Consider the following 144,179-nt stretch of genomic DNA (forward strand, 5'->3'; position numbering starts at 1 on the left):
ACCTTGTCTTGTTCTACTTGGTAATTCTTTATATCAAAATGCCCTTGTTCAGGGGAAGGCGGGGTCAGTTGAGACAGTAGCACTGACGTATATGCACTACCGTGTGTAAAAACGCTAGCTTCTGGGAAGCTGCTGTGTAAGGCAGGAGCCCAGGCCGGTGCTCTGTGATGACCTGGAGGGGTGGCGTGTGTGGGGAGGGGAGGGAGGCTCAAGAGGGAGCCCGTGTATGTATAATTATTTGTTATAATCACTGATTTGTGTTGTTCTACAGCAGAAACCAATACAACATCGTAAAATATGTAAACACAATACAATACCACCAATACAACATAGTAAAAAATAAACAATAAAAAAAGAAAGCGTTAGTCGCTCAGTCATGTCTGACTCTTTGCAACCCCAAAGACTGTAGCCCGCCAGGCTCCTCTGTCCATGGGATTCTGCAGGCAAGAATACTGGAGTGGGTTGCCATTTCCTCCTCTAGGGGATCTTCCCGAATCAGGGATCACCCAGGTCTCCGGCTTTGCAGGCAGATTCTTTGCTGCCTGAGCCACCAAATATCCCTGTTCAAATAACCAGTGTAGTTACTGTTTCCAATCGAACCCTCACAGCCTGCTGGCAGAGTTCAAGACTGGCAAAAGGGGGCAGATCTCTGGCAGACCCTCCCCACCCCAGGGCATAAAGGGGAGAGGGAGCAGGGGGCTGTGGTTGGGGGATGCTTGTGAAGAAAGAGTCAATCACTCAACAACTGAACCAAGGGTGAAATAAAGATAATTTCAGATGAAAATAATGAGTTTAAAAAAAAAAAAAAGAAAATAATGAGTTTTTCCATCAGCAAACCCTCACTGAAGAACATTTTTAAATAACGTACTTCAGGAAAGAATGAAGTGATCCCAAATGGAAGGTCTGAAATACAGGAAGAAAGGAGGAGCAAAAATAATGATGAATTTTGGGGTAGATCTAAAAGGACATGAAACAATGCTATCTTATGAGGTTGAAAAAGGAATCCATAAGTCAGATCGGGGTGCTATGGACTAAATTTTGTCCCCAAAATTCACACAGCAAAGCCCTAATCCCACTGTGATGGTGTTCGGATGTGATTAAGTTATAAGAGGGGACCTTCTGGATGGGATGGGCGTGCTTATAAGAAGAGACCCTGGAGAGTTCTCCTCCACCCTGCCCCATGAGGGCACAGCAGGAAGGCAGCCGTCTGCAAGCCAGGAGGAGGTGCCTCCCCCCTCCGCCAGAATCCAGACATGCTGGTACCCTGATGTTGGACTTCCAGCCTTTAGAACCATGAGAAAATACATTTCTGCTATCTAAGCCACCCAGGCTGCGGTACTTCGTTATGGCAGCTGAGCTAAACCAGGGAAGGTGATCTACACTCGAGATGTGGCAAAGCCTTCATCTTGTCCCAAAGGAGTGAGCAGACAGGGCTGGCAGCCAGCCCAATTGAACTTGTACATCTTCCCGAGTGGACTGGCCACTAGGGCTGATTGGCCCGTGTGTGTCATAAAACAAATAAGTTCATTACCTCTGGGGAAATTATTGACCATCTTTAGACTTTGATAAATTAAGCTTTCAAATTATAATGCTGAGAATAATGACCCATTAAAAATTTTCCAATTAAAACACAAAAACTGTCAGGAGGAGGAAAAAAAAATCCAAATATTTGCTAACAAGAGGCATATCCAAAACATAAGAATACACAAGATTGAAAGTGAAAGGACAGAAAAAGATACATCAAGAAGATGTTAATTTTAAAAAATGCTACTGGAACATTATAAATATTAGAACAGATTTAAGGTAAAGACAATCATCAGAAAGAAGTTCGTGTCATGACGACAAAAGCTCATTCACTAGAACGATGTAAGATCTGGTTAAAAGAACAGATTCCATCGTCTGTTGCTTCATTTGCTATTATTTTCTCCCATTCTGAGGGCTGTCTTTTCAATAATAGCAAATGAAGCAACAGACAAAGGATTAATCTCAAAAATATACAAGCAACTCCTACAGCTCAATTCCAGAAAAATAAATGACCCAATCAAAAAATGGGCCAAAGAACTAAACAGACATTTCTCCAAAGAAGACATACAGATGGATAACAAACACATGAAAAGATGCTCAACATCACTCATTATCAGAGAAATGCAAAGCAAAACCACAATGAGGTACCATTACATGCCAGTCAGGATGGCTGCTATCCAAAAGTCTACAAGCAATAAATGCTGCTGGAGAGGGTGTGGAGAAAAGGGAACCCTCTTACACTACTGGTGGGAATGCAAACTAGTACAGCCACTATGGAGAACAGTGTGGAGATTCCTTAAAAAACTGGAAATGGAACTGCCATATGACCCAGCAATCCCACTCCTGGGCATACACACTGAGGAAACTAGATCTGAAAGAGACACGTGCACCCCAATGTTCATCGCAGCACTGTTTATAATTGCCAGAACATGGAAGCAACCTAGATGCCCATCAGCAGATGAATGGATAAGGAAGCTATGGTACATATACACCATGGAATATTACTCAGCCATTAAAAAGAATTCATTTGAATCAGTTCTAATGAGATGGATGAAACTGGAGCCCATTATACAGAGTGAAGTAAGCCAGAAAGATAAAGACCAATACAGTATACTAACGCATATATATGGAATTTAAAAAGATGGTAACAATAACCCTATATGCAGGACAGAAAAAGAGACACAGATGTACAGAACAGACTTTTGGACTCTGTGGGAGAAGGCGAGGGTGGGATGTCCTGAGAGAATAGCAGTGAAACAAGTATACTATCAAGGGTGAAACAGATCAGCAGCCCAGGTTGGATGCAGGAGACAAGTGCTCAGGACTGGTGCACTGGGAAGACCCAGAGGGATGGGATGGGGAGGGAGGCGGGAGGGGGAATCGGGATGGGGAAGACATGTAAATCCATGGCTGATTCATGTCAATGTATGGCAAAAGCCACTACAATATTGTAATTAGCCTTCTACTAATAAAAATAAATGAAAAAAAAAAAAAAAAGAACAGATTCCAGGGACAGTCTGTTCAAATCCCAGCACGGCTACTTACCATATGTGGAGTCCACAGCAAATTATTTAGTCTCTGTATTTTTCAGCTTCCATGTGTAAGTGGCCTACTAATAGTAACTACCTCATAAGACAGTTGGGCTTCTCTGGTGGCTCAGTGCTATAAAGAATCTGCCTAACAATGCAGGAGACTTGGGTTCTACCCCTGGGTCAGGAAGATCCTTGGAGAAGGAAATGGCACCCCATTCAATATTCTTGCCTGGGAAATCCCATGGACAGAGGAGCCTGGCAGGCTGCAGTCCATGGAGTCACTGAGTCAGATGCAACTTAGTGGCTAAACAACATAGAATAGTTAAGAGGAAAAACAAGTTAGCATATATTTAAAGCAATTAGAACAATGCCTGGCATGTATGTATATAGTAGGCATTCCAGCCATAGGACTTGAAATTACAAACCTTAATAACATGAATCAACATATGTGAAAATAAGTTTCCTAGAACTACAAAATATAAGAGACACCAGCCCAGATTCTCAGTGGGCTATTCTAGATACATCCTCTCAGTGATTTAAAAAATTCAGTAACAATATGGAAAAGTTGACAGTACAAAAACCTTAAATCAATGAACACATACAAAACACTGCATCCAATAACCTCCTATGAATTATTTTCCAAAATTTGACATATACTGCGTCATAAAGTAAATGTCAGCAAATTTCAAACAAAGCCTGCATGAAATCATGAAAAACATATTCTAGAACTAGACGCAACAAAGCTAGAAATAAAAAACCAAAACACCCTAGAAAGTCCCCTTATGTTTGGAAATTAACATTTCTAAATATTGGATTGACCAAAAGCTATTTGAATAACTTACCCAAGGTCACGGGGCAGAGGCAGGATTGGAATTCCAGAAGCCCAATTCTAGGGCCCCATTCTTTTCTGTTTGCCTTACTTGTAGAAAAATAAGGTGAATTTTATGATGAACAGGAGTATTTCATCTCTATATCACACGTGCTGCATATCAAAGGGACTTTACATATTTTAAAATAATTGGTCAATGTTTTCTAGGCTGGTGAACATTTGTTGTTGTTCAGTTGGCAAGTTGTGTCCAGCTCTTTTGCCACCCCATCCCTGGACTGTGTAGCCCACCAGCCTCCTCTGTCCATGGGATTTCCCAGGCAAGAATACTGGAGTGGGTTGCCATTTCTTTCTCCAGGGGATCTTCCTGACCCAGGGATTGAACCCGCTGCTCCTGTTTGGCAGGTGGATTCCTTACCACCGAACCACCAGGGAGGCCCCCAGGTGAACATTTTCTTGGCTATAAAAGTGACAGGTATGAAAAGGGAAGCAGGCGAGATCCCTCTCCCCCACCCCGAGACACGTGTACGCTCCTGAGGTGTACTACTGACACTGTCTTGTGGATCTTTTCAGAAGTATTTTATGCACCTAGAAATACATGCTTTTTTCTTTTTTATTTAATGAATGGCATATATGCACATTTTTCCAATCTTTGTTTTTTCACTTTAACAATTTATCTTGAGAATCATATTAATTCATTTAAAACACCCTTGTAGTTTGTACAGTGGCAGAGTATTCCATTGTGTATACATTAAATTCTATTATTTGTATTCTGTTGATAGAACAGGAGGCTGTCTCCAACGTTCTGTTATTTCAAACCATGCTGTGGGGAAGATGTCATTTTGCAGTGTGCAGATAAGCTGGAAACACCTCTCTGTGCCAGCGACTGGAGTATGTCTCAGTTCCTAAAGGTGTGTAACAAATTACCCTAAATCTGAGTAACCTAAGGGGACATTTATTTTTGCTTACAAATCTGCAGTTTCAGCTGGCAGAACTCAGTGGGAATGGATGTCATTGCCCCAGCAATGGTGGGCTGTGGGGCCCCCAGTCCTCGGCAGGGGTCTCTCCCACTCCCCGGGCTGGCAGGCAATGCTGGGTGCCAGCTAGGGCCAGACCTTAATGTGGCCCCTCTAGTGGGCTTCCTCGCAACATGAAGGCTGACCCCAGGGGTGGGTTCTGAGCCAGGCTTTCTTGTCTTTGTGACCTCGGCTTGGAAGTCTGGCCTGCAGAGAAGCAGCCCCTAAAACCCGACCCGGCTCCGAGGGGAGGGGAATAGAATCCTCTCCTGACACTGGAGGGGAACGTGGGCCCAGAAATACTACTTCTGGAAAAGTCCTGCACAGAGATGGACTTGCTCGATCACAGGCATGTGCAGTCTTGATAGATGTTTGCTAATCGCCCTTGGGGGGAATATGTCCCAGTTCCCTCCCAAAGGTGGTGAACGAGAAACTCACACCTGTTTGATGGAGGAATGAGAGATGGAAGCAAAGAAGGGGTGCGGGGAGGGGCCGCAGGAGTGCGGCTGTCCCACACCGGCCGCTGGGGGGCAGCGCTTCCCCGGAGAAGCTCAGGGCGGTGCCCTCTGAGGCCCGGTGGGCCCTGGGGACCACAACGCGCTTGAAGAGCGAGGCCAGACGCTCTCTGCATCTGGTCGGCTCTGCGGGCTCACACAGCGTGGGTGCCTCGGTGGACGGAAGAGGAGAGGTGGGTCAGAGCCGTCCGACTCTCGAGCTCTTCAGTAGAGCGCTGTCTGGTCTCCCTGGAAACTCCATCCAGGGACTCCGGCCCCACCATCCTCCACAGGACTCTGGGGTGATGCAGTTCCATTCAAGGCAGGTTTCCAGAGGGCCTCAGGGATAAGTGCCAGCGCCTGGCTCGCTCAGTCCCCAGGGGAACAGGAGATGCTGCTGGGGGCCAGAGGTTGTGCCGATGCTGAGCCCAAGCTGCGCTCCTGCCCAGATGACTCCAGGGTGATTGTCTCTGATTCCACCTTGCTGAAACCTCGGTCACTTCCAGGGACCCTAAGACCAGAGACCCTGGGACCGAGCTTCCTCCGCAGCACTGTGAGGCCCTGGGTGTGGCATTGGGGTGCTGGTAGAGGCTCAGCAACCCTCTGTGCCCGAGGTCTGAGATGCAGGCCCGCCTTGGGGTCATCATTCACACAGACCCACTCCTGCCTCCAGCGCCCCTGAGTCTGCCCTCAAAATGCCCACCTTCCCATCTCCCTGCCCGGCCTAGAGGGGGCCTGTCCACCAGCTGTGAGTGTCTCTCACCAGCCGAAGGCCACCCACGGGAGGGAGGGGTCAGGCCAGGCACCCGCACCAATCCCCAGGGAGGTCCAGGCCAGCTCCCTGCCTACACACCGCTCCTCAGACGTCAGCGGGGCCCAAAGCAGGATGTCTTGACCATGAAGCTTTGATGCCAGGATGGTTCCATTGTGCATAAACCTTCCAAAAACCAGTGAAATGGGTGTGTGGACCCCTCATCACCCTCCCCTCCCCGCACCATGTCCCTCTCCACCAAGGCTCTGGGGCTGGTGGAGTCGATTTGCTTGCAGTCCAAGCAGGCGACCAGCAGGTGGACGACCAGGGCTTCCCAGGTGGCGCTAGTAAAAATCTGCCTGACAATGCAGGAGACGCAAGAGATGTGGGTTCAATCCCTGGGTCAGGAAGATCCCCTGGAGAAGGGCATGGCAACCCACTCCAGCATCATTGCCTGGACAGTCCCATGGACAGAGGAGCATGGTGGGCCACAGTCCACGGGGTCGCAAAGAGTTGGACACGACTGAGCGACTAGGCAACAAGGGCCAGGCCTTCTGCCCAGGCCTGCCGCGCACCATGAAGACGCCGTGTTTTCACTTTGCCTGGGTGGACTCATCTACCTCTGGGGTGCATTGCGACTCTCACTTCCCACCTTGCAGTCCTGCCTCAGCTTCCTGGCAGAGCAGTGGCAGCAGTGGGGTCTACCAGCTGCCCACCGAGTCCTCCTACAAATTCCTGCCAGTTCGCCTGGCCAGGAGAGTGGAGGCTCACTGGGAGGCCTGGTTTGAACCTCGGTCCTGGGATCCCCAGGGGAAACAGGCGGCCTCACTTTTCTCACCTGTGAAATGGCTGCATCCCACTGCAGAGAATCGCTGTGTTCAACCCAACGGCTCACGCAGCCATCCTAGCGTGGGGCTGGGCATGGGGCAGCCGGGGGTCCAGGGGGGCCTGTTCCCATCACCCTGGCCCTGTCCCGCTCTTACAGCTCCCGGCCCAGCGCCTTCATCCCAGCGGGAGAGGCAGGTGTTCTGGTCACACTCAGAGCGGAGAGGGGTCAGGTTTAGACTCAGGCCACGCGGACAGGGGGTCACGGGTGTCCCTCCAGCCACCCCCTCCACATGGTTTCTCCAGCTGAAGTGGACCGGCCCTCGGGGACACTCGATTGCTTCCCCTGTATCACCCTGCAGGGGGGGAGGGGAGCAGTCTGCGTGCCAGGCCCTGAGTGTCTGCTCCCTGGGGCCCCGACCCGCCAGACTCTCTGCTGGACTACAGGGGACGCTTGACCTCGTCCCAACCCCCGTGCTGGTGGCCCCAGGACATGGTGTCGGGGGGCGTCCTCTTTTTCACGCTCTAGTGGGCCTCTCACTGCCCCCTATTAGCATCCACTAAGAAGCCAGAACACAGGAAGCCCCGCCTCCAATCTCCCTGCTCTGAGGAGGCCTCTGTCCAATCTGCTTTTAGGATGGCTTCCTAGCCGTGGCCTTAGGATAGACGGTGCTGCTCCCTCCTTCCGGGCGAGACTGGAATGATTTCCGCGGGCAGGGCCGGGCAGGGGTGGGTGGGCTCCAGCTGGCTCATCCCCAGGCTCCCTGGGCCCCCAGGCTGAACACAGGCGCCCAGTATTCCTGATGCGCTGGAGGGCCCACCAGTATGTAGATGAGTCTCTTTGGCCACTCATCTTAGCAGAGGGCTGATAACCATGTTACCAGGTATGGGATCCAGCCGAGAATCTTTACTGTTTCCCATCTAAAGTGTTAGTTGCTCACTTGTCTGACACTCTGCAACCCCATGGACTGTGTACTCCACCAGGCTCCTCTTGTCTATGAGATTCTCCAAGCAAGAATACTGGAGTGGGTAGCCATTCCCTTCTCCAGGGGATCTTCCCGACCCAAGGATTGAACCCGGGTCTCCTGCACTGCAGGCAGATTTTTACCATTGCAGCCACCAGGGAAGCTCTTTCCCATTTAAAGTCAGTTACCAAATGGGAAGGGATGCCCTAGGGCACCCTCCATCCTGGGACCAGCTAGGGGACCCACCTGCTTGGGTCAGTCCTGCACCTGCAGACCGACTGTACTTAGGGAGAAGAAGCCACTTTCCCCACTTCCCACCCCATGTGACAGACCTCCACCAGCCCCCACAGAAGCATATTTTTGTAAAACACGTGACTCTAGAAAACCAAGGCAGTGCTTGGCTTCCATTCCTGTTGCCGTTCCCCCAGGGCCGGGGGTTAGGGCCCCTTGCCTCTCATCATAAACTTGCCTCACGTGCCAGTCCTAAGGGCCATGAACAGGGGTGGGGGAACTTTTTAAAAATATATATATTTTTAATACACCTTTATCTTTTGTCTCCACCGTGCAGGGTCTTAGTTCCCTGACCACAGTTTGAACCCATGCCCCCTGCGATGGAAGTGTGGCGTTCTAACCACTGGACCACCAGGGAAGTCCCAAGAGAACTTTTAAGAGCAGGGTGCTCACACCTCCAGGAGAGAAGTCCTGGGAGCTTGGGGCCAATTCACACCCCTGAGCGTATCACACCAGCCCTGTCCCCACCCCAAGGACCCCACAGTGGTAGAAACGGAGCAGAGAATCAGACTCATCTCCCAGTCTAGCCAGGGCAGGACAAAGCTCTGTCCAGTGAATGGTGTCAATGGGGACAGCCCCCAGACAAAAGTCAGGCCCTGGGATTTTGTCTTCCCAGGTACTGAAGCCAAGAGTTCAGAGGGGCTCCTAAATTACCTGCTCTGCCCAGAACCATAAACTCTCCCAGGCGCTGCGTGCAGCCAAGACCCATCGGTACAAACAAGTGAGGAGCTTAGGGGTGGGGGGTGATCAGCAGGCAGGTTTGGAGCTGAGGGGACAGCCATCCTGCAGGAACATGGGGCTGGGCCAGCGGATGTGAAGTAGCATGGCCACTCTGCACCCCAGCCCTGGGGTCCAAGATGAAGTTGCTTGGCGGGGGACTCTGCCCCCTCATGCACACCAGGACTGCATACTTCCCTCCACTGGGCACTAGTGGCAGACAGCCCTGGACTGGGGGGGGGGTCTGAGCCCCACCTCGAGTCCACCTGGTGCCTCGGTGGGCTGGCCTGGGTCACTGTCAGAATCTTTGGGTTCTGATCAGTCCTGTAAGGTCCTGTAAGAGCTTGTGTTTCTTGAACTCTAATGTCCCCAAGAATCACTTGCCTGGTGGGGTGAACTGCAATTCCAGGGTCTCCTGCTCGAGGTTTGGGATGGAGCCCGGAAACCTGCATTTTTAACACGCATCCCCCGGTAACTGCGGTGTGGGTGGGGTGGGAACAACGCTGGGAGAAAACTCAGACTCTTGGCTGGTGAGACCCTGGAGGGGGATGTGACCGCCGGGCTCCTCCGGCAGCATCCAGTCAGACGCACTGACTCCTCTATTAACTGCCCTGGGCCTCAGCGCCCCCAGTATTGCCTCAAGACCCAGTGGTGTGGCAGGGTCTGGACCCAGAGGGGAGGAGAGCAGAGAGCCGCGAGCTGGCCACTGGGGGTGGGGGCCGTGCTCTAGAGGAATCCAGGGACTCAGTAGTGACTCATTGCTCAGCTCGGCCTCAACGTAGCTGCCACTGAAAGTCTGTAACTTGCGAGTCAAACGAATGCCTAGGTTCTTGAAATGGTCAAAGACATTTCAAAGCAGATGAGAGGTAACACCCTAACTTAATCATCAAGATCGCAGTCTTGATTCCAAGAGGGTCCATTTCGAGCCACCATCACCTGCGTCCACAAAAGGCAACGTGTGATCCACATAAATGCTGAGTTACAACTCTCGTCTGCAGGATGGGAAGGCTGCATCCTCTCAAATTGCTTGACTTTGATTTAAACCGGTTTGGGGCCAGAACTGCCAGAACGCACCCTAGAATACTAAATGCTCTGAAATGTCACTTCATGGAAAGTACCACCACTTGGTAGGTTTTAAATTACTCTCAGGGGGCCTGTTTTCTTCATGGTGAATCATCCACCAGTTCACCACCTCTAATCACGGTGCTGTGTTTGAAGCTAATTACTCAGATCACAAACAGGCAGATGAATGTAGAGGGGGCTTAGAAAGATGACATATGCAAATATTCACCACAGGGCTGCTGTGTTTTGGCACATACATGTCCAGCAGGTGTCAGCTCTGTGAAGAAAGTGTACTTTGAAAGCAAATCTTTCTCATCTAAGTCCTTGTCAAGACACCACCACAAGTTACTCCCACCTGCAAATACGTAAGTCTTCTCAGGCTTTGATGAATCTCTGTGTTAGCACTGCCTTTGCTGAATATACAAGAGCGCAGTACAAAGTGGGGTAACAGTGTGAAACCTTCTTGGTCTAAAGGTAAGAAAATCAGAGAGTGATGATGTCACGCAGTGGTTCTCCAGCTTCTAAGTAGAAAAACCAGTGTTTCAAATGAACCCCTAATAATAGAATTTCATTTCTAACAGTGAAAATATTAAAGTGCTTTGGGGAGCATAAAATTTGAGACTGGGTTTAGGACTGGCAATTTATTAAAGCAATCTCAATTTCCACATTATTTATGTGCTGTGTTTTGCTTACAGCTTAGAGACTATCCTGATTCATAGACATAAGGAAATGCAAACAGCGAGTGTTTCAGGGCACATTGTTCCTTAGTCACAGCCATGTCTGACTCTTTGTGACCACATGGATTGTAGCCCGCCAGGCTCCTCTGTCCGTGGGATTCTCCAGGCAAGAATACTGGAGTGGGTTGCCATTTCCATCTCCTGGGGATCTTCCCTACCCAGGGAGCAAACATGCGTCTTCTGCATTGGAAGGTGGATTCTTTACCGCTGAGCCATCAGGGAAGCACATCATGCATGCAATTCTTCTTTACCATGTACATATAAAGAGATCGCAAGTCTCACTGCAGCGTCCTTGCAAAAACAAGTTTGCCTGGTAGAAAAATTGAACCACTGGTCTTCTGTTATATTTTTGGTATTTAAAAGTGGTCTGCGTTTTTAAAAATTACATTTAAAAATATTTAAAAAATAAACGTTGCATCAGATATTTACAGAATGAGGCTCCTGGGAATGGAGGATGAATCTGTGCCAGACCAATTCTTTACAGAAAACAATTATAAGCTGGACAAACTACAGCACACAACTATTCCAGGCACTGGAGAGCAGTCAGAAAGACACTAGAGACACAAGCTGGTGTTTGAAAGGAAAGAAGTTTGGTGCATTTCCTGTTTTTTAACTGCCTTTTTTTTTTCTTTTTTTGCACGAGGACAGGCTTCATCCTATCAGGCAGGGCAACTAAATTTGAATAGAAACCCTGCAGGGACTTTCCTGGCGGTTCAGTGGCTAAGATTCCACGATACTCTCAATGCAGGGGGACTGGTTTGATCCCTGGTCAGGGAACTATATCCCACGTGCCTCAACCAAGATCTGACAAAGCCAAATTAAAAAAAAAAAAAAAAAAAAGGAACCCTGCAGCCTTGCTGGCTCACTCCAAAGTCTACTGGCTTAAAGAATAAGAGAACCAAATTCAGAGTGACCAGAGTAGACAGAAAGTGATGGGGGGGAATCCAAGAAAGGAGAGCTGGAGACGGGGCCGAAACATTCTGTGTAAAACTGCACATCTGCGGTTGAGCCTGCAACCAGGCATGTACCAGGAAAACTCCAGGCAGCCTGGCGAGGCTGAAAGAACTGAAGAGATTTCTGCTGTTACCCATTGCAAGGGGAGTGGGGAAGCATTGGCAGTTTAATTCTTGCCATGTGAACTCTCTTTAAAAAATTAGCACTTTTCAGAGCACATAACAGAATCCAGAGTCTCTAAAATGTGTTATTAACCAAGTTTATGATACAATCCCAAACTACTAGGCATCATGCATTCATCAATATCAATAGAGACTGATCCTGGAAATATCCTGATGTTGGGGATTAGCAGGCAAGGGTTTTTTAAGAGGTAGTGTAACTACGTACAAAGATATAAAGGAAAATGAGCTTTTAGTAAATGAACAAGTAGGAAATCTCAGGAAAGAAACCATTAAAAAAAAAAAGAACAGCAAATTCTAGAATGGAAAAAAAATGAATAAAAGATTAGATGAGCTTAAGAGCAAATTATGGATGACCGATAGACTCAGTGAAATTAAGGATGGATGCATAAAAATTATCCAACCTGCAAAACAGAGAGAAAGAAACTTTTTAAATGGAAACAGTCCCAAGCAACTGTGGGCCAACACTAAAAGGTCTAACTCATGTAGACAGGCAGACCTCAGAGACACTGCAGGTTTGGCTTCACATCCCTTGCAAGATAGTGAGTCACATGAATTTTCTGGTTTCCCAGTGTTTATGAAAGTCGTGTTTACACATGCTGTAGTCTATTAAAGTGTGCAATAGCATTATGTCCACAAAAACAGTGTACTTACCTTAATTTAAAAATATTTTACTGCTAAAAAATGCCAGGACAATTACAACAGTAACAACAAAGATCCCTGATCACAAATCACTGTAACGCATCATGAAAAAGTCTAAAATATTGAGAGAATTACCCAAGAGTGACACAGAACATGAAGTGAGCAAACGCTGCTGGAAAAAAGGCACCAGCAGTCATGCTTGAGGCAGGGGTGCCGCAGAGCCTCAACTTGAAAAAAAAAATGCATCATCTGTAAAGAGCAATAAAGCAAAGCATAAAACAAGGTCTGCCTGTCACAGAGGTCTAAGAAGGTAAGTGTGGAAAGGGGCAGAAAATATATTTGAAAAAATAATGCCCAAATATTCCCCAAATTTCATTAAAGACATACATTTACAGATTCAAGATTGGTGAACCCCAAGCAGGATAAATACAAAGAAAATCCCAGCTAAGGATGTGACAGCATTTAGTGTCACCTCTTTAGATGAGATGCTCCCTGAGGGCAGAGACTGGCCTGTTTCTGTCTCCAGCAAGTGGCCTGCAGACACGGATAGCTAACGGTCCCCTCTGTCAGCTAGGCGTCCAGCACAGTTCTGTGTTTTACATGAGCTATTGCATTTACCTTCTTCTTAAGCCTTCAAATATGTGTTGATGAAGACTCCTTTCTGATGAAGCTCTGTAAATGACCATCAGTCAATAAATATGTATGGACCCCTGTGAAGCACCAGGCACTGTTGTTTGACTAACAGGCTGTAACAGTAAATATGATGCCCCCCGCCTGCCCTGCTGAGCCCTAGCTGCTCGGGGACACACGTAAATAGAGTGGGAGCCAGGCATCCAGGGACAAGTGCTAACAAAGCGGAAATACAGAGTACCTAGCAAAATGCTTCATATTTTAAAAATTGCACACAGCTAACTTTTGGTAAGAAAGTAACTCGGAAATCCACCATCCATCCAATCACTCCACGAGGAGCTGCTTGGTGTGGAGGCGTCAGGGCCGTGCTGGGGCTCAGACACACAGATGGCCGGGGTCCTCGTGGAGCACAGCACGTGGACAGCCAGCTCAGAGCCGCGGCTGCAGGAGCCCGGATGCCAGCCTGCTCCCCTAAGGTGGCTGCTCCTGCCCCCCGACCTCAGCTGCCACAATCCCCCGCGGTGATTTCCCATGTGCAGTGCAGGTCCATCAGAAACCGTCCCCAGCCAGCAGCTTAACCTCACTCTGTTCTCTCACAGGAAACAGGCAGAACGCCCCCTTTCAAAGGATCATTTTAAGGAATAGAGGGAAGCATCTCAGAAGCTATCCATGCTCCCGAATATCAGTCGCTACAATTCAGACTAGATGTGGTTAAGATGCCAAAGCCTCCTGGGCAGGTTGCTTCCTGCTCTGGGAACAGCGTTTTCAAACTGTACCAGTCCTTTCCCAAGTCACTCGCAGAACCAACTTCAACTCTTGTCTACACAAAAATTGTGTCGAAATTTAAACGGCATCTGAGCAGTATCTTTTATCATCTAATAATGGAAAATGAAAGTGAAGTCGCTCAATCGTGTCTGACTCTTTGCGACTCCACAGACTGTAGCCTACCAGGCTCTTCCATCCATGGAATTTTCCAGGCACGAGTACTGGAGTGGGTTGCCATTTCCTTCTTTAGGGGATCTTCCCGACCCAGGGATCGAACCCAGGTCTCCCACATCGCAGTCAGATGCTTTACCATCTGAGCCACCAGGGAATAATGGAAAGGCTAATTAAAAACCCCATCAAGCCTCAATTTCTCCCACCACCCCAAAAGGTTAACCATACAACACTGCTATAATAAGCAAAACTGTTTAGGGTTAAAAGTGTAATTTTATTTAGATGTTACTTGTACATAATCTATAGTAAGATATACAAACAGATAAAAATTGTTTACCAGGAGGTTTTTTTTTTTAATACCACTTTAAATTCAGTGTACAACAGCATTGGTAATACTGCAAGGTGACAGACTCTGGTTTAGAAAACAAAAATTACTTGCTACTCTGGCTGATACATTCCCATGAGTCTTCAATGGATGAAAATGTATCGTGAATTTCAGCTGCAAATTATTACAAAACTTTCACAATCTAGCCACGTGGTGCTCAGAAAAGATTTCGACATTCTAAAAATTTACTGAAATGAAAATGCTAATTCTCCAACAGTATACTTTTACTGAAGAAAAACGTAAGTGACCAAATCTTATGGTTTTAGGGCTAGACAACAGAAAATTGACTACATCATATGCGTGCAGTTAATGGGTGGTTCTGAGTCTTCTTCTCATCCCTCTGCCTGATCCATGACATGAGAAAAAGCTTGTAAGAAATTAGACTAAACAAAAAAATAAAATAACCTTACAACATAGAGCTTACTTTAAAATGTAAAATCCATAGATAGGAAATATGCATTTAAATGTTTTTCTCCATTTGTCTCGTAAATACTTCTTGAAAATGAAAATGGACAGTTCAAAATAGTCACTTTTTCCTTTTCATGTGCTATCGTATTAGAAAAAGTCTGGATTTCATTTTTAGAATAAATCAGTACTGAGAAAAATACTGCAAAAAATAATTTAAAATGGATTTTAGTCCTTTTCCATTCTCTTAGAGGCTACATAACACATCAGGGCAAAAGCATTTTCACTGGTCAGAACATCAAGTTGAAAATAACTTGTTGATTAAACTACAGGAAGACAACCAATACTTAACAGGCTCATGAATATGTATAAAGTGCCACTAATTTTACTGTGATAAGATATAAATAGAAGAAATCCTGACACGGATAGTAGCTTTATGCATTCTCTCCATCCTGAGGACAGAAGGGACATTACAAAAAAAAATAACAAAACAAAGATTTACCAAACATAGGTTCTAGAAGGACACAGATGCTTCCGTATCCAAAAGTAACAGTAAAGACAAAATACTCTAAGAAAGACAAAATATGACCACAATTGGTAAAAGTCCCAAGAAAAATGCCAACACAGCTGGCCTCTGCACTGGAGAAAAAGAAATTAAAAGAGAGGAACTGGGGAGTTGATTAATAACTACTTAGAGGCAACACAACATGGTGATGAGCTCCAACAAGTGTGTGCCTGAACAGCTGGTTTTAGCTGAAAAGACTCAGAGACAACCTTAGCCTGGGCACTTGGAAACAAGGGTAATACAGATCTGAGGCTCTTCTCGAGTTCCAACCTAGGTGACTCAAGACCCGTCAGGCAGCCCTTACAGGATGACCGTGACCTTCCACAGCCCTCAGGGACACAGACGTGATGGTGGGAGCAGCAGCTTCCTGGGGAGAACTCAGCAAAACACCCCCCACCCCCGGCAGTCAGGGTCCTGCTGACATCCTACTGTCCACCCAAACATCTCTGTTTTAGCCACAGATGCCTTGGTCACAACTGAGCGTCACCAGGACCCGAGGCGCATGTGGGAGAGAAGTCAGACCTGCTCTGGGGTAAAGTGTCTTTGTACATCTGTGAAGCTGCACCTGAGATCAAAGCCTGGGGTGGTTTTTCTTCCAAACAAACAGTTCACCTTCACCCAGCATTACAGAATCTAAGTTCTCATTCACGAGTTTGCTAGCAGTTTGTCCTGAACAGGAAGACCCGCTCAGGCTCACCTGTCATCACGTGGGAAGGGACAAGGAAGGGTTGACCCTCCCCCGGGGTACCTGGTCAAGCGTGGTGTGCTGACGACTGGGCAGGAGAGGAACCCGTGCGCTTTGAGGGCTGGGTCCCTAATTGGCCACAGCACCAGGGAAGGCAACAAAGATGCGACAGTCTCCTCTCACCCAAATGAAGCTCTCAGAACTCAAGACCAGGTGGGGCCAGGTGCCACCTGGAGCCTTCCCTGTGGCTCCAACGCCTCCACGTGGGCCCGCCTGGGATGTGGTTCCAGGAGAGAGGTTGTACGGGCTCTGCTCCCAGGTCCATGCGGGCTGGTTCCCCAGCTCCAGGGGCCGCTGAGGGTGCTAAGTGCACCCCCGTCCCCGACAACCCCAAAGGAAAAAGGGCTGTTCTCCACTTTCCTTCCTACTGCGCTGCTGAAACCTCCTACAGAAACCACCAGTGAGCACTGACTCCGTGAACGCCTGCGAGGGATCCTGCCTGAGAAGGGCCAAGTTCACATTTCACAAGGTCAGCAGAGAAAATGAGGTTCTTCAACAGAGCCTCCAGATTGATAGAGGCCGCCGGGCCATGACAGTGCAAGCTCAGACAGCTGAGTCTCCTACCTGTCAAATCTTTCTCTTGAGAACCAACTTCTTCTGAAACACATTTTCTCTTTTTTTTTTTAAAAAAAGTGGAAAACAATATCGCTTACTGATCGGAAGACACTGGTCTGTCGCACAGTCGTGAATCTCGCAGACACCTGACAACAGGCAGCTTCACAAACACACAGCAAGTCTGCAGGATTTTCACGATCAAGGAGCGTGAACCCAAACGGCACTGAACGCGTTTGTGGCCGAGAGAAAGAAGCAAGAGGCTGTTTTCAGGACGATGCGATAGTTACAGCGTTATTTCCTCGTGTGCCGCACGGTTTGCTATGTTTAGTGGCACTTAAGTATTACACAGTAAATACTGAAAAAACCCAGAAGTTTTGGATGTGCAAAAGCAATCTCACATTATTGATACAAAAGTGGCTAAGCTACGGGATTATAATACCACTATCTGGGTGCTGGGACCACTGACATCGTCGACACGCCGCCCGCCCCGGCCCGCTGGGCGCCCGTCTCAGTCGGACCAGTCGTTCTCGTCGAACTCCGAGTCGTCGTCTGAGTCGCTGTACTCGACGGCGATGCGCCGGGACAGGATGGTGGCCACGTCGTTGCCCACCGGCTCGCGCTTGGCCTCCTGCTCCCGCTGCTCCTGCACCTTCTTCAGCTGAATCCCTAGAGACACGAGACGTGGCTCAGAACGCAATCCCTCTGCCCGCTCCGATTAAACAGAGATGGACCAACAAGCCTATTAGACGTTTTCTGGCCTACTGACGCTAGAATGAAATGTTTTAGAAACTGGAGGGGAAATGCTTGGGAAATAGATGTTCCAGGACCAAGAAGAAAAATAAAATGCATAGAAGTTATGACATTCCTTAAGCAATGTGTTGAAATGTAAGATAGTCAGTTACGATTCCAGAGCACATGAGCACCGAGAAAGAACATTCTAGAGCAGCACAGCCCACCCAGGTAGCCACTGGCCACCAGAGGCTGTTTCAAGGTTTCCAGTGGCCCCCTGCACTGGGACAGTTGTGCCAACATGAGTGTTTCCATCATGAAGACCATACTCCTGGACGGCCTGCAGCTCACTAGCACATCAAACTAAAAATACGAAAAGTCTAAGATAAGACATATCCTAGATATGAAAAACTAGATCACTGACAGGAGTTCATTTTCTTTTATTTATACTTCTGACCTTAAGTATAAGATGGAGTGAAAGAAGTATAAGTAAGTTTAAAGTATAAGTATAAAGTATAAGTAAGTATAAAAAAGTATAAGTAAGACAGAGTGAAAAACAGAAGATCCAATTAATTGATGATCATTTTTATAACCTATTTCTAGTCAAGTAAAGCTTTCCTGAATTCTCAGTGCTTTATCACCGTGTTTACTTGGCACTGAAAAAACACATCCACTGTTTAAAAAAAAAAAAAGGAAAACCAAATGTGGCTCCTGTCACCCTCTCCTAAAGGCCCTCTGGTGGAGGTTGGAGCTGATGGAAGCCGAGGAGGCCATGGCTGGTGGGCCGCTGTCCTGGGACAGGCACTCACCCATCCGGATGGCGGCGAGCAGGTCGCTGCGGGCGTCGCTGACCGGCGGCTGTGCGGCCTCCTGCCTCTTGGCCTCGGCCCCCAGGGGGGCGTGCATTGGGGAGGAGGAGAGCGAGGAGCCGGCACCTGGAGGGCCGGGCGGGGGCGGCGGGGGGCCCGGGGGCGGCGGGGCCGTGACCACAAGCCCACCCGAGGGAGGGTGGGGAGGGCCGGCATAGGCGGAGCCGGCGGAGGCCGGGAAGGGGGGCTGCAGGGGCATCTGGAGGGGGCAGACGAAAGCAGTTTGTGCAGAGGGGATCACGGGCGGGGGCGGGGGCGGCGGGGGTCCTGAGGGGCTGTAATACTCTGTGATCTGAGCCGGCAGCATCCTGGCGGAGACAGGAAGCAGATAGTCACTAGAGAGCAAAGGGCAGTCCCATCCTTGGAGGGTCTCCCCCACCTTGGAGACAGGACCCCCCCCCCGACACTGCGCACACTGTCATGTGAAACACTGCAGGATGCAAATAACCGTGCTTTGGACCACAGGTCATCACAAGTCACTGTGATGGGACTCAAGATGGTCTGCTGACGTGCACCAAATGATAACCACCAGAAAAGGTGACGTCTGTGGAGCGCTGGACAGCTGACTGCAGCGTGAAGAAAGCAGGACAGGGCATCCTTACATGGGGCATCTCAGGAAAGGGGCTCGCAAATCTGTCTTGGGAGGGTTCTGAGGCCAATCAGATTGGCAAATTCTGTGTTTTACATCCCGTCCCCATGCAAATTCACCAAAGCCCACAAAGCCCATCAGAACATCCAAAGCTTCGAAACCCCTCCAGCCAAGAAACCTGCAGGGTTCTACCTAGCCGAGAGTTTTCCAAACCAACTGGACCACAAACTCTCTCTGCCTGACACTCGGAGCCTCGGAACACTCTGTGGGAACCCTGAGTTACAGAGAACCAATTGCAGGGACCGTCTAAGACCCTGTGGTTGGACAGAAAACTTCTAGGGGCTGAGGGATGTACGTTTAGAGTGTCACCCTCGCTGCTCCACAGTGGAGAAAACCCTGTCCGTGGAAACACGTGTTCAAATTCCCTAGGTGCTGACTAGGAGGGACTAACTCTTGAAAGACTGAGCTTAAGCCAAAAAGACCGCTTACCAAAACACAGGCGGTGCTTAACTTAACAAGCCCTTAACATGAGGATCATTTTTTTAGGAGATGCTTGAACTTTTCCCAAATAACACAAAACAAGAGGACCTGGTGGCAGAATAATATTTGGGTACCCAGAGGTCAGGGTTACATACATCCAAGTCTAAGTCCTGTGTTGCATATTATCGTTTTCTCCTTTGAAATGTGAATTCTCTGGAGCATTTGTGACATGCCGGTCACAAAACTGGCATGTCGTCCTTTGTCAAGGCCCTGCCTCAGCCATTCAAACATAAAGGGAACGTGTGTTCACAAACACAGACACAAACCTGAGGCTTGTGTGTAATAAAAGGGGAGTGGCGTGACCCTGCCTTTCCTAACACAGAGTTTCTCATAACAGATAGGATCTGCACCCGCTCATTCCTGGCTGCGTCCGGGCCTCCAGAGTTTGGCTCAGGGTTCAGTGTTAGTCACTCAGTTGTGTCCAACTCTTTGTGACCTCATGGACTGTAGCCCACCAGGCTCCTCTGTCTACAGAATTCCCCAGGCAAGAATACTGGAGGGGGTTGCCATTTCCTTCTCCAGGTTATTCAGTGACAACTCCTCATCATCCATCCACAACACCCCCACGCAATGGCGAGCCCCAGAGCGAGCCCAGGATGGGGTATTTACCCGTAGTCGGCTGGAGCCATGGGCGCGGGGGCCTGGGGGCCCTCCACAGCCTGCGGTGGGGGCGGCGGGGGCTGCTGGGGCCTGTTCAGGGCCAGGTGTCGGGCCGAGGCCGATGGGGGCCGGAACTCATGCTCGGGGGCCTGGGCTGCCGGCCCATGGGGAGGCGCGTCACCTGCTCCGTAGGAAGGGGTCCCGGGCTGCGGGTGCAGAGAGTGGTTGGGGGTGGCCGGGTACGAGTAATCCGTGACATCCGATGCGTGGGACCTGAGGGCCAGAGCCAGGGGTGGGAGAAAGTGGCGTCAGTTAAGAAGATTTCCCCCCACCACCAGGCATCAGCGTACATTTAAATCTGAACACGGCCAAGGCACAGAAATCACACGCTTATTCCCTGTACTATCGACAAGGTCGAGGCCCATAAGAGCTTCCAAGCACAATGCAATCATGACTTTAGCGGCAAAGCTCCAGGGTTACGTGGTTTCAGAGCCACAGCTGTGATGTGCGTGGTCAGACAGACGGACAAGCGGCAGACAGCACAGCCCCTTCACAGCATCGCAGCAGACACGTTTGTAAGACAGGAGCCTCCAAGACAGGGTGTTGAACTTGAAAACGGTATCCAAGGTGGAAGATTTCAGTGGCGATTAAACTGACAGCGTATAACTAGACCTTAACAAACGGCAGATGAATCAAAAAAAAAATGAACCGTAAGAACAGAGAAAGAAGACAAGAATGCAGTGAGTGGTAGTTTTCTTGAACAGGAGAAATGTATTTATGGCCAAAAGAGAGAGAAGGAACACAGTGCTGCAGGCAGAAGCCCTCTTGCTGCCTCCAAGGCCCGAGGGAGAGAGAAACTCTGAAAGGATGCACACATCTCCGTGTTAGTCGGCAGAGTTCAGAAGGATGCTGGGACCCTGGGGGTACCGCTGGGGGCGGGGAGGGCTGGGCAGCGCCGCAGGGCGTTAGTCACCCGGGTTATGGGACGTGTGGTCAGTACAGGGCAGGGCATCCTCTCGTGACGCCGAAGCGGGGGGCCACGGGGGCTGGGACCCGGAGCAAGCGGAACCACAAACCCGGCGGGCGTCCTGGGCTCTGCCGCGCCCCCTGCCTGCTGCAGCCTCCTCGCGTCACTCATGAACTCAATGCCCATCTTCCTTCTCTCCCACTCTTCTCTTCTGGTCCTGACTTTTCTCACACTTATCTGCTGGCTTCTGTTGGGATTCAGCTTGTGTCTCTCTCTCTGAAGGGAAGAGGCAAACACACGTCGGGTCTTTGGAATTCAGACAGCAGCTTCCCTGGGACATCACTGCGTAGAAAAGTTCTCTAAATGGCAGAAAGACTACTGTCTTTGTTTTTTTTTTCCTTTTTTCTTCCCTAATTGCAGTATAAACATAACTTGAAACTCACTTCCTTTTTCCCTAACTGCAGTATGAACTGTACATTATGGTGTGCATACAACTGTCTTTTGAATTATGCCAACTGTTGGCAAGGGAGTTAAAAATATTTTCATTGGGGGAAGAATCTGACCTGTTTTTAGTTTTAGCATATTTTAAAAATGTAAATACCTGAAACTCTGGATTCCCTGGTGATGGGGGCGTGACCCCATGTGGGGAACTGTGTCATAGCCGGGGTACAACTTTCTAAAGGAAACAAACTCATCTACAGGCTACGGAGTGCTTCTGATGGGGTGAGGAGCCGGGGCTGGAAATATCCTGGCACGATTCAGAGCTCTGTTCTGTAAGGTGCGGGGTGATACAGGAGGCCATGGAGGACAAAACTCGATGGAGGACAGAAGTGAGCAGGACATGCCCAATGTTGGGAATTACAGCAGGAGAGCCTGGGGGGCAGGGCTCTGTGATGGTGGTGCGGTGGAGTGGAGAGGGGGCTGACTGGTCACTCCAAGTGTCACTGCCCCTGTTCAGGGGACACCAGTGGGCTGGACAAGAGATGAGAAGGAGGGTGACCGCTGAGCGAAAAGGACCCCCCAACAGGAAGTCAGAATCAGGCCCAGGATTCATGGCACCAGTGTGGGGCCCGGGCGGGTGGTCCTAAAGCTGCAGGGGCACCAGGAGCTATCTGTTAGGGGAAAGAGAATGTAGAGGAGTGAAGAAAAGATGGGACAGGAGAAGTGTCAGCAGTGGAGACTCAGTGGGAGAAGCGAATGAAGCCCTCGGGGTTCTGCGGGAGGGCAGGGTCGAGTGTCTGCGACACAGGGTCAGGCAGCTGCAATACCCAGAACAGGGTGAGGAAGGGGGAGGACAGGGGCCAGGGGGCACCCTGCTTCCTGATCGATGGGGGGAGCGGGGGACAAGCATTTCATCCAGGCTCATCCTAAATGTACCCTTAGAATCAAACCATTCCTGATGATCTACAAAGAGAGTGAAAACTTATCATTAGTTTGTGTGATGAGCTGAAAATGTATTACTTACAAGAACAAATTATATACATACCATCAAACTTAAAGCTCAAATTTCCCTCAGTTACCCTGAGTACATCCATTAAAAACCACGTTTCTAAATAACACTTCAAACAGGAATGTGTGAAAGTCGCTCAGTTGTGTTTTACTGTTTGCAACCCCATGGACTGTAGCCCACCAGGCTCCTCTGTCCATGGGATTCTCCAGGCAAGAATACTGGAGTGGGTAGCCATTCCCTTCTCCAGGGGCTCTTCCCAACCCAGGAATTGGCCCAGGTCTCCCACATTGCAGGCGATTCTTTATTCTCTGAGTCACCAGAGAAGCCCAGAAATATGAGACATTATAAAGTCAAAAGGTAAATAACACAGGGCAGACTTCAATTTCATTAAGTAAAAAATATACACATGTACAGAAAAAAGACCAAAAAAAGAAATACACTAAAATGCAAAAACAGTGATTTCTCTGGTAATAGGATTATGAATAATTTTTTCCAAATATAAAAATTTAATCTTATTTTATAATAAGAAAACTGTTACACTTTCATAAAATAAAAAATATCCAAAATAATTTAAGGGCTATAATCCATCAATTTTATACCCAGCATGGCACAGTCTAATCTCAGATTCCAGAATGAATATCAATTAATTCAACTGAGAGATTTTTAAAAAGTCATTTTTCCATCTGTACCTACGGAAAGAGTTATGTATGGAATATTACAAAGTATATGTTTTACACGAATAAACAGTCACAGCTTAGCTGGAGAAAACCGAACAGCAGATATGACATCCTGGGAGCTGTCAAGTTCATGTACTTCTCACCCAAAGAACTATGAGCAGAAGTGTATCTTCAGTCTTAACCTTCTACAGAGATAAACTGACACAAAGACTAAAACTTGAGGCTACAGCTCAGTTCAAGCTCCAGGAATTGTCAAATCATTACCTGTTAACAGCTTGTATAGAAAAATCTAGACGCTGCAGTGACCGGCAGCCCTTGTGGGATAAGTGTATTTATGGGAACTATACCCACCAAACATTAAGCATCTTCTGTACGTCAGACTGAGCTAACCATGGAGGTTAATACACATTTCTTAAAACACAGATTTAATGCAAGGTCCAGGTTACTGCTGATGTAAGAATCCTCTATTCACATTTTTAAATGCCGATGCAAGAGCCCACATTTACAGAAGCAGAAATATGAAATTAACTGTAAATTACAATTACTGGTCAGTTCTTCCTGTCCAGTGAAGCCCTTTCAGGATAAATGCTGCTTAGTGACCATGTCTTTCACATCTGCAAGAAAACAGCTTTACTGAATTGCTAACAATCTTTAAAAATAAATTCCTAAGAGAATTCTCCTCCTGCAATTAGAATACATAAGATTAGCGAACTGAAGGGGGGAAAAAAAGACTTTGTTCATCCCTTTGGGAAAGGTTATCAAAAAGAAAAATGAAGTTATTCCTTGATCACATCAATCACTACCTACAATCGTTTCAGATACCAAGTGGCAAAGGAAAAGCAAAATTCTAAGCAAAAGAGGCAGAGAAAGAATGAAAGGATTATCAAAACGAAAATGCCAGTCATGGGCAGGTACTAAGCCCAAATTCAGAATCGAGGTTAAAACAGTACATCTAGATTAATCAAATGATTAAGTGAAGTCACAGATGGAAAATGATGCAAAGTAACCCAACATCAAACAAAACTAAAGTATTATTTCAAACTCAAAACATACACAACACTCATCTTTAAGGGAAGTTTGGACACACACTGTGGACCACATAGACACAAAGCTGTGCTCCATTTCTACTTACGGGAAGCCGGGCCCACTCGCCCTCACAAAGCATGCACGCGCGCGCGCACACACACACACACCTAGTGTCTGGGGACAAGGATCCTTCAGAAGACGCTCCGTGGTGTGTGCTCTGGGATAACCTGGTGTCGGGTCTAAGCTCTTTGTCATACGCCATCATATTCCATTCTTGGCGCCTGTTTCTGGCTTTTCTAACCTTTTTCACCTCCCGGGTTGTGCCATCTATACGCTTTTGCTCCTGACGTCCGAGGAGGAAGGCAAGCGTGCCGAGACAGAGGGAAGGAAAAGAGCGGGTTAGTGCGGTTGCCACGGCAGCGGTGAGCCAGGGGTGCAGACAGGGTGGGCCCCTTTCCATCACTCCCGGGTCGAGAACCTCCTGACACCCTCGCCCAACTCAGACCCAACCAAGAGAACAGAAACCTACTGATTTAATACCAACGTGTAAAAGTTACTGTGCTGCAGTTTCAAAAATTGCTTACCATCATTTTTGGTTAAGAATTCTCACTTCACTAAGATGGAGCTTCTTTTCAGTGTACGATACTTCTAGATCTATTTTATACACACGAAATACCTGCCTGCTCCATACAGAGACATCGTTTCCCACCCTTATACTGCTCTGACTTGTTAATGTATAATTATCTGTCACAAAATAATTTTAAGTGCTCAGTTTCAAAAGGATTATTTCAGAATATTTGAGCGAACCCTGCAACTAGCTTAACACAAACTAAAAACGAGCTGAGAACTTACCTTCCCTCTCACTCCTGCTCCAGATCTACTTTGCCAGTAAAAATATCTTCAATAAATAACTTGGGTCCTATGCAGGTGCTTTTTTAAAGGTGAGGACACTGCTTCCATGAGTGTTTATATGTCCTTCCTGCTCCCCTTGTGAAATCTGACGATCTTCGGGAAACTGATCTATGAGCCTTTAAGTCCTACACCCCCCCTTACAGCCCCTCCACACACGGCTCTGCAATGAACAAATCCAGGTAACAAGATGTTCACTACGGCTGGGGCACCTGCCAAGCCCGGACGGTACGAATGGCAAACAAAAGAGGACAGGTATCTGCCCTCATGGGGCTTGAGGTCTCACTCAAGCCGAACTCCTAACTGTCAATGGAAAGGAACCATTAAAAATTATATTTTAAAATTTTAAATGAAGATAATGCCTAATAAAAAGAGCGATAATCTTCATGACTGGAGGAGCCCTGTTAGGGGCATAAACTGGTCCAGTCCTGAGAGGGTCAAGACAAAGAGGGTGGTACCTTTCAAAATTTTAAGTCCACACTGCACTGCTGGGAACTGACCCTGAAGAAATATGTGCCCCGGAGTACGGGTACCCCCTACAGTGCTGTGTTAGTGACAGTTTAGAAGCAACCTAAATACTCATTAATTCATTAACTGGTAAATAGCTTATGAAGCATCCAAACTTTGGAATATGATACAACTCCTAAGAAGAACAAAGCATATCTTTATTATATCACGGTATGGATCTGTCTGTATCTGTGTATGCAGGTCAATTCCAGGGATAAAAAATACTTTGTGAAGTGTGTACACCTGTATTATGAATGCAGAGCTGTTACCAGAGGGCAGTTATGCCTGGGCAAGGGAGAAACTCACCCCCAAATTTTCTAAACACATGTATTTACTTCAGGATGGGTTGGGCATTTTACAACTGGCGTGTATTGTCTGAATGCTTTTAAAGCCAAGAGAAAGAAAAGGAAGGCGATTTCTCTGGATTCCAGCATACCTCCTGCTTAAGAGTCACTGTCTTTGACTAATTAATAGCTATCACCCTTACTTTTAAGAGGTGAATGCTGACATGGGTAGGGACAAGTGTAGTGGTATCTGCCACTCTCTTTACAATGGCTCAGCCTCCAATCTACCCATCAATGCTCAACTGACACACACACACACATACACACACGCTGACTATGACATAACATTGACCCTGACACATCTGCACCTGACTATACCGCCTACACGAAGACCCCAAGGCTGTCCCCAGCTCCTTTTTACCCCAGGATGATTTCAGCTGCTGCTACTTAGAATGCTCCTCCATCCTGAAGCCCCACCACCCCCTCACACACACTCACTTCGCTCAGCCAGCCTCTTCTGCAGCCAGCCTGCATCTCAGGCACAGGCCTCCTCCACTCTCCACGTCCTCCTCGCAGTCACCTCGCCTCCTGCTGCCACCTCCCCCAAAGCCACCCGATCCCTCACTTTCCAGCTCTGCAACTTCAGCCTGACACCAACGTCGTTATTTGCATGACTTAAAAAAATGTTTTTACACCATCAAATGAAGGAAATTTCATGTTCAGAGACAACCGATGTCTTCTCCCCAAATTTTCTGAACTAATTCTTCCTTCAAGTGGGCTTGTCTGTTCCAAGTAAGAGTGTGACTTCTGGGGTTTCTAGATTCCTGGGAAATGAAGGCTACCTTGCCTCGTTTCCTGTTCTTATAGAAAGCAGACTTTGTATTAAAAATTTCAAATTTCTTTCCCTCTTTATGAGTTCCAGAGGATGGCATGACTTTTTTTAATGTCTGTTTCCCCCACTCGACTCTCATCTCCATGAGGGTGATAGTCCTTTCTTTTACATCACAGCCTTTAGAAGGCATTCAAAAAAGAACCATTATACAAATGAGTGAAGGAGAAATTCTCATCAGAATTTTATGCATTTGAGGCACAAAGGATGAGACAAAACCACCAAGGAAATGACAAATAATTCTGTACACACCATAATCATACACAGTCAACTAAGACTGCTTTCCCCTGAAGAACAGTGGCAGAAAAGTTAAATATTTTTGCCAAAATGAACACTGCTGCTTCGAGGGAATTCTGGGAGACCATTTTAAAGGAGGCATGCTGTAAAGGAGAGAACTTGTAAAGTCTTGGGGTTCTGCCCTGGTGCCATGAAGAGGTTTGGGGATTCAGATCCACAGGCTTTCAAATCTCTGTTCCTTCTCCTTTGGAGATATCAGCGCCTTCCCATTCTGTACTTCAGTCCTTAGCGGTGTCTCTGCTTGAATATTTCTCCACTTGAACACCCAGCAACTCTTCCAAGATTCCCCACTAAATTGCCCCAGTGGGAGTCTCCAGGCAAGAATACTGGAGCAGGTTGCCATGCTGTTCTCCAGGGGCTCTTCCCGACCCAGGGAACGAACCTGGGTCTCCTGCATTGCAGGCGGATTCTTCACCACCTGAGACCCCTGGGGAGCCCCGAGAAGAGCACACAGGCAACAGTCTGAGAAATTCCCTCCCAGGATTTGAGGTAACATTTCACACCTGCAGTCTGCAACCGATTGCCATGCTCCCTTTCCGAAATCCTGTTTTCAAATCTCAAGTCCTCTTCCATCCTGAGCTGTCCCTCCTGCTGCGCCGGTACACCTACGGTTGTCTCCGACTCCCAGGGAGCCAGCCCACAAAATGCTAATAGGCTCTTAACTCACACGCTAGGTGATAATTTTTTAAAACATCTTTCATACATAAAAGGCTTGGCAAACTAATTGCCTTTGGATAATTAACTGATTTTCAGTCATTTAAGTCTAATTTCTGGGCCCCAAAGGCACAATTTTCAAAATAGAAGTTCCTGAACCTGAGGATGGGTTTGTCCCTCCAAGAGTGTTTGCAAGGCAGGTGCCTCAGTTCTCCTGCCTACGACCACCCCACCAAAGGGAAGCAGCTCATTTTTAGGAAATACTATCCTCTCAGTGTGCTGACCACACATGCTTTTCCACCTAATATGAACCTCTCTCACCAAGGCCTTAATTACAATTAGGTGGCAGCCCAACAATTAATAACGTTAAAAATGCCAAAAGCAGACAATTCTAACTGATAGTGGAAGATTGACTGCATAAAGCATTGCATAAAGCAATTTGAAAGTGCAAGAGAAAAGTTATAAAACTCAGTGACAAACAATACTGAAATTTTTGCCACTACTTTTATGAAAGCAAAGCAAGTTTTAGAGAATAAATCAATAGAATTTATAGACAGTAGTACTGTATTACTGTGTTAGATTGAATGGTATCTTCACGTGAAGAATGCAACCTCTAAAAAAACTTCAGCACAAAACCCAACATGTCAACTGTTTAAAAAATGTACTGATTTTTAAATCTCTAATTTCTAAGCAAGCATCTCAATTACACGTTCATTTGAGCATTTCCCATACTTGAATTCTTTACCTTTTGACGTCTTTTCTCTTTCCTTTTGTCTTCCGTGTCCTGTAGCATTTTTTCTTTCCAGAGGTCAAAGAAATAGGAAGGATCAGTATAGAACTTCAGCCCATCCTTCTTATCATCTCTGTAAATCAATGTATTACAAGTCAGGCGGGAAAAAAAGGTTGTTAGATATTTTCATATGGGTAATTATTAATGTTCATTTAAACTCACGAGATAACAGCTGCATGAGAAATCTGAACTATCGTACACTCTCTGAAGTCTCCCAATTTTCCTTATTTGAAAAAAAATGTGTGAACATGCAGTAACAGTAGTTTTTTCTAGAATAATTAAGTAAAAACTACTCTTGCATATTTAGATTTAGAAAAATGCTACCCAAAATCACAATATAGCTCATAAACAGCAATATTTAATACCACAATTATTTCAAGGTATGTTCTGTTTATTCCAATGGGGGCTACATATAGAGATGGATGGATCTCTTAGCACATATATGTTCACTTCTATTCTGGAGCGACAAGGCTATTTGGATAAAAATTAGCAAGTACTCTTTTTTTAAAAATCAGGTTTGCCCAACATCTATAATTCAATTAGGAAAGAAGCAGAATATTCATGGTGCATAAATGTAACTAAAAGTATGTAAAATATGTAAATAAAAGTCAAATGCAACACTTGACTTTTCAGTCACACTGTACTTATTTAAAACTGTGTTGTCACTATCATATTTAAATCCAATTGCAAAAGTTTGTGTTTTTTCCTACCCAAAATATTTCTGTATTAATAAAAAGTAGATTTGAGTTGGCATGACTATTTTTAAACACACTATTAAAAGACATTTTTCTTTTCCGTAAAACTGAGTATACACAATATATATGAACATCAATTTATTTTTATGCAATTAAAAATTTTAACCACCACAAATATTTAATCATGATCTTGATTAGTCAAATATGAGTGGTTCACTGAGTCTTCTGGGTTTCTTTTCTCCTTTATAACAAAATATTTAGTGAGGTTTCTTAGGAAAATTTTAGTAAGTTCTCATGGCTCTGGGATAAAAAGAGCTGAAACTGCCCCCAGAAAAATGTCTGCTGAACAAGTTAAAAAATTAGGTTTCCCACCCCATCTCACCTCTCTAGCTTGTCACAGAGCCACGGTTTGAGTTCCCAGAGTCATATGGCAAATTCCCACTGGCTATCTATTTTACAGACAGTGGAGCGGGAGGCAGGAGAGAGGTTCAAGAGGGAGGGGAAATGTGTACACCTAGGATGGATTCATGTTGATGTACGGCAGAAACCAACACAGTATTATAGAGCAATTATCCTTCAATTAAAAATAAATTTTTAAAAGGTAAAAAAAATAAATTAGGCTTACAATTCTACTATTCATTTTTAAGACGAGTATCCAAAGACTCTAGAAACATACACTTGTTTCATAGAAAAATGTGGTATCCTGATCCTCTCCCATCACAGCTTCCATGGAATCCCGATTTCATTTTCTGGAGCATTTTTGTGTCCATGCTGAAGAAAGGGATGCAGTTTGAACAACTACTTTCCTAGCAGAGGTGCAATAAAGGACGGGTCCAAACATTTCCTTTTGCACCCTGAGAAAGGACAGGAATTCAGACCAAGAAAACCCCTGGGCACTGCCTGAGAAGGGCCACCAGACCCAGGAGAGAAGTAATGGAAATGAAGGACTCAGTGAATTCAGGAAGGCTGGGGTACCACACAGCAGAGCTAATCCTGTGGGGCCATGAGGACCACCCCTCACCAGTCTGAGCTCATCAGAGGCTGAGAAGTGAGCTCTACAGGGGGTGAAGATGGGGACGAATTACTGGGTAGGCCAAAAAGTTCATTTGGGTTTTCCTATAACTGTTCCAAAAACCCAAATGAACCTTTTAGCCAACCCAATACATGAAAACAGGAAAGAACACAGTGATGTGGCAGTAGGTCAGAGAGAAGTTCTAAAGAGTATTTTTAGTGTCTTAATAATAATTTTTGTACAATTTATTTTTCATTCTTTTTCTAGGAAGTTCAGTCCTGATAGTGAGTCCTACCAATTCAAACGAAAGGTTACCTTCTTGATTCTATATTCACTCTTAGAAACCCCAACGCTGCAGAACACACGTTTCTGAATTAAATAACAAATGTCTGCGGGGCTGAAATGCTGAGACAGGTACTTGACCGCATTAGAGATGAATTATGCAACTCCTTTAAACTTGACTTTGAACGTGAGGATCAACACAATCACACACCATTACTATGTAATGTACCCTCCTCTACTCAAGATATCTGCATCTGAAAGCTAACATCAGAGCTCACACTTCCCTTGGTAAGCTTATCTGTATTTTGAAATACTCAAACTTTAGCAACTCTGTAAATCACTAATGTCATCATGGTTGCTTTTGTTGTTGAGTCACCAAGAGTCGACTCTTTTGTGACCCCAAGAACTGTAGCCCGCCAGGCTCCTCTGTCCATGTAATTCTCCAGGCAAGAACCCACTGGAGTGGGTTGTCTTTTCCTTCTCCAGGGCATCTTCCTGACCCAGGGATCGAACCTGTGTCTCCTGCATCGGCAGGCGGGTTCTTTAGCATCTGTGCCACCTGGGAGGCACAATTTCATCGTGGATAATACTGCAATTATTATTCTCAAAGTCTGAAAAGATGTTTTCACCACACTGCCCACCTCTCTCAACTTACTTACCCTGAGAAGCTCTGGTGATACACCTGCACATGGAGGACCTACCTGTATGGTGTAAGGATGTTCAGAGGAGGTGGTTTATCACTCTGGTTGTAAATGTCAGCAACAGGATTAGGAATGCTGTTCTTTGAAACCACCTGCTGGTCTTGGACTGTGGAACTTTTGAAAGCTTTTTTCATGTTGATATCCTGTAGTGACACTGTTTAGAGAAAAGTCCCCCAAGTCGGGTTATGTGGAAATATTTTGAACCGTTTAGAAACAAGTATAATTTGATTCACAATCGTAAACATCTCCTAGAATAGCTGAATATATAACATCTATTCGAGCCGAAGAACAGTATCTATCATTGTTCATTTAAAACCATGCTTACTAGTATGCGCAACCCCTACCTCTGATAAACAACAGCTATCTCTATAAATCATGTCTTTCCTTCTTTCGTGGCAATATAATGATTTCATTGAGCCTAATTATGAGTGCATCATTCTTTACTTAAATAGCATTTCTCAGAAATCACACAGGAATAAAATTATGAGTATAATAGGTATGTAAACACAAAGATTCAGGGTATCCAGGGGGAGGGGACCCATTCAAACAATTAATACCAGTTTAGTTACAATACATGTGGGAAATGCATCTGTAAAAAATACATGAATGTAGAAAGTGCAGTAAGTTTTTCTGACAGCAATATTAAGGAGAAATGGCAAAGCTTTTCAGGACACCTAGCGTCCTGGAAATTAAGCAGCATGATACAAATCTACACTAAGGAGTCTGAGAGAAGCAGGCTAATTACACTCATTTCTTGAGTCTGAACGGCATGCTGCATCTCAGGTATTAACTCATCTGACCTTGACATGACTTTCTGAGGTGGGTGCACAGGCGCATTCACCCACTGGACCAATGAGGCTGATGGTCAGGGGTGTTAAATGACTTTTCCAAGCCTGCCCAACGGAAGAGTGGCAGGATCACATAGAGCATAGATTTCCTGACTTGGTCAAGGATTCTTCTATAGGAATATCCACACCAAGGAAAGTCAAAAGGGAGAATACTGATTGAGAAGGGAATTTAAGGCTATAAAATGTACTGTAGAATCTCAGGATGCTAACCTTTTCCAGGGTAAGTTTTATCACAAGCATCACAACTGCAAGAGCCAACAAAAAGCTGAATAAAGACAAGTAAGTATTTTTAAAATCATTTTTGATACCATTTGAAAAGTATATGATTGATTTAACTCCTTGTCTGAATAGACCCAGTAGCTATTCAAACTTTTCCTTTTAAATAAAAGATATATTTAAAAATCAAATTAAAAACAGCATGTCTCTAGCTTCCTACTTACTGTTGGAAAAGTAAGAATGTTCCTAACAAATATTAAAATCTCAATGTTCTACGCTTGTTAAATTTTTAGTTCACAAATTTAATTTCAACCTTTGAAACAGGTCTGAAGATAAGAAAATAAGTTTTTTTGAGTGATGAGGGAGGAATTTCATAAATAATTACATTTTAAAAAAACTTTCACTTTTTATTAATACTGCTATTGTAGGCCTAGTAGAAAAATAAGATGCTAGGATCATTTTAGTGCCAGGAGAGAAACTGTAACTACCTATATAAAGGAAAAATAATTTTTAATCTGAGCATTTTCTTCAAAGTAAATATAAAATGGCACATCTTGATGTGGGGGGACAGTTTTTTTCAGTCTTTTATTTGAAAGAGACAAAAAGTGAAAAATTTTTTAAGGGATTGTTGAATTTTAATTTTTTTTGAAACTATCCCAAATTCAGGGTACATCATCAAAATGACCATCAGTTAACTACACAGCACCTGTGGATATTAACTTTGTTTTAGAGGCCTGAAGCCCTTCATTTCTGGGCAATTAAGTCAGCAGGATCAGCTCAATTACTTACAATCGGTCCTAAGGGGAGCAGAGGGTACAGGGCTCTCTTAGCTGGACAGTATCTTTGGAGTGAGTCTGTGATTTTTCTGGTAAGAAAGTATCTTTCTAATAACAACCAGTAACCTCCATTAGGACTTCTAACACCAAATGCATTCAGAGAGTCCTTTAAAACAAATACTGCATGTGTCATTTATTTAAAAATTGAGTGTGGTTCACAAGGTAGACCAGATGTGACTCTTAATTACTAAGTAACCCCTCACTGTGGGTTTTGCCCCTCGCTTTTCTTCTAGGAAAAGACGAGATGAAGGATAAGCGCACGACCCCGAGGAAGCAGCAGGTGACTCCCTCCCCTCCTTCAGCATCACTTCCAGCTCCCGGCTCTCCAGGGATGACCTACCCTCTTCCACCGTGGAATCCAGCTGGGTGACCTTAACAGCGAGGCGATCAATCCTGTCCTGCAGAGAGTTCGCGCGGATGTAGAAGTTGTTGGCCTCGTTAAACAGCTCTCCGAATATGTCCTCAGCATGTTTGCCTGCAGAAGGCATGAGCAGAAGGGCGCCTGGTCAGAGGCTACACTCTCACCCAAACCCAAAGCCAATCTCCACACGTGCGGTTTTGTGCAAATCATCACAAAATGCATCACTGTCAAAGACCTGTAGGATCTTTCAAAATTTATTACAAATACTCATACATATCTGAAAGTGACCCAAAGTTGTAGGATTTTTAAATGACCCAGATAATATAGAATTTTTACCATGAGCTTTCCACCCCCACCAAGTTGCTTCCCATTAAATTAAGCTTCTTTGGGAAAAAACTAACTCTCATTTTGCATGCTTTGCAATACACGGCTCAGGACCTGAACTTTCCTTTTACTTCCCAAGTAAACAAATTTAATTCAACAAATCATGTTGGCTTCTAAATTCAGGATTTTAACCTCATTCACAATCAGCAATATCAGATATCTTATATGGTCCCTCACACTTCCAATGACATTAAATTCTTCTAATTCATATTTCAAAATCTAGGTATAGAATGCTGACTTTGGCCCTCCCTAAAAATCAGTATGTTGAATTCTGAGTTAAATTTTTCTGTACAGATCATCTCTTCTTTTCCGTGAGTGTGAGACATACCACCCATATTCCTTAAAGTGTAATTAATAACATTTCTGAAAATTTCACAAGATGGGAATCAGTATCTGCTTATGCTCAATTTCCAAATCCTAACACCATTCCTTTACTCACTCAACAAACATTTAATAACTGCCTACTAAGCGTGCAAGGAGCATGACCGCTAGAGCATGACTGCTATGGTGTGAGTGGGTTTAGTGCTTTAAGAAACAGCTAAACTGTCTTCCAGAGTGGCTGGACCATTCTGCATTCCTACCAGCAATGAACGAGAGCTCCTGCTGCTCTGCACCCTCCTTAGCACCTGATGTTGTCAGTGTTTTATGTTGTGGCCGTTCTAATAGGTGTCTTTTATCTTGTTTTAAGCTGCATTTCCCTAAAGACTGTGATGTGGAGCATCTTTTCATGTGCTTGTTTGCCATCTGCACATCTTCCCCAGTGAAAGGTCTGTTCAGGTCTTTTGCCCATTTCTCAAACAAGTTGTTCATTTTCTTATTGCTGAGTTTTAAGAGTTCTTTGGATATATTTTGGATACCGGCCCTTTATCAGATTATGTCTTTTGGAAACATCTTTCCCCAGTCGTTGGCCTGTCTTCTTCTTCTCCACAATATCTTTTACAGAAAGGAAGTTTTTCATTTGGATGAAGTCCAGCTTATCAATTATTTCTTTCACTGTCATGCCTTTTAGCACCGTGCATAAAAAGTCACAGTCATATCCAAGGTCATCTAGGCTTTTTCCTTTGCTATCATCGAGGAGTTTTATTGTGTTACATCTAGGTCTAGGATCCATTTTGACTTAATTTTTGTGAGGGGTATAAGATGCGTTGACCTGAAACTTTTTATCTGCACATTCTATCAACTTATCACTCAAAAGGGAAGAGAGCCTGAACCTTCCCAGAAGAAAAGTTACCTGGAGCAAGAATAACTGTAATGTTTTCACTGTGCTTTACAATTTACACGGTGTTCTCACACTCACTCACCTTAGTCTTTGCTGTGAACCCCGAGACTATAACCTCCATGAGAGTTAAGAACCACCTGTGTCCACCGGGTGTCCCCAGCTGTCCCCACCTGGGACAGAGCCTTCTGGCACCACCTGTATGATGAGTGAGAACTCATGAGCCAGACATGGAGCCGCTGCTCCCACCTTCCAGGTGACGAAGCTGGGCACCACGTCCAGACACCGTGCCGAGCAAGCGGGAGAAACAGATGAAATGACAACTTGGGTCTCCTATCTTCTGATTCCCTGCCTTGGCGCATACTTCCCTCAACTTTCTCAGCTAGAAATTAGAAACTTCCCATGAATTATCTCAGGTCATGAGACACTTGGAAATTTCCTGTTTACTTCATAAAATGTATTGAAATATTCTGCTGCTTCAATAGTTACTCCTAGATACTAGATAAGCATCTCTTTAAGAATTAAGAATTTGTATAATTTCATAAATTCTAACACTGTAACTGTCTTAATAACAGGAACGCTGTCTGAGGAAGGAAGAGTAAGAAAGGAATCAATGAATACCACTAAAACCAGGAGTGGGGACTTTGACTACGTACCTCAGTTGAGCAGTAAATCGTTTCTCCTGAAGCTGAAAACCTGCAGTGCGGCTTTCTGGAGTCACTTGAAATCCTGCCGACAGTCCCCACTCACGCAATATACAAAATGGTTCCAAAAGGCGAACCAATTTAAAAAGGGTCTTCAAACGAACTATGCATGCTTTTAAACACTTTAACTAGATGTGGCATCCAATGGTAAGGTTTGTTTGTTGCCTTTATTATGAACTTCCTGAGCAGGCCTTATGTGTCTAATTACCTAATAGACATCTCCATGCTGATGTCCTATAAGAATCGCAATCCCTGGACAAGTTCTCATAGGAGCGCATGTTCCCATTAACTCAAACCCACACCCCTACGGGGAAAGGCATGGTCCGCCTGCGATGAAGCCCCAGAAAGAACAGAGTCGCCATAACTGCTCCCTCCCTCCACGGGACTGACATCAAACCACTCCTGCCTCCCACCCCCTGGGCTCCGGCCCTCCCTGTTTCTCTCCTAAATTACATCAACAGCTTTGTTTTCCCGTGTCCAGATTCACCTTCCATTCTTAGATCTGCACATACAATGCTGCTAGTCCGACCCTTCATGGCTTCCATCATCTCAAGACCAAACCCAAGGCTCTGAGCAGGCACGAGGGCCCCATGCACTTTCGCTCTGTCCTTTTCCTGGGCTCTAGCAGAACACACTGCCTGAACCCTCCCCACTTGCTCATAGATGCCGTTAGTCCTCTGCGTGTTCAAACCCCTTCCATGATGTCACCTCACTCAGAAGGAGAGATGAAGGCCGGCAGTGACTCAGAAGGTTCTGCCGGATCCAGTTCAGTGACCTCCCGGGCCCATCCCCCTACTTCCGTCTCCCTCCCACATGGCTGCAGATACTCAGACACGTCAGACACACCCGCTCCTGCCCGGGCTTTCACATTTCCTGCACCTCCCGCCTGGACCACTTCTGTCAGCCAGGTCTAGACCCCAGTGTCATCTTCTAAGGGAGACGTTATCTATCTAGCACCTCTAGCTAAATGGCAATCACCTCTCTGTACACACACTCACAGATGTAAACAAACCCCCACACCCCCGCCATCCCCTCCCTGCTATGTTTTTCTCTGAGCACTCACCACCACATAATAAGTTATACACTTGTATTTAGTGATCCTGTTTCCGGCCTGCCTCATTCCACAAGAACGCATGATCCAGGAGAGGAGGACTCTATGCATCGCTGCATCCATCGCCAAGGTCTAGGGCGTGTCTGGCTTGTTGTAGGTGCTCAAAAAGAGATTTGAAGAAACATACAAAAATGCACGCACTCAAAACCTATCCTTCGGGAAGCAGACTGGGGTCCACGAGATCAGAGGCCCCTTCCTGTGTGTGCAGATACCCAGAGGACATCTCAGTCACAGGACGCATCCCACACCCCTCCTCTTGGCTTTTTCACACAAGTCCTGTAAGGCGTGGGCCAAGCCCCTGGTCTCTGCACTGATCGTGCTAGCCGGCGCTCAGCATCTCTTGAATAAAAACACATAACCTGTACCAGTGTTTTCATTCACAAGGACACAACCAACAAAGGCTCCCTGCTCAGGTACATTTGGGAAATGCTGGACTAGAAAGTTTAAACATGTGTATGCCTCAGGTATCTCAAAATCTTCAACATGCTCGTGTGTGTTGGGGTTCCACAGGACAAGCATGGTGCACACCACCTTTTCAAACTGACTGGTTTTTGAAACACCTGTAATGCCTTTCAGACTGTTTTCTGAAGCCTGTTTGAGAAAACACCTGCCCATTCAGCTGGATGACCTGTAGACAAAGCATCATGTTCCAAATGGTTTGGATTCAAGTCTAGCAGCTGTTTTTTCAGAACGCCAGATGTAATCAAAATAGAACCAACTAATTTTTTTCTACTTGACCATTCATGGTTAAAATAAAAAAAAATTCCAGTGCAACTCCAAGAAAACTCCTTTCCCTTCAGCACTGCAGAAATCTAATTAATAGCGACAGTGTGTACCACCACCAACTCGGGCATGGACAGCCTTTTGCTGAAGGGACTTGAATGTTCTCAAAACACACTCTGTAGTAGCTAAACAGGTCGAAAAGAATCAATAACACGGACCCTCCACCTTCATTGCTTAATCCTATTTGAAAAAACACAAGGGACACTCTACTCCCCTTAGAAGTTCTCAATTTATAAAAAGAAACAGAAATTAAAGACTCGCAAACTTAATCTTCTACCAGCTGCTGGAAGCTGACAAGTGACTAAAGAGAAGAAAATGGGAGGAACTCTATTTTCTGATGAACAAGAATAAAGTGTTGCAACCACAGCACTCAGTTCTAGGAACAGTAACTTGTTCGAAGAGCTTAATTTGACTTACTCTTCCAATGGCAAGTCCGATAATAGTTGAACTGAACTAATTCTGAATTGAATTAAAGACCATGAAGAGGTAAGAGCCACTGATTCATTCTTAACTGACAAAGAACCAATTAGGGATTTATCTGTACCACACGAGTTTGAGTCCAAGCTCAAAAAATCTTGTTGGGAAGGAAGGGAGCAGGGAATGGGGCAATGGGCAGAGGGTGATCTCTCAATAAATGAGTATTTGGTAGGAAGGATGCAGACGGGAGTCAGGGGTGCATGAGGCAGGCAAGAAGCGGGTAAACCCAGTCCTGGGATCACCACCGTAGAGCGGGCGGGGCAGGACGTGCCGGTATAGAGGCAAAGCAGAGGGCTGAGATGGCAGAAGGGGGATGTCTGGTTCTCCCCTAAAAGCTTTTATTTTCCCAGTGAAATAAGCAAATCATTAGCTCACTATCTGGGATGGGGGACTGAGGGGAGAAAAGATGTGAAACAGGCAGCAAACTAATTACTGCAGGAATTACAGCGTGCCTGCCGAGAAGCCCTGAATGCCCACCTGAGGAAGGCTGCCGATTTCAGGTCCCTCTCCTTTTCTGACACAAGCATTTAAAGATACAAACTTCCCTCTGAGCACCTCTTTACATAAATCCCACAGATACGTTGGTGATTGTGTGTGTTTATTACCGGTGCAGTGAGAGTTTGCAATTTCCTTTTTGATTTCTTCTTTGACCCAAGGATTAATTTAGAAGCTGCCGTTTGATTTTCCAATATGTGAGAACTATCTAGAAAGATTATTAGAATTATTTTCTCATTAACATCATGCTCTTGGTGGTATGAGTCTCTTCAAATGTATTATTTTATGGCCAAGCACATGCCCCATCTTAGAGAGGCAGCATTAAAAGAACGTATATTCTGCAGGTGGGAGTTCTGTGTTCTACAAACATGGATGAAGTCAGCCTGGCAGGCACTGTCATTCAAACCTCCCATATCCTGGTGGAATCTGTCTTTCCCAGTTCTGGGGCAGTGGTTTGTCCTGTGACCTCAGTTCTCCGATGATCTAAGAGAAGCTGCTGAGATCTTTTCTTATGCAGGTGGGTGTGACTTCCATGTCTGGAATGCCAGGCTGGGGTCATCTGTGGTTCCTGCTTCTATCTGTAACTTCTCTTTTTCTTGATCGGGTGTCACGCTTTTCTCCCTTCCCATGAGTCTCCTACTTTATTTTTTGGCTGGACCACGTGTGTAAAAGGCTGGTAGAGAAAGAAACAGACACAGTAGACCTACCCTTACAAAAGGCCCTGTGTCGAGGAGGAACACAACTGACCTGAGACTGCTGATGATCACAGTCATGGACTGATGGGACAGTGGTGTCATGGTTTGGACAATTTTAGAAAAAAACATTAAAAACCTTGAAAACCTTCCCTCAACGTTTTTAGGTGATAATAACAGTGCAGATCGCAACGGTCAGAAAGACACCTGTAAGTCACTTATGAAACGTTACCGTAGGCCTATGAACTCATGAGACGGGAAGAACACAGATGATGAAGGCAGAGAGGTCTGATAGCTGGCTCTCCACGTGTGTTAGGAAGAATCAGCCTGCATTTAAATCCTGCCGCGATGCAGTCACCCAGAGCAGGGAGAGGTGAGAAACAACCCTGGTGTCATTACTTCTATTGAGGAATCACATCTGATGCTCCAGGTGAGGGAAAACGCTTCAGTTTCCAACAGCCCTGTCTTTGTCAGGAGGGGATTCTTCCACTTACCTTCAATTCTGTGGCTGACAGAGCCTTACTTTACACATACACATACACAGGACTGCTTACCTCCTTGACTGGCTTTCTATTTTTATCCACAAGAAATGCAAACACATATCTCAGTTTGAGGCAGTAAATTTTTAAAAATTCATGCTGTTTCTTCCAGTCAACTCTGTCTAGTACATAAACACCTCTTCTCTTAAAGCACCCTTAGCCTAGCCTGAACCTGCATGGTAATGAACTTTTTATCTATCTCTTGCATATATTATGTTTAATCTTCCCTTTTTCCCCCTCAAATATTCCATTTGGCTAAAAACATCCAAGAAATCTATTCAGCACATGCCTTCAAAACACTTAAAATCTCTCTTCTGACTAAAACTGCACTTGGTATAATCAATTAACACAACCCTGAATTTCAGATCCAATTACATAAAGCAAATGTATTATGCTGCAAGCCATCAAGAAAAGTATTTTGATTCAATTTAGCATTTGGTTTGATATGAGACATAATACATAAAGAGTATTAATAAAAATATTAATCACTAATTAAAAAACTGAGAAGAAAACAGACTTTCCTTCTCATTTATACAAGTACTCAATGTAGAAATTAAATGGAAAATAGGTTTTGTAATCTTTTTTTTAAAGAGACTCATGTTTAAAACTGATAGTCTCAGAATTTTTATACCATTGGTAAGGATGATCTTAGCTCTGTGGGAGGAAGCTTGATGACATATAAGATGAAAGAAATCTTAAAAAAAAAAAAAAAGAAAAGAGAGATGCCAAAAAAGATTTGAGATGTAAGTACTAGTTTTATACAAGAATTATGACAGTGTTTCCCCAAACAAAGAAACATATGTATGCCCAACAGCAAGATAATGGTTATTCATAGTATATCAATATAATAATCTTTAGCTATTAAAAATGTATCTTAGATGCTGAATATCTACCAAGTGAGAATAGGCTATAAAACCAGATGTATGAGAAATCACTTTTAGAATGATACATATATGAACCATTATCAATGACTTCCTGTGATTAATAAAAAAAAAAAATGGTAATTTTTTCCTTTCATGTTATCCTGTGCCAAGTTCTCTATACTATCTTATTAGTGCCATCAAATATAACCAAAAACTCTGGGCAGGGGGTACCCAAGGTCTAATTCCTTTCCTTGTGACATCGTGGGGGCCTTCATAAGAAAGGAAAAGAAAGCTGTTACTGCAAGAACGTAGAGAGAGAAGTGGAAACTGGCTTGGGAGGCACAGAAATGGATTGGACACAAATGCTCTGTCTTCTTTTTAAAGCAAATTCTATTAGAATTATATTATAATATCAGAAGGAATTTGATTGCAAGACAATAATTTTAATTGAGCAACTAGGTGATAAGAACAAGAGCACTCAGATAATTAATCAAGGAAAATGATGAAAAAGCACTCCCAATTCAATGTTAATTGCTACACGAAACTGTCATTATTTGAAGAAAAAAATATCAATACTCCATTGCCGGAAAACCAAGTAACACACTAATTTTTTTTCACTGAAGTAAAGTTGATTTACATATTATTTTCATTTCAGTTACATAGCACAGTGATTCAATATTTTTACAGGTTATATACTGCATTAAAAGCTATTACGAGATAATGGCTATAATTCTCTGTGCTATATATAGTAGATTCTTGTTGCTTATCTGCTTTGTACATAGCCGTTTGTATCTCTTAATCCCACACCCGTATCTTGCCCCTCCCTCTGCCCCACTGGTAACCATTAGCTTGTTTTCTGTATCTGTGAGTCTGTTTCTGTTTTGCTGTATACAATCACTTATTTTCTAGATTCCACATATAAGTGATATACAGTATGTCTTTCTCTGACACTTATTTCACCAAGTATAATATTCTCTTGGTCCGTCCACATTGCTGCAAATGGCAGAATTTCACTCTTTTTATGGCAGAGTAATATTCTCCTGTGTGTATGTGTGTATCTGCAGCCCACTGTCTCTGTCCATTGGTCTGTCAATAGACAGTCAGGCTGCTTCCACCTCTCAGTTTTTGTAAACAGTGCTGCTAGGAACACAGAGGTTGTTGAAGAATGTTTTCCAGTTAGTATTTACATTTTCTTCTGGATATAAATCCAGGAGTGGAATCGCTGGGTCATATGTTAGTTCCGTTTGCATTCTGAGGGACTATTTGGTATCTGTTATCCCTTCATGACGCTGAACTATCCCCTCACAGATGTAAAGAGAACCAGAGAGACACCAGAAGTGCACCAGGCCCTCCACTGCTAAGTCTTCCTTCTGGAAAAGACCAAAGAGATGCCTTCTGGGCCTGGCTCTGTTCTTCCTCCCCTAGACCCACGAGAGCAGTGCTCCCCAGCCTTCTTGGTCTTGGGGGACCAATTTTGTGGCAGAAAATTCTTCCACGGATCGGGGGCAAGGGGCTGGCTTCAGGATGATCCAACACACTACACTTTCTATGCTCTTTATCTCTAATCTAACATTACCACTGACCTGACGGGAGGCAGTGGTCTGCGGCCCAGGGGTTGGGGACTGCTGCACTAGAGAACTAATGACTCCAGATTGCCCACTTAAAGGACCCCCGGTTTTCACTGGGCCCACCTGGACAGCCCAGGGTAACTTGCTTCTTGTGAGATGAGCTGACAAGCAGCCTCAACCCTCTGCCTGACAAGTGACACAGCACACCCGTGGGTCCCCAGGGTGAAGATTCAGATGCCCTCGGACGGGCGGCCCTCAGTCTGCCCAGAGGGGGCTCCACGGAACAGACCAGACCGTGTGGGCGGCTCCACTTACAAACAGGCCCCACAGACACGGCTGATGCAATGCTGTTCGGAACACGGCACGATTATTAACAACTGTAATAGTTCATGTTGGTTTTCCTCACGTAGACCCCATGCCCATAGACGCTTCAGGCATAAAAACAAGAGACTGAAAAGCATTCTTACAGAAATACATGAAGGCACACAGAAACACGTTCACCCTTCAATAATCTACATGGTGTCCTCTTGTAACATGAATCGACACATTTTAACAACAACTGCTACCAAAAATCAATTATAATTAGTTCAGACTCCAGAAGAAATCTATTTTGAAACACATTTTAAGTAATTTCCAGGTTATTCTGGCCTCAGCCAATGATTATAGGTATCATATATCAAAAATATATCCATAACAACACAGTACAATTCTTTTAAAGAAAAAAAAAAAAACCTCATCTGTTATGTTTCTTCTTCGAAACAAATAAAAGTACTTGAGTTGTGTTTTTTTTTTTTTTTTAAACCACTCTCCTGTGCTTGAGGTGACCGGGACGTGAAATTTCATGGAGGATTTTCTCATTATTAACAGAGGTTCTGAAAATTTAACTGTGAAAACCTGTCACCCAAAATGCAGTGTGAACCATCTAAACCGAAAAGGAGTGGGATGAAGTGAGAAAATAAGATCACGACGTGAATGTAAAAGTTAGGCAGAAAGACTGCAACTTCAAAAAGCTTTGGAGGAAAAGCATTTTCATGCACAAATGAGTCTTAAGAAATGGAGTATTCCTTGTGTATCTCATGCTAATGTTCAAAATTGGAAAAAAAGGAAACCCTCTCCTCCTTATGCTTGTGTTTGCTTACATGTCTGTAACCCATGCGTGTGACGTGTACATGGCACTGCATACATGTCACCAGCAGCTCATTGCTGACCTCCATTCGGAAGTTAGTACCCGCACTTTAACCTTTAGAAGGTTAAAATCAGCAAGTCTCACTGGTTTCAGGCTGGATCCTCTGATTCAGTTGAAATTTTATTCAATCAACAAACATGTATCGAGCCTCCGCTCTATGTCAGGCATAGCACCAGTTCTCAATTCACCACGTTTAAAAAAAAGATTAGTCCTGTCCAAGTGTAATAAATAACTCACTTAAAAAAAAACAACTACCAATGACTTTATCCTTATGTATAATAAGCTTTTAACAATGAACACTACTTTAAACTACACATTTGGTCTTATCTAGTCATCTGCGAACCAGTCAATTCCAACGTGATCACACCAAGCTGGTGTCAGCAGACCAGAGAGGGCAGACAGCTCATTTCATGCTGGGAAATTTTCAGGAGGGAGGAAGGCTCTTTCCTCCAAAGCCTCTTCTTTGGACAATCCCAGAACCACTGAACTGAAACCACTTGGCTAAAGTCATTAAAATTAACACGTCACTGGCAATCAGAACGGAGGGAGCCTGAGGCGAGGGGACTCACTCAGACTGCTCAGCTGGCGGATGATGGCGGCCAGGGTGCTGTTGGTCACACACTCGAGCTCGCTGGTGATGCCCTCGGGCAGGGCTCCCCGGCACAGGTGCCGGGGCTCGATGTTCCTCTTCACTAAGGGCATGGCTCACGACCTGAAAATGAGAAAGATGGTTTCAGAAGCTCACAGTCCCAGTGCAACACGCCTGGAGCTTCAACTCCCTGGAAAAAGACTCTTGCCCAGGAATCTGCATTATCCTACCGCTTCTATGTGAGCGAACTGGCTAAACACGCAACAGATGTTGAACTACTTATATAAACGTTACAGATTTCAAAGATATACAGACAGCACATCCTACTTTTACAGAAAAAATGATGTATGCACGATTTCTAGTTAAGCATGGCTAAAATAAAATACTTAAAATTATTTCCCATCTAATTTTGCTTACTGTACAATTAACCTAAATCTGAATTTTTCCTGTGATTTTACTCATTACGCAACAAGACGCCTGCATACTGGCATTTAACTTCCAGTAGTACTCTTCATTACAATTCAAGTCAAATGATAAAAGAATTTCAGAATCGTATCAATATGCTTTCTACTTTCAGGCAACTTTCCTATCTTCCAATAACTCATCTAATCTCTTTTTAAAATTCCATACAATGAAGCTCTTCAGTTATCCCATAGAATGATTAACTGGAATACCTTTTTTCTTAAAAAAAAAAAGAAAGAAAGAAATTAAGGAAGCAACTCCACAGATGTTTAAAACAGTATGAAGTTCTCAGAGCATCTCTGTCTGTGACCATCCCTTCCATGTGAACCATCTGGAAGATGTCTTTTGGGTGAGCAGCCAAAGCCATCTGAGTGGGACAAACACAATTAGTCAGTTTTTCCAGGTCTCTTACTGCTGGTGGTTTTCAGTTTAATTTTGTTGTGATCAGAGGGCATGCTTTGTCTGATTTTAATTCTTTTAAATCTGCTTTGTTTTACGGCCCAGAAAACGGTGTGTCTTGGAGAATGCCTCACACGTGCTTCAAAAGACTGTGTATTGGCTGCAGTGACTGACGCTGCTGCTGAGATGTTCTGTATCCTTGGCTGATTTTTAATACACTCGTTTCATGAATTACTGAGAGGGGGGCTGGAGCTGTCAGTGATCACTGTGGATCTGTCAATTTCTCCCTTGAGCTCCATCAGTTTTTGTTTATGTATTTTGAAGGTCTGCTGTTGAACATACACACACCATTTAAGATTCCTGTGTCTTCTTTCTTAATTTATTACGTTTGGTTGCCCTGGGTCTACATTGCTGCTTGTGGGCTTTCTCTAGTTGTGGCAAATGGGGGCTACTCTCTAGTTGTAGTGTGTGGGCTTCTCATCACAGCAGCTCTTCTTGTTGCAGAGCGTGGGCTCTAGGTGCACGGGCTCTCAGGCTCAGCAGCTGTAGCGCCTGGGCTTAGTGGCTCTGTGGCATGTGGGGTCTTAGTTCCTCAACCAGGGGTCGAACCTGCGTCCCCTGCACCGGCAGGAGGATTCTTAACACCTGGACCATCAGGGAAGTCCCCACTGTATATTTTCAGTGAAATGATCTCATTATCTTTCGGTGATGCTCCACTTTTTCTGGGAGATCGCGGTGCTGGCTGCCCATGTTTGGATCTGTGATCATGTTGACAGGTATGCAGGAATTCTGTCCTCAGAATAAACATGATCCCAGAAAAACTGGCCACATAGAGCCCGTGCTCTGACTCCGCCGTACTGTCCACTGTCAAGGGCAAGGTTGCGGCTGCTCCCCAGTTTTACAGCACTCCGCTTGCCGGCTGACATCCCCAGGAGGTCACGTGTCCGCAGTCAGAGAGGGAACCTGGGCTTCCCCAAGGCCCAGCCCATTCTGTGACCTTCTAGAGAGATACCGCCTGGCCTCTTCCTAGTTAAGCTTCAGATGAAAGTCGTGATGAAGTGAGGGGCGGGGCGGGGGAAGGATCACAGATGGTTCACCAGTCGTGGTTCACTGGGATCAACGTCCAGACTTTGCTACTAGGACACAGTCTGTCCACTTCTGCAGGATGAGAGACAGAGAATACGGGGTCCTGCCGCTAACACCGCATGGCCCTGGGAGACATCTTAACCGAGAGAGGCCTCAGGTTCCTCTTCTGATCAACAGAGCCGCTGCTCTCCAAGGGTCCCGAGCTCTCATAGGCTTTCCTTCCTTCCAGTTAGATACACTTAGCTGGCTTCCAGAAACATCCATATTGGATTCGCCTGCACGCCAAACATCTGCATTTTGATTATATTTCAGCCAGTGGAAATGCAGAGAATAAACAGCAAAAAATAAGACAAAAATCCCTTTCCTCAAGGAATTAAAGGTTCAGTGAGAGAGACAGGCATATAAATGAAGTTACAATCCAGGGTGACAAGCACTAGTTTAAGGTATTTCTCATTTCCTGGGAAGTTAAAACACAACTGGAAAGACTTCACTGGTGGGGAAGAGGGGGAAGGGGTGGGGTCGCACTGCATCGCCGACCCCATGCGTGGCACATGGAGGCCACTCACTAAACACAGGGGTGGTGGAGGAGTGCCGTTCACAGCTGTGGCTTAGAAGCAGATCCGAGGTACAGTGGGGAGCAGAGCTGCCTTCCAAGGCTTAGAAGCAGCATCCCATTATTTTAAAAAAATCATCCAGTCTTTGCTCAAAACCCTTTACAACTAAATAATAAGTATCTCTGGGTGGGGAAAGCAGAGTTCTGTCTATGGACTAACACAGTGATACATAAACAGTCATGCACCTTTCCTTGACACGTGAACCCTTCAGGTGGATGCTACCACCCAGTTCTAACTGAAAAGGCAGACAGCAGAGGGCAAGGATGACATTCCTCTGCCCCCGTGCGTTCACCACTGGCTCCTGTCTCATTGCTTGTCTGCTATAAGAAGAAGCCCCAGAGCCATCATTGTATCATGAAGGAGATGCAAACTGAAACCACTAGGAGGTGGTGGGCACACCTGTTAGAATGGATAAGGTAAAACCACCGGCCACACCGAATGTTTGGTAAGGATGTGGACAGAGCACAGTTCTCTGCTGAAGGGAATGGAAAATGACCCAATCACTACGGCAGTCTGGCAGGTTCTCAAAAGATTAAACACACACTTCTCAGGATGATCCTAGGATCTACTCCATGCCTGGGAACTCACACAGAAGAAGTAAAAGCACACGCCCAAAAAAAGACCTGTACATGAACGATCATACGCCCTCATCTGTAAAAGCCAAAAACAACCCCAGAATAGAAACAAGCCCAAATTCATCAACAGGCGAGTAGATAAACAAACAGCACTTCTCAGCAACAGCGAGGAATGAATCACTGATCCGGGAAACAACGTGGATGAACCTGGGATGATCACACTGAACCAAAGTCAGACCAAAAAACAGTACAACGATGCAGGACTCCATCTATGTAACTATTATACTGTGATTTATAGTAACAAATATATATATATTTGGTCTTCATCTCCATCGATGGTACAGAGCTCCAAAAACTCTCGGAATTCCTAAGTGACAAGAGCTATAAAAGTGTCTTTTGCCACAAACAAGCCAACCCCATTGAACCACACCTGTGGATGTTACTGAAGTGACTCTGGACCCTCCCCAAGGATGGGGACTGGTTACCAGGGGAACCAACCCAGTGAGTAGGAGGCTGGAAGCTTCAGTCCTACCCCCGAACCCCTGAGGAGAGGACAGCGGCTAGAGGCTGAGTCCCATTACCCACTGCCGATGACCTAATGCATTGTGTCCGTCACGAAGCCTCCATACTCCCAAAATGATGGGGTTCAAGGGCTCCCAGGTTCATGCACCAGATGCATTTACGTGCCAGGAGGGTGAACTTCAAGACCAAGCTCACGGCGACAGAAGCTCCAGGGGCTCGGGGCCCACAAGATTTCGCCCTCTGTCCTCATCATCGAACTGCGCATCGTGTCCTTGAAGGTCCTTCTAACAACGCTGCCATGAGTCCGGTGGGAAAACTGGCTTCCTGGGCTCTGGGCACCAAGAAGCTCAGATGGGGCCATGGGAACCTTGGATTTACAGTTAGTCAGCCAGAGCACAGGTGACAAAGGAAGCTGGTGGGGTGAGGGCGGGGGGTCGTGGGGGACGGACCCTTCACCTGTGGGGTGACTGCCCTCCACCAGACACATGTCAGAACTGAGGTCAACTGCATGCCCTGAGGCTGGTGTCGCCAAACTGCCTGCCATTGGAAAACCCACACGGCTGGTGTCAGACGAAGATGCGCGGACACACACAAGAGTGTCTCCCTTCACAGTCACGTTCTGGAAACGCAAACCCATCTCCAGAGACACAGGGAAGATCGGAGGCTGCCTGGCAGTCGGGGAGCGACCAGGGAGGGCTGACCAAGGCCAGAGGACCCGTCCGTGGTGACAGTGTGCGAGCTCACGTCTGGTCTGTGCTGGTGGTTTCGTGGCCATGTGCACGGGTCAGAATTCATCAGACGGTACACCTCAAACATGCATCCTTTACTGTTGGTCAGTTACGCCTAATGAAACTGCTTAAAACTGGATCTGTGGGGGTGGATGAGAGATACAGAGCAGAATGCAAATTGGGAGATGCCTGGAAATTTATTCCCTATTTAGATTCTGATATGATGGTCAGGTAGAAAGAATTACTGTTGGCCACAGACATGGGACAAACAACTACAACAGACCAAAATAAAAACAAAAAAAAACACAGAAAAAAGATAAATTTAGCAACTCTTCGAGCGCAACTCCAGAAGAGTAACACAAAAGGCCACAGTTAATGGCTCAGTGAATCCAGCAGACTAAAACGCTAGCTCAGTTCCGAGGAAAAGTTTCCTTCTGCAGAGTTCCCTCCTCCTCAGGGGATGAGTTCCCCCCTCACCAGGCCCCAAGTCAGTACTGCAAAGAGGGTGAGCGCTGAGCAGAGACAGCTGCTCTGCCGGGCCCTGCCTCCCTCCCGCACCGCAGCCAGACAAGCCGGACTACTGAGCCGAACCCGAGTTCTTCCACTAAACCCCAGTCCTCACCTACAACACGGGAGCAACAACGCCTGCTGCTCACCTCCAAGGGCTGCGATGAGACTACACACGAGCAAGGTCGGGAATGCCGAAAAGTGGACCCCAAACCCCCAGACACTACTCCTGTGAAGGGATCGAGGCTTACTTGACACATTAAAGAACTAGCCCCATCCCTCCCTCTCCTCTTTAACTGGACAGGAAGGGGAGGACGGTTTATCAGCACCACGACCGGGCTGTGATCACACTGTGATGAGCAGGCCAGGCTCACGAGCTGCCTTCTGCAGTATTATTACTGCGGTATTCATTAGGATCCACACTAAGTGTCTGTTACGTGAATGCCCTTTCAAATAAAACTAAAATAGTCAACTTCTGATCCGAAGTACAATAAACATGTGATCTGTAGACACTTGACAAACACAAGATTAAGTTGAATGGCCACTGCATTATTTTCCTAAGAACACATGAAGAAGCTGAAACCATCAAGAGTGCTTTAAGACTTGTGAGGGAGACAGAGCTTTCTGAAAAATATGAATCTCAAAGAATTCTCAGGGGCTCAGACTCTACTATATGACCTATGAACTCAAGGTTTAATTCTCAAAAGGCTCTAGTTTTTATTTCTGTTCACTCACTTGACCATAAATGGAGAGTCTTCCTGGAGGTAAGTCAGCATCTCTTCTTCTTGTTAAGAAAGATGCAGCTCTACTTTTTCTCCACCCTACTCCTTTACAGCAACCATCTGAGAATGACATTCACCAAAGAAATGAATGAAAGTCCAAAATGCATTAAAAATAAATTTAAGGTCCTGGAGGAAATGAACTATAAGATACAAAAGCAGATCATTTGCCAATCGTGTAAAGAAAACACTATTGGCATAGCCTGAAATATCAACTTGAACCATACAAAATTACCACTTTTGTTGGTCAAAAATAGTCAAATGTTGGTGATTCATATGAATGACATAAAATAAGGTCAAAATAGCAGTAAATCTGTAGAACCTATCAACTGTTCCCCAGTACACGTGCTATGAATCTGTGGAGTCTCTGTATTTTTAGAAACCAAAAGCATCCTGATGGCAGTATTTTTGGCAACTAGAAGCTGTGCTCATGGAAGAAAGTTAAGATAAACTGAACGGCTATTTTAGTTAACTACTCTCAATTGTTTGCACTATGAAAGCAGGAAGTGATGTACTAGTGAAGTATCTAAAATTTGCAACACTCGGTCTCAAAGAGCACACCCGGCATCCTATTGGTTCCAACACTGTACAAAAGGTGGATTATGATAATCTCCAAAAGGATCATTCAGGCTTCCAGGTGATGCAGAGTCCTGCCCCAAGGCCACAGAAGCTGAGCCCAGTACTAAGGTCATCTCTGGAACTGACTGGGCCCCTTGTAACTACTGCCAAATAGCCCCCCTGATCCTTACCAGCCAGTTTTCATGACCCCAAATTAAGCAAAAATGCCCATCCCAGTACTCTCCCTATAGCACCCTAACCATTCATCTAATGCCACCCTTCCAGCAGAAATTTTCTTTGTTTTGAAGCTATACACACTGGCTCAGTTCAGTTGCTCAGTCGTGTCCGACTCTTTGCAATCCCATGGACCGTAGCATGCCAGGCTTCTCTGTCCATCACCAACTCCCGGAGCCTACTTAAACTCATGTCCATTGCGTTGGCAATGTCACCCAACCATCTCATCCTCTGTCATCCCCTTCTCCTCCCACCTTCAATCTTTCCCAGCATCAGGGTCTTTTCCAATGAGTTGTTTCTTCGCATCAGGTGGCTGAAGTATTGGAGTTTCAGCTTCAACATCAGTCCTTCCAATGAACACTCAGGACTGATCTCCTTTAGGATGGACTGGTTGGATCTCCTTGCAGTCCAAGGGACTCTCAAGAGTCTTCTCCAACACCACAGTTCAAAAGCATTCAATTAATCCCCAAAAAGCAGTGATTTGCCCTGGTCGGTCAGGAGGTCAGCCTGCTGCACTCGCAGTGCCCACATGATCTCTGCTCTTTGTTCTCAATAAACTCACTCCTTTCTGAAATGATCTGTGCCTGGAACTTCTCTTCCAACCCAAGTTTGGACATGTCATTTTACAGAAAATCAACCAAAGAAACAAAATCATAAAGCTGATGATGGTAAATTGGTTATACATGATAAATGGGAACATGTTATCAATACATATGTAAGCATTTTATATGTCATTGACACCCACTACAACTTTATAGGCTGGCAGATAAAGATACACTTAACAGATTAAGAACTCAGGGCTCAAAAAGTAACTTATCCAGAGTGATGTGACTAGTAAGTGCAAGAACTTCAACTCCAAACCAGCTGTGGCAGGTGCCAAAGTCTTAGTATGTTTCTGCAACTAACATCCTCCGTCAGCATCACCAAGTGAGGGTCCACGGTCTCCAAGGTGCCCTGAGGAATGTTTTTCAATGTTTTCAGCAGCTTATCAAGATTGTGTGTGTGTGCCAAGTCGCTTCAGTTGTGTCCCACTCTTCGCAACCCCATGGATTGTAGCCCGCCAGGCTCCTCTGTCCATGGGATTCTCTAGGCAAGAATACTGGAGTGGGTTGCCCTGCCCTTCTCCAGGGGATCTTATATTATTACACAAAACATGTCGGTATACCCTAAGACATGACAGCAAGCACACAGAACAACTGTTAACTCCTCCAAAGCCAAGTGACAGTTATAACACAGTTAACAAATAATGTTGCTATACTATCACAGAATTTGAGAGGACCTCTTAACATTGTTTCAGATAGCCTTTTTCTTTAAAAAACAAAGGCTATTTAATGAAGTTGAAACCAATGCATAACTTTTAAGTACTATACACAGATTTCCAGCTACATTAACAGAAAGAAGAAAATGTCGAAATAAGACCTCCCAATAAATGATGCTGACTTTTAACTTTAAACTTAAAAGAAAACAGTAATTTAAACCCGCAAGTGATATAAACGTGTTGCCTTGCTTTCTTGAGTTTCAGATCACAACCACAGAAACCAAAATTTAGTAGACAGTACGGGCTGGTATTCAACAGTGACTCCCAGCCCCTACCCTCCCTGATATATCAGAGGCTAGCAGGCGAACCCACATTTCTAAGGCCCCTGGCGAGGGGAACCCTGAATCTGCTTTCGCCTCTTTCCCTATCCATATACCTTATATTTCTTTTTCTTGCTTTGTTTCACTGACTAGGACAATTCTGAAGTAAATGGAGAAAATATACAGGGGAGAAAAACGAGACCCAGTTTAATGAGTCAGAAACTGCATAGCCACATTTGTGGTTCACATAAAAATTAACAGGAAATTAATATATCAAATTTCAGTTTTCCTCTTTCAAATTCTCACTGTTGACTAGGAACAAAAGCTTGATATATCACCTGGCTGTTAATATTTACATATTACATTATATTAATATTCAATATTTAGAAACATTAACATATTTTATCCTATTCTATTTCAAATTAACATTTTGAACTACAATGTTATAGAAATTAAATGGCTTTAATGATGAAATGCACACACACTTACCATGTAGCTGTTGACTTATGGGTTGCAGAAATGTACCCTAGGTAGCATCACCACTGGCTCAGGTATCAGTAGTAACAGCAATCAAAATTAAAGCTAAAAAGGAAAAAATAAAATTAAATACTGGCAGGCAAAATGCATTCGAGTCTCCAAGAAAGTTTAAAATTCAAATTTCACATTTTGATTATCTCATCAGCAAAGCTCTAGTCCCAGAACTAGTTCTTTTTTAATTAGCAGGGAGCTAATAAGGAATGTGCATTCTGGTATGACTCCCACTCCTTTTCTTGGAATAAGCTCTGCAAGTAACTTCAAGGAGTCGAGTAAATAACAGACAAAGGGAAGAAACACAAAAGCCCAGTAAATCACAGGTCTGTTCAATGGAACTGCTCACACACAATGTAGGCTTGTGACCACCCTCAATTAATGGAATACCAACCCTCTGCACAAGAACTCTTATTTCAAGTCCATAAAAATTTCGGTGATCACTTCAAAAATATTTCAATAGCACATATGGGGATAAAACAGTGACAAAGACTCCATGTGGGCCGAACTGACCCTAGTGTTTCCAGGATGACTGACAGTAACAGCAAGTCTACAGAGTCACCTGAAGTTAAACACTGTTCACCAGTGAGAAGAAGCTAAGCCAAGTCACTTCAGTCGTGTCCGACTCTATGCGACCCCATAGACATCAGCCCCCCAGGCTCCCCCGTCCCTGGGATTCTCCAGGCAAGGACACTGGAGTGGGTTGCCATTTCCTTCTCCAATGCATGAAAGAGAAAAGTGAAAGTGAAGTTGCTCAGTCGTGTCTGACTCTTAGCGACCCCATGGACCGCAGCCTAACAGGCTCCTCCATCTATGGGATTTTCCAGGCAAGAGTACTGGAGTTGGGTGCCATTGCCTTCTCTGAGAAGAAGCTATGTGGTACCAAAAACAGTATAGCTTCCTACCCAGAGTTATGGTTCACTATGGCGAATACAGTTAAGAAAGGTATAGTGAACAAGCATTCATTCATCCAACAAAACTTTTCCAAGTACCTGGCATAAGTTGGCCCCGCCTTTTCAACACTGCGGACACAAAAATGACTGAGAGGATGCCCGCTCAACCCTGTGAGGATGGCCGACGCTGGCAGGTACAACACAACACAGCAGGTGCAGGCAAGGGCAGAGCAGCCCGGAAGTGGGTGTAGGAGAGCAAAAGCTTCCCGGGAGATCAAGGGCGGCTGGGGAGGGGTGACGCTAGGAAAGGAGGCCCAGGAAAGGACAGGATGCAATGTCCTTAGGCAAGGTAAGCAACCCGAAGTCTAGAAAGGGCTGTGTTGTGAGCTGTACGTGGGCCAGCAGACAACGAACACCCACAGTTAGGATCATCACCATCCTTTTGAAAGTGTGAAAAAAAAAAAAAATAGATCGTTCAATGACACTCTGATCCACACATGTCCTCCTCATTTGCTCACTTAAAATTAACAGCAGCACATGACTTCCTTCCCCTTTCTCAGGAGCAGCTGTACGGCGGGCGCTTGATTATGCAAAATTAAAAATTACTTTTCCCTAAGCCATTTGCATAAGCGATCATCCTATTTTCAAAGACAGAGAAGTATCTCTGGGTTTTAGATGATCCGGGCCAAATTTCTCCTGAACCAGATCACCACATCTGCATGATTCTGAAAGTAACCAGCATGTATGTTTCACTTTGGATAAGGTTATTATATATATCTGCTAGCTGTGCATAAGGGCAAGGCTGGTGTCCACGTACGCTTGTCCTGGGTGACGCTTTGTATTTACAGCCCTGGGTTACCTCTTCCTTCGGGAAACACAAGTGTGGATGTCCCCATTCATGTGAAAGGTTATGCAACTAATATAGTGTTATCAGTTATCTAGTGGTAAATGTCTCACTGAAGACTAAGCAGAATGCTAACATGTAACTCACACTTCCCTTAACCTTCGCAAGGCAGGACAGAACCATGCCCCCTGCCATTTCAATAAACAAAGAACGCTGCCCACCATCCAACCAGCAGCCATAGCAGCTGCCCTGACAAGTCAGCCCTGAGGGAATTCAGAATTGAGAAAAACAGGATACCAGCCCGAGGCAGTCAAGAGAGAGGATGAAGGACTATGTTCCATGAGCCCAGATCCCTGCATCTTCCCCCAAACAGAAAAGCACTAAAATCATTAAACTGAGACGTCCATCTTTTATGATTACTAGTGACCTTCTGATGTTCAACTACATGTTTGTTCATTTTTCCCCAACAAAACTCCAGCTTATCCTGGCTCCCCTCTCACCTCTTTGGGGCAGTCCCTCAGAGAAACTGCGAGGCTATCTCCCAGGCTCTAGTCCTCAGTAGCCACCCCCCCCCCCCCCAACCAAATGAAACGTAACTCCCAACTTTCAGGCTGTGTGGTTTTCTTTGGTTGACACAGGTAAACACCCTTATTAAAAAAAAAGAGGAAACGGGGGATCGGAAGGTGTCTTGTCCAGATGACATGGCTTTGGAGAGGCAGAATCCGGACAGGCTGTCTGGCCACCACCACTGCTCTTAGTTACATCACACAACGTGCATCACAGGACCTCCTTGGGACGTGCACACGTGCACTCTTCTTTCCTACTGAGTGGTGAACACGTCTAAGCTAAGTCAGGAGCTGTGAAGGGCTTGAAGAATTAACGCAGCTCTGTGAATGTGCTTCCTCACTTTACAGGGGAACGTGAATCTTTAACTCCTTGGAAGTTACAGGGGAAGACTGCAAAGTGTAAAATGCAGCGCCTCTAAGGAGAGGTGTCACACTAGCTCAGGGAAACACAGTAACCCAAAGCCGCACCATCAACACAGTAACCCAAAGGTCTATGTCCCTGGGTGAGGCCCTGGCCATGGTGCTGAACATGCCACTCTTTGGCTCCTGGGAGCACAGCGCCCTTCACTTCCTGCCAACAGGAGTGCATCTCTGACGGTCCCCACCACGAATGCCTCTTTTCTTCTGGTTTCCGTGCATCCAAACTGGCTCCAGCCTTCACAGTGCAACCTCGAGTGGCCTCCTTCACCCACCCGTTCCTCCCTCTGTCTGCTCAATGAACACATACCTGCTGGGGTGATGTGTCAGGCTTCGTGTGTGTGTCCTGACCCTGTCAAGTCAAAGCCCATACTGCACCCACAAGAACCTCTTGGTGCCCCAGAATAAAAGTCCTATTGATGAGGAATCAGCGTTCAATGTGATGAATGTATGCGTGTGGTATCGAGAGCACAGGGGAGCAGTGGCAGCCATGGGGGACAGGGGAGGAATTCACAACCTGGTAACACTGCAGCCTTAATTCAGACCACAGATGACCAAGACCTACAATGATATGGGGAGAAGTTTTTAATGGGAATGAGCTTGAGTGGTGTAGGTGCTGGGTGATGGGGCAGATGGGCACTGGGGTGTCTCGGGGTAGGGGTGGGCCTGGGGCAGAGGCAGCACTGCCTGGCTCAGCTCCTCCATACACACCCCCGCCCCACAGTGATGGACGTGTTCCACAGATGGACACTGGTCTGTGTAGAGCCCAAGCCACAGACGGCACTTGAGTGACTGCTTGACCTTGACAAGTGTTACTGAGGAGCTGAGTTTTCCATTTTATTTCTTAATTAACATTAAACAGCAGTACATGGGGCTTTCCAGGTGGTGCTAGTTATAAAGAATCCACCTGCCAATGCAGGAGACATAAGAGACGAGGGAGACATAAGAGACGAGAGTTCGATCCCTGGGTCGGGAAGATCCCCTGCAGGAGGGCATGGCAACCCACTCCATTATTCTTGCCTGGGAAAATTCCATGGACAGAGAAGCCTGGCAGGCTATAGTGCATGAGGTCGCAAAGAGTTGGACGCAACTGAAGTGACTTAGCATGCACACACTCATGCGCACAGCAATGCGTGGCTAGTGGCCACGAGACGGAACAGTGCAGCTCCTAATGTTGCAGGCTTGCGATCCTGAGCTGAGGGGTGGTCACCAGATCTGGGAAAGGGAACACTAAGAGAAAGGCACGCAGACATGCAATTATTTGTTGAATAGACGGATGAAGAAGTCAAAGGACAGAGGAAGAAACTGAGTGAGCTTAAGGACTCCTCCCTTTAAAATCCCACCAAGACGTGGCTGTCCTCATCCGGTCAGGTCTCCAGTAAAGTCCTCAACATGGGAGCATCAGAGTGTACTCACACTGGCCTCAGATCACAGCCTAATCCCTAAAACACTGCTACTAACTTAAAATCCCTTATCCTGTGAAGTACAAAAACAAAAAAAAGGGAAGGGGGAGAAAAAATGAAGAATAAGGAAAAACTATTATTTTGAAACTACAGCGTCATAACGCAGATCAAGGATAATGAACGAAGCCAGGATAAGTATCTGTCTAGAAAAATATGTCTTTTTCTAAAAAAAGGAGGCAGAGAAGGGAGAGGAGGGTGGCTTGATCATGAGTTCAGGTCATTTCAGATACATTACAGGCCACTCAGCTCCTAAGCGGTTCAGCTGAACTTGGTCTACACTCTTCTGTGAAAGAAATGACTGAATTTACTTATGAAATAACGCATTTTGTTCTAAACAGCATTTTGTTCTAAACTTTAAAAAGGTCAATGATAATAAAATCCCTGTCCCTGGGATTTTGCCCTTTCCTCTTAGTTCCTACAACATCCAAAGTCAACACAAAAGAAGGAACTCTGTGATGTGAAAACATCTAACCTGAGGACAGGTTGTGTCTAAATAACTCACTGGTAATCTGCCAATAATTAACCTAATCTGATTGTATCAGGATTTGTTTACTATTTCGGTCCCTGCTATCCCGCCTAAGCTTCTGAATTCCAGTTTTCCGGAAATGGGGAGCTGCGTACATACGACACGCACATGTGGTCCAGGACGGTGGTTTCTGCACTGCATTCCGGGGCCACCTTCCTTCTCAGACTCAGGTTCTAAGTTCCTCTCCATCCAGGAGATCACAGCATCAACCATCTTCACTCTGCACACAGCAAGCTCTACTTACAAGATGGTGAGCACCCCGGAACATGCAGACTCTACCGTCTCCAGAGAAGCGCCTCATCAGTATGTCTAATAGGAATGGTTTTAGCTAAAGTGCATGTCTAACAATATGATAAAACAGCAACCTCTGTGTTGCTCCACCTGGCCTCTCAGGTTGGTTATCTGAGCTTCAGCTCCCACGGCTGGAGTCATTTTACACCTCCCAGGTCAGGGCCACTAAGGACACACTTAGCCGGCCCCATGGCTCAGCTCAACATGTAGGGAGCTCCTGTGTAGAAGAGCCGAGGGGCACACACGGTCCTGGTGCCCTCTGTGTGTGTGTGTGTGTGTGTGTGTGAGACAGAGACACAGTCCTGGTGGTCCTGGTACACACGGTCCTGGTGCCGTGTGTGTGTGTGTGTGTGTGTGTGTGTGTGACAGAGACACAGTCCTGGTGCCCTGAGCTTCACCTGGTGAGGAACAGGGTGCGTGCGTGTGTGTGTGTGTATGTGTGCATGTAAGACATGGTCCTGGTGCTGTGTGTGTGTGTGTGTGTGTGTGAGACACAGTCCTGGGGCCCTGAGAGCTTCACCTGGTGAGGAACAGGGTGTGTGCATATGTGTGTGTGTGTGTGTGTGTGTGTGTGACACAGTCCTGAGGCCCTGAGAGCTTCACCTGGTGAGGAACAGGGGTTGTATGTGTGTGTACACATAAAACAAGCAGCAGGAGAGGTACTGCTGTATAAAACACAAAAATAATGTCAGCTGACATTCAGAGCCCACTCCCAACTAGGGACACTCATTTAACAATTAACAAAACCACATTAATTATCTTATGAGGATGCAGATGAGGAAAAATTCTCCCAGTTTTAAGTATTTGTTCATTTAAAAAGTACATATCACAGATTTATATGCTAAGGTCATAAAAACAATAGTTTCTCCCCCTTCATTTCATGATCAATAACTACCCAGTATAACAGGAAGATAAAATGATCGATTCCTGATACGACACGGCTGTGTGGAGCCATGGCTGGCCCACACCTCTGGGCTAAGAGTCCCCAGCCAGAGACTCAGATAACCCAGACGGAGATCTGGGCCACATCAACACCTCACAGTCCATTCAATCACTGAGCTTCTTCCTACGACACAGAAGAAACACAGTCACGAATCAGGCGGAAACGAGGCCTGAAAGCGCTATGTGGCCAGAGCGACCCGCACAGTGTCCTGGGAGGAGAGGACCAGCTGCCACGAATAAGACAAGACTTAGACGTGTGTGCAGAACAAAGTGACACCACGAGACTGAGTCCTGTCCTCGGAGGCACGGGGACGCGGCGAGGTCAATACAGACAAGGGCTCCGCCACCACCTAAATACGGAGGCATCGTGAGGGGCTCAGAACATTCCCAGGTCCAGAGCCTGCTCATAACATAAAGCGCCTGTCCTCTCTGCCGAGGTCTTGGCAGCTACAGGAAATTCAGTGGCCAGAGCGGGAAGGGCCGGAGAGCCGCCCACCACTCAGTGCAGACTCCCCTCTGGGCTGCCCCACCCCTGGGGGCTTCTCCTGAACACTGCCCAGGCAGGAGACGCTGTAAACTCTCGTGAACACCAGCTCTGTATTCAGTTCAAGCCTGCGTCTTTATCACTTCAAACCCGTGCTCTCCGTCTGCCCTTGGAAACCAAAGAATCCAGCTCAGCCACCTCTCGCCTCTGCGAGCTTCCAGGGACCTGAAGGCAGGGGTGGGCTCCCAGCCCCTCTGGCCTTCCCCAGGTCCTCCAGTTCGCCCTTCACAGATGCAGGTGCGTCAGAGGCACCGGGGGCTGCAGTGCACCCTCCCATTAACGCGGCCAGCCTGCCTGGTAAGCTGGCTTTTCCTTGGGGTCCCCATGCGATGAGCACCACCCCACCCCACAGGGTGACATAGCCAATTCCTGGGCAGGCTCCACAGGTTTCCCCACCTGCCCCTCCTCCCCACCTGCATCTCCCACACCTGCCCTCCCACTGGTACGCCCTTGGTTCCCCTCTGACCAATGAGTGATCACTTACACTGCTAGCTGCAGGTGGAGCCCGCCCCCTCCTCTGTGCCCACCAAACCAGCTGGGCAATGCAGGATGTCATGGTGTGGTGGGCTCTGGAGCCAGAATCCAGCTCAGACTGGGCTCCCACTTACACCCTCTAAGGCAGGTTACTTAAGCTTAAACTCCCTGAAATACAAAAATGAGACCGAGAATCAAAGGAATGATCCCTGGGACAAGCTGGGCTCCCACATGGTAACATCGCCCTGAGAGCCTCCATCGCTGACCCGGTGCTGGCCCTGCCTGGTCCCTGTGACCGCCCCCCGGGCTGCGGGAGGATCACCTCATCCTTATACCCCCAGGGTTTCACACAGAAAGGAGCTCAGAGACCTCCTGAACCATCCTGGGTCCAGAACAAAACAGTGAACCAGTAAACGAGCACACAAGAGTCTAATACCAAGACGATCGAAGAAGCCCAGATTTAGGTCTGGTCTTACGTCTGCCTGGTTATTCATTACCGCAGCACAAGATACCTGAGCTATTGGAGACCAAAGAACTCAGAGGCTGAAAAAGTTTGGAAATTCACATTAAACAATCAGTTTTCAAAGAAAAGTGGATTTTCTAATTAGTTGTTGCTTCTGCCAACTATGACTGTTTAGCATTTATAAATATATATATAATGTTTTTAGGGCTTCCCAGGCGGCGCTAGTGGTAAAGAACCTGCCTGCCAATGCAGGAGTCATAAAAAACACGGGTTTGATCCCTGGGTTGGGCAGAGCCCCTGGAGGAGGGCACAGCAACCCACTCCAGTATTAGAGAATCCAATGGACAGAAGAGCCTGGCAGGCTACAGTCCATAGGGTTGCAGAGTCAGACACGACTAAAGCGACTTAGCGCGCACACATGTAACATTTCTAACACTCACAGCAGAGAGGTCTGGCTGTGGACAGCCACCTGAGTCCTAACGCTGCACTCCTCACTCCCAAAGATCTTTTTCATTTTCTTTTTTAATTCCTAGTACCCGGCTCAATGCTTGGCACACAAGCAATGATCAAAGGGCATTTGTCAAATAAGTGAACTTTCCCAAATGCCTTGGTTAAAAAAAAAAAATCACACTGCACCTTCATGACCTACTTCAGCCAGGTGCCTCGTGCCCTGGTGTCAGCCCCACGATCACCACCTCAAGGGCTGGGCTCCACCCAGGGGAGCGGCAGGAGAATCTGGGTCAACAGAACCCCCGATTCAATGCAGCCCAACAGTTAATGAGCTTTTGCAGAAGGGGCATAAAAGACAAAGTAATAATAACTTGCATGGGATAAAATAAGGCTCCCAGCTTGAGGAGAGATTGCTGACAGGGGGCAAGTTTTCAGAGAGCTGTTTAGCAACGTTATGGAACGATCCACAGCCATTAGATACAAATGTGGATCAGGACCAACTGGCAGCTATATGCCCTGTGCCTTCACAGTATTCACAGGCCGCAGAGAACGGGAAAAACAACCGAGCACAGAACCGATGCAGGAGACAGGGGCAGAACTGACCAGCGGGGAGGGTCTGAGGACAGGCAGACGGGGGGACGCCCAGGGATCCCTCCACATTTCTTCCAGAGCCCTGCCGATGACACAGTTACCACAAGCTTACCCATTAAAGACATCCCAAGGATTTTTTTTTTTTTTAACTTCCCTTCTTAAAAAGGGGACACTGTGTCCTTGGCTGAGGTCCTGGCACTCTTCTTCTTGTTTGTGACCCCACGGGGGATGACAGACCAACAATTCTGGGCAGACCCCGAGGGCAGCAGTCTGAACCCTGAAACAGAGTCAACTCAAGTAAAAAGATTTTCTTGCCTACACAATGTTATATTTTTCTCTGCTTTAATTACTGAATCCTGTAACTGGGATTCATCACTGATTCAAACAGATGCTAAAAATAGTCTGTTCTAGAATGTGGAATGAGAAGCATCGTGTGATTTTGCTACTAAATGGACTCTGTTTTTTTCACAGCTCAGTAACTTACTCTTCAGATATATTTCCTCTTTTTATTAACCAAAAATGTAAAACCCTCCAGATTCACACTAAACATTAATTTTCAGTACTAATTATGTATTTATAAGTTTGTAAGTTAAGATCTCAGACATACACTAACCTTACTAAAAAGTCTCTTTGACTCCTTCCCTCAATGTCTAATCATGACCTTCATCAAACACCTCTGATTACAAGAATACAACCTCATTTACATATGATGAATGAATTAAAACGGAGCTGTGATACAACAGGCTCCTGCTGCAAATGGCAAATTATTAATAACACCTCACATCTGAATCCATGGTGCCATTTACAAAGGGCTCTCACATAAATCGTCCTGTTTAATCTCTACAACAAGCATGATGCCAACAAGCAAGGCAGAAATTAAACTAGCTTACCGGTGAGGAAATGGGCTCCAGGGGCAAACAGCATGAAAAGGTGGGAGGGGGAAGGGCCCTCCCCACATCCCCCTCACTGAAGTCCCACCTAGTATAACATTTTCTATGCACCCCCAGGCCAGCCCGCTCACCCCCTCCTCCGGCTTCAATAGAACTCAGGATAAGCACCCAGGTAACACCCAATGCCTCTTATTCCTACTGAGGTTTCCCTCTGGATGCAGAGGCTCTGTATTCTCACCTCAATGAGAAGCTCTGTAGGGTAAAAAGAGCAGCTTACATTTCATGCTGTCCAGAATAACACCACACACACCACAGGGGGACGCTGGACCAGTGTTACGACATCTCCTATCAAGAAACCGGCGTGGCTCTTGGCTTTGGCCTCGCCTTCCTTGCTGCAGCTATGTTAGAAAGTCCATCCCAGGCCATCGTTAGTAAATATAAAGGAGGTTTCCTTAGCAATGATTCAAGTTGCTTCCACCTTTATAAATGGTCCCTGGCTTCTGACTGTGTGTTGGTTCTTGAGAACCTGGGAACCTGACCCACATGGTGTCTATTTCCTTGCTATGACCCGCCTTGATTCCCATTTGCCCCTGGCTTCTGTCCATTCCTTTCACTTCCAGCCCCACCAACCTGACTTTCTAACCCATCCTCACATGGACCCCAGTCAGTCCCTACAGGGACCCACAGAGTTTCTACAACTGCCGGAAAGAGGGGGTACTTCTTCACTTACACCTTGAGTCCTGCAGGTCCAAGCTCCTTCAGGAGGACAGATGTAACTCAGATATGAGGGCAGTCACTCTGGCCTCCCCACAACAATATACTTCCTCTTCAAACTCGGACTAATCAATATCACAACCTCCCAAAGCACCACACAGTCAGCAATCAGCACACTGCCAGACACCAAGCAGACCATAACAAATTGGGACCACTGTTTCGTTTCATTCAGTATGCTGAATCTTAAATTTGGCCCAAAACTATCACATAAATGCACAAAAATACTTAAGAAATCTGCACCTTATCAGATGGAAATAGAGGATATAAATGCGCAGCAGAGGGCTGGGTTTTTCCCATCACCATGACAATTTTTATGTATTCCAGAATCAAAATCTATTTCAAAGCTTTCTGTGTACCACTAAACCTGACATAAAGATTTCATGAGCAATTCAACAAGTAACGTCAGTTCTTTTTCTCCCTGGGGACAGAGTATAGTCACAGCTGCTGTAACAAAGGGGTCCATAAACGCCGCCCCCCCCCACCCAGCAAAGGGGACCTGTTCCTGCAAACAAGACAGATACACGTGGCTATCACAGTTTATGATGCGTCCGCATTCAGGTCTCCCGAGTCCCTGGTCACACCCTGCAGTAGCCACGTCTGAAACACACTGAGGAGGAAAAACACAGCCCGTGGGAGGAGACAAACAGGGGGGAATGATAACCGCCCAGAAAGACAGGTGAAATTTCAGTCGCCTGGAAAGTAGCTCATCACTAAAGAGGAAATGGGAAAGAACTGAGAATCGCTCCCACACCCCCAACCTTCACTTGTCTCCAAAGGGAACAGGGCAGGAGGAGCAGGTCGTGATAGAAAGAGAACACTTACCAGCTTGGAGGTGGGGACCCGAGGTGCAGGGAAACCCCCAGATCCCCAGCGAACAGAGCTGAGCCCAGAGTAAGAATGTCAGGATCCACCAGCACTGCTGTAACTGGGGGACGGAACAGGGACACGGCAGGTGGGAGGCCAAGGGAATGAACACAGATGAGAAGAAAACAGCCTCTGAGAGCAAATGCCAGCAGAAAGGCGCTCTCCTAAAATGCCAGTGGGGGTAGAAACTGTTGTACTTCTGTTGTCAGTGTATGTTAAGAGCCTTAAATTATTTAAACGATTTCAACTAGCAATTCTTTATATATATGGAAGTTAAAGTGGAAGTCGCTGAGCCATGTCCAACTCTTTGTGACCCCGTGGACTGTAGCCCACCAGGCTCCTCTGTCCATGAGATTCTCCAGGCAAGAATACTGGAGTGCGCAGGCATGCCCTCCACCAGGAGATCTTCCTGACTCAGGGATCGAACCCAGGTCTCCTGCAGTGGAGGCGGATTCTTCACTATCTGAGCTACAATGTGTCACTATATATATAAATATACTCTAAAGAAGTAAACACAAATGTGGGCAAAGATTTGTACATTAAGATGTTCCCCTTAGTGTTATTTATAATAATAAAACACAGGAAAAATAGAACAAAAGAAATAAATTTAAAGCAAATTATGTTAGATTTGTAAAATAAATTATTAGGCAACCACCTATGTTGCATTTTAGAAGACTTCCAAATTACATGGTAAAAGTCTTGTGACACAAGATTACATGGGAAGTGTACAAAATAGTATCTACAGTATTAACTTATAAAAAAATTATTTGTTGGGTATCTACTATGTACTAGTGCCTAGGTACTAGGGACCTAGTAAAAAATGCAGTAAAAGATATAATTCCTTATTTTTGTGGAACATGGATTCTATTGGTAAGCATCCCAGAAAGGGTAAATAAATAAATCTGCAAGAGAATCACATGTGAAATAAATGCTAACAAGGCAAACATTAACAGATGATATAAAAAGAGTATCAACTATAAAAAAAATCTGAAGATGAGTTAAAACGTAAAGCAAAAAGCAAAATGTAAAATAAAAACCAAGAGCGAATTTCAGGTGACTTAATTTCAAGTCTAGAAAAATAAAGGTGGCATTAAGACAACTGAAAAAGCGTCTGGGTCCTTTATAGTTTACCCTTCAGTATCCCCAGGAGGCGAACTTACAAGCTCTGACCTCTCAGCCTCAAACATAAAACTCAGGAAGTGCAGGAAGGCAAGCTGCCCACGGAGGCCTGGGCTCCACCTCTGGCTCCCAACAGCCTATTCCCCACTCAGAAGGGAGAGCAATTCTGTCAACAGGGGAGCTGGGTCTCCGTCTTTCCTGATCTGAAACTCTCTAAGGGCTGGTCACCTCACTCAGGTAAAAGCCACAAGCCCTACGACGACCCGGAAGAGGCACCTGGCCCGTGTCCTCCCCTCCCTTCACCGCTCTGCCCTCGTCTCTCCCTTCTGACTCTGGCCACCTCCCTGTCCTTCAGGGTCTCCTCTTCCCCCAGACCACTGCCACCTTCCGATGTGCACGTGTGTGTAACTGACTCAGTTTCCTCCTCTACCGCCTGCTTCTCCCATTAATGGCGGCTCAGCAGGGGCAGGGCAAAGGTTTTCTCACTGTCTGGTTTACTGATGAATCCCCGGTGTCCAGAGAGCACACAACACATAACACGGGAGTCAACAGCCAGCCTGCTTTAAGTCCATGTGGCGTTTCATCCCTACTTCTCATACAGAAGAAACTAGCGAGTTATGAGACTATCAGATTTTAGATGTATTTATTTGGAACTTTTCCTCAGTGATCTCATCTAGATCTGCCTTGTACTTAAGTCTCAGCCAAATTTACTTTCTATGAGTAAATTTTCAGGGGATATTTCTGGTTTAAGATCTACATTTAAAGATGAGATCTGTAGGAAGAAAGTCATTTTATAAGAATCATCAACTTATCAACTTATGCCTCCTTTTAGTTTTCCCCTCAAATAAGAAAGGTCAAAATTAAAAAAAAAAAGAAGTGACTGAAGTGAAAGTAAATATCAGGTTACATCTTTTTACAGAGAGTGAGAGACGGCAATCTTACAATTAAAAACAGTAATCAGAAGATTCACCCTTTTTTTTTCTGAGTCTGATTAAATGGGGAAGAGAGATCTTCTCAGCAGAGGATCACAGATAAGAAGAGAGCAGGGAAGAAACCCAAGCATTCCAGCCTCCAGCCAAGAATACCCGAACAGTGTCTTGCTGCCGAGGACGGACAAAGCATATTAATGAGAAATCCTGTTGTGAACGCTATTCAGATGCGGGCTCAGCACCAGCTTCCCCAAACGGAATGGGTTTCATTCACAGGGGAGGGAAAGTTACACACACGAGAACAAAGGCGTGTTTACATTCCCCATTCACTCCTGTAACCTGAGCTTATGAAGCCACCTTCGCCCGCACTGGCGGAAATCCAGGAAGGGGTGGTGGTGGTCAGTCAAGGAACCAATGTGGGAACGGGACGCTGCCCTGCTCCAGTTCAGTGTGAGAGGCATGACAAGGGTGTTCACCGAGGCTAAAGTCTAAAGAATCATCTAGCCAAGCAGCGCGAGTCTACCCACGTCCAAGATCACGCAGAGCACGAGGTCTAACACTGAGAGGAAGATGGTCCACTCCACCCCAACCTTCACCAGCGGGACTGTTTTTAACGTAACTGCAAGAGAAGCACACATACACGTCTGCCCAGCTCCGTGGTGCTTTGGAGAAATAGCCAAAGGGGAGATTTAAATACCAAATATATGCAAAATCATTCCCAAAGGATTTTTACTTTCAGCATTCAACCAATGTTGAATCAGCAAGATGCATCCGACACAGGCATCTATGGACACTACCATACCAGGTCAACGTCTCTAACTTTCATGGAACTTTGTCACTTGCGACATAGGTAACTGGCCAGACCATACAGTTCCCGATACCTGCTGAGTGGTCACGGCTACAGTCCTACTGATCATGATCGACCTGTCGGCCCGGCGGTTCCCATCAGGCGCGCTCACTTCCTTCCGTGCTCTGCTGGCACCTGCCTGCTCCCTCCGCCCAAGCTGGTCCCAAGATGAACCTATATCTATGTGAACCTAGTGCTATATCTGATGCCTCACAGAACAAGTTGAAACTCTTCCCAAATGAATCCTCTCACAAAACAGAAGACTCCCTGCAGCCCAGGGACTCGTCTGAACAAAAACAGGGAACTCAGGGAACTAAGTCACGCTCCATCCAGTGATTAACAGAAGAGCAGGCGTGAAGAGGACTTCCCTGTGGCTCAGACAGTAAAGAATCTGCCTGCAATGCAGGAGACCCGGGTTCGATCCCTGGGTGGTGAAGACCCTCTGGAGAAGGGAATGGCAATCCACTCCAGTATTCTCGCCTGGAGAATTCCATGAACAGAGAACTTGGCGGGCTACAGTCCATGGGGTTGCAAAGAGTCGGACAAGACTGAGCAACTAACCCTAAGCATGAAGAAGTGGCTAACCTCACATGACATCCATAAATGCAGAGGAGAGCCGCTGCGCCATACGCTCTTTTCACTTATTATATTAGCAAAGGTTGAGACACGAAAATCTACATGCTGGCCAGGGTAGGGGAACAGACACTCTGACACTTTACTGGCACACATATAAGCTACAAAGGAAGCTTTTTCAGATGGCAAAGGGTGCCCAAGATCAAATTAGAATCTAAGGAAAAAATATGTATTTCCCGGGCTTCCCTGGTGGTTCCGTGATTAAGAATCTGCTTTGCAATTCAGGGAACACCTGTTTGACCTCTAGTCCTGGGAGATCCCACGTGCCTTGGGGCAACTAAGCCCATGTACCACAACCACGAGCCAGAGCCACAACTACGGAAGCCCACAACTACTGAAATCCCACACCTAGCGCCCATGCTCCAAACCAAGAGAAGCTTCCACAGGGAGAAGCCAGTGCACCCCAACAAGAGTAAGCCCCGCTCGCTGCAACTAGAGAAAGCCTTCCTACAATGAAGACTGACCACAGCCAAATAAAAATAAATAATTATTAAAAAACTATACATTTCCCAAAAGGCAATCTGTGATTGACAACAGATACAGAAGTCAGTTTGGATAGAAACACGCAGGGTTAATTTGACACCCCTTCCACACACACACACACACACACACGCGCGCGCGCGCGCGCGTGCGCTCCCCGGCCACAGTGTGACCAGGACAGACATGACCCAAAATGGGCTGGTCGGCTTCCCTCCCAGTACCTGGGATCTGAGACTCTGATTCTGGCTCACCCCCATCATGTGTGTGCCAATGAAGGAAACGCACATCAAGGGCTTTACCGACTGAAGTCCCACGTTCCTGGCATGTCCTCTTCCTACTTAGCACACAAACAGCATCTGGATCCTGTCAACTGACTCCCAGTTTGAATTTTCCAAATGTAGGATTGCTGTTGCTGTTTTTAGTTGCTTTGTCATGCCTGACTCTTTGCAGCCCCATGGACTGTAGCCCGCCAGGCTCCTCTGTCCATGGGATTCTCCAGGCAAGAATCCTGGAGTGGGTTGCCATTTCTTTCTCCAGGGGATTTTCCTGACCCAGGGACTGAACCCCCAGTCTCTGCAATGGCAGGCAGATTCTTTATCACTGAGCCCCCAGGGAAGCCATACTCTAAGATTATTTTCTTATGTTCTTGTTTTTCCTAAACCCCCTTCTTTAACCTTTCTAATTTCATAGTGGTGATTTAACAAGTTTATCTGATGACTATATTGACCCCTATGATTTCCGTTTCTTAAAGAGACTGTCTGCTGTAACTAGATGCAACACATCCCAAACCTCACCCTTCACTTCAGAATACCATTCTGATAGAATTATAGGATTTTTCGTGGCTCTTTTTTTAGGTTTTTTTCCTTTAAGTCCCATAACAACTTTAAAATCCATGAATCCTGAAAGTAATTTTCCAAAGGGGACAAAAAAAAGAAACTGTCATCTCCTCACTTTTAAAACTCACTTTAATGGTAACCGCTATTCACTTATAGATGAAGGCCAATCTTCTCCCATCATTTGTTCCATTATTTTCCAATCTGTTACAGAATCCCACAAAGTATAGACGTGATGTGCCCTTCAAAATGTAAACTCTGGCTCATCTGAGAATTAACACAGCCTTGATTGTCTCCTCCCATAATCATTCCATCCAAGGCTTTCTCCGGCCCTAACAACGAACACTCAGAAAGGGAAGAAGATATGTACATACTTATTTCAATCATAATAGTCAACTATGACAACACAAAGAATGCAAGCTTTCAAAGCACTTAATTCTGCTGAAGATGCAGTTGCGTTACATGCTTCGAAAATAACCCACTCCCCCATCCTGTTTTTAGAGAACTTTGAAAATCTAGACAATATGCTTCCTTTCAAAACACCAACTGCTTACAGAGGAAAAGAAAGAAACAGACAAATGATCCTGCCAAGAACCACTTCTGCAGTTTCTCTTGTTGGAGTAGCCCTTTCAGCCACGACAAAGATGTAAATTCAATCCTTGATGGGGTTGATGATATACCACCTCTCGTTTATCTAGAACTGAATTTTAGAACAAAAAAGAGCTTACAGGACTCTAATTCAGCTGCTTCCAACTTCTGCAAGGATGAGCACCCCACTTCGATGCTAAAAAATGTTAAAGGTTCTTACAATAGTTGTGTCTAGTGACTGAGAAAGTTAAGAAAAAAAAGTGAGTACACAGCAATTCTTTAAAAGCACCTGCAAACAGCTGTAAAATAGTAAAACGTGAATCTGATTTTTTTTTTTTTACAAAGCCAGTTAATGTCAGAACTAGGTTTAAAATCAAGTCTCTAGGCTAACAACACAGACGGGGCCCTAAGAATCCAGAGTGTCACTCATCACAGAGGATGGTTTTCAGTAAGTATGCCCAACAATCCTCTTAGGAACAAGACAAGCCGATTTTAAAGTTCTTACGGGAAAACAAGCAGAGATGTGAAATTCTGAAAAAGAAGACTAAAGAGCTGATAGCATCCCCATCAGACACAGAGACACTAAAGCTACAGTAATTAATAAGTGTGGTGCTGACTTCTGAGTAAATATACCTATGAAGGAGCAGATTAGAAAATGCAGAAAATGACAAATACATACACATCTAGGAACTCGGTCTAAAATGGATGTGGCATTTCAAACCACTGGAGTAAAGATTATTATTAAATGCTACTGTAACAACCCATTCAGTCAGTCAGTTCAGTCACTTAGTCGTGTCCAACTCGTTGTGACCCCATGAATCGCAGCACACCAGGCCTCTCTGTCCATCACCAATTCCTGGATTTTATTCAAACTCATGTCCATCGAGTCGGTGATGCCATCCAACCATCTCATCCTCTGTCATCCCCTTCTCCTCCTGCCACCGATCCCTCCCAGCATCAGGATCTTTTCCAATGAGTCAACTCTTAGCATGAGGTGGCAAAAGTATTGGAATTTCAGCTTCAGCATCAGTCCTTCCAATGAACACCCAGGAATGATCTCCTTTAGGATGGACTGGTTGGATCTCCTTGCACTCCAAGGGACTCTCAAGAGTCTTCTCCAACACCACAGTTCAAAAGCATCAATTTTTTGGCGCTCAGCTTTCTTCACAGTCCAACTCTCACATCCATACATGACCACTGGAAAAACCATAGCCTTGACTAGATGGACCTTTGTTGGCAAAGTAATGTCTCTGTTTTTTAATATGCTATCTAGGTTGGTCATAACTTTCCTTTCAAGGAGTAAGCATCTTTTAATTTCATAGCTGCAATCACCATCTGCAGTGATTTTGGAGCCCCCAAAAATAAAAGTCTGACACTGTTTCCACTGTTTCCCCATCTATTTCCCATGAAGTGACGGGACCAGATGCCATGATCTTAGTTTTCTGAATGTTGAGCTTTAAGCCAACTTTTTCACTCTCCTCTTTCACTTTCACCAAGAGGCTTTTTAGTTCCTCTTCACTTTCTGCCATAAGGGTGGTGTCATCTGCATATCTGAGGGCCATTAGGGGGTTAAAAATCCACTGAGTCTGAACCCATCCTTTATACCAAAAGAAATTTCAAATACGAGCCAACAAAGGACTGAAAGAAACAGAAGATTTTTTTCAATATGTATCGTGCAGTGGAGAAGGTCTTTCAAAACATGATTGAACAAGAAGCCAAACGTTAAATTACTTGAAAAAAATCAAATATTACATCATTACTGAAAATTCTATGCATGCACTGTCAGTTGTGTCCAACTCTTTACTACCCCATGGACTGTAGCCCACCAGGTTCCTCTATCCATGGCATTCTCCAGGGAAGAATACTGGAGAGGGCTGCCATTTCCTTCTCCAGGGGATCTTCCTGACCCGGGGTCAAATCCCATGTCTCCTGCATTTCCTGCACTGGCAGGCAGATTTTTTTACCACTGAGCCACAATCATTTGAAACATGATTGAACAACAGAAGCCAAATGTTAAACTACTTGGAGAAATCAAATATTACTTCATTATTAAAAATTCTATAAACAAAGCCAGAATTCTGCACTAGAAGAGGCCCCCTTCAGAACACGATTCCGACCAGCGAACACACCCAAGTTCTCCGCCACCGCTGCACAGCGCTCCTGTTTGCTATACAGCTCCAGATTAAAAAAAAAACTAAACCTCACAGAATCCAGGGGAACAACGTCAAACCTTTCTCTCTTGCCTGGACCTGGGAAGCGAAGTTTCTAGAGCACTGTCCTCAGCTACGACCTCCACTCACACTGGAAACCATCAGCTACACAGTAAATCTTTCATCGGGCATCTGGGGCCACAGTTGAACTTAACAAAACATACACACGGCAAAGCAACAAGCGATTTTTGTTGTTTTTTTTTTTTTTTTTCAGAATAAGCCTGCTCTGGGGTGTACGGTCTGACGGTCCGCATGCAGACTCGGCAGTGAACGCTTACTGATTTATGATGTCCACAGACGCGCCTGGGCACCTGCTGTATGTAAGCTGTGACACCAACTCTAAGATGGAGAAGAGCCAGCCTTCTGCCTTTGAGAAGCTTACTGTCTAACTTATTAGCCAAACAAACCGTATGGATCAACAGCAGCAACATGGATCACGTTTCAGTCTTCTCACTTCCCCGTATGACCAAATAAAGCAAAACAACTGTTATCTAATGTATTCAATCAGTTCAGTTCAGTCGCTCAGTCGTGTCTGACTCTTTGCGACCCCATGAATCGCAGCACGCCAGGCCTCCCTGTCCATCACCAACTCCCGGAGTTTACTCAAACTCATGCCCATCGAGTCGGTGATGCCATCCAACCGTCTTATCCTCTGTCGTCCCCTTCTCCTCCTTCTCCCGATCCCTCCCAGCATCAGGGTCTTTTCCAATGAATCAACCCTTTGCATCAGGTGGCCAAAGTATTGGAGTTTCAGCTTCAGCACCAGTCCTTCCAATGAACACCCAGGACTGATCTAATGTGTTATTTATAAGCAAGTCACTTCTAATCATGTTTTTTTTAAAACCAGTTTATGGGTTACCTAAATGCCTCGGCCTCAAACTAGAAGGCACCAGAGAATAGCCTCTTAGCTGAGTGGGGGCTCCACTGGCATGGTAAACAGCTGGTGTGTGTGGGGGGTGGGGGGGGGCTCCATTGGCATGGTAAACAGCTGGTGTGTGTGTGTGTGTGTGTGTGTGTGTGTGTGTGTGTGTGTGTGTGTGACTCAGTCACGACCGACTCTTTGTGACCCCATGGACTGTGACCCACCAGGCTCCCCTGTCCACGGGATTCTCCAGGCAAGAATACTGGAGTGGGCTGCCATGCCCTTCTCCACGGTATCTTCCTGACTCAGGGATTGAACCCAGGTCTCCTGCATTGCAGCTGCTATTAATATTTAAACTCAACCGTTATTCAGTATCAGTATCACATAGGTCCTGAAACCATGGAATTTCTACTTCTTGTGGATTCGTTCCCCTTTATCCATAGCCTGTTTTCCTCCAAGTTTTCATCCACTCATTCTTTCTCTGACATGAGAATTGCATTTGCTACAATTACGTATTTGCACACTTCTATTTTTGCCAAGTTTTCTTCCTTTTGTGCTTCCCGTGCTATTACTTTGGAGGATATTATGTATTTCATGATGGAAGCTCTGATTCGGAGGGAATTTGCTCCCCACCATCCCACCATCACTCCCCAGAGAATGGGAGACATTTCTCCTTCGCGTCCTTGGCCAAACGCACCAGCTGTCGGAACTATCAAAGGAGGAACTCTTTTCATCTTTTTCGTTTACAAAGTCTTTGAAACAGTTCTGACTTTCTGTAAGGTCACTTGCAGGGCAATTCTGACTTTGCAAAAGATTCCAAAACCTCTTATCCTATGTGTACCTTCAGCATTCAGAGTCTAAAAAGATTCCTGAATAACTATTTCATGTGTTTCTTTGCTGCCCATGAACGTTCCCCATTAAGCTGAAAAAGATTTTATAGGTTCCTTATTTTAATTTGAGGAAATGACTGAACTCAAGATAAAGCATGCTTTAATCTGGTAGTTACGAAGAGGTGAATGAAATTATAAGTCAATTCCATTAAGCTGTCCTCAATAATTTCTGCAATAAATAATTCTTTGGTTAACAACCAGGACTCTCAATATACTGCAGTGAATATATTAAATGTAGATTAGGTTAACAGAGGCCATATAGTCTTAATTTCAGATCCCATGACTAGTTTCATAAAAATTATGTTCACTGCCTAGTACTGGAAATTAAAGTCACACTTCTACTCCAAAAATAAGTGCTCCAGAGAAGCACTCTTAGCAAATACTTCTCGTGAATTATAAGATACCTTCATTTGCCACAGTCAGGGATTTTCATAGTAAATATCTTTAAAATCCTGAGTGTTTTATTTGTATTCTAGCAGAAACCATCCAGCCCTCAAGAAAAAGGAACAGGAGAAGGCTTCCCAGTCTGTTAACGTACAGGTCCCCTGTCATTCAGCCATGATGAAGAGCCTTTGTTATCATGCTCACTGGACCTCCATAATCCTGCAAAACCAAGGGTGTCTTTGGTTTTCTTTTCTGGCAGGGAGGGGAATGATAGGAGAGCACCAGAGGTGCTCTAACTTAAAAGTTAGAGATGTAAGGAAATAGGAGGCAAAAATGCATTATCTCACAGGAGGTCGGGGGCTTCCCTGGTGGTTCATCAGTAAAGAATCCGCCTGCCAGTGCAGGAGACAATGTTCGATCCCTGGGTGGGGAAGATCCCCTGGAGGAGGAAATGGCAACCCACTCCAGTATTCTTGCCTGGAAAATCCCATGGACAGAGGACTGGTGGGATACAGTCCATGGGGTTGCAAAGAGTCAGACATGACTGAGCACACAGACCAGGAGATCAGAGATTCACTGCCCTGAGCCCAAGATGAACTGCACTGACCTGAGTTCTCACGACCTTTCTGAGATCTCTTTCTGGTGAGCCGTGGCTTCTGCACACCCAACCTTTCCCGGCTACTGAGGGGACAGCCATCTTCCTGATGCCTTTTACCACCTGCGGAGACTGAAATGGTCCTGACGCAGCCGCCCAACCACAAAGGCAAACTTGAAGAAAGCAAGAGAGGCTCCAACAAACAGTCATGGCTCTAAGAAGGGACATCCTACAGATGTGATACAGAAGAGGAATGGGGAGGCGGCCCAAAGCCACAGGACAGTGTGTTAGGGGCCATTTCTCCGAAAAACTTCTCAAAGAAACAACAAAAGCAGGAAATAACAAATTCACAATTTAAAAAGCAAATACAAATACTTTTTAATAGAATGGGCTTCCCTGGTGGTCAGACTATAAAGAATCTGCCTGCAATGCAAGAGATACAGATTGTATCCTTGGGTCAGGAAGATCCCCTAAGGAAAGGCATGGCAACCCACTCCAGAATTCTCGCCTGGAGAATCTCACGGACAGAGGAACCTTGCGTGCTGCTGTCCATGGGGTCACAGTGTCGGACACAACTTAGCAACTGAACAACACAACAACAACAGTGAGAGAGGGTTAAAACATAGCCTTGGTGGTGGTGGTGGTTTACTCGCTAAGTCATGTCCAACTCTTGCAACTCCATGGACTGTAGCCTGCCAGGTTCCTCTGTCCATGGGATTTTCCAAGCAAGAATACTGGAGTGGATTGCCATTTCCTTCTCCAGGGGATCTTCCCGACCCAGGAATCGAACCCGGGTCTCCTGCACTGCAGGCAGATTCTTTACTGACTGGGCTACAAACATAGCCTTAGGATGTAGCATTTACTGTTTCCGCATCGCGTTAGAAGGAAGGACAACAGATCAAAAAGTTTTGGTCAACTCAAACCTCTCTGGGTTTACATTTATTCAACTTTCCTAAAATGTGGCTTAACTCACTACTGTTCATATCCCCAACACTTCAAAACTTCTGGAAACTTAACTTTAAATGAAACTGGCTCAATCTTATATATTTTAGTAATTTCTTATGTATTTTAGTATTTGAGATAAATCAAATTTTACTCAATTCAGGAACAGAAATCATATTTCATCCATCCAGATAAGGGTTTCTCATTTCACCAACAAACCAATGCTTGTAAAACAAACATAATCTTAAAAAAAAAAAAAAAATCCGAAATTACCAGAAATAATTTGAGGCTGACGCTAGAATTACGGGGCAGAAAAAAGTCAACAAAGTGCTGAAATGTATTATATGAAATCCAACACTTCAGAAATAATATTTCAAAGCTAACTAGACCTACAAAAGCATATGAATCTAATGCTTGGCCGCTTTTATACAAAGCCCATTGAAAGGGATTCCATTCACTGAGGTTCTTTCAGATGTTCCTGATAGAAACAGAAACTGCACATATTTTTAAGCTACATTATGCTATAGCACTTCTGAGGGGGGAAAAAAAACATGAAAGCCAACTTTTGGACACATTCATATTAATAAGAACCTATCCTAATAACTGCTCTAAAAGGAAAAACTGAAGAGGTTATTTTCAAGTGCCTTTCATACTGGAAACCCAAAAATACATAATAAGAAATGACTGGAAATACATACATCTCTAATTTTCAACAGCTAAGGCTTCCGAAAGGCAGTCAATCCAGAAATCATGTGTTTTTTGGGCATGATTCAATTTCATTTTTCTCTGGGCTCATTCATTTGCTTCTGATGACCATGCATAATCAGTGGGCATGCTAACCGTCAGGAATGGAGTCTCCTGCTGGAAAGGGTCATCACAAGAATATGTGCTCAGTCGTGTCCAACTCTGTATGACCCCATGGACTGCAGCCTGCCAGGCTCCTCTGACCATGGGATTTTCCAGGCAAGAATGCTGGAGTGGGTTGCTCTACCCTCTTCCAGGGGATTTTCCCAACCCAGGGATTGAACCCAAGTCTTCTGCATTGCAGGCAGATTCTTTACCGCTGAGCCACTGGGGAAGCCCCTCACAAGGGTACACACCATCTCTACAGATCATAGTGAGGGATGGATGCAGGGTGACCAGGATGCAAAGAGAGTCACGTTTTTCTTTCTTTTTTTTCACTCCCCCCCCCAAAAGTTCATAGACAAAAGAAAAATGGTAAAATAGGCAAGGTGATATAATATATGTGAGATTTTGTTATATCTGGAAAACAAACCAAAATACAAATAGTCCCTCATAAAGAAGAACTATTATTTTCAACCTATTTCCTATCTTCCGTACTTTGATTTAATGTTTGTCTGGAATCCATGAAACATTAAAACACTTTAATTTTACTTGCCTATATTGAAAATTACTCAATAAAAGGGAAGCAAAAAATATAATTAAATAATTTGCTTATTATTTAATGGTGATGGATCATCACCATCTTTCCCCTTCTCTAGCTTGCGTAGTTTATTTACCTTTGTTTTACCATAGTTTATTTACTATGTTTTAATCTAGTTTCTCTCTTCTTGCTCTACAACAGTTTCACAGTAAAGAGACAGTTCCAGACAACTGTCATTCTAAAATTCTATAGTCTAAAACACATTCATAGATAATTTTTCAATAGTTTTGAAGTTAAGTTCTACCTAGATGGTAGAAGATTAACAAAACTGACTGACCATGAAACAAGGAGAGGAATCACAAATCTGTAAAGTCAGGAATGAAAGAACAGACACTGATCACTACTAAGGATTACAAGGAAATACTCTGAAGAAGTTTATGCCACTAAACTAGACAATTTAGATGAAAAGGGAAACTCCTAGAAACATATATATTAACAAAACTGACTTAGAAAGAGAAAAGCTGAATAAATGGACAGCAAGTTAAGAGACTGAATTAGTAATTAAAAATCTTCCCACAGAGAAAAGCTCAGGTCCAAATGACTTCATAGGTGAATATCTAAAAAGAAACACCAATCTTTCACAAATTCTGCTACAAGAGGAAACACTTCCTAATTCATTCTACAAACCAGTTTTATGCTGACACCAAAGCCAAACAAAATACCACAAGGAAACTATACATCAACAACCCTCTTGAATTAGATGCAAAAACCCTCAACAAAATATTAACAAATCAAATCTAGAAAATAAAGAGTTACATATCATGAACAAATTGGATTTATCCTAGGAATGCAAAGTTAGCTTAACCCCACAAAATCAATTAGCACAACATGTCATATTAATACGGAGAAGGCAGTGGCAACCCACTCCAGTACTCTTGCCTGGAAAATCCCATGGACAGAGGAGCCTGGTAGACTGCAGTCCATGGGGTCACGAAGAGTCGGACATGACTGAGCGACTTCACTTTCACTTTTCCCTTTCATGCATTGGAGAAGGAAATGGCAATCCACTCCAGTGTTCTTGCCTGGAGAACCCCAGGGACGGCAGAGCCTGGTGGGCTGCCGTCTACAGGGTCGCACGGAGTCAGACACGACTGAAGCGACTTAGCAGCAGCAGCAGTCAATTTCATGACTAGAGCATGTCATGATCCTATATGTAGAAAGTCCTAGGGAATCCACAGTGACACTGCTAAAACCAAAAGACAGGTTCTATAAGGTCACAGGACACAAACCAGCACAAAGCAACTGGTGCCATGAAACCAGAAGACGACTGCTTCCTGGCAGGAAAGCAATGGCAAACCTAGACCGTGTGTTGAAAAGCAGAGACATTACTCTGCCAACAAAGGTCCACATAGTCAAGGCTAGGGTCTTCCCAGTGGTTGTGAGAGTTGGACCGTAGAGAAGGCAGAATGCCAAAGAATTGATGCCTTTGAACTGTGGCGCTGGAGAAGACTCCTCAAAGTCCCTTGGACTGCAAGAAGATCAAATCAATCAATCTTAAGGGAGATCAACCCTGAATATTCACTGAAAGGACTGAAGCTGAAGTTTCAGTATTTTGGTCATCTGATGCGAACAGGCGACTCATTGGAAAAGTCCCTGATGGTGGGAAAGATTGAGGGCAGAAGGAGAAGAGGGTGTCAGAAGATGAGATGGCTGGAAGGCATCACCCATGCAATGAACATGATCTTGGGCAAACTCCAGGAGATGGTGAGGGACAGGGAGGCCTGGCGTGCTGCAGTCTAAGGGGTTGCAAAGAGTCGGACATGACTGGGTGACTGAACAAGAAGAAGGTGAAAACAAAGGTTTTTCTTTTTAATTACATTAAAAACATTTAAAACAGACTCAAATGGCCTCTTCCTTTTCTTTTTCTACTTAAATGTTTAAAACTTTTTTTCTTGGAAATATTTCACATCTACAAAAAGGTTCACATCCCCCTAAACCTACAACTTTTAGAGAATTACCATAAAGTGGACAAATCCAGGTAATTCACAGAGATCATGAAGTGGGGCACTGTCAGCACCCTCAGATGTGCCCTCCATGCCCGCTCAGGTGTTAATCCTTTCTCCTTCCCAAAGGGAACCATTTCCTTAACACCCCTTTTTAATTTTATTTAAATAAAATCTCACAGTTATGAATTCTGCTGTTTAGCATCTTCTGCCCAACATTAAATGTACGAGATTATCACTGTTGTTGCATGGAGCTTAATGTTTTCCGTTTCTATCACTGAACAATACGTGAATTCACCACCATTTACTCAGTCGCTCTACTGCTGATGAACATCTAGACTGTTTCCAAACGGGCTACTGCAGCAGTGCTGCTGTGACCACCACCATACCTGCATCCTGGTAGGGTCTTGCATTTCTGCTGGATGTGTGTACACCTAGAACAGAGATTCTGGCTCACAAGGCATGTAGATAGTCAGCTTTAGTAAATAACGCCTGACAATTCTCCATGTTTGTGACAATCTGCACACCCATGGGTCAGGGATACGAGTGCCCGCTGCCCCACTGCTCTCCACGCTACAGGCCTCTGTCTGGTCTTTTCCATGTTAGCCAATCTGATGACTGTACGGTGGCATCTCAGGATTGTTTCTATCTGTGCTTCCTGATTCCTAATGAATTTAAGCTTCTTTTCATGTGTTCACTGGCCATCTGTATGGCCATACCTGTACATTTGCAAAATACTTATTCAAATCTCTTACCCATTTTTCTTTTGGATCACACACCAATTCTCAAAAAGACCATACTTTCCAAACTTTCTGTATGTAATACAATCAAATGTCTACACATTTCTGGTTCTGTTTCAGGGCCTTCTACACAATTTCATTAATCTATTTGCCTACACCTGTACCAATATTGCACTGTCTAGAACATATGACTTTATAAACTCTTGATATCTGATAAATGCACCAGTTCTTCTTCAAGGGTGTCTTGAAATTCTTTGCTCTCTACATTCATATAAATCCTAGAAACACATAGCCAATTTCCACACCCCCAAATTTTTTCAGGCTATGGACTAGAGTTGAAAGGAATCTGTATCAATTTAGGAAGAATGGACATCTCTGTAATATTAGTCTTTCACTCCATGAATATGGTATATTCCTTCTTTACTTACCTGTTCCTTGAATTTTCTAAATATTTTATGGTTTTCTATGTAAAGGTATTGCAAATTACTTTCAAGTTCTACTCCTGTACATTCAGATACTTACTGTTGTTATAAACAGTACCTTTATTAACTTCATTTTCTAATTGTTTATGGCTATAGAGAATCTAGCAAGCAGCCTAAACACCCATCTTAAGTCTAATAACTTACACATAATCTTTTGGATGTTTATACATACAAAATAGTTTTGTCTGCATGTACTGAATTTTCTCCTCTTCCAACTCTTGTAGCTTTTATTTCGTTTTCTTATCTTCGTGCACTGGCAAGAACCCACAACATAATGCTGAATAAATGTGATAATAACAAGCATCCGTATCTCATTTCCAATTTCAGAAGGTCACTTTTTATTATTTCACCACCAATATGACACCTGCTGCACATTTTCTTCCAGATACTCTTCCTGCTTTGCTTGAAAGTTTTTCATCACAAATAGATATTAAATTTAGTGTTTCCTGCATCTAATGGTGATTGTCTAGTTTTTTTCCTTCATTAATATGGTGATATACACTGGATTCTGAATGCTAAACCAACAATGCATGCTAGAATAAACACAAATAGCACATGATGTATTATCCTCTTATATTAATAGATATAACTATTATTTTTTAGGATTTAGCAAGCACATTTATGAATCAGACTACCCTTTGATTTTTTTCCTTGTAACATCCTTGACAATATTAGATATTAAAATTATGCTGGCCTGGCAGGACTTCCAGGCTCCAAGGATTTTTGTCTACCTAATTTAAAATCTCCCCATTCTCCCTCCAAACCATCCATAAGAAGAGTGAAAAATCCACCTATGACCATGCCTTCCAGCATTAATAGAGAAGGCAAAATACAACAGCCTTCAAACTACTTGTAAGTAGAGGAATAAACTGAATTCCAACAGAGCTTCCAACACACACCACCTCAAGCCACTTGAGTCACTGACACCTTGCATTATTCAAATAAGCCCATCACATCTAAAACAATGACCTGGAAGGCTCGAATGCCACTGACAGTACAGATATTGTCGTTTTAATTCCCAATCCTCATAGAGTTTTCATTCTCATTATTTATAACAGCTTTATTATTATGAGCATCTCCTATAAGTTAATTCAAGCCTCTATGTAATGGGGGAACAAGAGCAATAAGCCCCCATTGTTTCTGTCCAATAAAATCATCAAGTATCCCAATAAATATTTGAAAAGAGTACACATTCCATTTAAACAAAACTGTACTTGGAACTTTCACTTATACACAGTGGATCTAAGTTATTTCGGTGTCCAAAAAAAAAGAAAAAAAAATGCTGAGTAAATATAAAAATACAGGACAATATCATTTGTCTCAAGTGAAATTTGACAATCATTAGCCACCAAATAGCTGCAGAAATAAAGCCACAAACTTCCAAACTGTGTATCAGGAAATAGTAGCCACAGATGTGGCTTAAAAGAAATTCTCTTCTAAACCCTTCAATGCCTAATCTCTAATACAATTCTTTCAAATGATGCCCAAAGGTTTTGTCATGTCCATAGTTTTTTGTTTGTTTTTTTTTTTTGGAGGAGTAGAATGTCCAGGATTGTCCTGGACATCCTGAAGAAGGTTTTAACTAACCTATGTGACTGCAATGGACAAACAGTGCATTTTTAATTAGGCTCAGGCAGGGACTTCACTAAGGCTGACAAGCCTGTAACCATTCAAAATTACAATGCCAATTTGTAAAAAGAAGTAATGTTTTAATAATCTTCCTCCCTGGGACATCTCAAAGAACAACTTCCACTGCAGTCAAGCCTTTGGAAACAAAGCTGTTTGCCATGTGCAATTGAAATCTGAAGACAGGTGACTGGGGAGTTTGGGGGATTCTGTGTACTGCCGTTTTTTAAATCAATAATCAAGGTGGTTAACTCTGAACTGTACAAAAATGGGAGACAAATCCTATGGAAAACCAAGAACAAAGATATGTTCTAAATCTACAGGGTCGGTTATAAAACAAATTAGTTTTCTGTTACTACTGAAACAGACGAATGTCTTATCTTAAAAAATTACAATCATGGCCCCCAAATTAAGATGTCACTTTGCAGAAATGGAAGGTGACTCTGTGGCTCCCCTTTCCAGGCTACGGACAGCCGCTCTGAGGATGAGACCAGCAGGAGCACACGCTGCTTCATCTCTCTCCTTGTAACTTCCTGGTTAATGCCATCCCACTTCGGACTGGACACTTGGCTCTCTGTTTAGGCCCTATTCCTTCCAGGCACCACAAGGAGTAATTTAAATCCCTGAGCCTCTCCAGAAGCATTCATTCTAGCCTGAGGAAAGAGCTACAATGTCAGGCCGATGCAGAAATCTGCCAGGTAACTCCCTAACCCAGCACTACATAAAGGAACAGGTGAAAACCAAAAACCACAGCATCATATACAAGTTTGAAAAGCTGAAAGAAAATAAGTGTGACGCTAGCAGGACAAAATGACTCCAGTCAAGTTTTTACAATTACACAGTAGGGGTAGTGCTCTGCTTAGGTCATGAATCAAAATTTATGACATTCAGTCAATGAAAAAATATTTGTTGAGGCTCTTCTATGGGCAAGGAATACACGATTTCATTCATTTAGTGGATAAAATATGGCCACATGGGCTCTGGTTCACAGTCAATCACATCCATACCTTTACACTGCCAACAGAATTTCACTGAACTGTTGACAAGCACAAAACAGGGACCTGCACTCAGGGAGAGGATGGCAGGAGATGAACTAAAATGGAACTGTTGCCGTAGATAATAAAATCTTTGGATTGGGACTCCCTTGGTGGCCCAGTGGCAAAGACTCCATGCTCCCAATGCAGCCGGCCTAGGTTCAAGCCCTGGCCAGGGAACTAGATCCCACATGCCACAACTAAAGACTCCACCTGCCGCCATAAAGATCAAAGACCCTACATGCTGCAACTAAGACCCAGGGCAGTCAAAATAATAAAAATAAACATTAAAAAAAAAAAACAACTTTGGATAGCACTGGAACACAACTTTTAAGGTCCAATACTGTCAGAAGCACTCAGAGACCAAAGGTCAAGTTGGCTGGCAGAAGACAATGAGTGTTACCCTTTGAGCTAAGGCTATGAGCTATTGAGGTCTTTACCTGAGGTCATCTGACAAAGCCAGACACATCTACCAAGACAGGCACCTCCTGTCAGGTTCCTGCCCATCAGGAGTTTATAGATGGTGAATGAGACAATTAACCCTCTGCCTCACCTCTCTGGCTTTAGAGGACAGGAGTTTGGCTCTATCAATCCTGTCACCACCAGTAACTATCATGATACATGGTAGGCATTCAAACAAGAGGGAACCTCCTGAAAAGAACCAGAAAGCAAAAACTAAAAGAAAGAAATTAAAATAAATAAAACATTGAAATAGTTCAAGGATATGTAATACAACTGAAAACATCTTTACATCAATTTCAAGACCATTGTTCCAGAAGGTCAAAGGGTATCTCAACAACGGGCATTAAGAGGGGAAAAAATCTCATTTGTAAGAAGTCTGAGAAATGATCCCAGGTGCTAAGCTCAGACTCAAGGCTCAGAGGCTCTAACAGACCTGAAAAGTGAGAAAATACCCTGGGGTGTTTGGGATATTTAAAATTTTTTAAAAATAAAAAGTCAACAGAGGTGAAGAGCTAACCTCAGAGACAAGAGGCATGGTCCAGGGAAAAAAAAACAGATGAGGGTGACTCCAAAGATCTGGAGTGAAATCTGAGTATGGAGAATATTCTAATCGAAGGACATCTATTAAGTTAGGGGGAGGGGTTCTGATAGGAAACAAACAAGACTGGCCTTGAGGCCAGTGGCCAAGAAAGCACCACCAGGACGGTGCAGCCAGAGAAAGGATGTCACAGACAATGTGACCCCCCAAGGACACCAGGACCCGGGAAAATGACAAGGCTGTGTACACAAATACCCATCCTTAGAAGAACCACCTGCTGCAGGAAAAGCATGCTTTAAGAGGAAAACAGCATCTTAAGAAGACTGCTTTTAACAAAGGAAACTTCTGACAGTAGTGGACCTTAAAAGTTGTGTTCTAATGCTATCCAAAGTTTTTTTTTTAATATTTATTTTTATTTATTTATTTTGGCTGCGCCGGGTCTTAGTTGCAGCATGTAGGGTCTTTGATCTCTGTTGTGGCAGGCGGAGTCTTTAGTTGCAGCATGTGGGTTCTAGTTCCTTGACCAGGGGCCTTGAACCTGAGGCCCTGTGCTGGGAGCACGAAAGTCCCAATCCAAAGATTTTACTATCTACTGCAACAGTTCCATTTTAGCTTAACTCATAACAATCCTCTGAGTGCCAGTCCCCGTTTTGTGCTTGTCACAAAACACAAAACTCACCCTGAACTAGGGTTCCTCTCTAAGCAAAGGCCCTTCTCTCATCTTCAAAATCTAGCCTTCCCTGACTGGCTTCACCCCCTTCGCTCCATCACCCCTCAATCCAGAGCAGTAAGGCTCCCTTGAGATGCCTCCTGCCAAAATCAGTAACTACATCTTAGGGCTAAATCCAACAAAAATCTTGAAACCACCATCCAAAGGCATGTCTGTCTAGCACCCTCTCCCCCTTGGTCCTTTAATATGCTCAAACGCCTCCAGTAAAAAAGAAGAAAATGCCCCCCTTCACCTACCCTCCTCCATCACCCTTCAGCACCACACTTCTGGCCCCCCCTTACAAGGAAGCCCCCTTACAAACCGGCTGTCTTGCTTCTGTTCCCATAACTGTGTCACCACTGCCATCACCTCTGTGATAATGTCCTGGCTGCTATCACCCCCCCTTGAATGACGTTTCACTGGATCATGGTTTCCCAGACACCAACCATGTCCCCAACTCCCGTTTGCAGTCTTGACGTGGCAGCCTGCCTTTTAAATATGAGAACCCCTCAGAGTCCATTCTCCTCACTTCTCTTCTCACTCTACACATGCTTCCTGAATAACCTGATCTACTCCACAGCCTCCACTGTTAACAAAGGCAGAGGTTCCAGAACTTTCTCTGCTCACTGCACATGTTCACTGCACCCAGAAAATACCCAGCGAGTAATGAAACCCTTAGCTACATGAAAGTAACAAGTATCTACTAGCAACTTAGTACCCATTTGAAAACAGTGCACTTCTATTGAGAGAAAACCGGTATTTTACTTCACTCTTAAATAAACCATGAACAGCCCACATGCCTGTGTGGAACAGCTCACAATTTCTCACACCTGGAGTCAGACTGGATACCATTCCCCCCAGCCCTTCCCTAGCAAGCAGGGAAGGTCTAGCTTTGCAAAGATGACATCATCAGAAGGAATTTTGTAGAAACTCTGGTGGAAGCTGTCCTTAGGTGCTCAGCGCTGACAGGTGTTTGCACCGCTGAGGCTCCTTCAACAATTTAATCCCCACAATCTCCCTGTGAGTTCACTGTAGCAAGTAGTTTGGGAGCCAGTGCTGAGAACTCTCGAGTGTGTGTCTCCAAGTCCAGACACCTCCCAATATCTGGATCCCAGTGCAGCCACTGACCGATGCGCCCTGCAGGCACCTTGAACTTGACAAGGTCAGCATCTTCCCCCAAGGGAATGGCTGCTGCTCCCTGACCTGGTGTCGAGGGACAGCAGTGCCATCCACCAGCCAATACCCTGCATGGCCCTGTCCCCTCCCTCTGCCAACACACACAACCCCATCCTACTCTTCAACCCCCCTCCCTCCAGCCTTGCCCCAGTGCCTGTTCTCCAAGGACACACCTGACCATGGAGAAAGAAACAGGACAGGACTAGAGCGCCAATAAGAGGAGGAGAGGAGACTGCAGACTTTCTACTCCACTGATCTCTAGAGTGATGTTAAAATTATTGTACAATATGCATTATTTATGCACTGCTGGTCTACGATATTCCTGTATTACCTGCCTAAAATGAGGTGGAGGTAAAGAACCAGCGCAGAAGAAGAATGCAGAGGTCCAAATGCCAAGAGCATTTGGAAAAACCAGGTGCTAAGAAAAGGATGGAAAAGAGAAGTTGAGCATTTGCAGTCTGTCCAGCCATGTGGAGGCGCTCCCAAGAAAATATAAGGAACGACAGTCGCCTATGCCTGGAAAATACAATCTCGAAGAGCTATCCTTCAGAGAAAGTTCTGGGCACTCTGCAGGACCATCAGCAGTGGCCCAGGAGCTCAGATACCTCTGAACACTTGAAACAGGCAACTGTTTCAATCAAAATGTTCCAATAACCAAAAAGTTCCTTGTCACATGCAGACCTCCACAGGAAGAAGGGTAAAGCCCACCTACAAGGACACACTGGGAAGAGAAGCGATGCCCTAATGCTGGCAGGACTGCTCAGCGAAGTGTGTTTTTCTACCTTTATATTCAGAATTTGTAAAAATGGTATAGAACATCATTGACTATTCAGTCAATAAATCTGAGACAGACAGAGAAAACGATGCTATAATGCAACTTCAGGTCAGCAACCAGAAGGGCAGGAACAATTTTTTATAAGTAGATAGTTCTAGAACAAGCTTTTCATGGTGGTAAGAAAACAGAGACTACAGGTCAGATGGTAACTACATAAAGCCAAGCAAACTTTCCAACCTAGTGAGTTCGAACCGTCTGAAAAGACACAACTCTCATGAATATAAATTAAGAAGGTCTTTTAAAATGAAGAAAAATGAGTCTGACTGTGGCTGTTCTTAGAAAGGAGCCCAGACACACAATGAGAACTGCCTATGGGAAAGACCAGACCGGCTTCCTTTTGTTTAACCTCTCAAGCAGATAAAAAGAACTAGCTTTCAAGAATCTCCGCATTGTTTCACTGCTAGAAAAGGAAAGTTGGGTGAAGCAGATACAAAAAGAAGCAACCAACCTTCAGCGGAATTTGCCCTAGAGGCAAAAGAAAAGTAAGTCAATTATAATACTTTGAGCCTAATTTCGATAGAGAAGCAGACATTTTAAATTTTTGGCAAACCTCATTTTTTTTTAAAGATGCAAAACATTTCTAATGGCTGGCTCCTCCCCTTAAAAAAATGTGGATTCCAGTTCTTAAGTTAGTATCTCCTGCCCCACGAGACACTTGATTTGAAGCGCTTCAAAATCTAAAGCAGACCTTTTAAAGTGTCAGCTTTTAAAAACTTATTAATTATTGCTAGTAGTGACTGAGTATTTAAAATTCACCCCCATATGAGAAAGAATTCCTATTCCGCCCAATAGCAGCTAAGAAATGAGATGTTCCATTCATCCCTTAAGCCCACGGCTGAGTTTCTTAATAATTAAGAACTCTGCTCTCCACCAGGGAACTCTCCCTTGCAGAACTGAACCAAGAAGAAATCGCCATTGCCCGTGAGCCGGCACACCGAGAGGGAAAGGCTTTCGCCCCCGGCCGAAGCCCCGGGCCCCGCCGGCCCCGCGGGGAGAGTCTCCCCGAAGGACGCATCCCTGCCCAGCGACCCCGCGGCCCCGCGGCCCCGCAGCGCGCCGCTCCCGGGCTGCCGACCCCTTCCCGGAGCCCAGCCCGAACGAAGGCCGAGGCCGGGACCCTGACCTCGGGTGCCCGCAGCCCAGGGGGAGGGCCGAGCCGAGCGGAGAAAGCCGGACCTCGGGCGGCGGGCACCCGGGGACCGGGCCAAGGTGCGACGAGGGCGCGCGCAGCCCGGAGGGACGCGAGGTTCCCGGGCGCTGGGCAGCCCCGCGCTCGTGCGTGCGGCGCGAGCCGAGGCCCGGGCGCCCGCCCTGGTGCCGGGAGGCGCGTACCGGGGCCAAGGGCCGCAGACCGACCGCTGGAAGCCGGCGGGGAGGATGCGCCGGGCCGCAGTGGGCCCGGCCGATCGCCCAGGCGCCCGGGCGATGCAGCAAGTTCACTTGGCCGCGGGGCTGCGGGGCGCGCGCCCGCCTCCGCCCGGCCCGGAGCCGGCAGGGATCTAGGCCGGGGACAGACAGCCGGCCGGCCGCAGCACGCACTCACCGGTCCGCGCCCCCAGCTCCATGGTCCCACCGCGGCCGCCCCGCACCTCCCGCACCGCCCCGCACCGCCCCGCGCGCAGCGGCGCCGGCGACGCCGCCTCCGGCCCGGCCACGGCCGCGGCCACGCCCCCTCCCGGCTGGGGGCCCGGCGGAGCGGGGTGGGGCCCAGCGCCGGCTCCACCAACCAGGGCCCGCTCACCGACCGCGGCTCTCGGATTGGCGGGCGCCTCGGCCAATGGGGGCGCGGTAGGAGCGCGGCGCGTCTGCGCCGAGAGGCGGGGCATTGCGGAGGAGGCGGCACTTAGCCTTGGTCCTCCGCCCCGGGCTTGGGGATGGGGCTCTGGCCGAAGTCCCTCCCCCGGGGGTTGGACAGATGAGGACGCTGTGGGCAGAGTTCAGCGTGCGGACCGTGCATCCTCTCCGCTTACGATGGGCCCACTGCAGTCCCTTCGGGTGTCCTCCCCTACCTGAACCTTGGCGGGCTTGGAGGGCTCTTGCAGACAGAGATGCATGTACCTGCGTGCTGCAGAGTTGAAGGCTGGCCGCCCTGAGAGGATTAGAGCCGTGCCCGCGGTTGGTCTTATGCCCTTCTCAAATCCTTTACCGGCCTCCCTGCAGAGCATTCTCATCTCCCTCTGCAGGTGTTTTCCCTTCTTTTCCCCAACTCCAGTCTCCCTCTTTCCAAATGTGAGAGAATCCACAATATCTATTAAACGCAGGGTACGCCTGAAACTACTCAGCCAAGCCCCCTGGCAGTGGGACTTGATGACTTAGGGGTAAACTTAAGGAAAGAAAAGAAGGGGGGGCGGGGGGGAGGAAAAGGGAGGAAAGGAAGACAAAAAGAGAGAGAGAGAAGCCAATTATGTTCTCCTAGGTCCTGAAGGATGTGTGGATCATAACAAACAGTGGAAAACTCTTAAAGAGATGGGAATAACAGACCATCTTACCTGCCTCCTGAGAAACCTGTATGCCGGTCAAGAAGCAATAGTTAAAACCTTATATGGTACAACTGACTGAGTCAGGATTCAGAAAGAAGTATGATAGGACTGTTTATTGTCACCCTGTTTATTTAACTTATGCGCAGAGCACATCATGAGAAATGCAGGGCTGGAAGAGTTACAAGATGGAATCAAGCTTGCAGGGAGAGACAGCAACAACTTCAGATACGCGGATGATACCACTCTAAAGGCAGAAAACGAAAGGAACTAAAGAACCTCTTGATGAGGGTGAAGGAGAGTGAAAAAGCTTAAACTAAAACTAAATATTAAAAACTAAATATTAAAAACTAAAACTTAAACTCAGTTAAAGTTAGTTTAAAACTTAGGCTTAAAACTAAATATTAAAAAAACTAAGATCATGGCATCTGGCCCCATCATTTCATGGCAAATAGAAGAGGAAAGGTGGAAGCAGTGACAGATTTCCTCTGCTTGGGCTCTACAATCACTGCGGATGGTGGCTGCAGCCATGAAATTAGAAGACGATTGCTTCTTGGCAGGAAAGCTATGACAAACCTAGGCAGTGTGTTAAAAAGCAAAGACATCACTTTGCCTACAAAGGTCCCTATAGTCAAGGCTATGGTCTTCCCAGTAGTCACATACAGTTGTGAGAGTTGGACCATAAAGAAGGCAGAGTGCCAAAGAATTGATGCTTTTGAACTGTGGTGCTGGAGAAGGCTCTTGAGAGTCCCTGGACAGTAAGATCAAACCAGTCAATCCTAAAGGAAATCCACCCTGAATACTCATTGTTAAGGGGAACTTCAGCTGAACCTGAAGCTCCAATACTTTGGCCACCTGATGCAAAGAGCTGACTCATTGGAAAAGACCCTGATGCTGGGAAAGATTGAAGGCAGAAGGAGAACAGGGTGACAGAGGATGAGATGGTTGGATGGCAGCACAAGTGCAATGGATATGAACTTGGGCAAAATCCAGGAGATGGTAGGGGACAGGAGGTCTAGGAGAAGGAAATGGCAACCCACTCCAGTATTCTTGCCTGGAGAATCCCAGGGACAGAGGAGCCTGGTGGGCTGCCATCTATGGGGTCACTCAGAGTCAGACACGACTGAGTGACTTAGTAGCAGCAGCAGCAGCAGGGAGGCCTGGCTTGCTACAGCCCATGGGGTTGCAAAGAGCCAGACATGACCTGGTGACTGAACAACAACAGCTTTATTCTTTTGATTTACCAATAAGAACACTAAATCCCAAGTTCAAATCCCAATAAAGAGTTCTAGAAAAACTAACTCAGGTTGTCTTTACAGACATGTGATAACTACCCACATCTTATCCTGCTGGTAACAGCAACTACATGCTAGGAAAAATGCATAGTAGTTGATAACAATTTTAGCAATGTTTGCAGCACTGGAAATGCAGAAGAAAAAGCATACACCCCTCTTTATGTGTAATCTATTAACCTACATTACTTCCAAAGGAAGGGTTTTTGAAGCTCTATTTTAAGGTGACATATATTTAGTTTCCATATCATGGCAACATGAAATATACTGGCTATTCATAAGGTAAACAGGATATTAGTGAATTATCACAGTGCTCTGTATTTGAAGTATTAATACCCGAGTGATAAATTTCTGCTCAATTCAAAGCTGAACTGGCATTCAAGTTAAAATGTTTTTTCTTCATTCTGTCTTCACTTACCCAGGGGAGTAGCTTCCATGTCTATATTTAGGTCATTGATTTAGAATTCAAAAACATGAAGGCATAGATTACCCAGAGTGTGTTTTCAGGGCTGCTAATCACATTTGCCTTGTTCCTCCTGGCTTCAGTGACCGCCTCCCACCACCGTATATAAAGTGCTGCTACACTTAATTTACACCTTCTATTAGCTCTTAATTGTATTATCCTGATGTGTACAGGGTTGTCTCCTAGAAGTTGGCCTGATCTCAAATTAGATGGTAAATCCCATGAGGGTAAGGCACTTACTTTCTACTCCTGTTTCCTCACTGCATAATGTCTAGAGCAGTGCTGGAACATCCAGTAAATATAACCCTACCCTAGTACCGTGTCCACAATGTAGAACATTTTCTTCAAATATACTACTTCTGTGAACCAGTCCTTCAGATAAAATTGCTCAGAGCATTTTCATTAAAGGGCTAATGCCTCACACTTAACAGAGCTTGAAAAATGTTGCCAAATCTGGAGTCAATTGGTTGCCTGTAACAGAAACTTGAGGCAAGTGTATAAGAGGGAGGGGGAAGAGGGGGTGTTTCTTAACCACATAGTAGGAAGGCTGGAGTCAGCCTGGGGCTTCTGCCTCAGCTCCAAGGGGTCCGTGGGTGTCAGCCTCCTTCCCCCCATTGTCTCTGCTGTCCTTGACATGTGACTCTGTCTCCGTCTCACATATGCCTGCTCCCCTCTGGACGTTGTCTCATACTCTGGAAAATGGTAGGGGGATGGGTAAAGGACACAAGGGCAAAGAGATGACTGCCAACTGAATCTTCCCCTTAACAGTCTTTCTGGGAGGTCCCAACCACCACCTGCTGCCTGCTTCTGATTGGCCAGACATGTGTCACACTGACCACCCTTAGATGCCAAAGAATCTAAAAGTAACATAAGCCATGGACCTTGTCTGCACCAGTGTCAGGGCTCTGATAGTGAGGGAAAAGGGGAATGTAGTTTCTTTCATGGTCGCCCAGTCTCTTCCCTCACTCTTATTTATTTATTCATGAGATGACCCACTTTTTTAAACAAGTCATTCAAATCTCAGTAAGAAAACAAAGAGCCCAGTGTAAAAGTGAGCAAAAGGTCTGAAGAGACTCCTCATCAAAGTAGAGAGGGCAATATTCATTACATGTCAGAGATCTGTAAGTCAAACAATGAAATACTGCAACATACCTTCTAGAATGGCTAAAATCCAAAAAACTAATAATACCAGACCTGGAAAGGATGCCGAGCAACTGGAACAGTCGTTCCCTGCTGGTGGGAATGCAGAATGGTGCAGCCGTCTTGGAAGATAGCATGGTAGTTTTCCACAAAGCTAAGCGGAGTCTGACCACATAATCCAGCATTTGAGCCCCTTGGTATTTACCTAGATGAGTTGAAACAAAGGTCCCCGTGAGAACCTGCATCCACATGTTTGTTAACATTCACCAAACACTGGAAGCAACCAAGATGTCCTTCTGTAGGTTAATGGATAAACAAACTGGTATATCCAGACAATGGGATGTTATTCAATGATAAAAAGAAATGAGGTATCAAGCCACGAAAAGATGCAGACAAATCTGAAGTATATACAGTATTGCTAAATGAGAGAAGCTAGGCTATATACTGTGTGATTCCAACTATATGACATTCTGGAAAAGGCAAAACTATGGAGACAGTAAAAAAAGATCAGTGGTTGCCAGGGGTTAGGAGGAGGATGGGATGTATAGGCAGAATACAGGATTTTTAGGGTAGTGAGACTGCTCTGTATATTATAATCATAGACACATCATTATATATATATATATATATGTCAAAAGTCCATAGAATGTACAACCCAATGTATAACACAAAAGTGAAATATCCTGTAAACCACAGGCCTTAATTAATAAAAATGTATCAGTATTGGTTCATTCATTGTAACCATACTAAAAGATGTTGTTAATAGTAGAAACCATGTGAGGGGGTCGGTTGGGGAGGGGTGCACGTGGTGGTTGTATGGCCCTCTATCTGCGGCCCTCTATGTACTATCTGCCCAATTATCATGTGAATCTAAAACTGTGCTAAAGAATAAAGTCTATTAATCATTAAAAAAAAGCAGGAACCATAGTTAACATAATGATGTCAACATAATGAAGCTATCATAATAAAAAGAAAAAATTTGCTTTGAAGGAGTCATCTTTGTTTTATTTATGGACTTTGAATGCATTCACAGACAAATTCTATTTTCCTTCAACTACCGCTAAATCTTAAAAAGTTCTTCACATATATCTTTTTTTTTAGATTTGAAAGTGAAAGTGAAGTCACTCAGTCCTGTCCAACTCTTTGCGACCCCATGGACTGTAGCCTACCAGGCTCCTCCCTCCATGGGATTCTCCAGGCAAGAATACTGGAGTGGGTTGCCATTTCCTTCTCCAGGGGATCTTCCCAACTCAGGGATCAAACCCGGGTCTCCTGCACTGCAGGCAGACGCTTTAACCTCTGAGCCACCAGGGAAGCCCATACTTTTTTTTTTTTTAGCTTTAGTTCTGGGTAAAAGATTCACCAATTGTCTGCCACTGCCACATTTTTTTTTCAGTCTTTATCAGTCTCTCTCTCCCTCTCTGAACCCCCTCCCATTTTATCTGTCTCTGTCTATCTGTCTCTCTCTCAGCATGCATGACTTTTTTTCCATTCAACCACTGAAAGTGAATTCCAGACACCCAGACACTCTACCCTTGATACTTCAGCATGCATCTCCAGGAACAAAAACATCTTGATTGTTCTACAAGATGGGGCCATGGAGATTAGGCACACGAACTACTCAAGACTTCATCATTTCCTTTTTTTTTCCCGTATAAATATTACAGTGCCCTTATCCCCAGGAACTGAAATTCTGCTGAAGCAGTAAAATTAAGTTTGGGAGCACTGGAGGTGATGATAAAGCATCATGCTGAAGAGAATCCTGGTGATGTGAGGTGATCAGTTGTTCATGTTCTATGAAATGATGTGTGTGGAGCATGTGGTGCAGCCAGTCCTGTAACCACCAGTGAGCTGAATGCACACTGCCTGGTGTTATTATTAGGACAACTGAACAAACTCTCAAGTATATTCCTTATGAGATCCTCACAGCTATATTCTTCAAAGTTTTTGAAATGTGCCAACGTTGTTCCTCTTTACCCTTGCTGGTCAAAATCTTGGATAAATTCCCAAAGTTAAAATATAGGCAGTTTTAGTGTCATCTTTACTTTTAAATCAGATGAATCTGAGAGTGATAACACCGTGATTTTGTGAGACTCTTTATAAATGAGATACTTGCTTGGTGATGTGCTTAAGTTATCTTTATCATTGTTAAGTCCTTAGTGAAAAAACAATTGTCATTCTTTTTACTTAATAGCATGTCATCTTACATAAAAATTACAAACTGTTTTGCATTAGGAAAGTGAGTTCAGCCTCACTTTGTGTGAAGCCAAGGAATGAGAGTGGTTACTAATTAAAAGAACATGATTAGAATATGTAAGAAATCAAATTAGAAGAGCACAATAATTGTCAACACTTTTGACATGTTCATCTGTCCTTGTTCTCAGAATGAAGTGTAGTAATGACTATAAATACCTCAGTTCTCAAAAGTTAATGTAGCTCCATACATAAATCTTTATAAACATGCTTCACTTATGCTAGCTTTCTGTTGAAGGATGGTATCTATTTCTATCTTGACACTAGAGTGAGATAAATACACACATCTATGTGCCCACATCTCACAAGAATAAAATCTACCCCAGAAAAATGAAGTGCTTTATCTTACATTGGAATATTAGCTCAATTATCTTGTGAGAACAGGGCAGTATATTGATATCAACGTTATTTTCAAGTGATAGGAATTACAGGATGGTGGTAATAACTAACATGTATTGACAATTCATTATTTGCAATGCAATATGCTTGTTATCCTTAACATTTATAACATCTTATTCAGTACATGGAATTATGTCCATTTTACAGATGGACATGGAGAAATTATGTTATTTACCTGGGGTGATATTTTAGTGCTAAAGCTGTCTTTCCAGTGAACCAGGACAATGGTGAAAATTGCCACGTGCACACACTCTTCCGAGACCACATCCAGTACTTCTGCCATCTGTCCCCTGCCTTTCTTTCCAAGTGCCACTGTGCAAGCTGAGGTCACTGCCACCACCTTCTGTGCTGTGACAGAAGTATTTCTAATACTGGTCTCCTGGCTTCAGTCCCCTTCTGCCTTCACACAATTTTGTGAGTGGTTTTAAAAATTCCTATGAATCTGATTGAATCCCTTCACTGCTCACAAACCTTCCAAGGTGCCTACCGTCTGCACGTTTAAGTCAAATTATTTCCTGGCTCCAGCCAGTTTTCCTAAAGCATCCTGCACTCACCCGCATGCCTGGGCTGTCTAATACCTGTGGTGTCCTTCCCTTCTGCCCCTGGGAAGCTCGCCTTTCACAGGCAGCTCGATGTCACCCTCTCTGGAGCCTTCTGGCGCTTATTCACCTCCACCTCTGTGCTGACCTGTGTACCCCTCCACCTTCGTTTCCTCCCACAGCTACTTCACTGGCCCCCACCAGACAGGGGATCCCTAGAAGGCAGCAGCTTGTTCTTATCTGTCTTGAATCCCAGGCCCCTCCACATGCTAGGCATTTAACTAAGCCTGCTGAATGGATTTCATGACAGCAGAGGAATAACTCACGTCCGAGAGATTCACGGAGCACTTAAGGACAGAGGGCTCCGAGGCACCAGGCTTAGACATTTCCATGGTGAGTGGGTGGAAAGTAGGCTTCCATCCCCCATGAAGGCCACGAAGCTGACGGCAGTGGGAGCAGGAAGGGTGAAGGTGTCCGGGTGGTGGGCAGCCTGGCCACGCATGGCCTGGGGCTCCCGCCTGCTCCAGCGCTGCCCCCGCCCCACGGCCCTGGTCACCTTCTCCTAACCCTCGTCTGCTAGCCTCGCGGTCTGACCTTGCTGCAGGGAAAGCATGTGGATCTGAAGTTACCTGGCTGCCAAATGCGTTCCCAAAAGAGAAGCACGGGCCATAACTAGACGCCATTTGTTGTCTGCTCACTCTGGGCCCTGAAGCCTGCGGAGGCAGCAGGGATGGGCTGCGAAGGGTGTGAGTTCTGGAATGAACCACTTGGGCCCTGTACTTCTGAACCCCATTCACGCAGGGCAGTAACCATGTTTCTGAGCCCCAGCTGCCTCATATAAAATGTGCATCAAAGTGGTTGTACCGGCTTCCCTGGTGGTCCAGTGGTTAAGAATCTGCCTCGCAAGGCAAGGAACTCTGGTTTGATCCCTGGTCCGGGAGGATCCCACAAGCCAAGGAGCAACTGAGCCTACACCCCGATTACTGGGCCCGTGCTGTACTCTGGAGCCCGGGAGCCCCAACTAGTGAAGCCCACGCATGTCAGAGCCCGTACTCTGCACCGAGAGAAGCCCGTGCAATGAGAAGCCCACACACCTCAACTAAAGAGCAACCCCAGATCTCTGCAACTAGAGAAAGCCCACACTCAGTGCAACCAAAAACAAATAACTTAAAAAAAAATGATTGTACCCTAAGTATATATACGTCCCCTCCCTCTTCAACCTGCCTCCCCTGTGTATACTCACAGCTGACTCAAGAAAACTTAAAACATAAAATAAAAATAAATTTTTAAAAAGTGGTTGTACCCTTGCCAGTGTTCAGGAAATGTTAATTATTCCTCTTCTCCACCTTCTCTATGTCCAGACGACACTCGATTTATCAGCTCTATTCCCTTCACCACCTGAAGGAATCCCGTTTTAAGTCAGTATTTTACAAACAATGCAGAAGAGTTACTTGGAAATGCCTGAACCAAACCTATGACGTGGACTCAAGTTATGGTAAGTATGTAAACAAGCAGTAAATAGGGTACAGGATGGACCTGGGTGTTGCAATGAGGAGGGTTTTTTTTTTGTTTCCTTTTGTTTTATCAACCCTGTAGTTGATATTGCTGAGGGTACAGGCTGGTCCAATTGGACTCATAGGGAATGTGTTAATCCCTAGCTGGGATGGGTGCTTCTTTTACTAATAGATCCATGTGTGCTATATTTTCGTATCATCACAAAAACTGAAGAGCGCTTGTTTCAAATTCAGTTATTAAATGACAAGTCTTCATTTTACTGCTCAGGTTATTATTGTGCCTAATTTGCTCCTGAAACAAGTTTACAGCTCTCTCATGTACTGCAGGCTACACAGTGACCAGCTAGAGCTGCTGGGGCCATTTTCAACTCCATGAGGTCGAGTTAAATAAGACATCGGGTCCTTAACAGGAAGTAACTGGCTCCCAGGTGGGTGCTACCTGAGGGACGTGCCTTCATTTCCAGATGCTCCCTTTGACCATCAGAGCTGGAGTTTTGCCAGTTAACCCCATTGCAAACCCATTTATATGTGGATTATGATGCAGTGGCTTTTCCTATAAAATGTAAGGGCTTCCCTGGTGGCTCAGAGGGTAAAGAATCTGCCTGCGATGCAGAAGACCTAAAAGATCTTAACAGATTTGGGTGTTTTAAAAAAATTTATGTTTTCTTAGAAAAGCCCTTGAAGGTAAGATATTTGACAGATGAGGCATGGGAGGCTCAAGGAAGTTAAATATCTTGCCTGGGGTTACAGAGGATTTTTATTTTAATAAACCTCAGAAGATGTCCTAATTGCCTTAGCTGCCAGTCTGAGTCATCCTGGGTGGAAAGTCTGTTTTCTTCCCCCTCTTTGTGATTCCCACATCACATTCACTAGCCCTCACTACTCATAAGCAATCATCACGTCTTCTTAGTTACTGCAAAGCACTAACGATATTCAACAACCTTTCTAAAAGGAAACATAACTTGCAAGGTGTTCTGAAGGATGCCAAGCCAAGAGTCATGTTCCTTCCTGCTTCTCGGGAGGGAAACCCAGGCATGTTATCAAGTTCAAACCTTGTAAGTCAAGGAAGAAAGGTTAGTTGTAGGGGAGAAGAAAGGTAGGTAGTTCTAGGGGAGAAGTCAGTTATAAATTAAATTCCACTGGAACATTGTAGAGGGGGGTATAGATTCATTCGATTGGAAGCATGGAAGAGATAACCTTCAAGTTGAACCTTCAAGGGTAGAGATGTCATTTTGGAAATGGCAGAGTTGGGGAGAAATAGGAAGAAGTTGTGGAGAAGCCAGAGGAAGAGATTAGGACTTATCTCCATTGGGTCATGAAGGTCTTGCTAAGAAATTCAGACATCATTGCATAGATGGCGAGGACCCAGTGGAGACAGTCGGTCGGACCAGCCACACGTGCAAGCGAGCTAAGTGGCCAGAGACCTGGGGAAGGGTTGAAATGACTTGCACTTGTGCTTTGGGAGGACTTGTGTCCTGTGGAGGGGAGGTGGGCTGGAGAGGAGAGGTCGGGGGTGAGTGAGTGAGTTCTCACAGTTACTCACAGGTTACAAGGATTCAAACTGGCCACACAGCAGAGGGAACAGAGAGGAATGGCAGGTGTGGGGTGTGGGCAGTGGTCTGGCCCTTGGGGTTTAGCCCTGGTCTGGAAGGAGGAAGAGAGGAGGTTAAAATGTCAGGGATTTGAGTCAAGGTTTCAAGTTTCTGGGGAGGGCCAGGAGGATGTTACTATAAACAGAGGAGGCTGGAGAAAGGGCAGGCTGGAAGACATATCTGGAATTTCACAGTGAACACTAAGGAAATTCACCGGGTCCTGTGTAGATAGAAAAGATAGAAATCTACAACGAAAAACACACTGGTGTAGGACTCCCTGGAAGTCCAATGGTTAACAATGCGCTTCCCCTGCAGGGGCCACAGGTTGGGTCCCTGGTTGGGGAATAAGGAAACTGCATGCCTCGTGGTGAGGCCAAAAAAAAAAATAACAAATATAATCTATCTATGCCGTTTACTCAGGAGTTCCTTTCTGCGAGAGAAAAAACAGAAATAAACGCAATTTTTAAAAAATACATTGGTGCATAGATGAACAATGAAGTCCTACTATATAGCACAGGGAAGTTGTATGTGTAACTGAGTGACTTTGTTGTACACCAGAAACTAACACAGCATTGTAAATCAACTATACTTCAATTAAACATACATATATGTGAAGTGAAGTGAAGTGAAGTGAAGTCGCTCAGTCGTGTCTGACTCTTTGCGACCCCATGGACTGTAGCCTACCGGGCTCCTCCGTCCATGGGATTTTCCAGGCAAGAGTACTGGAGTGGGTTGCCATTTCCTTCTCCAGAGGATCTTCCTGATCCAGGGTCTCCCGCAGTGTAGGCAGATGCTTTAGCGTCTGAGCCACAAGGGAAGCCTTGTGTTTATATATGTACATATATATATATATTATATACAGGCACAGAGGTTGACTTATTAGAATCTGAAAACCTGAACCATCTCTCTGCAAAACTGAATAGGAGGTCAGTGTGTTAAACCAAGTGATCTATTATGACAGCTATTAATAGAGTGAAACCTTACTCTCCAGGGGAAATCAAGTGATTTTTAGATAGCGTCATTGATTGACACTGACAGAAGACTGAATGACTACACCAAACCTACACAGACTATCTTAATTCACCCAAACGGACCAAAAAGGTCCGTTCTCTGAGGTGTCCTTGCTGGTTTCTATTTTGTCACTCGTTCCAATGTGGGCAAGAGTCGGGAGCATTTTACTTGCCCTTAATGAAAATGTTCAAAAAATTAAAAGTCTCAACTGCTCAGGAATTTGCAGTTTAGTCGAGAATATCAGGAGAAGCAAGTGGACTATGGCAGTCAGTGTGCACACACTTCCAGAAGGTTCTATGAGAAGCATCTTAAGCAGAGAAGCTGAAAAAGGGAAACTGATGCAAGAAGCCTTCTTGAGGAGGGGACTCAGGATGAGCAGGAATCAGTAAGCTTGAGCAAAGAGCCACCTGTAGGCAAAGTTGTACCAAAAGCAAAGGTACCAGGGTGTATGGAGAATTCAGGTAAATATCACTGTTAACTCCGGACAGACCCAGAAAGTTGATGTACATGGAGTGTGTGTATGTGTGCACACCCATGTCAGTGTAGGCATAGGAGAGAGGTATGGAAAGGTTATACAGAAATGAGGCAGGAGGCAAACTGAGGCAGGTCCTATTCATGTAGCCGAATAATTTACTTACACATTATATGATTACAAAGAAGGTTTAAAGGATGTCATAGCATATATTCCACAAAACAAGGTAAAAAGACTAATGAGGAGGGCTTCCCTGGTGGTTCAGTGATTAGGAATCTGCTTTGCAATGCAAGGGACACTGGTTTGTTCCCTGATCCGAGAAGATTCCACATGCCTTGGAGCAACTAAGCCCTTGGAGCAACTAAGCCCATGCTCTAGAGCTCAGGAGCTGCAACTACGGAGTCCACGTGCTGCAACTACTGAAATCTGAGTGCCTGGAGCCCATTCTCTGCAACAAGAGAAGCTACCACTATGAGAAGCCCGCACACCACAACTAAGAGTAATCCCTGCTAGCTGCAGCTAGAGAAAAACCACACGCAGCAACAAAGAGCCAGTGCAACCAGAAACAAACAAATAAATAAATCTTAAAAAAAAAAAAAAACTAACGAGAAAATTGAAGAACAAACATATGAGGCCTGGACATCGTGAGATGAGGCTGAAATCACAAACAGTAGTTAAAGGTGGACCGTTTATTTGGTTCTGAGTTTCCTAGCTGCCAACCTAAAGAAGAATGACTCACAAAGTTGATTAAATAAAAAGAAATCAGTGGCTCAGAAGAAGCAGTGGCACCTGGAATGTAGAAAAGTTTCCTGAAGGTTCACAGGGTAGATGTTTTGCTGACAGGAACATGGAGCTGGAAAAGTAAAGATCTGAGGACAACCATCCTCATAAGGTACCAAGCGGGATGAGAGGCTGAGGGGGTGGCTATGTCAGGAGCCAGGCCTCCCACCCCCTCGTTGCCATCCGGGCTCCTCTCCTGCCATCTGGGATTAAATCAGCATGGGAGTCGGGCACCCACATACACCTAGCATAGGTGTTCAGGCTGGCTGGCATCGTGTTTTCATTATTGTTGCCTTTTAACTCTTCTCCCACTATTACCAAACCAATTTATTTGTAAAATTTTAAGATATAGATTTTCTATATAAAATACAGAAAAAAAAAAAAAAACAAACTTCAATCCTGATCAGAAATGAGCACTATTCACACCTGCTTTTTATCCTGGATATTAGCTCCGGTGACAAACACACCCGCCCCCTGGTGTCTCATCCTCTTCTTACAAAGACATGGGTCATCTTGGCTTAGGGTCCTACCCAAATGGGCTCATTCAACTTAACCCTTTCTTTAGTGACTGCATCTTCCAATACAGACACATTTTGAGGTACTGAGGTTTGGGACTCCCATACATGAAACTGGGGGAGACAGAGTTTAGCACATCACAGCATCATTCATAATGTCTAACTGGAAAACATTGGCTTCAGCTTAGACTGTATTCAGCAGTTTCTAATCTTGTATCTGCCCAAGTATATACGAAAGATCTAAGATCTACCACAGGCTTGCTTGTAACACCCTCCAATGGCAGAGTCTTTTAAGAAGGATACAATGGGCGGGGGGGGAAGGGGTGTTTACATCCAGCCCCAGGAAACAAAGCAGAATTGGAGGGTGAGGGCAGTGCCAATCCCCAGTCCCAGATCTAGAATCATTGCTTTTTAAGGATTTGTTGCAGAACTAGCCTTTATGTCAATAACAATTGTTGGGATCTTAGAGATTGATTCTGGCAGGCTTAAATATAGCTACGGTTAATGACTTATAGATTATTGCAGTATAACAGCCCTGTAAAAGCTGTTTTCCACTCAATTGTCAGTTGAAACCAGGAGAAGAGGTCAGGCTCAGCCAGGCTCTGGAAACCAACAGTGCCACACAGTCTTTCTGTAATTCCAGGTTTTTCGAAAGAGAGAGAATTGTCAGGCAGGTGCTGTTAAACACGGTTCTCATACCAGGACAGAGGACTTGAGGCCCCGAGGCTCTGGGACGGGGGGCTCTCTTTGTTTAGTGCTTCCCATCGTTCCACCTGGAGTCCACACACCGCCTCTCCTCCTTGTCCTAGAACTGGGTGTTTATATCTGACATTTACAACTGCATGAATCTATTACTCCCCCCACCTCAGCCCCCATGCAACAGTGATAGTTCTTTTGTTGTTGTTCAGTAGCTCAGTTGTGTCCGACTCTTTGCAACCCCATGAACTGCAGCAATCCAGGCTTCCCGGTCCTTCACCATCTCCTGGAGCTTGCTCAAACTTATGTCCATTGAGTCAGTGATGCCACCCAACCACCTTGTCCTCTGCCATTCCCTTCTCCGCCTGCCTTCCTTCTTTCCCAGCATCAAGGGCTTTTCTAAGGAGTCAGCTCTTTGCATCAGATGGCCAAAGTATTGGAACTTCAGCTTCAGCATCAGTCCTTCCAATGAATATTGAGGACTGATTTCCTTTAGGATTGACTGGTTGGATCTCCTTGCAGTCCAAGGGACTCTCAAGAGTCTTCTCCAACACCATAGTTCAAAAGCATCAATTTTTTGGTGCTCAGTCTTCTTTATAGGCCAACTCTGGACCAGATTCAAAATGAAGTCATTGTCTCTTTGAATGATCTCTATCGTATTTTTTCAATCCTAACTGGAAAATAAATGTCTTCTGAATCAATAAATAATCCACCTTCATTTCTAACAACTTTTCCCATTTGACCCACATAATTTTCCAGATTTGCTTTCAAACTAAGCAAACATCCATCCATCCATCCTTCCACTCATCCATGCTTTACTTCCTCCAACATGCACAGAGGGATCCCAAGAGCCCAGGTGAAATACTTCCAGAAAAACAAAGACCCAGGTCGAAGTCAGGGCAGATCCCTTCCCACCACTTCTGTATCACCCTAGCATGCCGCTGCCTGGACATGATTCAGAGAAGTGGGGCTCAGGCTTCAACACAGGGACCAATGGGCCATGACGGCCCAAAGCCCTGTGCTACTCCCCTTCATGTCTTCATTTTCTTTACCTACTTTACAGACTCCAACATTTTAGCCCAATTCAGAAATTCTTTATCCCATTAAATCTGTAGGCTCCTCATGCTGTACTCTACTCGCTGCCTTCACAAAAGTGACACTAAATAAATGTCACAGGCCACCAATCTATGAGCATTTGCTGAGCACCTGGCCTATGCCCAGGGCAACAATAGCCCTTGCTGCTGGGTTTTAGCTTTCAATGGGCCTTGGGCAGGAGGAGGTGGGGAGGACTGGTTACCCCAGATGAAACACACTCGACATGTGGCCTTGAACCCTCATCCTCACATCAGTGTATGATGTTAACACGGCTTCAGGCAAAGAGGTGCCCACCTCGATAACTACTTCTCACTGGCAGGTTTTGTTTTTGTTTGGTTTTTTATTTTATTGACTTATAGTTGATTTATAGTAATGTGTTGGCTTCTACTGTACAGCAAAGTGAGAAGTCGTACGTGTATATACCTTCTTGTTCATGTTCTTTTCCGTTACGGTGTATCACTATCTTCAGGATATAGTGCTCCACAGTAGGACCTTGTTGTTTACTCATCCTACATGTAATAGCTTGTATCTGCTAATCCCAAACTCCCAATCCATCCCTCCCCCTTGGCAACCACAAATCTCTTCTCTCTACCTATCTGTTTCTGTTTTGTAGATATGTTCATTTGTTTCACAGTTTAGATTTCACATAGAAGGGATTTCATATGGTCTTTCTCTTTCTGACTTCACTTAGTATGATAATCCCTAGGTCCATCCATGTTGCTGCAAGTGGCATTACTTCATTCTTTTTTTATGGCTGAGTAGTATTCCGCTGTATACATGTTCCACATTTTCTTCATTCATCTGTCAACGGACATTTAGGTTGCTACCATGTCTTGGTTACTAAGAATACTGCTACTATGGACACAGGGGTGCATGTATCTTTTCGAATCATAGTTTTGTCTGGATATACGCACAGAAGTGAGATTGCTAGATCATACAATAGTTCTATTTTTAGCTTTTTGAGGTTCCTCCATAGTGCTCACACCAGTTTGCACTCCCACCAGCTTGCTGGCAGGTTTCAATGCTGTCCTCCAATTAAGATTCTGTGGCTCCCCAGCAAACAGAAGACAAAAACATTTGAGAAGCAAGTATGGTCTAGATGGAGATGATTTACAGTTTATTTGCCAAGATGTGTAGAGGTAAGTCTAAAACAAAACCCTAACAAGTTTAGCATTTTCCTTCTCCAAATATAATGTGGCTGACTCCAGGCCAACAATATAGCCTCACACTGATCAGCACACTTCCTCGTGCTAAAATGTGCCCAGAACGGCAGCCATCACTGCTCAGCAACGAGACACCATCCCAGTCATTGTGAGTTTGTGGCCACATACTGGCTTCTTCAGACAACCTGCAATCTTACTTACAACTGACCTTGCAGAGAACAAATTTAATGGTGGAACTTGTTGAAACAGTGAGCCTTTACACATAACCAAAGGTCATATTTTTTTTCCTCAAAGATCATGTTTTGAATGTGCAATTAGTCTTCCTCACAGATGTGAAGCAACAAGTGAAGGACAGTTGCCATGAAGCAGTGAAGGTCAGCATCTCACAGGTGCCCAGCCAGGAGATTCCAAGTAGCATTTTTGTAGGGCAAACTGATTGTCTTCAAAACGTGCGATTCAACTCAGATAATCCACGGAAGGTATGGCAGTTTCCTGGCATATGATTCCCAAAAGGAGTGAAACAAGTGCCCAGTTAACCAGCAGAAGGGAGGCACGTTCAGGGAACCTGGTTCAGAGCGACAGACGGATGCAGGGGAGAGTGGAGCCACTCCAGGTCAGAGGCTCAGAAAAGGAAATCTTGAGTAAAGGATGTGAGGTTTGAGATGGAGTTGAAAGGCTAGATGGGGGACTTTCCTGGCAGTCCTGTATGGTTAGGATTTTGTGCTTCTACCACTGAGGGCATGGGTTCAATTCCTGGTCAGGGAACTAAGATCCTGCATGCAGGACAAGTTGGCCAAAAAAACAAAAAATGAGCTAAATTTCTTTTTTAAAAAACAAAGAAAGAAAGGCTAGGCGGGACTTTGGAGATATAAAAAGGAGGAACCCAAATGGTGTTGGAGCGCCAGGTGAGACACACCCCCACCCAATCCTGTCTGCCTTCTCCCCGTAGGAGTTAACATTGATTGCATACTTACTTCATACCAGACACCAGACAAAGTACTTGTTACATAAATAATTCATTCAATTCTCAAAATACTCCTGAGATTATCCATAAAATAATCTTATCCCATTTTTTTCATCAGACAAACAAGGCACAGAGAGGTTAAGCAGCTGGCCCAGGATTACACAGCTGTCAGATGATGGGCTGGATAAAAACCAGGCTAGCTGCTAACAGTCACAGTCTTAAGCACCCCTTCTCCTGCCCTAGGGAGCTTGGGCCCCACACTTGGGGACTTGGCTTGACTCTGCTCTGGGGCCAGAGCTCACAGCTGACCTCACCCTTGCATCAGAGAATCAGGACTCTTGGAAATACCTTACATTTTTAATTTATAAAAATAATGTCTTTGGGTTGTTTTTCTTACTAAAAACACAATACTTCTTTACTGTAGAATAATCAGATGATAGAGAGAAAGAAGAAAAGTAAAAGACTTCCAGAATATCACCACCTCCCACCCCGAGACAGTCACTCATAACATATGGCTGAGTTTCCTGAAAGACTCTCTCTGTACATACATACCACACCCCTGGGGTTATTGCACACAGATACAAACTCCCTTGCAATCTGCTTTTTATCACTTAGCACCGACACAAACATCTGTCTGGATCAATAAATATTTATCTATAGCCTGATTTATCATCTCCTAATAGGGAGTTGGGTGCAAAGCACGTGGGTGGGGGAAGGGGTTGTTTGGGGTCTGAAGCAGGGAAGAAGGCCCTGGAACTGATGGAACACAGGATGAAGAGGCAGCACGGGTGGTCAGGGGCTCAGGATTATCAACCTCATCCAGAGGGGGCAGAGGACGTGGTAAATTCAACCTGATTCAGAGCTGCCCTGGGAGCAGGTGCGGGCGGCAGACTTCTGAGTGCTGATTATGAAACACCGGGATGGAGCAGGACTGGGGCCAGGACCAATGTTCTACCTTATTCTCGGCACCCATCTGGGCTTGACAGGTAGTCCTGCCAGGGCTGGAAGCCCACAGATCCATGGCTGAAAGCCTGCTCTGGTTTGCAGACTTCCTGTCTGTTGCAACTTGAACATTTCCACACACCCTCTCACGGGACCCCTCCAAGCCTGCTCCAGGCCTCAGTGCATTTGCTCACAAGGCCTCAGACACCGCGTTCTGCCTGCCGGGCGGCTGTCCTTCCCACACCTGTACCTTACCTGGACCCATGCATCCCTCCCAGGGCCTCAACATAGCTGGAGTCAGCCAGGCTGACTCACCACGTCCAAGGACACTGCAGGAGAACGCTAGAGTGGAGGCGGGCTAGGCAAGAATGCCCCGCCGTGTCTTGAACAGCGGGACAAGGAACCTGTTCAACTCAGAGTAAAAGGAGAGCCACGGAAGGTTCCAGAGCGCTGGCCCTGAAAGGTTCATCTGGAAGTAGCATGGAGGATGGATGATGGGGAAGATGACCAAGCAGTGCTTAATTCTGACTTCTCTAGCATCTCCTGGGCAGTTGCTGGGCTGCCCATTTTCAGAGACTCTAACTCAAGTGGTCCCAGGGAGGTACTTGTTAAATACCTTGAACGGTTTAACCAGGAATGGGGAGTCTTAAAGAAAGGACGTGATCCGAAAAACACAGCTGAGTGGCCTACTCATTTTTTTCCAAAAACAGAAAGGTATTTCCAGGAATGAGTTCCTCCCTGGGTCTCTTGTTCCTGGTCTCACTTTTGCATTAGTTCCTGAATCTGGTAGCCACCCTCAGCCCCTGCCATCCTCACCTCTGCTGACCAGTCCGCACTCACCTGACGCTTGGTTGGCCACCCTGACGCTTGGTAACCAGGCCCGGCTATGCCTCCAGATTCTGCGTTTGCCTCCACAGTTGATATAATCAGCCGTTATTTTCCCGGCAAGCCCACACCCCCAGACCATGTAAAGCGGATAGGAGTGTGTGTGTGTGTGTGTGTGTGTGTAGGGGGGTGGTGTATGTGAGAGGCATTACAAAAGGAAACACTCAGGGCTCTGCAGCTGATTGAAGCTGACAGGCTACAATTGAAGAGAGAAGAGCGAGATTTCATTGAACAGCCATGAATTCCTGCAGCTGATTAACATTTGCTGAGAACACAGAGTGTAAAGTCTGTAGGAGGAAAAATATCTCCTACGTCGCATGTCTTGGGCTGTGGGAGGGTGTGCGTTTCCGGCAGCAACACAGGCGTGGTGGTTGCCGACGGGAGGCGGGTGAATTGACAGGTGTGGAGAGCCGAGCTGGAGCCCGTCAGGAGAAAAGATGATAGAAGGAGATTAGCAAAGCCGCAGTGCGGGGATTAGAAGCAGGCGGGAGCTCCCACTCCTGAGATGCCAGAGTGAGGCCAAGGCCCGGCGTGGAGGAGGGTTTCAGGCTTTGACCTGAGCCATGATTTGAGCAGAAGGAGTCTATTGAAAAGATTTTCCCTCCTGGTATAAAATGAAATGATTAAGAGGGTGCATGCTTAATTTTTAGATGTCCTCCGTGAGTGTGATGGTTCAGAAGGACTCAGTTTGGAACTGGCTCATAAGACAGGGAGATTCTGGCCTGATTGGAACAGAGCGGTATATTCATTGGGGGAGAACTCGAAGTCAGCTCTGAGACATTCTGGGGGGCGGGGGGCGGTCCACGGGCCCACACAGTCCCCACCCAGGGACCTCAGCCCTGAAACTCAACAGTTTGATATTCATTTCCTCGTGTGCCTTCCCATTTAGCCCTCTTGTTAAAATTCAGACACTCGCTTTTAGAGGTAACACATTAAGTATATTTGCACCAAGGTGTTAATGATTTCTCAGATCTCCTTTCCTGATGACAAGAGTGTAGAGTAAAGGGTGAAATCGCCAGAAACTTGGATTACAAATCAGAAGGGAGAGGGAGACAGAGGGAGGGAGAAGAGAGAAAGAGAGTTATTTGTATACCAATGTCCAGAGAAGCATTATTCACAGCAACCAAAAAGTGGAAGCAACCCAAGTTTCCTGTAGGGAGTGAACGGATAAAGGAAAAGTGGTCCATCCAGACAGTGGAATACCACTCGGCTTTTAAGGAAGGAAATCCTGACGATGGATACATAGATAAACCTGGAGGACATTGTGCTCAGTGAAATAAGCCAGTCACACAAAGGCAAACACTGCATGATTCCACTTGCATGAGGTACCAGGTGTGGTCAAGCTCGTGGAGACAGAGAGTAGGATGGTGGATGCCAGGGGCCAGGGGTGGTGGGCGGAGCATCGGTATTTAATTGACATGGAGTTGCCGTTTTGCAAGATGGAAAAGTACTGAAGATTGGTTCCATCAGGGTGTGAACGCGCTTAGCGCTACTGAACTACGCACTTTAAAATGGTTAGAAGAGAAATTTTATGCTATGGGTTTTCTTTTAAATAAGGGTAGTGAAAGACAAAAAGAAATTTTGTCTATTTTGAAATTTTGCACAGAGCAGGCTCTGAATGGAAATTTTTTTTTTTTTTTTTTTAAGAGACAGAAGGAAGAGATATGCTGTAGTTGTTGCTTTTCTGTCTGGAGTGCCCACCTCTGAATTCAGTTAGGGTCTCTTTCACCATCGATATCAAGTTTAGTTCCCACAGACTGAGCACCTCCCACAGGGTCCGTGCTCCTGTGAGTCCTCATTTGTAGGGACCAGTCTCCCTATGGTACAGAGGGAGAAACTGAGAAACAGCAACTCCTCCAGGATCCAGGAGCTGGCCTCCAGTGAGCTCCCGCTTTGGAGAGGTTTCTGTGGTTGTTTCTTGGCCCTAGTCAGTATTTGTATTTCCCCATTGTCTTTATTCTCCTGGATTACAGAAAACTCGGAAGTGGAAAATAAGAGGCTTCATAGAGGCCTCTCTATGAAAATAGAGAGGAAAAAAAGAGGCTTCCCCTTGAGAACAAGTGGGGGACACACTGTGAGTGGAGGAGGCCAGTCAAAGACTGTCCACTGTGTGCACCCCCTGGCCAGCATCCTGCAACTTCACCTTCACTCTCTGCACCCAGTTCAAGCCCAGCACAGGCAAACGCCCCTCCACGTGAAGACACACACCTGCAGAGCTAGCAAACAGCCACGAGCTCTGGCGAGTCAAGGAGCAAGGACTTCTGAGCTGGTCGCCTTCTTTCTTGCAATCTCATGAGGCCCCCACAGCAAATAACTGTGCTTCCTTGTGTTTACCCTGGTGATTCAGTGGTAAGAAAACACCAGCCGATGTAAGACATGTGGGTTTGATCCTTGGGTCAGGTAGATCCCCTGGGAGGAGGGCATGGCAACCCACTCCAGTATTCTTGCCTGGAGAATCCCATGGACAGAGGAGCCTGGTGGGTTACAGTCTATGGGGTCGCAAAGAGTCAGACCGAACTTAGTGACTAAACCACCACCATCACCACTTGTGTTTACACGTTAACACTTGCCAGTAGAGACGGATCCCCCTCCGCTCTACTTTCACTTCTACCCAGGCAGACCTTGCACTGATTCTCTCTGGACTTAGGTCAGAGCCCAGCCACTGCCCTATAAAGCTCTATAGAGGTGGTCTTACCCCCTTCCAGCCTTCTTGCTCTTGGTAGATGCACAAATGGCCAGATCCATGTGTGTGTCAGTGCAGGAGACTAGGTTTCATCCCCAGGTTGGGAAGACCAAAGGCCTCACATGTGTTATCTCCTCTGATTTGTAGAACAATCCTCCAACGTTGGTATTATTGATCCCGTTTTACAGATGAGGAAACAGGCTCAGAAATACTTCAGAGTTTGCCCATGATCACAGAGTTTGCATGCAGCGGTCAGAAAATGAAACAGGCCTGCCTGACTCCAAAGCCAGGACTCTCAAACTCGATCTGTCCACTTGGCCGAGTGTGTTTCCCCAAATGCTGCAAACCCTTCTTTGCTTATTTTTTGGTTGGACTGTACAGCATGTCAGATCTTAGCTCCCCAAAAAGGTATCAAACCTGAGTCCCCTGCCTTGGAAGTAGAGAGTCTTAACCACTGGACCACCAGGGAAGTTCCCATAAATGCTTCTTAAAACCCTCCTTGACCTTACCTCCTACCCCTCACCCCTGCAGGCGCATTCTGTGACTTCTCCTTCCTGCCTCCTTTGTTAAACCCTGTGTCCTGAGGGCCTGCAGCGGGCCAGGCCTTAGAAGGGAACAAACCCTCCAGTCTGATAAGTTGTAACTGTCGCTCCCTCAAGGGCAGGGCCTGGGTTGTGTTTTTGTTGCTGGCCCTCCTACTTCCCAGGTGAATAGATCGACCTGATTCTCAGCCTGGAGGCCTATGGTTAGGAGAATGTTTATTTATCCTGGGGCCCTCTCCCCTTTTTATGAGGTTTACTGGAGGGGAGGTTCTTCTACTTTCTAAATCCTTCATGCCGCCCCCCACATAACAGTGCTGTCCACAATCAAGCTTAGGGCTGCAGGTTGTAGACCCGTCCTCCTCCCACCAAGGTCACCGTGATCCCCAACTAGTCATTTCTGTGAACAAATCCTTTGATTTAAAATTGTATTAATGCAAGACCAATCTGGCCACCAAATGATGTCTAAGAAGTATCTTGCTCAAACTTGCTGTGAACCGACGGCCTGAGCATCGGCAACAGAGAGAAGGCCTAGAGCACTCCCCTCCAGCGGCCCTCGGCATCAGGAATGCACAGGACACGTGGTGACCGGCTTGTCCAAGAGTCCTGCCAGGGGTGCTTAAGGCGCCCCTGTAAGAGAGGGGACAAGAGGGTAGCATTGACATAGGTACACTGCCATGTGTAAGACAGATAGATGGCTCGTGGGAAGCTGATGTAAAGAACAGGGAGCTCAGCTTGGTGCTCTGTGATGACCTAGAGGGGTGGCATGCAGGGTGGGGTAGGAGAGAGGTCCAAGAGGGAGGGGATATATGTATACATATAGCTGATTCACTTCATCGTGCAGCAGAAACTAACACAACATTCCAAAGCAATTTGTTGCTGTTGTTCAGTCATTAAGTTGTATACAACTTTGCATGACCCCGTGGACTGCAGCACACCAGGCTTCCCTGTCCTTCACCATCTCCCGGAGTTTGCTCAAACTCATGTCCATTGAGTCAGAGATGCCATCCAACCATCTCATCCTCTGTTGTCCCCTTCTCCTCCCACCTTCAATCTTTCCCAGCAACAGAGTCTTTTCAAATGAGTCAGCTCTTCCCTCAGATGGCCAAAGTATTGGAACTTCAGCTTCAGCATCAGTCCTTCCAATGAATATTCAGGACTGATTTCCTTTGGTATTGACTGGTTGGATCTCCTTGCAGTCCAAGGGACTCTCAAGAGTCTTCTCCAACACCACAGTTCAAAAGCATTAATTCTTCTGTGCTCAGCCTTCTTTATAGTCTAACTCCCACATTCATACATGAGTACTGGAAAAACCATAGCTTTGACTATACAGATCTTTCTTTGGCAAAGTGATGTCTCTGCTTTTTAAATCTCTAAGTTTGTCATAGCTTTTCTTCCAAGGAGCAAGCATCTTTTAATTTCATGGCAATTATCCTCCAATTAAAAAAAAATGCAGCTCCAAAAAAGGGGGGAGGGGGAAAGAATGGCCAAGAGTTTTCCCACAATATTTGCCTTTTACTCACCCCACAAGCATGAAGAAGTCCAGCCCTTATCCTGACCCTCCGGAGACCTGCTCAGTCACCCAAGCTGAGTCTCTGGGTCTTATCGATCTGGTCAAAAGAACAAAATGCCGGGTGCCAAGGATTCTTCCCCTGGGCAGGAGCCACAGGGAAGCTGTGTGAACTCTCTGGGCCCTGAAAGTACTGTTTACCAGATTACAGAACATTCAGAGCACCTGAGTCATGGAATTAGGTCCTGACAATCTGGTTCCATGGAAACGCATGAGGAAGGATTTAAGCAGTACATGGAGGCCTCACTGTCTATTCTGTGCCCAAGGAATCACATCTGCTTTGTGAAGTACTGCGAACCAGGGGATTTAATCCTATTTTATAAAAATCTTCCAACACCGTTCTCCTGATAAACTGTTAACAGGTCACCCGCAGTGGGTGCCAGCTGTTTGGCTCTTGCCCACCTCAAGTCATTGGCGTGGAAGACTAACCAGCCTTTAGGGACGAGAGCTTAGACCTTGGCAGACACCTCCTTTGTAGACACAAGCTCAGGGCTGAGATGTTTCTGTCTGTCTTTAGGGAAACACTATGGAGCCACATCAATTAGTCATTTAGGTCCAAAGCTTTCATTCCATTTTCCTTCCACTGAGACATGTTGAATTTATGAGGCTGGGCTTACAGAATAAATGTTTCCAACATCTCAAGGGAAGCTCTTTCTTTCTTTCTTTCTTTTTGAGTTTTTTTTTTTTTTTTTTTTTTTGCTGATGACTATTTTTAAATTCTTTATTGAATTTGTTATAATATTGTTTCTGTTTTCTGTTATGGTTTTTTGGCCGAGAGACATGTGGGATATAGTTCCCTGACCAGGGATCGAACCTGCCTCCCTGCATCGGAAGGTGAAGCAGTCTTAACCACTGGACCACCAGGGAAGTCCCCTGGAAGTTCTTCTTCTTCTTTTCATTGGCCATTTTGTATTGCCTAAATTCTAGGTATTTCAGATGTTTCTTTTATGTTTCTTTATCTTTAAGGCAATATTAAAATTTGTATTCTCATTGAGTTTCAGTCAATAATTTTTCCTCTGGAAAAAATGTTCCTCAATATGCAAGAACAAATGGTTGTTATTTCTGGAGAATGGAAGAGGGAACTAGGTTTGAGGGTGATGGGAAATGGCATTCTAGTCTTTCTCTGTTGAATATATTCTACTAACATACTTACAAATAAAAATTTGTTGTGTTGTTCAGTTGCTCAGTTGTGTCTGACTCTTTGCGACCCCATGGACTGTAACACGCCAGGCTTCCCTGTCCTTCACTGCCTCCCGGAGTTTGCTCAAATTCATCATCAAGTCAAATTCATCATCAAATTCATCATCAAGTCAATGATGCTATCTAACCATTTCATCTTCTGCCATCCCTTTCTCCTTTTGTCTTCAACCTTTCCCAGCATCAGGGTCTATAAGTAAATATAAACAGTGTGAACAAAGTAGCTGATTTGGAGGCTGTCACTGCCTCCCCCAACACAGCTAAAATAAAGCTGTTCCATAGGTCTCCACAGACTCCCGAGGAGTTTATTCAGTCTGTACCAGCCATTCCCTGCTGCTGCTTCCCAGCCAGGCCTGGGTACAGCCCCAGAACACTGGACACCTCCATTTCCTGGCAGTTGTTTCTGCCACAACCTTTGGGGTGGTGCTGGCCCATCCCATGGGGCCACTGCCAACATTCCCAGCCCTGCAAACTCTCTCGGAGCCCAAAGAGCTTTCTGTTGCTTTCCTGGCTCCTCCCAGCCCTCGGTCCTTTTCTTTTGTGCATGAATTGAGGACAGTATTCCTCTCCCTAAGGTCCACCTTAGCCCTTGGTACTGGGATGAGCAGCAGATACTACATTTTTCTGCTTCTTTTCCTTGACTTGACTTAGGAGGTCACCTGGTTCATTGTCTGCTCCAAGAATCTCCAAAGTGTTCCCTTGGAAGACCTTCTTTCCCTTGCAAATCATTCAGGAAGAGAGTTTGGAGAGCAATGGATCCTCCTTGGCCCCACAACACAAATAGCTTAGATTCAGTCATGTATGTTTACTTACACATGCATGCGAAAAAAAGGTGTGTGTGTATTTGAAAGTATAAAACCATATTTACACACATAAGCAGATGTACGAATGAATGTACAATTCAAGTAGAGATTCAGGCAACCACTAAGTGCAGTGCCTGGCTCCTAATCTGACCACTTGTTGCTTTTATAATTTTACATTCCTGGAGTCCAGTACATTCTCATTAACATAGCTGTGAAGTGAGTGAGTGAAAGTCACTCCGTCTTTTCTACCCCAAGGACTATACAGTCCATGAAATTCTCCAGGCTGGGATACTAGAGTGGGTAGCCATTCCCTTCTCCAGAGGATCTTCCCAACCCGGGGATCAAACCCAGGTCTACTGCATTGCAGGTGCATTCTTTTCCAACTGAGCTATGTGAGCTATTATAAGTTAACATAGTTGTAGCTTATAATAATTCTCAATGGGACACATTATTTCAATATGTTTGGAAAGATCTCCTCAAGCCTTTAAATATTGCTATTAAAAAAAAAATCCTCGCAAATGTCATCAAGGAGTTAAAAGATTTCAAAATACCAGGGGTTTATTATGTATGCCATTTTACAAGTTAAATTATACATCAGGGTTATATGTAAGGTAAATAGTAAGAAATAATGGTACAAAATTCAGTAACTAGCCAAAGATTTATAGAGGAAAATATGGCTGAATGTTTATCTGATGTTTTCAACATTCCTACATCCAATACTTATACAGTAAATATATATCCCTTTATAAAACATATCTGTGTGCATAAATGAGAAAAGCAATGAAAATATGCTAAAACAAATGACCTAATGGGGCTTGCCTGGTGGCTCAGATGATAAAAAACCCACCTGCAATGCAGAAGACTCAGTTTCCATCCCTGGGTCAGGAAGATCCCCTGGAGAAGAAAATGGCAACCCACTCGAGTATTCTTGACTGGAGAATTCCATGGCCAGAGAAGCCTGGCAGGCTGCAGTGCACGGGGTCCCATTACTGCTTATAGAGTAAATATATTTCCTCTTATGAAACATATCTATGTGTGTAAATGAGAAAAGCAGTGAAAATGTGCTAAAACAAAGAAACTTATTTGATTTCTTTGAGAACTCATCAAATTAATTTCACTTGGTTCTTAGGGTGGCTAAGCTTGGAAAATCAGGTTCAAGAACATCTGCTTCCTCCCAGAAAAATAATCTGTAATTCAAGGCAAAAGAATACAAAATAGAGACAAAATGTGCTGTGGATCGTTTGGCTGGAACACACAGGCATTTCAGTTTTGGGGGTGGGGGAAAGGAGTGTGTGTGTGCACGTCTACCTGCATCTTTAATTTGCAGAGGCTTGGCTCCCAGCATAATCTGGACACCCAGCAGCAGGAGATGGCATGCTTAATTACTTAAGAGACCCAGAGAATAACAGCAAGATCTGTATTAATGGAGGCGTTTCTTGCTTCTTGTGCTTCTTTCTCTGATAAGCTGATTATCATTTTATTGGTGCCAGTCTTGTCAGGACCATGGACAGCTCCACCACAGCGGGGAGTCTCTTCTCTGCCTCCTCTTCCACTGGTAGAATTTCAGAGAAAAACAGACCTGAAAGCTTAACTATTTTCACACCTTCACTATACAGATGACAAAATGGGTGCCCACAGAAGTTAAAGGACATGTTCAAGTCACACGTTTAAATCCAAAGAGCAGTCTTTCCCTTGACACAGCGGGGGATGAAAATGTACAAGAATGAGTCTAAATGGACATTCTGCCTCTTAGTAGCTCTGTGTAATTTGGACTTCAGCTTCCTGATTCTGCAAAATGGGTGCCAGGATGCCTTCCGTATACAGAAGGGGGCTTCAGAGTGAAGCCTGTAAAATGCTGAGCTCAACCTGACAAAAAGTAAGGCCTCCATAAACAATAGCCAGGGATGAAATCAATGCAAGCCACATACCACACCGAGAAATAAGTGCAAGACATCACCCAAGGTGGGGTTGGCTCCCTGAAATGAGTGAGGCTGAATTCCAAAGAGCCTGGAGTTCTACCTGACTAGTTTGAAGTTATATTGTTGTTGTTGTTATTGTTTAGTCGCTATGTCGTTCTGACTCTTTGTGGCCTCACGGACTGTAGCCCACCAGGCTTCTCCATCCAGGCAAGAATACTGGAGTGGATTGACATCCTCTCCTCCTGGGGATCTTCCCGACCCAGGGATGGATCCTGCATCTATTACATCTCCTACATTGACAGGCAGGGTCTTCACCACTAGCGCCACCTGGGAAGCCCTCTACAATGGACATGTAATGGCAAAATCCAGCATTTCAAATCTTATAACATGAAATATGTTTTTAGTGCTGTCAACTTTTTCCTTCACAGGAAGAACACATCAGAATGAGATCTTTTTAATGTAGCTAACAAAAAAAGGGAAATCTTCTAGAAGTACATTAAAATATACATCACAAAGCCCATGCTGGGCCAACAATCACATTGGAATGCTCACAAAAGATTAAGATACAGGTGATCAGCAAACCAGTCTGGAGTGTGCATTTGGGAGTTTTTGAATATGTGATTAATGTGGATGTTGACTCTGGACTTTGTACACGCTTATCTACTTTTGAGCCATGTTACCTGATTTGTTGCATAAATTTCACATCTAAGGCTTATTATACAGAGCGTAGCTAATACTAATAAGGATTTGTGTGTAAATGCTCATCCTCAAAGTACTCAGTAAGCATTAATTAATACATTAAGCCCCTTGTTGAAAGAGATGTGCTTTGTAGCCCTATTTTTAGAGACTCGGGACTCTACACTTCACCTCAAGGCAGTAAGGGAATTAGTGATGGAATGTGGTTATCTCAGTGTGTAAAATACTTATCCTCAAGGTGTGTGCAAGTGCACACGTGTGTATGTCTAAGTATGTACTCGCTCAGTCTCTTTAGCTTTATCTCTCTTTTCTTTCTCCCTCCCCCTCCCCTTTTTTTTCTCTCCAATCTTAAGGACCAGCAGTTTGGAAACAAGTTAGATTAGGAAGAAATCAGCAGAAAAGAAAAGAAGTGAAATGGAAAAGAAAAAGTATCCAGTCTATAAATAATTCATATTGGCTTATGTAACACTTCACTTTCCTGCCCATGATTTACTACTGTTTGATTTAAAATGATAACAGCTATCCTGCATTGAGTGACTTATATGTGAGGCATTGTGCCAGGCAGTGTTCCAGGCAGAGGAGAAAGGTTTTTAAAAATGGGAGAGAAACGAACTTCCCTGGAGGTCCAGTGGTTAACACTCTGTATGTCCACTGCAGGGGGGCATGGATTCGATCCCTGGTTGGGGAAAAAAGATCCTGCATGCAAAATGGCACGGCCAAACAATAAATAAATTTTAAAAATAAAATGGAAGAGACAAGCCCTGGCTTTCCAGGGATGTATAGTATATTGAGGAGACAACCTCAGAAATAGCTGTGATGTCCTGTGGTAAATGATATGGCAGCTGTACCCACAGCATGTAAAGTCATCATAGAGAAGGAGAATTTGATCTAGTCTGAATCAGTCATGGGAGAATCCCTAGAGGAGATGCGACCTGGGCAAAGTCTTATGAGGTGAATGAGAGTTCCAGGGTGTAGAGGGGAGAGGCATTCCAGGCAGGAGAGCAGCATGCTGTGTGTGTGTGTGTTTGTGCGTGTGTGTGCGTGTGTGGTGGGCGGGGATGGCTGCGGCAGAGGCAGGCGGAGGAAGCCACAACATTCATCTTAGTTGCCGGGCGATGATCAAGGCATAGAGTAGGAGGCCTGGAATCAGGAGTGAAGACGGAAGCCTCCATAACCAAGGGGAAGCCATCATCTCCCTCTTTCGGCTCTTTGTCGGCCACGTTGTACAATTTGATGGAAAGAAGCCACGTTCCTGAATATGTTTTTCATAAACAAAGTGTGGGGCATCCATGAGGCAGAATACTACTCAACACTAAAGAGGAAACACTCCTGGTATACACAACATGCTTGAATCTTGTATGAATTATGCTAACAAGCCAGGTTGAAGTCAGTCAGTTGTGACAGCCCTCCGAGATGAATAGACTTATTAACAGTCAATACATTTTGTTTAAAGATATGTATTCCTTTAGAATAAAAACTTTCAAAATGTCTAATCACTTTGGAGAAATATATTTATCAGCTATATGTATAAATGCAGTATAATGAGCATGTTTTATCCCCTTGTTGCTTCCACCAGGCCTGCCCATCTTCCTTTTGTATCAGGTTGGAACGGGGCATGGCTGGGCTCTCGGGGACTTGAGAAGACAGGGCTCTCTGTCTCTTCTGTGTCTGGTCCCAGGATGCTCTGCTTGTTGAGGACTTTCATCTGCTTTTAGGCTTTGGTTTGGTTTTGTCTTTGTCTCCTCCTATTCTTTCAGGCTGCAATTTTCTCCCATTTTTCTCACGTTCTTGTCTCTAGAAGACTTCTGACTTCTTCCTAAAGGTATTTCTTATGGGTTGTGAGCTGAATATCACATAACCAAGTTTGCTGGAATTCTGTCTAAAAATTCATGTCTTTGTCTCAGATGTTGTGACATCTCTTTTTAACTTTTCAGAAGTAGTCTAACGTCCTTCCTAGGTCTTGGCAGCGTCATGCACACTTGAGATGGCCATCTAACTGACTGCCAGGTAAGTGAGATGTCTCCGAGACAATGGAGAGTTCTTCATGGGTGTGACTAGCTGTCTCCCCAGGGCTTCAGAGTGTGAGGTTCGTTGATACCTTTCACTCTGTTCTGTCTGCCTTATCAGAGAGCCCTGGGGTCTCAGCCCACACTGGCTGTCCCATGGAGCGGCTGTCAGGAATTCTTTCTTGTCTTCCTGGCCTGACGTTCTGCCGGATTTGTGACTCTCATGGAAGACAGATACCATTTGTCTTCCTACATCTCCATCTAGATCCAGAAAGATACCCTAATTTGTCAGAACTCATTCACAGCCATCACAAAATTCAGGGCCCATAGACTGGCAAGGCAATTTTTTAAATGTCAAAAGAAAACTTGTCTTGAGGACCAAAATTAAACTTGAGCAAACTGGCCCATGAGATGGAAGCCCTGGGCACTGGCTCTAGTTCGGTTGTGGCTCCGTGGGGGCTGGGGCCGTGCTGGTACCCAGGGGGAAGACACCCAGCCCTCTGTGATTTAGTTTAATTGAAGTGACGATTCCTTCTTGTTTAACTCTGAGCTGAGCAGCACTGGGGGGACCCTGAGTACTTGCTAACCTCTGGCCTGTTCATTGCCCAAGCCTGTTTTATAGATTCCTGAGCACATCACAGCGGACCAGGGAGGGAAGGCCGAAGTGGACAGGTCATCCTCGCAGCCACATCTACTGCTATTTCCACTGGAACCACAAACGCTGCCACCCTCCATGTCTTCCCCAGGGTCCCTTCAATCTCACATCCTTACGCTGTCAGTAGATATGGAAAAAAGGTGTGTTTGCAGTTTATTTTATGCCGACACTAGGGAAGTCCAGGTGGCTTAGTGGTAAAGAATCTGCCTGCAGTGCAGGAGACGCAGGTTCGATCCCTGGGTCGGAAGATCCCCTGGAGAAGGAAATGGCAACCCACTGCAGCATTCTTGCCTGGGAAATCCCATGGACAGAGGAGCCTGGCGGGGTGGAGTCCGTGGGGACACAACTGAGTGACTAAACAACATGGCCCAAATAAGTTCAAGGCAGGACTTTTACCCAAAGCTGCAGGCACCAGCTGGCGCTAGTGGTGAAGAATCTGCCTACCAATACAGGAGACCTGGGTTTGATCCCTGGGTCAAGAAGATCCCCTGGAGAAGGGAATGTCTACCCACTCCAGTATTCTTGCCTGCAGAATTCCATGGGCAGGAGAGCTTGGTGGGCTACAGTACGCGGGGTCACAAAGAGTTGGACACAACTGAGACATTAATACTTCACTTTCAACGCATGGATGACAGTGGCCCAGAGAAGCCACTCAATCTTGCCAGGCTTCAGCTAATGAGAACAAAGACTTTTAAGTTCCACGAGTCCTCTGGGTGACCCATCGTAAAAGCTGACACCCGCCCCGCCGGCTGACCTGGGTTGGGACACAAGAGCGAGTGTTAACGTTTCATGTATGTTTGTCTTGGCTCCTCTGTTGGACGCTCCCCAACAGGGCCGGGACCAGGCTGCTGGCATTCATGCATGTGAGCCATCATTTATTCACATGTTCACTTAGAGTAAACCCAGCACTCAAGGGATGCCTCATCTGGTCATCAGCCTGGCTTGCCTCTCTCCTCTGAGCTAGAATAATATTACCCTAATGTCCTTGGGATGCTAAGCGTCATGCCCTAACTCGGGCTGGCAGCGTGGCCTCTGAGGGCAAGGCTGAGGGTGTTTCAGACGCCTTCAGACCCCACCTCTCCCTTTTCAGCTGGAGGAACACTGACCTCGTGTTTCTTTGCACTGCCTATGGTAGCACCATTCAACACTGTTGGCTTAAAGGGAACCCCACACTCATCCTCATGGCCCCCAATCACTCAATGCCCAGCTGACTTTGAAGCCACCCTGTGCCCTGCGCTGTATCTTAATTCATGGTTAGGAGCGAGTGGTATCACCGAATTTTTATTTGATGACTTCTATAGTTCCCATTTCATATAATTTTCTCAGGAAGAAGGCTCTTGTGAGCTCTCCACCCTGATCTGCACTTTCCTCTGTGACCTCCTTAATGTGGGATTTCTCAGCCTGTTCTCTCCGCAGCAGGGGCTTGTCTGGTGCCATCAGAGGGGACCTTAATTGGAATCTAGAGCTAAATTCCAATTAAGAATTGGAAAAAGACTGCTCTGCGGAGGCTGCTGGGGGTGTGAGGAAGGAAAGGACAGACAAGGCTCCCATGCTGGATGGAGGCTCAGAGTCAGGAGGCCCTTTACTTCCGAGTGGCCCCCGCATTCAAGCCCCTCTCATCCAGGCAACCTCCTCCCGTGCTTGTCCTTTCCCATCCCTCTCCCTCCACCTCTGACCACGGGAGATGAGACAGGCAAGAAAAAGAAGAAAGAGGAGATTGGGGATGCGGTGGATGCAGAGGAGGAAACCTTACTTCTCCCTCCCCCAGCCCACCCTTCAGCTGAAAAACAGCTCCTGTCGCCTTAACTTAACTCTAACCTCCCCAGCAAGCCTTCTGCACAACAAAGCTGCTTTTAGCATTTGCTCATTCCAAGCTGAGGTGGGAATTACGGGAAAGCACTCATTTCTTCCCTCCCATCCTGGAGGAGAGACTCATGCAAGTAAACAAGAAAACGTTGAGAAAACAAGAACAAGCCCTTCAGTAGACTGTACTTGTAGATGCATGCCCTAAGAGATTTTGTAAAATACAGCCAATCAATGAATCAGAAAGAGAAAAAAAAAACAGAAGGAAGAGAATACTGAAAATAGTACCTGCCTATAAACCTCGGCACGCGAATCACCTGGGATGTACCAGCTGGTGAGGTATGAAGCCAGCTTTGAACAAGCACACCTACTGTCATTTACATTTTAATTATCACGTTTTATGAGGCTGTTACATCTTAATGAAATACAAATTTGTTTACCCAAAGTTCTCTTTGCCATATGGCTCAATAATTGGGCCTGTCTCGTAAGCGTCACAGGGTCAGGATGGAGAAGAATGATCCTTCATAATAACACAACCTTCCAGAAGGATGCTGTCCAGCCATCATCCCAGAGGTGGGGTCCAGCCAGCCTCAGGAGAAGGCCTGGAGGACTTAAATTGCCATCTGAAAAATCTCTCTTCAGAAGACTTGTCCTCCACTGCTGCTCTCAAAATGTGTGAGGGATCTGAATTGATTCACGGTGGACAGAAAATCATAGAAATCACCCTCCCGTCTGTCAGCAAAGGGCCACGTTTTGTCTGTGCGTGCTCAGTCACGTTCGACTCTTTGGACCCACCAGGCTCCGCTGTCTTTGGAGTTTTCCAGGCAAGAATACTGGAGTGGGTTGCCATTTCCAACCCCAAGTTATCTTCCCAACCCAGGGATCGAACCGGAGTCCCCTGCATTGGCAGGCAGATTCTTTACCACCATGCCATCTGGGGATTCCCATTCCTAACAAAGGAACATGTTATTTGTCATGATAGAAAAAGGCATTAGCTTTCCTCTGAAATGGCGTATTTTGTGGGGGGACAGAAGTCTCCTTCTCTCTTTGAGGAGGAAGCTTTCTAATAAATCCAGCATTCCCTCCCTTCCTTTAGAAATTTTCACCTGGAACTATCAACATCCTGTGATAAACCATAATAGAAAAGAATATTAGAAAAAGGATGGATGTATATGTGTAACTGAGTCAGTTTGCTGCACAGCAAAAATTAACATTGCAAATCCACTGTACTTCAATAAATTAAAAACATTTTTTTTTATTGGAGGATAATTGCTTTACACTATTGTGTTGGTTTCTGCTACACATCAGAATGAATCAGCCACAGGTATACATGTTTCCCCTCCCTCCTGAACCTCCCTCCCCCGTCCCACGCCATCCCACCCGTCTAGGTTGTCACAGAGCACTGGATTGAGCTCCCAGAGCCACACAGCAAATTCCTACTGGCTGTCTATTTTACATATGGTGGTGTATATGTTTCCATGCTATTCTCTCCATTCATCCCATCCTCTCCTTCCCCCGCTGTGTCCACAAGTCTGGTCTCTATATCTGTGTCTCCACTGCTGCCCTGCAAATGGGTTCCTCAGTACCATCTTTCTAGATTCCATATGCATGCATTAATATACAATATTAGTCTTTCTTCAATAAAATTTTTAGAAAATTCTCTCCCGGTGATCTTCAGAATTAGTCTGAAGACTCCACAGGTGAGTAGAAGTTCACAGCTCTAGGAGTTCTCCACGGCTTTCTGGTTTCTTCAGTCTCACTGTTTTCACATTGTCCCCTCCCTGTGTTAACAGGGATGGAAAGGCCACCTGCAGAGCTGGGATGTCTCAGGGCTCAAAACTGTGCACAGAACAAATGGCAAAGGCCTCTGTGGCTCACCCCAGAATTGGGCTGTAACTGCCATTCCTGTTGTCACCAAAGGCACACCCAAAATTAGTCCCAGCGGCTAGAAAAGAGGCCAAGGGCCAAAGTGTGTGGGGGGTTGGAGCATCATTGCACCAAGGGTTAAAGAGGCGGAAAGCGAGAAGGCACAGCCAAGCCGTCTCTCTGTTCCGGGAAGGTGACCCCGGGATGCAGGTCGGCCTATGGGAGCGAAGGGGATGCTCCTGAAGGCCTGGGTCAGGCAGGGGTCCCAAGGGCCCGCCTTTCCTTCTTTGCCCTTTGGTAGTGCTTCCAGGGACACTGATGGTGACAATGGGGACAAAAGGCATCTTTTATCGTTCGGTCAACTCTGCAGTCACATCACGCACACATTGTATCATTGTGAGGCAGGCTGGGTGGCTGATCACAACCAGTTAAGAGATAGGGAAACCAAAGCTCAGAAGTTTCAGTGATTTTTCCCAGTCTCATGGCAATAAACTCAGGACTCCAGTTATCCAGAATATGTAACTCCAAATCCTGTGTTTTTTACAACACCAAGTTTTCTTCCTAAAATTACTCAAACAAACAAACAAAAAAAAGAAAACCCAAAACACCCCTAATATTAGAAAAGAGGGCTGGCCTTTTAGGAATGTCTAGTCATCATGCTGAGTCGTTTATCTGGCCTGTCAAGGGTATGTTTTCCATCTAAGGTCATACAGCTCACAGTCTTCTGTTTAGACTTTTTTATTTGATAAGTTCAAGGTTGCCTGGAAACAGTGAGCAGAAGAAATGAAAAACCAATATCTCCTCTTTTTTTTTAATCCCCAAATGTAATTGAATTTATAACTCACATGGGAATTCTGATGTTAAAAGTCTATTTTTACCTAGCCTTCAGAAAGGCAGCCTTCCTTCATTTCAACAAAACTTATTTGAAATGACTTTGTAGATTCACAAGTAACTTGGAAAGCTCACTGATGGCAATAAAGGTTTCTATTAATCAGACAATGCTGTGTACTCCAGGGAAGGGAACACAGCCTCAAGCTGCCTATCATCTAGTTGGGGCTGGGGACATGGAGAGCCATTAGGAAGCTGCTGGACCAGAAGTCAGAGAGGGAAAATGATGGAGCTTTTCCAGATATATTTCTGTCTTTTTAAATACTCCTCAACCCTTTCCTGCCTCTCTTTAACTTCAAGGACCATCCATCCATCCATTCATCATCCATCCATTCATACATCTATCCATTCATACATCTATCCATCCATCCATTCATTCATCCATCCACCCATCTACTCAGCTTGTCCATGACTTAAAGTTGACTGTGTCCAATAGAGCAGGAGCCATCCTTGCCTTTTTGAGGCCACCTCATTGATTTATGTTTCCACTAAGGCATCAGTTTCTAGTGTAGGATACCCCCAAACTCTTGACTCAAAATTTTCATGACACTGGTGAAATTTCATTTCTTCCCTGAAGACTTCCTATAAGTTGCCAATGTCATCTAATGAACCAGAAAATGATAGAATCAGAACTTTCTTTGAACTGGGAGGAATCTTAACAATCATTTCTTTTTACAGATGAGGGAACTGAAGCTTCTGAAATGAAGATGCTTTTCCCAGGGCCCCAGCTGTTGGGTGATGGATGTGGTCCTAGAAGCCCCCTCTTCTGCCAACTGGGCACCCACAGCAGCTGGGGTCCAGGGTGGGCACTGCGAGATGAACAAGTCCTTCCTACTTCCCTAACTCCTTGTTATTATTTATGTCTGACTTCCAAATAATGCTAGTCAATTGTGATAATATACTCTAGAGATTTTCTGCCCAACTGCAGTCTGGCTGACCTTTCCGTAATCTTCCTTTGCCAGATTCTGGGAAAAGTCTAAAGGGAAATTAACAATGATGTTCATTTTTTTTTAAGGTTAAAAACCTTGATTTCAGTTTTCAAACCACTGCCATTTTATTTAAGCTTTGAAAACTTTCCAGAATTTCCAGGTTTTTCTTATATAGGAATATACTGCTTTCAAAACAACACAAGCAACTACAAAGTGGCTAGAATTAACCTGTAAAATAATTAATAGGAATATTATGTGATGCTCAATTCAAGACGTCTTCAAAAATGAGCATAGACTATGTCCCAAACAAGGGATTTCCCCCCCCACCATCTTCTCTGTAATTTAAGGTTGCATGGTTAAATAGTAAACAACTCACAGTTGCAAAAAGGAAGTTGGAGACAGACTATAATTTTACATCAAATACAATTCCAAAGAGGTCTATAATTTGTGAGAATGGTATTGTTTCTCTGATTCTTTCCTTATATATCAGCTTCCCCTTAACACAAACCTATACAAAGGATTTCATGTTTTCAAGTATTAGCATCTCCTGTGAAAGAATGAAAGAATTCTAACTTTGCCAGCACACCCTCAGTTTCCACGTGGGTCAGCAAGATAGACCCTATTACTAGAAGCTTCTGGGACGGCTTTAAATTAAGCCAAGATAAGAAAGAGAAGTCTTTGGTGGTCTTTTGCTACCAATAAATCTGGGAATATAATCGTTTCTATGTTTCATCAGAGTGCAATTCAATTGCATATGCAGAGTGGTGGCCTGAAATTTATTGGGGCACAGAAGAACCTGGCATTTAAAAAATACCCAAATGAGGCAATTTTATGGCGCGGAGTTTCTAATAGCAGAGACGCCAAGAGCTAAAGAGGTTTCAAAGTGTTCTCTCCTCCTCAAATTCCGGGGCTATGTGCCACTGAAGCCGCTGGAGTGGTCTGGAATAAGTGCCAGGAATAACAAAGCCACGGCAATCAGAGGCTGATGATGTGGAAAAACACACTTTAGCAAAACTGAACTACACGCGGGCTTCAGCCTTTCTGGGGTCAACACCGAGCCTTTGGAGGGAGGCTGGGTGCTGCCTACTGCTGTTGGGGAGGGGTGGCAGGGCAGGGAAGGGAAGGCTTCAGACAAGGTGGAGCCAGGATGGAGGGACAGCGTGGATAAGAGCAGCACGTTCCTCTCTTCCAAACTTCCTCGGGATTCAGATAGATCTTTTTTCCTTTAAGTTCAGTTTTTAATATTTTTCAATTTTTATTTTTAATTGGAGGATAACTGTTTTACAATATTGTGTTCGTTTCGGCCATACTAGTTTTTAATTTTTATTTCAAAATAAATTTCACACTTACCGAAAAGTCGCAAGAATAATACCCAGACTTTTCACGTACCTTTTGCCCACATCCTTCAAATGTTAGCATTTAAAAGATGTTTTACGTTTGCGATGGGTGTATAGTTGATTTACAATGCTGTGTTTCGGGGGTGCAGAAAAGTGAGTCCGTTATACAAGGCATCCCTTCTTTTACAGACTCCTTTCCCATAGAGGTTGTTACAGAAGATAGAGGAGAGTTCCCTGTGCTACATCAGACAGATCTTGAAAGGGGAAAAAAATTCCAAAAATGATGAGGAAAAGGAGGAGGCGCTGGCGAGACTGAGCAGCAGAGAAGCCAAGCTGAGCCTCCAGCTGACTCTGGAGAGGGGATGAGGAGGCCAGGGGGACCTCAGGAAGCTGGGTTGCCTTCAAAATTAGAGACTGAGGGCGCTGCATTTCAATATGAGACGATGTTCCTGGCTACCTGTTTTAAAAAGAAGGTCAAGTACCCCCAAGACAGGCCAGAGCCAATTAAGCTGCTTTTCTTCACCTTCAAAGCCCAACAGAAGACATGCATTGATATTTACCTACCGGTCTTTCTCTTTTCCCTTTTCCCCAAGCGGGGAAAACCCCCACTTTAGCCAAAATGGTAAAGAACTCTCCAGACTGGCTGGCGTGGCAGGGGTGGGGCAGGGTGGTGATGGTGGTGGCAGTTCAGGGCTGATGCTTTAAATGCTAATGCCATTTAAACAAAGCACAACAAAACCCTCTTTAATCTGGTCTTCAACCCAGAAACCAACAAACCTGTTTTTAGAAAATCGAGCCCGTGGAATTCCCACCTGTAGGCATTTCTTTAGATTCCCAGGGCTGCCATAGTAAAGCACCACAGACTGGGCGGCTCAGAATGACAGGAATGGTTGTCTCCCAGTCCTGGAGGCTGGAAGTTTAAGATCAAGGTGCCAGCCGGGCCTTGATGCCCCTGAATCCTGCATCCCGTCTTCCGATGGCCTTAGGGCTCCTGGGCTTGTAGACACCTGGCTCCCCTGTGTCTTCAGGTCATCTTCTGTCTGGGTGTCTGCACCCAAATGACCCATTTTCACGAGCACACAGTCACACTGGACTGGAGCCCACCCTCATGGCCTCATTTGAACTTGATCACCTCTGCAAAGGCCTCGTCTCCAAACAAGGTCACGTGCTGAGGTCCTGGGGGCTCAGCACTCCAGCGCATCTTTCTCGGGGGACACAGTTTAACATGTAGTGGGGCTTGGGGTCAGGGCGTGGATGGAGGCATGATACTCCGGCCTGACATGCTTCCACCGGAGGCTGTGGCCACCCCTAGAATGGACTCTGCACGTCTCCAGAAGCACCATCGAAGAGCCCAGGGGCTGACCATCTCCAACCCTTTCCCGCAGGTTCTATGCTTTCTTATTTTAAAAAATTGAAGCATAGTTGATTTACAATGTTGTGTTTATTTATTTTAAACTCTTGGCTGCCCCCTGTGACATGTTTGGGTTCTGGTTTCCCGACCAGGGATTGAACCCACACCCTCTGCATTGGAAGGCGGAGCCCCAGCCCTGGGCCTCCAGGGGAGTCCCCTCTCCCATAGGTTTTGAACTCAACCTGCAGAAGGTTTGTTTTTCCTTCCTAGGGAATCCAGCTTCAATTTTAAAAGAAAAACTAGTAGAAAAATGGGGTTCACATACCTTCTATTTAAAGGTGACATATTAAACACCAACTTTTTAATCTCCTTTTTCCTCCCACACCCTAATAAGATGATAGTAAGGCAATGAGAATTATTCCTAAACTATTAATAATGGTTCCAAGCATATGACACTCTGGAAATGGGAAAACTATGAAGAAGTAAAAGGATCGGGGGTTGCCAAGGGCTGCGGGGGGAGAGAGTTGAATGGGCAAGGCACAGGCGAGTTTTAGGGCAGCAATGTTGTGTAGGACACCATATTAGTGAGTATGTGTCATTACCTGTCTGTCCAAGTCCATAGCATGTGTACCATGGAGAGTGCTCCCTGCTGTCTGACTATGGGCTCCGGGTGATGAGGGCATGTGGATGTGGGATCGTGGATTGACCGGAACATCCCTCAGGTGGGGATGTTGATAGCCGGGAGATGGTTTACAAGAATTCTCTGCACCTCCTGCTCAATCCAGCTGTGACTCTAAAACCACTGTAAAAATAGTTTCATTATTAAAAATATTAACCCCAAAAGACAAGGCATTCAGAAAAGAGGGAAACTAAACGCTGTTTGGAAGATTCAGAGGAGGTGGAGTAGTGGGATGAAGGAAGCCGGGGTGGGCAGGGCAGTGAGATGAACTCCCTCGCAGCCTCGGTGGACCCACGAAGTCCTGAAGGCTCGGCGGTCTCTGGGGTCCCCATGCACGCTGGCCATCGTCCTGAGTTGGGGACTCTTTCCTTCCAGAGAGAAGCCCTCCGCTGGGCTGGCTGCAGCAAGGCATGACCAGCCCCCCAGGTGGGGAAGGAGGCTGGAGAAGGTACCAGGTCACCCACGTCATCCCCGGCACTCAGGGTCACCTCGCCCCACTCCAGGGGGCGTCCCAGAGACCTCCCCTCTCCACCCGACATTCCCAGGCCCTGCTCTTAGCCCGGCCCCCACCCAGCTGGCTGATGGACCCTCAGCGGGAATCACCTGCTCCTTCATCTGCTGGCCTCCCTCCCCCACCCCCTCGCTCTCCTTCATGCTGTGAGTAAATGACCACTGCCCTGTGTCAGAATCCACACACTTGTTTGGATGGACATCCAGAGTATTAAGAGACTTCCTTGCTGGTCCAGTGGCTAAGACACTGCACTCCCAATGCAGGGGGCCCAGGTTCGATCCCTGGACAGGGAACTAGATCTCATATGCTGCAACTAAGACCTGGGACAGTCAAATATTTTGGAGAAGAAAATGGCAACCCACTCCAGTATTCTTGCCTGGCACATTCCATGGACGGAGGAGCCTGGTGGGCCACAGTCCGTGAGGTCGCAAAGAGTCAGACACGACTCAGCGACTTCACCTTCTTTCTTTCCAGAGTATTATGTTTAGTGACATAAGTCAGAGAAAGACAAATACTCTAGTATCATTAATATCCGGAATCTAAAAGATGAAAGGAAGGAATTATAAGGAAGCAGAAACTGGACTCAGAGGTAGAGAGCAAACTAGTGGTTACCAGTGGGGAGAGGGAAGTGGGGAGGAACAAATAGGGACTGGGGATGAAGCGGTCCAAACCACTGTGTGTAAAATAAGTAGGTGACAGTGATAGAGAGACTGTACAGCACAGGGAAGTGATAACTTTAGCCGGAGCATAATTTATCAGAATGCTGAATCACTATGCTGTACACCTGAAGTGAATACAATTTTGTAAGTCAGTTTATAAAAAGAAAAAATCAAAAAAAAGAAAAAAAGAAAAAATCAGTTATCAAAAACTCCTAATACTTGTAACAAGCTGTATATTTGGAGACGTCTTACCTGTGGCTCCTTCCACTCCCACCCACCCCGTCCCCCCCAGGTAACTGTTTTATGGGTCTTTCACTTCTCACCTGCCTCTTTTAGTTCCTTCCCAGGGAGGGAGGTTCATAGTGATGTGTTTATGCTTCCCCACTCTGCTCAGCTGGTTTCTTCTTATTTCATCTTTCAAATATTTCCTGAAATATTGTCATCTACGCTCCCATTTTCTTCTCCTTGTGCATTTATACTTCAAAACTTTTCTTTATTGTCATTTTAGTGACCTCATGAAGGAATGAAGAAAAAGTCAGCAGAAGATTTCATTCCTGCCTGAACTCTCATGCTCTCTTTTAACCCTGAGTAAATGGTCAAATAGAACTTAACTGGAAAAGAGGCAACGCTGATGTGTACAGTTTGCCACTTAAAAGGCTGACACATACCATGAACCATGGTCAGGCCCAAATTCAGATCATGACCAGCTCACAGATTCCCCCACCCCACATTCCCGACCCTCCCCAGCCCCAGCCCCCGTGAGTGCATTGTAGGCTAATGACCATCACCAGGGGAAGCTGGCTGAAGGGTACGTAGGCCTCTGTCCTCTTCCTGCAATGTCATGTAAATATATAATCATCTCAAAAGAAGCCTGTATATATTCATAGATATGATGAATTACATGTGCATCAAAATGTGAACCAATTTCTATACTTTTTGTGACAATCACAGTCACACACCAGAAAAATTACTTGGAAAGGCACATGTCCACCATTTGCTAGCTGTTCAGAAAATATGGACATGGTACGTTTGTAAGAAAACCTGGCAGACTAGGGAAGGAAGAGAATTCAAACTCTGTGGACACTATTCGTATCTCCATTTTAGTGACAAGAAAAGAGAGGTGCTCTAAGATGCCCAGGGTCACACTGCTTGCATGGATGCCGCCTTGGTTCCTGTGCAGTCTGGTCTTACAGGGTGTCGCTTCCCCAGACACTCACTGGTGACCCATCTAAACCACCTTTACACCTTCACGTTCTCCCGTCCTAGCCTGTTATTTTCCTCCAAAGTGGTTATTATCACCAACACTCTATTAAGCACTCACTCATGGTCTTCTTATCAGCCATCTTCTTCCCCTTACCCCCAGTTTGTAGACCCCATGAAGGGTTTTGTCTGCCTTATTGATCTTATTGATGCTGAAGCTCCAATACTTTGGCCAACTGATGCGAAGAGCCAATTCATTGGAAAATATCCTGATGCTGGGAAAGGTTGAAGGCAGGAGGAGAAGGAGGTGACAGAGCATGAGATGGTTGGATGGCATCACCGACTCAATGGACGTGAGTTTGAGCAAAGTCTGGGAGACAGTGAAGGACAGGTAAGCCTGGCGTGCTGCAGTTCATGGGGTCGCAGAGTCAGACACAACTGAGAGACTGAGCAACAATTGATCTCTGATCCCCAGTGCCCATAAAAATGCCTGACACATAGTAGGCTTGGAAGAAATATGAGGTTAATGAAAAATAATCAATTTTTAAAACAAAGGAATGTGTATCATCCTTAAGAGAAAAATAGCTCTATACGAGTGCCCCAAATAGGATGCCTTCTCACTTGGCTTGATACCAGAAGCCAGGGAAAAATCATTCTTCCTCATTATGGATTTTTCCTGAAACCTTAGACTGGGTGTGTATCAGAAAACCATCAAAATGCTTGTAGGCAACATAATATTAACAGGGCATCTAGCATTTCCTACCAGCTTCATGACCTTAAAAATTTAGTAGTTGAATTTGTAAGTGTACCAATGGCTATGATGAAATGTACACCGTCACTGAAAATTCAGCATTCCTGGTTGGTGTGTTCGAATCCCTTCCAACCTCTGTAGGCAGCTGCCCATGTTTTCTAGGTTTGTCTACAGCAGGGGCACTTTCAGCACATGCTGACCCCTTGACCCAAGCATGTAGACCCGTTAATTAAGACAATATTCCCCTAACTGTGGTCCATGTAAGAAAATATTTTCCTCAAAAAGAAATCCTTTATTTTCGTGAACTCGAAAAAGGTAACAGGACATCCCTTGTGGTCCAGTGGTTAAGACTTCTCCTCCCAATGCAGGGTGTGTGGGCGCGACCCCTGGTCGGGAAGCTAAGATCCTACAATGCCTAATAGCCAAAAACGCAACATGTAAAACAGAAGCAATATTGTAACAGATTCAATAAAGACTTTAAAAATGGGCCACACTTAAAAAAAAAAATTTTTTTTAAATAAGAAAAAAGATAACTGATATTGTCAGAGTTGGCCCAAGGGAGCCTGGGGCTGTGGTGCTGAGTCCCTGTGATAACTTGACATAGATGGGCATTTAGGTGTAATCAGTTTCCAAGCATTAATAGTACTCAACTTTGAAGTCATTCTTTCCACACCCCAATCCTTCTGACACTCTCCCCTCACTGTGGGCTGAGAAAAATCATTCCCAAGCAGGAGAAGGAGAAGCATGGGCCCCCAGAAGCTCACCCCTCAGAGACAAATCTAGCTCGTGGGTAAGAGCAAGGACCCTCATTCTGTCTATTGGGATGGGTTGCTCAACATTTCTGTGCCTCCATTTCCTCAACTCAGAACTGCGGATACTTGTGGCACTTACCCAATAGGGGCGGAATGAGGGTTGAACAAGTTAATACATGCACATACCTGGTAATCGTTAATTCTTCCTGTCTCACTAGAACTTAAGCTTACTGAGGGCAAAGATGTGGTCTGTTTAGGGGACTGTAGGGCTCCAGTGCCTACTCAAGACTGACATGTGGTGAGCACTCATGAGAATATTTGTGGCACGAATGAATAAGAGAATGAATAACAAATTCTAGCATAGCCTGGATCTGTGCAGTAGCACAGTAGAAAGGGTATCAACTGTATCTCTTGAAACAACAACGAGGACTTCATAGTTAATATCTGAATTTAAATAATCACAAAGGAAGAATCCTGTCTATGATTGGCAAGTCCCCAATGATAGAAGGGAGTTAGCCCCCCACCCCCTGCCTCACCCTCCCCAGGATGGCACTGGATATGAAACAGCACATGGACGGCAGAGCATCAGAACCAGGGCAGCAGATAAGAACAGTGACTTTGGGGACTTCTCTGGTACTCTAGTGGTTAAGGATCAGCCTTCCAGTGTGGGGGAAGCAGGTTCCATCCCTAGTTGGGGAACTAGGATCCCACGTGAGGGGTAGCTAAGCCCACACACCACAACTCCTACCCCACACACCACCACAAAGGCATAGCACAGCCCCCCAAAAAATAACAGTGACCTTTCCTCGGTCACTCCTGAATAAAGATATCAATTCTCCAGGGAGGAGAGATTCAATGTTAAGAACAAAACAAGGTTCCAGTTTCCCAAACATTGGAGGACTACCAGCCAGCCGTGCTGTCTCTTCCCCCAGCTCCAGCTTCAGCTGCCCCATCCCATGATTGTCCCATCCCTCACTGCCCTGACTCCTGACTCCTGGATACCTCCTGGTTGTCTTAACATGCAGTTCTGGTTGAGGACTCTGATGCCACCAACCAGCTCAGAGAACAGCAGGAGGTCTTGAAACCACACTTTGATTAGCACCACCTAACAAGAAGCAGCCGTGGCAGCAGCTACTTCACGCTGGGCGGACTCCTGGGAGACTCGCTGAGTTTCTGCAGTACCGCGTCCTCCACTCGTGGCTCTCTTTGAAGTCAGGTAGCCGCCTCCCATGGGGAAGGCAATGGCACCCTACTCCAGTACTCTTGCCTGGAAAAGCCCATGGACGGAGGAGCCTGGTAGGCTACAGTCCATGGGTTCGCTAAGAGTCGGACACGACTGAGCGACTTCACTTTCACTTTTCACTTTCATGCACTGGAGAGGAAATGGCAACCCACTCCAGTGTTCCTGCCTGGAGAATCCCAGGGATGGGGGAGCCTGGTGGGCTGCCGTCTATGGGGTCGCACAGAGTCGGACATGACTGAGCGACTTGGCAGCAGCAGCAGCGACCGCCTCCCAGGTCTGGAGGAACAAACTGTCTCAGGGAGTCAGTGGAATATTTTTTCTTTGGAAAGTCACATTTGTATTTTCTGCTATAAAAATTTAATTATGGAACCACAAATGTAGAAATTATCCATCATTCTGCCAGTCTCCTGCCATCACTGTTTGTTTTTTAAGTACATACTGATATTTTCTAAGGTCTTTTTTTTTTTTAGTTAAATTTAATGTATTTATTTTTCTATTTCTGGCTGTGCTGGGTCTTTGTTGGTGCCTGAGGGCTTTTCTCTAGTTGCTGGCAAGGGCGACTCTTCTTTGCAGTGCACGGGCTTCTCATTCCGTGGCTTCCCGTTGAGGAGCACGGGCTCCAGGGTGAGTGGGCTCAGTAGTTATGGCACACGGGCTTAGCTGCTCTGTGGCATGTGGGATCTTCCCAGACCAGAGACTGAACCCATGTCCCCTCTATTGGCAGCTGGATTCTACCACTGGGCCACCAGGGAAGGCCCCATCACTGTTCATGTAGCAAAGCTGATGGTGGGTGTGTTCCCTATCTCCAGCTAGTACACAAACACTGTCAGTTTTACATCCTGAGTTTTTCTCTGTGAAGTCAGCATCTTCTTGTCATTTGTGATGGTTGAATAATATTCCCAACAGGGGGTTTATAGGGTTGGCATAACCATTCCCCTGTCCTTATTTAAAGTGTTTACTGTTTATATTAAACATATTAAAAAGCAGAGACACTACTTTGCCAAAAAGGTCCGTCTAGTCAAGGCTATGGTTTTTCCAGTAGTCATGTATGGATGTGAGAGTTGGATTATAAAGAAAGCTGAGCACTGAAGAATTGATGCTTATGAACTGTGGTGTTGGAGAAGACTCTTGAGAGTCATTTGGACTGCAAGGATATCCAACCAGTCCATCCTAAAGGAAATCAACCCTGAATATTTATTGGAAGGACTGATGTTGAAGGTAAAACTCCAATACTTTGGCCACCTGATGTGAAGAGCTGACTCATTTGAAAAGACCCTGATGCTAGGAAAGATTGAAGGTGGGAGAAGGGGACGACAGAGGATGAGATGGTTGGATGGCATCACCGTCTAAATGGACATGAGTTTGGGTAAACTCCGGGAGTTGGTGATGGACAGGGAGGCCCGGCATGCTGCAGTCCATGGGGTCGCAAAGAGTCGGACATGACTGAGCGACTGAACTGAACTGTTTTTTCACGCTAATAAGCAGTTCTGTCATAAGCACAGTCCTGAATGTAGATTTTTCAGGATTTGGGATTACTGACTTTGGCAAATTCCCAGAGACAGACTAGCTTGCACACTGGTGTGGGGAAGATGTTGACCTTTTCATCAGGGACCAAACAGGCTAAGCTGTTTTGCCAGAAAATCAAGTTACCCGTTTCTAAGAAAGTCCTAACATAACTATTACTATTTTTTAAAAGTTTTAAAGCAAATATTCTTAGGGAGGCTAATGATGAAGCAGAATTCAATGAACCCAGGAGCCATGCTTCTTGGCCCCGAGTCAGAGCAGATTCCTGCCCACCCTCTTGTTGTTGTTGCTTAGTTGCTAAGCCATGTCTAACTCTTTGAGGCCCCATAGACTGCAGCCCACAGGGCTCCTCTGTCCATAGAATTTTCCCAGGCAAGAATACTGGAGTGGGTTGCCATGCCCTCCTCCAAGGATCTCCTCCTCCCAGGGATCAAACCTGTGTCTCCTGACTTGGAGGCGGATTCTTTACCACTGAGCCACAGGGGAAGCCCGTCCACCCTCCTGTCTGACTAGTAAATGGAACAAGGTGAATGTGGTCCTTTCTCTCTTATCCCAGAAGCCCATCATCTGTATTTCGCATCAAGTTGCAGAGGAAGGGGGGAGGTCTATTTTGCCCTCCCTCCTCTTCATTATCAAAAGCCCATTTTCATGAGTGTCAGCATCACCGATGAAAGCCAGGGTTGCCTCCAGACCCACGCTGGCCTGGGGACCTCGCCACCCATGCCCTGAATCACACCTTCTTCCCAGAGTTCAGCCCCTCCACCCCCCCCCCCCCCCCAGCACTGGGGAGAAAAGCTGGGCTGCAGGAAAGCTGATTCCTCCAGTCCCAACACCAGGGATGGTTTTAATTACCTGGGAGCGCCTTCCCTTACCGGCTGTGGAAATAAAACAGGGTCAGGGAGGCTGGGGACCAGCTGTCACACCGTCTGTGCCTCTAAGGGTGGAAACGCAGTGTTTCCAACAAATGGGCTCTGTTTTTCCTGCCCGTCTGGCCCTTTATCTAGGGGTGTCTGACACCCCCTCCTCCAAAAATACCCCCCTTAGGGCCCTTGACATGCTTCCTTTGGCAGGTTATTTACTTTGGCAAGAGGAAACAGCATGGGTCACCCAGTTTGAAAGAGACAGGCAGGGTGGGCTGGACGTGGGACCTGCAGGAGCCAGAAACTTCAGTCTGCCTGCTGACTTACAGACCATGACAGTGCCTCTGCGACGCTGGAAGCCTCCCTGCCTTCTGCTTTTCTGTCTTTGATTCAGGAGAAAAGAAGGGTGGGCGGGAAGCAGAAAGGAGAAGGAGCCAGCCTGGGGTGGGGGATGGAGGCAGGGGGGCGGGGGGGGGTGGTGCCTAATTGTCTCCTGCAGAGCATCGGAGAGGCCAAGGTACCAAAAATTCTTATGCCAGGTCCCAACTTGGGAGGCGGTGAGGTCAGGATGGGGGAGCACTCACAGACAGGATTAGTGTCCTTACAAAAGAGGCCCCAGGGAGGTGGGGTCCCAGGGGTGGGGGGGAAGTGATCACCTGTGACCTGAGGAACAGAGAGGTTCGCGAGACACCAGATCCTCTGGCGCCTAGACTGTGGGCTTCTCGGCCTCCAGACTGCGAGAAATCAATATCTGTGTTTTTAAGTCACCCAGTGTTTCTGTTACAGTCGCCCAAATAGACTAAGACAGACACTTAAAGCCAGTGCTGGTTGCCTGAGCTCCGAGAGGGCAGGGCTGGGCGTTCAGGGCAAGGCTGGGAAATGCCGCGGTGCAGACGGTAACGGGCGGACCGGGCCCCGCCCTCCTCTCACACCCCGTGTCGCCCTGGGGACATCATCACTCAGGCCCTCGGGGTTGGGGTGGTCATCGATGGGACACAATGTGCTGGTGCTGTTGTCTTGGAGCTGGGACACCCACTGTTACTTGCACAGGGGCCTTCATTCCAGGGGCCATCACCACCCAGCCTCTCAGGCTGTTCTTAAAGCGGGCTTCCTGATCCCCACAGTCAGTCCGTCTCATCTCCTCATAATAACAGCACTGTCATGTCCACGCCTCTTCATGGACCACCGTCGGGGGCTGCTGAAAGACTGGCAATGTAGTTCCTGCCGGGAGGGCTCCTTCCCCAGACGGGAAGGGCCCATCAACAGAAAGCCCAGGGTTGCATTCTGTTGCTATTTACAGCTCGAGCCACTTTCTATCCCCAAGGCTCCCTGCTTTGGCGGTTCTGGTTGCATTCGAGAGACATGGCATTAAATCCGCACAGAGAGGAAGGACAAGATGCCTGGCTCCACATTACGGCGAGGCCACACCGGGCGGTAGACGGGCTCTCAGCTCCGAGGACCTGAGGTCCGGCCAGCACCAGGCAGGGGTGCCCCCAGCCTCTCAGCCCCCTCAACCTGCTGGGCTCCGGTCTAGAAACACCATCTGCCATCCAGCATTTCCCCTTGTCACTTCAGGTGTGCTTATGGTCCTCTGGAAGAATGATGTTCCGTTGCGAACACCGGGCAAATGAATGTGAGTGACTCCGCATCCAGAAGTGGCTCCTCTGGGGCCGTCCATCCTCACGAGAAGAGGAACACTTAGCCCCCTGGGCTCAATGAATCCGCTGCCTTTTAGGCTGCTCACAAATTGCTCGGCTATCAAGGGAGGACTGGGGTTTAGAGCATCTTTTACTGGCTGCCAGCCACAGTTTCACATACTACTGGAATTCGATATTAGCAATGACTTCTTGGAGACAGGAAGTGTCTGAAATTGCTCTGTCTAGAAAAATGCAGGTCGATGGATTTCTTAATAAATATGTAGAACGAGGACTTCTGTGAGTCTGAGCTGACTGATGCCAAATGGTAATTAACTTGCCTGCATTCTTGGGTTTTCAAAGCCAAGTGGGAACAACTTACAAAACGAATGAGTGGGGAACCGCAGGCGCTTGCCAGAGCCACTCCTGCTGGGAAGTGAGCTAGTGAAGCCTTCAGGCTCATTCACTTCCTCCCAGGAGCCGTGTGTTTCCCGCTGGAGATGAGAGGCCAGCTTTGGAGGACTTGAACTTGATTTCTTTGAGGCGACTAGAGATGAGGGTGTGGCCCCATGTTCACGCAACAGCGTTGAGTGGCCATCGGTTCCGCAGACACAGTAGGTAAGATTTAGACCAGAGCGGATGATGAAGGGTGATCATTAGTAGCCTGGGGCTGGGGCAGGAGCGCCTCAAAAGATGTGTGGTGTCATCTAAGGTGATGCCCAGGGCTGTGGGCTGTCCCTGGGCAGATGAAGGTGCTCCAGGGAGCAGGAACCGTAATATGCAGAGGCCCCAGTGTCTGAGAGAGCTTGTGGGCAACAGAACCGAGTGTGCGCCCGGTGTGGGGGGAGCAGAGGAGAGGGCGGCAGTGGCTGCCACAAGCCAGGCCAGCACTGGGGGTCTCGCCAGGGCACTGGGTGAACCTGGACTTTATTCTCGAGTGGGGTTTCTCGGCCCTGGCATGGCTGACATCGAAGACCGGATGGGTCTGTGTCAAGGGTGGGGTGGGGTGGAGGGTCGTCCTGTATTCCCTGGGGGGTGCTCAGCAGCGTCTCTAGCTCACACCCACAAGATGCCAGCGGGAGCTCGCCAGTCATGACCATCAAAAGTGTCTCCAGGCATTGCCAGATGGCCCCCTAGCCCCCGGTTGGTTGAGAACCCTTGTTCCAGGGGCCATGGGGAGCCGTGGAAGGATCTTCAGCAGCAGCCAGGTCCCGAGAGCAGGAATGTGAATGGTGTGGGTTTACAGCCGTCACTCCCATCTCCCTTCCCTCTGCTGGGTGAGCTTCTTGTGAGCATGGAACACTGCAGGAGAAAAAGAACTTGCTGCGTCTCTCCTCAGAAACTGAAAGTAGAAACAGCCTCTTCTTCTGATGAATCAGTACACTATCTTTATGACGTAAGAGCCCTGAACAGTTTCTGAAAGCTCAGAATCATTTTTGCATTTTAGCTCCATCAGCCTCTCTGGGCGAATCTGAGTGACCCCAGGTGAGTGAGACAGCAGGTGGGTGGCGGGGACCTTGCACATCTCCGTCGACCCACCAGGGGGCAGCAGCTCCCCAGCTCCAGCTATGGGGCCATGACGTCAGATTTTGGAATTGTTCGAGAAAAACAGGAAATCCAGATTTCTGTGTAAGATCTCCCAATGTTTAATTATTGGCAGTAAATTAAGATGCGGATAAGGCATCTGCCAGGTTCAATCAAATCATCTTGGGGATCTTTTCTGCTCAAGGGCCTGTTTGTAACCTCCCAATCTGTGGTTTTTGTTTTGATCTTTAAGAAAAAAAAAGGATCCTTTTTCTTCTTTTTGCTCTGGTTTTAATTATCTTAATCTCATTTTTTTTTTCTTTAAAGTAGAGGATTGTGTTGGCTGTCTTCTGTTAGACCCACACAAATCCACTTTCATCTTCCCCCACCTCACCCTGCATCCTGGGAACACTTGCGGGTGTCGTCAGGTGACACTGGCAGGGTTCAGGGGAAGGACGTGAAATGGAATGAGCCCCCAGGCCGCCCTTCCCCTCTGCTGACCCTCCTGCAGGAGCAGGCTCAGGTTGCCCACAGCACCCTCTCCAGGGCTGGAATCTGCTCCCCACTCCTGCCCTTATAGAGCAGGCAGGTCAGCTAAGGAACCCTGACACCTTCACTATAACCCTGTGGTTTTCCTTTGTTGTTGTTCAGTCGCTCAGTCGTGTCCGACTCTTTGAAACCCCATGGACTGCAGCACACCAGACTTCCCTGTCCCTCACCAACTCCTGGAGTTTACTGAAACTCATGTCCACTGAGTGGGTGATGCCATCCAACCGTCTTATCCTCTGCCATCCCCTTCTCCTCCTGCCTTCAACCTTTCCCAGCATCAGGGTCTTTTCCAATGAGTCAGTTCTTCACATTAGGCGGCCAAGGTATTGGAGTTTCAGCTTCCGCATTAGTCCTTCCAATGAATATTCAGGACTGATTTCCTTTAGGATGGGCTGGTTTGATCTCCTCGCAGTCCAAGAGACTCTGAAGAGTCTTCTCCAGCACCACTGTTCAAAAGCATCAATTCTTCGGTGCTCAGCCTTCTTTCTGGTACAACTCTCACATCCCGCTCACTCGTGGCTTACAGCGCGCTAGGAGCGCCCCTGGGCTACAAGCGCGATTAGATGTGGTCTGTTCTTCCAGGAGCTCCTGCTGAGCAGGAGGAGAGTCAGCCAGACTCACGTCTCAGGCAGTAGGTAGGTAGCCTCTCAAGTCAACGTCAAGGAGAAAATCAAGCATGATCAACACTAGCTGTAGGGGAAACAGTCCCTCGGGGAGTGGTAGGTACCTTGGCGTCTGAAACCACGCACCAACTACTTAGTAGCAACAGCGCAGCCAGCCCCCCGCAGCAGCGCACAGATGGCCGCTCAGCACCGAGAAAGCACTCAGCGTGGCTTGCGTTCCGAGGTCAGGCTGTACAGAAAATACGGTTGTTGCTCGTAACGTGGGTGTGAGATGCCCCCAGCGTGCGATGCTTCCAGCACGAGAATCAGAATGGGTGCACACGTGCCCAGATCCACACTCCAGGGCATATGTGTCCGGTGGGGAGGGCCGACAGAACCCACGCTTTGTAGGCATGGTTTTCCTCGAGTCCCTACAGTTGAATTCACTTGAGCTAAATGCCTACAGGGCGGGGGTCAACTGCAAAATGACCAGTATGGTGCCACGTGGCAAAGGCAACGCTCTTTCAGAGGAGGTGAGACAAGTCAGGAGACAGACACATCTTGCCCGCTGTGTATAAACCAGAGTTAAAAAGTAAAGCGGAAATGACCCCAAACTAATCCACTCAAAGGAACAGCAACAACGACAGCAAAGAGATTAAGAGGGACAAAATGTTAAGATGTAAATTCAAAAGGATGTTTTGTTTTTAGGGAAAAAATGATTAAGATAGGTGAAAACTAAAATGTGGACAATAAAAGCATGTCAGCATAAAGAAATTAAAATGATTTATAAGTCACAATAAAAGGAATTTTTAAAAGATAAAAGTTGAGGCAAAGATAAACAGAACAATTTTAAACAGTGGCTGGAAGGAAATGAAGTTAAATGGAAGTTAAAGATGGATAACGATATAAACCAAAGACCAGAGGGAAACATAAAGACTAGAAAAGGAAAATAAGCAGTAGTTCATGTGCTAACGGAGAATATTTTTGAAAAGTACCCAAAAGGAAGGATCTTCAGGGGAAGGTGATTGAAAGGACGAGGCAGCAGCTGGAAGCCAGGGGTGAGACCAGGACCGTCCTCTGACCACGGTGCCTGCAGTGAAGGGGTCGGCTGGTGCCATGGACCCTGGGGCCCAGGAGGCTCCCCGGGCCTCAGGCCAGCCTGTCTGTCGTTTCTGCTTCTCCTGCAGGGCTGGCGCGAGCCTGGACATGCCTTCTGAAAGAGCTGCTGCCGCCAGTCAGCCTGAGTCTGCCTCGAGCCCCAGCGCCCAGGAGCCCCCACTCTGGGAGGCAGTCTGTCCCCACCACACCCTCCGCCCTCCCCGACCACTGCAGTGGGATGCCTGATGCACACACTGCTTCCAGGGCACAAATGCCTCGGAGGGGGCTGAAGGGGACGCCTAGCGTGAGAAGGTGGGCGAGAGAGGGAAGAGGGATGGCGACGGTCCGTACTGTGTTCTTGGTGCTGCACAGATGCTGCTTCTCTTGGGGACCCTCCTGGCCAGCCACCATGTGAATTGCGGCTCTGTGCCCATTGCACAGATGTGAACCCAGAGGCCCGGGACCCTCTGCCTATCTCCTCTCTAGCCTCTGCAGCTCTGGTGCTCTGTGCTGTCTTCAGAGCTTTCTCCATTGACCCTCAGCTCCTGGCCGCACTTGGCATTGTATTTGTGCTCTTTTCTGCCCGTTCATTCTGTGTTAAGTCACTTCAGTTGTGCCTAACTCTTTGTGATCCCATGGGCGGTAGCCCACCAGGCTCCTCTGTCCATGGGATTCTCCAGGCAAGAATACTGGAGTGGGTTGCCATTTTCTTCCCCAGGGGATCTTCCCGACCCAGGGATCGAACATGTGTCTCTTATGTCTCCTGCACCGGCAGGCGGGATCTTTACCACTACTGCCATTCTGGCCACAGTCAATTCTGACATGTGCTCAGCTTCTCTCCGGATACACATGTCTTACGCAGACATTCTTTACCCTAGTATCAAAAGATGGAACCTCTGGGGCCAGATTTCATGCCACCCCCATTTTGCCTACTAAACATGAGAAAGCCTCCCAGGAACCCCTAAAAACCAAGCTCCTCAACTTCCTTTTTGCATTGATTTTTAGATTGTCAAGACACCCCCAATCAGGAATGGAAATCATCTCAGTCTATGATGCTGAACTTTCAAAGAAAGGGAAGAAGAGCCTTTTGAGACTTTAACTGTTAATAATTGATGTCAATAAACAGCATATTCTTATCTGTTTCTGACAATTTTTTAATTTAAAAAAGAAAGTGGGTAAGTTCTCTGTCGTGTCTGACTCTTTGCAACCCCATGGACTGTGTAGCCTGCCAAGGCTCCTCTGTCCATGGGATTTCCGATGCAAGAACACTGAAGTGGGTAGTCATTTCCTCCTCCAGGGATCCTCCTGATCCAAGGATCGAACCTGTGTCTCCTGCTTTGATAGATTCTTTATCACTGAGCCACCTGGGAATCCCTTTAAAAAGAAACCATGTAGGCAAGAAAGGGTTAAAAATAAAGACTAATGTTTTGAAAATAAGCACTTTTAAAGTTTGCCCTCTAGTGGACAGAGGTAGAAATGCATATAACCTTGAGAAAAACGGATGCCTTACTGACATCAGTAAGTCTTACTGACATAGAAAGTACAGAGTGGCTGCTGGGGACACCAGTTGTGGCCCTAGCACACTCACACCTCAGAATGAGACTGAGTGTGGATATGGGTCTGTAAAGGGGGGATTCAGTTACAATGAAGCCTTCAGGGGTCCTAATGCAATCTGCCTGGTGTTCTTAAAACACAGAGACCCCAGGACCACCGCGCACAGAATGACCAGCTGAGGACCCAGGGACGAGGCAGCCGTCTGCAAACAGGAGAGAGGCCTCAGGGGAAACCCACCCTGCCCACACCTTGATCTTGGACGTCCAACCTCCAGATCTGTCTTTAAATGCCTGCTACTCTTTGCATGTAGGTGGTGGGTGGAGGCACCTGGTTTCAGCTGCCTCCAAGGGCAGAACACTAACCCAACCATGGCAGGCTTGCTGCGCTTGCCCCAGTAAAATCAATTCCAACCTCAAAAAAAAAAAAAAAGGCTGCCGTTTCAGCCACCCAGCCTGTGGTATTTGTTACAGCAGCCCTCGCTGACTCACACAACCAGCACTTGGGAACAAGCATCCCCACTGACAAGGAGGTTAAACGTCTGGGTACCACCGAGTATCTGTTCTCTACGCAAGCGTCCCGCCTCCCACAGGGCTGACGGCCGTCTGACTTCCGTGAAAGCCCCGCCAGGTGCCCCGTGAGGAGGGCCGGCCCCTCGTGGAGCTACACGGTACCACCTGCTCTCACCCCAGCTGGCTTCCTCGTTGATGTCCACACACCCCATACATGGGTGGGTGACAAACATGTGTAACACTTGACAGGCAGAACATGAAAAAGAGGCAGATCCATGAAGGGAAGAAAATGCGTCCAGTGCTTTCCAAAGTAAAACCTACGTAAATGTGAATATTCTGTTTTATACCTCTGGGTGCACTTTCACTGGGGAATCTAACATGATCTGTAAGGGATGCATGTTCAGGCCATTTCCTCACCTGCCACCTTGTCAGGGAAGTGCTCTTTTCATGAACTGTCTTCCTTTCAGAAGGGTGATGCTTCCCATATCAGAAACGAGCCATGACCCTGTGGGTGAAGCCGACACAAGTGATGATAAAGTGGGTCCCACGAACACGGAGCACATTCCAAGGGGACTTTTCACGCCACCTGGACCAGCAGTCAATTCACTTGTCCCTGGTCCCGGCTCCTCTCTGCGGTCACCCCTCTCAGTATCTCCTTTCCAGCCTCAGCATCCACCTGTGAACTCTCATTGACCAACACCTCACCCTCCCTCCAAACACACGTGCTGAACCCACTTCCCTGGGCAGGCCCTGCTCGCTCCTGGGGTTGGGCTCTGCCCAGGATCCAAGACACCCTGGCCCGGGAGGCTGGGGATGCATGTTAACCGTGTGTAAATACAATCGCAGAATTGAATTGGACCCTTTTCCAACTTTAGGAAATTGACGTCCATTCTGAATCACTTTGCTTCCCAAGTGGCTCAGCATTAAAGAACCCACCTGCAAAGTAGCAGAAGGGGCAGGAAATGTGGGTTTGATCCCTGGGTAGAGAAGGTTCCCTGGAGAAGGGAGTGGTTACCCACTCCAGTATCGTTTCCTGGAGAATCCCATGGACAGAGGAGCCTGGCAGGCTACAGTCCATGGGGTCACAAAGAGTCAGATACGACTGAGCACACACACACTTGAAACACTGTAAATCAACAATACTTAAAAAATTAAAAATAAAATTCCAACAAATTTTAAAAAGCATTCCGTTTAGATTATCAAGAAAATATGAACAAGTAACTCTGCGTCTCTGGCCTGGATGCTGGATGAATCTGATGGGGATGGGGGAGCTGTTGACCAGAATGAGCCCCACCGAGTCCTGAGACATCAACCCTGGGTCAAGCATCGGGAAGCATTGAGTGAAAAATGGCCCTTTTGACAACAGTCTTTCCTGCAGCAAAGGCCTGGGACCACCAAAGGGAGTAAGAGGGGCTCCGCTCACCCGGAGGGAGTGCCCTCTCTGAGTTCTAACCTTTTCTGGTGACAGCCCCTCCTTCTGACCCCCAGCTCTGACCTGGGAAATATAACCACCCAACCAGACCTGGCAGAGGGACCGTTCCGATGTGCTGAGCAGCCAACCGAGAATAACTCTGTGTCTCTTTCACTATTACTTCACTGTCTAAACTCCCCCGGAATTTTCTTGAATACGTAAGTACTTCAACAAATGTGTTACCCTCTCTTCCTCAAAAGGACATTGTAAGAGCCTAGTTTCATTTAGTTCAGTAAGAAGGAAATGGCAACCCACTCCAGCATCCTTGCCTGGAGAACCCCATGGACAGAAGAGTCTGGCATGCTGCAGTCCATGGGATCACAAAGAGTTGGACACGACTTAGCGACGTGACTGAACAACCAAGTGCTTACGTGAGGAATCATCTTAGGGATCTGTCTGTCTGTCTGTCTCTGTTTACAATGCTTCCCCCAGCCCTGGAGGCTCCATCCTTGTGGTACAAAAAAAATGGAAAATGTCTCATCAGTAATTTGAACATATATTGAAAAAATAATATTTCAGATATACTGGGTTAAATAAAATATATTAAAGTTAATTTCACCTTTTTTGTTTGTTTGTTTGTTTTTCTAGTACCACTACTGGAATATAGAGAAGTCCACATGACTGGAATGTTTCTATTGGGCAGCACTGGTCTGTGGGGCCCTGCATGGTCTGACCCTGCTGGCTCTCCCGG

At 45.8% G+C, this 144,179-nt stretch overlaps 1 protein-coding gene, 1 long non-coding RNA gene and 1 other non-coding gene across 5 annotated transcripts; 2 read left to right on the plus strand and 1 right to left on the minus strand.

Moving 5' to 3' along the window:
• Nucleotides 1-14,334: 14,334 nt before the first annotated feature.
• On the minus strand, nt 14,335-87,561 carry WASF3 (WASP family member 3). Of its 3 annotated transcripts, none has more exons than XM_061133139.1 (10): nt 87,478-87,561; nt 52,603-52,695; nt 44,052-44,194; nt 33,444-33,578; nt 31,204-31,357; nt 28,469-28,586; nt 21,140-21,306; nt 20,073-20,336; nt 18,275-18,642; nt 14,335-17,402 (listed from the first exon to the last, which is right to left on the minus strand). In XM_061133139.1, the coding sequence occupies exons 3-10, from the start codon at nt 44,182-44,184 to the stop codon at nt 17,245-17,247; spliced, it is 1,497 nt and encodes a 498-aa protein (XP_060989122.1). In that variant the 5' UTR covers nt 44,185-44,194; nt 52,603-52,695; nt 87,478-87,561; the 3' UTR covers nt 14,335-17,244. The 3 variants fall into 3 exon arrangements, with proteins under 3 accessions (XP_060989122.1, XP_060989120.1, XP_060989121.1); XM_061133137.1 differs by lacking the exon at nt 21,140-21,306 and adding an exon at nt 24,351-24,526; XM_061133138.1 differs by lacking the exons at nt 21,140-21,306; nt 52,603-52,695; nt 87,478-87,561 and adding exons at nt 24,351-24,526; nt 49,700-49,807.
• A 40,217-nt stretch (nt 87,562-127,778) lies between these two features.
• Nucleotides 127,779-127,851, plus strand: TRNAG-CCC (transfer RNA glycine (anticodon CCC)). Its single transcript has one exon. It is a non-coding gene; the product is annotated as a tRNA-Gly (tRNA).
• An 8,756-nt stretch (nt 127,852-136,607) lies between these two features.
• LOC133049286 (uncharacterized) lies at nt 136,608-141,060 on the plus strand. Its single transcript, XR_009691284.1, has 3 exons — nt 136,608-136,799; nt 140,044-140,266; nt 140,960-141,060. It is a non-coding gene; the product is annotated as an uncharacterized LOC133049286 (long non-coding RNA).
• The last annotated feature ends 3,119 nt before the right edge of the window (nt 141,061-144,179 follow it).

The sequence above is a fragment of the Dama dama genome, chromosome 30 (genome assembly GCF_033118175.1).
Source record: "Dama dama isolate Ldn47 chromosome 30, ASM3311817v1, whole genome shotgun sequence".
Classification (NCBI taxonomy): domain Eukaryota; kingdom Metazoa; phylum Chordata; class Mammalia; order Artiodactyla; family Cervidae; genus Dama; species Dama dama.

Excerpts from the sequence above, each read along its gene's own strand:
- WASF3 (XM_061133137.1), bottom strand. The coding sequence starts at position 44,184 with ATGCCCTTAGTGAAGAGGAACATCGAGCCCCGGCACCTGTGCCGGGGA. Across the intron at positions 28,587-31,203 it reads AACATCCTTACACCATACAG|AGATGATAAGAAGGATGGGC; the intron begins GTAGGTCCTCCA and ends ATTGATTTACAG. Across the intron at positions 18,643-20,072 it reads ATGGCTCCAGCCGACTACGG|GATGCTGCCGGCTCAGATCA; the intron begins GTAAATACCCCA and ends TGTCTCCGCCAG.